The sequence below is a fragment of the Vidua macroura genome, chromosome 1 (assembly GCF_024509145.1).
Source record: "Vidua macroura isolate BioBank_ID:100142 chromosome 1, ASM2450914v1, whole genome shotgun sequence".
Classification (NCBI taxonomy): domain Eukaryota; kingdom Metazoa; phylum Chordata; class Aves; order Passeriformes; family Viduidae; genus Vidua; species Vidua macroura.
The window spans coordinates 120,782,227-120,904,122 of record NC_071571.1 but is presented as its reverse complement, the minus strand read 5'-3'; the positions used below and the strand labels follow the sequence as shown (position 1 = coordinate 120,904,122).

Here is a 121,896-nt window from a genome sequence, read left to right as displayed (position 1 = left end):
CTGTCAGCATCTGTTGTAAACATGTGTTTACAAAACAAACTCTTGAATACTTGATACTTGGAAATAAAAAATAGCATATCATGTGTGTTGACTGGGTCCAGATCCTCTCTGATTTCAAAGTAAGACTTGCATGTTTTCATTTCCAATACATATAACCACACAAAAAAATCATCTTTCAGATCCCCCTGCACATTACCAGTGTCCAAGACCAGAGCGTTAAACCAAGGAAAGTGGATGAAATTAGATTTGTAGCACATCCCGGTGAAGACGGACCAGGTGCAGCCCTCGGCAGCGCTGGCAGCGCAGGGAGGGGCGCAGGCTCAGGGAGAGGCGCTTTGGCGTGGCTCTGCACCGACACCTGCTGCCCGAGCGGCTGTGACACGCTCCAGGCAGTCCCGGGCAGTTCAGGCTGGCACTGAATCCCCTCAGGTGTGACACATCATTTCTGAAATGACTCTCTGGCTTGTAATCTATTTACTGTACATCGGTTCTCACTGAAAAATGATGTCAGAGCACACAAACAGGATTGAGTTTTGCTGAAACTAAAGGAAGAACTTACAACATCACACGTACCCAGGCACCCACAGCTGCTCAGGGCTCAAGTCTAGTCCTGGGCAGATCTTCCTTGGACAAGGCTGTTGCATCTCTTGGGTTCTCAGCCCTGACTGTTTCACACAGATCCTCTCTAACTCTGCTTGTGTGACTTCAGTGTAGACAGCTGCAGGCATCTTTGCTCTTTTGCAGTGCTTTCAGTTGCTAGGCAGTCTCAGAAAGTGTTTCACACTGTCCAAGGATGTGAGGTCAATATGGCTGCCTTACCTTAAATTCCAGATTAAACTTTTTGCATACCATTGCTACCTCCCAAAGATGTGCGAGTTTTAAAGTTCTTCTGTCCATCTCCAGGGGCTCTTCAGAAAGTCATGAACTATGTCCTGCCTTTCAGAATAGACAGACACATCTCTACTGCTCTGCAGATAACAAAAAGCTACAAAGGTCATCCTCTTGGCTCTCCCCCATGTGAGGAGCACTTGCCAAATTTAGGCACTTGCATCATTCCTGAGCCTGCAACTGCCTGTAAAAGCTTCCTGACAGTCACACCATGCACTGCTCATGGACTTGACTGCCTCAGCTATGCGACAAGAAGTACTGTGCAAAAAGAAATACAAAACAAATCGGGACAGCAACACACTGCTTAGGCCGTATACTTAGAGATATGAGAGATGTTTGCCTCTTTAACTTGGTTTAGTTTTGTATTTGGTGCATGTTTCCAAGACAGCAAGGATCAGAGCTCATTGCTGTCTGTACCTCTCGCCTACAAAATCAGTGTCCTTTATAGTTTCTTTCCTCCACACTCCTATAAGAAACCTGTAAAAAAGGCTCCCACCTGGTTTAGAAGGTAGGGCAGTGTTTAACTGATAGTTTAGATGACAGAGTACTGTCTTAGAAGAAGGAAGGTAGACAACTTTCAAATGAATAAGATGCTCTTTCTTCCATTTCCTGAATGAGTACTTTAAGCTCTCAGGTAAGGAGGATGACAAGTGGGGTGAATCGATGGACCACACTGTTGCACAATTCCCTTCTCTATCTCTGCCCCAGCATTAAGAGAGAAAGCACCTTGCTTGATTCTTTCAAAGAACTGTACTTCCAAAGAATGTAGGGCACATTGTTGGTGCTGGATAATTCCCTGTACAAAAGTACAAGAGTGGTATCTTGTGTGGTATCTTGTGTGGGATCTTGCTTCAATTTGCCTTTCTCCTTCAAGTCCTCCCAAACTCACTGGCTCAGCCTGCTCTGCACCCTGTTTTGAGATACATCCTGTGCTTACTACTGTGCTTTCAGGGCAGACTTCTCCCAGGGCTCTACCTGACACTGCAGTGACTCTTTTTGAACATTTGGATTCATCCACTTTCCTGATCCCCACAAACATCACCTGTAACTTCATGTCTGCAGGAGCATCAGAGTCCCAAGACCATGTAAAGGAAAGAAGAGTTCAAGAAGTACAGATTCAGAGGCTCAGTTTAGGTATGAAGTACTCTTATTCACAGGCCATTGAACAAACATAGAGTTCATGTAAGAGAGAGTATACCTTGAAAGCTAAGTTCCTTTTCGTGCTGACTCTTGTACAAGCAGACACAAGTCCTGACTAGGGATCTGTGGTTCACTCTTGGTAAGCACTGCATGTCTGGTTTGCAGTGCTGTGCTGTCACAGGGAGAGCTGTGCAGGGAGGAGAGAAAGCAGCAAAGCAAGACATGGCTCCATGAAACATTTCATTACTTCTGGGAACTGCTGGTTGTGCAGCTCGGTGCATGGAGTTCAAGGAAGAAAGGACCGGATGAATTTGGAATTAAAAAAAAACTAAAATCACAGCATGTCTTAAACAAAAAATATACATTACTCACATTTCCAGGAATAATTTATACCTAAAAGAATGTTGTGTGTTATTTTGTTACATTGCTTTTAATGTAGATGGATTCTTAAAACTGAAACTGTTAACATATTTTTGAAATGAACCTTATTCAGGAGGAAAACTGGATCATGTGGACTTCTCTGAAGCAGGTAAAGTAAAACACTTTTTATTTCAAGAAATATTGCTTCCAGACTTTCCCGAAGCCAGAATTGTACTATAAAAGTATCACAGAAATATTATACAAGATTTAAAAACACAGTTTGTATCCTAGCAACTTGAAACCTATGTACAAATAGCATCATTCATGACCATAAATATTTGCTTCTATCAATCAGCCCATGACACATACATCAGATAAAGAACTAGTAATTTTAACATATTTACAGAGTCCATCAAAAAGACTGCTTCTTAAAATTATTAAAATCCTACTAAAAGAATCTCCTTTGTAAAAAGTTTCAACTTAAAATACAATGTAATGAATGTAAGTTTAACCTGCAGTGCTTGCAATAGCCAAAAAATATTCACTACACTAAATAACATGTAACAGGTAGGAAACATACCCGTGAGTGGGACACTGTAGAATTACGTCTGTTTGAGGTAATTCTCTTCTGTTGCTGTTGTGACAATTATTTAAACATTTATTAAAAAGCAAGGGAAAATATTAACTTTTGACTAATACAGATTTTTGAAGTAATTTTTGTATTATACTTCATATGATTTAATGTTTGGTAAAGTTCAAGAGAAAATTTAGAATACAGCAACAAAAATTATTACTGAAGTACTATTTTTTACTCTCATGTGCCTTTTGTGTCTAAAATAATGGAAACCTAACATGATTTTATCATTTCCTTTAATGCGTTTTCAAAACAGGAAAGGGATTTAAGACTCAAAATGATAATAATGCTTTCAAGATATTGCTCAGAATAATAAAAATCAGATGGGGCAAGAAAAACATTTATGTACTGATGTAAACCTTTCTACCAGTATCAGCAAAAAAAAAAAAAAGTCAGAAAAATTAATGGAATTTTAATACTGACAATATCAACATATAAGGAAACAATCCAATTTAAACAGATCCTTCTACAGTTAACAATTATTAGCCATACCTTTCTGAGATTAAATTTAATAAAGTAACAAAATCATACAATATTTTTCCTAAGATAATATTTGAAGAGTCTGTTTCCACAATCCATGGTGTTTACCTCTTTCAGGTCAGTCTGTTTATTGGTGTTACAATTTCATAAGACAATGAGCAAACTAAGAACCTGTAAGGTATTAGAAGCACAAATGGTATGGCATACAGATTTTAAAAGTGCATTTTACTTGAAAGCATGGCATTAAGAATTGCCAGTGGTTAAAATAATTGATGAAAAAGACATTATGCAGGCATAGTGGGTGAACTGAAACACTCAGTCATGGTGGGACCATTTGGAAATAGAGAAAGTGACTTGGGCATCCTTTTGGAAGAAATAATTTTTAGCTTTCAGAGAATGTGCTACTGCATTTGAAAGTCAACACTGTTTCTTTTAATGGAAAACTGGAAATCTTGCTTCCCAGTGAGGAGAATTACAGTGAAAGTATGTGCATATGAATAAAAAAAAATGCAGAGACAAATACTGAACTGGGCTCAATTTAGCTGCAAAATGTATCTACAATAAACATGGAATGTCAGTTGTCTTGATTACCTTTATTAGTTTGCTAATAAGAAAAAGGAGAACTTATTTAATGGTTTACAACTTGATCTAATCCAAGGAGAGTGGAGCTGAGGCACTGCCTTCTGCATTTAGGATTTGTGAACTTTCTCCTGCAAGACTCTGTTTGGCTTTTTTTAAGAAAGTTCCTTCTTCCTGGGTACTGACAGGTGAATCCCTAATGGATATGTTTACAGTCTGACGAACGAAGGATTCATCAGACCTCATGGGAAGATACATTTGGTCTTCAAATATATCTTCCACAGTGTCACTATCCTGATGAATGTCTTTTTGAGGAATGCTGATGGGCTGTAGCATGAAGTTATGCCGGGACTCCAACTCTATCAAACCGTTTCCACTGAAATCCATATCAAAACGGTCCGATTCTTTATCCTCCATCCATTTTTCAGCTGGATGACTCTTTCTCCAGTGTGCATCGTTCAAACTACTTTTCTCAGGAATATCATTGTTTAATTCAAGTTTCCTCTCCTGACTTAAATTCACTGTGCTCAGAGCAAGGGCTGCAAAGTCTGTTGGCACAATAAGCTGCAACTCTTCTGCAGTCAGGCCGCTGGACTCCTCAGCAGAAGTCATTTCCACCAAGGTGAACGGCGTGGATGATTCGTCCCTGTCCCCGTTGCTTTGGCCAGTGTTGTCCTTGTGTGGTTTATTTTGCTGGTAGTAACTGTTCAGCAGTGCAAACATTCTATCTACATCCTTCAAGTAATTAGTCCAGTCAGCCAGACTAAGTCTAAAGTTGTGTCTGTATTCATATACACTTTCATTCACACTGTACAAGTCTTCCAGTCCTTGCCAGTCAATGTCGCCAGTGAAAATGGGCAGCTTAGCCTTCCCATCCATCCCATAATTGTCCTCTGTTGAGAGAAAGAATAAAGCCTACTGGTGAACACTATTAAAGGTGCAAGCAAAGCTTCCATGTGTGTTTCTACTTCAATTGGCTTGAAAGCACCACTGTTCATAAAGTAGGTAGCTCAAAGTGTAAGACACTCCACCTCTTCTGTCATCAGATGAATGGTTCTGGCCTTGGGTATGTTCACAGCCCCTGCTAAACACACAGCAAGAACTCCCTGTCTCCTGCTAAATCCCTGGGCTGAGTAAAAAATGAACAAAATCTGGTCTAATGGGGCTTTGTGATGATATTCAGAGATAAGTCCTTCCTCTGATATTTCAAGGCAGGAAAAATGTTTCAATACACAAATAATCCATTTGCCTTTCTTGAGCACTCCAGCAAAACATGCAATAACCAAACAGTGGTTAAGCATAAAAGAGGGGACTAACTCTGAAAGCCATTGGTGACCTGAACTTCAATGCCCACATGAATTTTGTTTCTGGATAGCTTAAAATATGGTCTACAAACAACTAGACACATTTTGTTTAGTAAATATTAGTCAAAGGGGGTTTTAATCTATTTCGTAAACATTCATTTTAGTTTACATGGAGCAATTAGGGGAAATGAAAGCTGTAAAAAATTGGTGTGAATTAATTTATAGGACTGCACCACTGTGTAAAATAGTGTTAAAATATACACAGAAAAATCTTCCTAAGGTTTTTTTTTTTAAAAAAAAAAGCTTTCAAAGAAAATATCTAGCAGCCTTCTCAAATAATACGTCTGAATAAATTGTATAGATATGGGTCTATAAGCAACAACAGAGCTGCATTTTTTATTGATCACAGCCAGAAAATGCAAAGACACAGAAGAAAACCATTTCCAAAATATTTTAAAATTTGCTACAGTAACTATAGTGACTCAGATTTATCACCTGTGATGTGAAGCCCATTTTATACTGAAAAGTAACACTGAACAACACCATTTTATTTAATTCACTGGGCAGACTGAATTCACTGGAGAGATTTTATCAACAAGGTGGTCTACAAGGAAAGATGAATCAAGCAATGCAAACGTTTGTCAGGGAAAATGACAATTTTGCCCTTACAAATGATGTTGCAGGCAATCTTTAGTAATTAACTTACAGATTTATTCTCTTCATGAAAATTGTACAGGCAGGTAGGCTAGTAGCAATTACTTTAGAAGTTCGAGTGGCTACATTCCAACCATGTGAACTTAGCTCAAATCCTCATCTATACTGAGCCCTGCATTCCCATGGATGGCTCTTGGCATCTCCATTAATTTGTTTGTATTTTAAGTTGACCATTCTCTTTATTCAAGTAGAACAGAAGTTATAACATTTGTCTATCATAGATTACATTCTTTGCTTCTTACTAGTTTGGGATTTCACAGTAAAAGAATTTCTCCAATATTTAGTCCATCATATGGAAAGTCAGAAAAATACCATAACGGTCAGAAAAAAAACCTTGATATTTTCTTACAACGTGGGGCCTTACTCTGCTCCACCAAAAGGAGACCACTTTCCCTATTTGAAAACACCGGAGCCTTTGCTCTTAATTGGAAATATTTTGCAACATAAAATTTAAGTATTTTATTTTTTAAATATCAAATTCTAGATTTTTTTTTTTTTAACATTTGACAAGTCTTCCTGATCCAGGAAGAAACAAAAGCTTTTTGAATTTGGTAGAACAGCTATGACAGAGCATCTTCTTTCTTTCCTGAAGCAGACAAGAGAAATGCAATGATGGCATGGCCACATGAGAGCCATCTTTGTAAGTCACATTATGGATAATTTGTTTCCTGAAACAAAAGATAATTAAATACCACAGAGATTTCAAGAAAGAAGATTTACTCTTCTGGTGCTTAGAGGCATAAAGGGCCCTAGAAAACATCATGGCAGGGGGCTGCTTTTGCAAGGAATTTAATCACTAAACCCTTGAAGATATTAACCACACTGCAGATGCAACAATATTTAATTTTCTCTGTTATTATTTTTATTGCTAGGGTTTTTTTTTTTTTTCCTTTGCCAAGTCAGAGCCTGTATAGGAAAACAAACTGTTGCAGGGACAGTCACGTGGGTGTTATGGCAGGAACTGGAACAGGAGTGATGCTGTTTGACTGGTAACAGGTTTGGGGACAGAGCAGGGGACTGGGGGGCAAAGCAGGAGCCATAAAGGTGCATTTGGGGCCAGGAGGGACTCTGCTGCCCATCCCCAGCAGGGGAACAGAGGCTTGAGCTGGGTGGCAGGTTGGGCAGTGGGGGCAGTGGGAAAGTCTGGGGAGCAGTGAAGAAGAAGAGGGTTTCTGAGGAGGCTCAGCAGCAGGGCAATGGGGCTGTGCTGCACAGGAGTGAGATCAGCAAGGAGTTTGCAGTGTTCCTACAAAATAGCTGAAAGTCTGAGTCAGAGCTACATGGTCCTTTACTCTGGATCTATTTTTTGCTCTCTAAATGTGGCACTGTTTCTGCAGTCTCAGAGAAGTTTCACAGCTGGGAAGGCACTGGGAATTGTTCCATGATCTTTGTGTCACACAGAGGAAAGTAGCTTGTTTGAAGACAGAGATAACTTATATTCATATATGTTAAACAAACAGGGAAGCAAAGTCTCAAGGTCCTAGAGCTATTTTGGTTGACTGAGCAAATTACTTCACAGTTTAATTCCACAACTTGCAGTAAGCATGAAAAGTCTCCCACTGAAATTAAAGCAAATAGAGGGAAGAGGAGAGGAAAGAAGAGGTTTTTCCCCTGTAAGAAATTTTGTTACAAATAAGTATGAAATGGAAAAGTGCAGATGAGTTGCATTTGAGAAACAGCATGGCAGTAGTTTCCTTGATCAACATTTTGGAATTTCTCAGCTATGACATAGATCCAAAAGAGAAAAAAATTGTTGCTAGCAGTTCAAAGCAAAACTTGCTCTTTTTTTTTTGTTGCTTTGTTTTTTGTTTGTTCATTTGTAGATCAAGCTTTAGTTAAGCTTTACTCTCAATTTATCCTACCCTGGCATCCTCTATAATGCTATCTGTGCCTGTTTTATCTCAAAACTAATAAGATATTTGAATATGTCTCCTTTGAGACTAAAGACAGGTGAGTAAAATCATATCCTTGGTGGCTTTGAAAAACTTCAGACAAGTAGGAGAGGAGAGAGGAATGTGCAGTTCACACATCCTGTTATCACCCTTGTCTGCAGAGCTGCACCACGTGGGTCACAGGGCAGAGGTGGTGCCAGTTCTTCCCTGCAGAAGCTCTCTGTCCCTTTGTGCAAAGCACACAGCATCATTCTGGCTATTTCCACATGGGCCTGTTGGCCCAGTGCCTTACTGCAGCACAGGCAGTGCTTTACTAACTCAGGGCATTTTGAACTGGAAACAGGTCTGAGTCAAGAATCTACATGATCTGAAGGAAGCCTAAGGAGCAGTTCAGATGACTTTCCATTGTTATTCCATTTGTTCTCTCCAGGCAGCAACAAAAGGATCTTCTACTAGATCATTGTAATGACTCCTGATAAATGGGATTTGTTAATTTTTGTTTTGTTTTGTTTGGTTGGTTTTGTTTTGTTTAAGAAAAGAAAAACAGCCTACGAAGATGGGGCTTGAACCAAAATGTTGAATGTGTAAATTGAGAAACTGGGTGTCTGCAATGTCACAACACAGAACAATATTGCTTATCTTATATTATACTGCTGTTTATCACAGTAGCAAAATGTTTATGGTATGTTCTTTGGTATCAGAAGTTAAAATGTTTTTGTTGCTAAACAGTCTAGGAAGATATAATTCAAAAATTAATCCTGTGTGCTCTACTATTTCATATAATCCTACAAGTCAAAAATGCTATTTCTGTTAGATCTGTAGTTAAAATGAGGAATGCTTACTTACAAGGACTGCTTCTAATGAAAGACTTAAAAGCATAATTATAGGGATTGCTTTTTATCATTGTAGCAACCAGTTCCCACCAGGCTGTAATGAGCAATGCAAACAGTGGGATACAAACCAAACAAAAGTTTATCATTTTCCTAGATCCCAAAACTACTCAGGTGAGAAAATACAAAATTGGCAGCAAAAGAAAATTTAGCTGCTTAAATTGCAGATCTGTACATTGAAATACATTAGCTTAATTGTTCTCTGACTGCTAGAAGCTAAGGAAAAGGTTCTTTTCAGAAGACTGTGAAAAAGGTTTTATGTAGACTTGTCTACCACTTGGACTCCCTTGTTTACTTTTCAAGTAAGCTGTGTATATCAGCAGCTACTCCTCCAAAGTGTATAGAGGTGAAAATGTATAAAACTGATAAACTGTGAAAAGGAGTCCAGTCTAAATATGACACTCCACAGATGTTAATCTGTTTTCACCCTGAGAACAAGTACTGCTCAATGAATAGGAAGGGCAGTACTCTTAAGACCTGCAGTTTTTTCAGTCTCTTCAGGTTTTGCTTTATGTTTGTCTGGTTTCTCCACCAGGAGACACAGAGCTCTGAATGATAAACATGTAGGTACAATAAGTACACTTTTAAACAGAAAAATATACTTTCAAAGAGATGTCTGTCATGTATTCCTCATGTTCAAGTGTTAGGTTTAAAAAACCTCACCTGGTGCCTTTCCTCAGTTCAAATAATACAACCTTTTTAGGAAATTTTATTTCATGCTTGTCTGATCTGGTTCCAGCCCAAAGGAGCTTCATCTTTCTGCCACTAAATTGAACACTCTCCTGCTGGCTTCTGAGCACAGGCTGCTCATATTGAGCACTGCTTTTGCTTAAAGTGGTATCTGCCAACATTTCCAAAACCCAGGGAGAAGATTTTGCTTTGCTTCCATAGGTTTGACTAGGTTCTTTGTACTTCAGAAAGCCTTCTAAGCATACTTAGTTTACATTTAAAAAGCAGCTGTGAAGACCTACTAAATAAAACCAGAAAAACACTTCCAACCCATCCAAAATCAACATGATAACACAAGAGCAACCCAAAAGAGGTGATTTTCCTGTATAATTTTCCTTGGGCAAACATCTAAGGAGTACAGGCATGAAATATGAACTGTATGAAGTCTTGCTATGGCAATGAGCTACGTTAAATGCAGAATGGTATATCTAAAAAACAATGGCCAAGTTCAGTGTAGGGTAGTTAGAAAATGCATGCATCAAAAGCTACGCTGTGTGCAACATGGCAGGATACAGACATTAGTTGAAATGGACTGGAGTCATGCAATTATTTGGAAAGAAGCTGCTGAGGAGAATAAAAAAGTGTGGATACCTGTGTGGATCATAGCTTCCTCCATCTTTATTTCCTGATATAGGAAAATACAAGAGTAACTTTTGTTAGTGTTTAGAACTTGTAAAACCATTCAAAATGTAGTTTTCCATGCACAGCATCTAACTCCTAAAAAGAAATGTACTGTGTTAAATAAAGACAGAGCTGCAGTCCAACAAAGATTTCCTGGAAGTTTTACATAAAAGAACTGAAAACCCACAGGTTTTCAAAAATAATAAAATCCCCAAACAATTAGATATTGTAAAAAAGAGAAACATTTGTAGATGTAGAAAGAGATACAAAGAGGCAACACCACAAATTATGCAGAATGGAGCATTCCTGTGAAAAAATAATAAATCATAATGTTCAATCAACCAAAGTTAAGTGCAACGAATTCCAGAGACTTGAAATAAAAATACCAGTTTTGTTTTAATCAGAGACTCTTGTAAAGAAATGTTGCTTTCTTAAAAAATGAAGGAGACTACTGGTGATTAGAAGTTTGCAACGTTAAATTTTGGTTGTGGTAAGGAACCTGAAGTTGTTGACATAGGCAGACAGCATTTGAAATAAACACAGGATTTAATACCTCACCTGATACTGGGAGGCAAAAACTAATGAAATAAACCCTGCAAGAGAGAAAAGAGTTATGGCTGTGAAGATCTGCATGCAGCTGTTATTGATTAGCTTCAATAACGATATCCCTTCTGCAGCATTTCTGTCAAGTGACTGGTTTTGCCATCAATATGTGTCAAGAATAACCTGTGCAGACTTGCAAAGAAGCCTCTTGGTCATGCAGATGTGCAGGATTGGTGTATATGGATAATTCCAAATTGTTCAGAGCAATACTTAGAAGAGTGACACTTCATGGATAAAAGTAGAATTTAAGTAGGTGAAAACAATGTTAATAAAATGGAAATAAACCCTACTATTTATCTTGTACCTGTTTCAAGTCCCTTTGGCCTTGGATTGCACTGTTTGTAACCTTGACAACTTCTCAGCTCCATAAGCTGGATGTGTAATTGATTCAAAATGCCTCTTTCCACTGTGTGAACTGTATTGGTCAGCTGAGAAAGAGAGGAACCAAGGGAAATTATACTTGTTAAGAAAAATTAAGGAAAATCTGAGAAAAAAAAAAATTAAGGAAACTTTTGTAACAGGGAAAGGGGTTTACCTGATAGGGATCAGTGTTCATATCAAAATATTCCAAGAAGCCGGTTGCAAACTCACAAAACAGAAAATTGTGGGTGTCATTAACTGTTCGCAAACACCAGTAAGTGTTGTTGTTGGAGCTTGTGCAAGCACAGAAAGAGCCCACTGTAATTACAGAAAAAAGTTATTAGTTTTCAGTAAAAAATAATATGCTTGTTTCTCCTACTAGTACCTTTAATCACTGTAATGAAATACTAGCATTGCCTTAGGTTTTTATTTAGATTTTTCTAGATTATTTAGATTTGGGTACTGTGACTAGCTGTGAACAGCATCAATGTTTTGAACAGGCTTAATAAAAATAGTATTACAATACATTAATACATCTTCTTTAAATTGTGAACTGTGTCAAAAGGACATTTTTTTACCCCATGACTGTTGCTGGAGCATTGCCAGAATGCACAGCAATATGAGAACTCTTCAGAACTTTTTGCTACTCCGCAGTTAAAAAGAAATTAACGAATGTAATTGTTGTCTTTAAAACAAATATCATGCATAAGACGACTTTAGGAACATCTCAAAATGTAAAGTACATAGCAGAAGTCCTAGTACAATCAGAACAGATTATCACTAGGAGACAATTTCTTTCTCCAAATGAAAAGTTGTTCTTAGCAAATTTTCAGCTTGGGGTCAAATATGTTGTAACTTAATCACCACCTGATCTTGAAACTTCTGCAAATAAAGTTTTCAGTCACTTTTCTTTCTCCATCATCACAAGTGAGAAAAATACTGGTTTTTAATGCTGACTCCTGACAAAAGTTTAAGTATGTTTCAATGTGATTGTAATCTATATACCCTGAAGTTTAAAGAGACTTAAAATATCCTTTACCTCTAATATTTTGTTCACATACAAAAGTGCTATGCAGTTGTGATTTTGAAAATATTTTAGCATATGAAAAGTGGAATAATGGGAAGAATTCATCAGGGATAGTATCTGCATTTTGTTCACGATATGTTGTTTATTATATACTTTGAAATAAAAATGTTAAAATGAAAGTAGACCTTTTGTGTGCTGAAGTTTTTGACAGCATTAAAGGTCAGAATAATGCCCTGATTTCATGAAGTGGAAAGCCAGTAATACAGCAGAGGATAATGTAGATCACATCTGCATTTTGACACAAGACTCACAGTTCCAGAATGGTGCTGTTTGCCAGTGGTTGTTGTCATGGGTAAAACATGTCAGCCCGGGAAGGCTACACTCATCTCCCTTCTTCTGGCGCCTTTTTCCCTTCCGCTCCTTCTTCCTTCTCCGGTTCTCTTTGAACAGCTGCAGTTTGCCATCCACCTCCTGTGCTGCTTCTCTGTTCAGAGAAGTTGGGCATGGCTGACTAAGAACAGTCTCTGTTTGATTAACAACAGCACTAGCAGTTTTTACATCTTTCTGGATTTTATAAAGGTGAAAGGATGAGAACAGGACCTTCTAGCTCAGCTTCCCCAGCTATTGAGATAAGGTGTTCCCTTCAGCAAACATGAGAAAGGATGCACTGCTGCACTTAGATTTTACTGGATCTTTTTAAAAAAAATATTGATCAGTTTCTGACAATGCTATTTTCATCCTTCTTCTATCAGTAGATTGAAGAAATATTATCCATAAACTTTCACAAGTTGGTCCAAAATTACTGAATGTTTCTTGTGATAGCTTACTACATGTGACCTTTTCTTTCCCTCACCTCCCTCCACAAAAAATGCAACAAAACCCAAACCTAAAAAACTCCCCAAATGCCCAAAACTACATTTATCCAGTCACCAAACAGCCAGCTGTGAGAGTGAGAGTTTAATAACAGCCTTACTTGAAGGGATGAAGATGGCTCTTGAGTTTGTCTTGGGTCTTTACCCCCTTCTCTTTGTTGTAATAGCTACAGGGAAAAATTTTAGGAATTATTAAGTCACAAAACTGTTTTCAACACAAAACCAAAACAGAAATATACTATCATTGGCATTTTCTTAAGGAACTATACAGACTTAAAATTTTCACTTAATTTAAGAAAGTTATATCTGTGTGACGCTGTGGTAGGTTATGGCAGAACTACAGCTGGATTCAAACATGTTGGTAGAATACAAACATATGTAATCTTAAATGTTAAAATTTATCTTCTTGTGGTTCACAGTAGCTTCTACTCATATCTAACTAAAATAGAGGCCTACTATAGTTAAAATATCAATAAAGCTTTGGGGTTTTGTTTTCAATCTCAAAATTCTTGGAAAATCAGAGTAGCATTCAGTATTTAGTGCCACCTCACTTACCTCTGTTTACTACAATCACATTCATCTGGTTTTCTTCTTTTTAGGTGTCCTCTAACTTCCCTCAAATTCTTAATTTTGTCTTGGAGAGCTTCGATCTGCAAAGAGAATATTTCTGAGTCAGAATTATTCTTTGAAAAGCTATCAGTGTAAAGACTTCACCAAGATTTTAAAATACCTCTTACCTCCTTATCAATGTAAGCCTTGTGATCCTTCCAGGCTCTGGCAGACTGGTACAGCTCCCTCTCACAGTGAATAGTGTCATTTGGAAGAATAAAACATCTGTAGATGTGAGTTTAAGAAATAGGAAAATGAGGGTCACTCATTTCCCAGTTACCCACCCATTTTTTCTCTTTCTTCCAACATTCCTAATCAATTTTTTTTTAATATTCTGTTCGTAAATAAATAAAAACTCTACAAGGTCTTCCTCTGTTGACTTAATAGCAACAATTGCTTTTATCTGTTTTCTCTGGAAAACTTGTCATCCATAACAGATGGTCTGTGCCTGCTAAGCAAAAAAATGCAATACATTCTTATTCAATCAGAAATGAGATTGAAACTAAAGTAAAAATCTGCTCAGAATTTAAAGCCCCTTGTTAATCAAATGTGCCATTGTTTATTTAACCACCAGCTGCTGAGAAATACGTTCTTCTTGCCACATGAATGTGGCTCATCTTCCCAGCATGCAAAACACTCAAGAAGAGAACATACAGTCAGAGGGCTGAAGATCAATATAATCAATAAAGACCAAGAAGAATCAAAGTTAGACGAAAGAGTTCAAACACATCATTAAACAAAAAGTCTACAGAGCACTTGAGTTAAAAAACAATGCAATGACAAAAATATTCACAACTGTGTTTGAAAAAACAGCTCTACTAAGAAGGAAAAAAAAAAAGCAAAAGAAAAACTGAGGCAGTGGACTGAGGCAGAAAATCCAGCAGAGTGCAGGCTGGGCTTTCAAAGTTGCCATGCTGACAAACTGAAATTAGAGAAATACAATTTTATAGACAGAACTTTTCTTGGGTCCTCCTTCATCAGAGCCCCCCTTTTAGTTTTTGAAAAGAATAACAGAAAAAAGATGTAGATGCTTATCTCTTCCAACGTTATCCTATTGATTTTTTCTTCACTCAAAGAATTCTGAAAGCAATGCTGTTCTGTAAAGGTCAAAACACTTTATGGAGAAATAATATTTTTTCTGGAAAACTATTTAAGGTTCTAATAATTCCATGGCTGGAAATTATCAGTGCAATAAAGTATAATTTCTACTATTCAAAACTAACCTTCATGTCCTCCTAAAAAGAAAAAAAAAAGAAGAAAAGAGATAAACTCTACTTACATTTTGTATATAATAAAAGAGATTAAACAAAGTTTTTTTTCCCCTACATATTCCTGGATTTTGAAATAAATCATATTAACTTGTTAAAATTAAAAATTATTTTGAGATGTTTGCCTTTTCATTCAGATTTAGTGTATCTTGAATAAACAGGTCTAATGTATCTTAGCTAGTGCTGATGGCTGCAAACAACTAAGCATTAAGAAACATGATGTAGCTGATCTAATCTGTCTTCATGTAGAGTGGGACTTCAGTCATCTCAAATTTAGGCCTCTATGCTAAACTGGTAGTCTAGACTTCATAATAAACAGCAGTAGCATCAGCTGAACAGGGTGATTAATCCATCATAAGATGCATATTTTGATTCCAGGGATGAATTTCCCTCTGGAGATACCTACTCCTCCCTAGAAACAGAACCTAAACCAGAGGCCTCCATTTAAAATACACATACTAAATATAAATTATTCCACTTCCTAAAAAATACAACTCGGGTGTATCTAAAATCTATGATGCCAGTTTCAAGATCCTAAATATTGTGCAGAGGGAGAAAGAGTACAGTTAGAAAATGAAGATTTGGTTTTATGAAACAGAAATGCCATATAGAGAAAGCAATCATACTTGTGTGTCACTCTGACAGAGCTGGGCTGACCGATAGCATCAGTGCCATCAGCGACCATTGTGTCACGAGCAGCACGAGCAGTTTCCTCTCCTTCCCCCTCACTTCCAACATTGTGACGCTTGGTGATACTTCTGGTCCTCAACACCTGCAGTTCTTCTTCTTCCAGGTTTATGTCATATATCTCACCTTCAAATTCCACAGACAAGGACCGGGTTTGGCGAGTGTGAACAAATCGAGGTTTGTATTCTGAACCAGAAGAAACATTCACAGTCAAATATATATATATCAGTATCATATGTATCTATATGTATATACATGGTCCATGCCATGAACACATATTCCAAAGAGAAGAATGCTGTTTAATAAAGCCAGTTGACTTTTTCTGTGACTTTACAGAAACTTAGTTAATGTTTTTTTGGTACATTGTGCCCCACACTTCCATGAGTAGCATGAAATTTTGGTTACTTCAAGGTTTGCATTTCATGTTAGTCTGACCTTATGCCACAGTTAGTATCTATATCTTCAAATAAAAAACAGTATCTCAGAAATCAGATATCTAGAAAGAGACACTAAAAATATCAGAGAATACAGGATTAGAAACCACTTTAGAAAATGAAATCATTCAGTACTGTGAAACAAGGTCACCACCTGTAAATTGGCATGTAACATATTAAGGTATACTTTAGAGTAAAAAAGTAATTTTTAAAAGGTTAATAGCTTTTCCTTTTTAAAGGTAAGAATTTAGAGGGTAAGGATCCATCAGATATCAATATCTGTATGTATCTACCTGTATATGTGTACATATACTTCGACATATATGTCATCTGTATTTACATGTGCAAGTCATAGACCATTGCTGCATTGCAGAGCTACAGTGAGATTAATTGTGCCACTTTTACCCCTTGAAAGCTCTGAGCTTAGTAGGGTTACAGCTCTTTTAGTTACTGTGTATATGAGTAAGACTAACCAAGACAATTAACTTTTCTGAGGGGTCTTAAATTTAATGTACAAGAGAACCTCTGTTTGGTCTCAGTCTGAAAGACATTACTTACACTTGTTACTTCTTTTGCTAAATGCACTTGACCCAAACTAAGATGATAAAACTGACAGTCAATACCACACCAAAGCATGCTCTGTCTAGCATTGATGCCTTGCAAAGCCACACACAGAGAGCTGTAGACATACAAAATTGAGCTTGTAAGAAGTCAGTTGTAGGGCATTTCCATTTGTTGCATCTATGCTGAGTGCACCCATGTCACCTAACAATAATTTATCCAGCAGAAAACAGCAGCTGTAAGAAGTACTGCCTTTGGTAGGCAGCATCAGTTCTAGTGAAGTTTTTATATTAGTGTCTTTGAGAGACTCAGGCTGAATTTTTCCTGCAAGAATCTTTTAAAGGAGAAGATTGTGAGCCTCAGTGAACTTTTCATTCAAACAACCCTGTCCTACACATTTTCAGCAATCACCTGCTGTCAGGTGAAAAAAGTCTCAGTCATGGCAATGAGGACATTCATCTTCATCAACAGGAAAACTAGTTTCAACGTATCTTTCTGGTCTGTAACCATATTACTCTTTAATAAAATTATATAGATAGATTCATAGGGTCAGATGGGACAAAGTGGCTGAAAGGGTGGAATATGTCGGCATCTCATGCATGTGTCATCTGAAGACAAACCTGAATTAGTAATTCCCTTTAAAATATTTCATCATTATGAGTCTTTCCCTGCTGTACTCAGAGGAGTATTAAAGCTGATTTGGAGGAGGCAGAGAAGGGAAGAGATGTAAGAACATTGTAAAGAGTTAAAGCATAACAAAGCTATATTTTCCAATGCATCCTTCAGATGTTTTCCATCCCGTCCCTACTTTCTCTCCCCAAGTAACTTGCTCTAGTCACAATCCCCTTTCAACCCTTGCTGGTGACTTGGCAGCACCTCTTTCCAAGGTACACAGAAGGTATCTCCCCACAAAACTATCCTCTTTCCAAGGTACACAGAAGGTATCTCCCCACAAAACTATCACTTGAGGGAACATTCCCCAGTTTAAGAATCACCCTGGCAGTCTGTGGCATGTAGACTTTTCAGCAGAGCTCTGCCTGTACACACTGTGAGGTTCCTTAGGTCATACTAAATAAATGGAAGAAATTAGATCAAGAGAGTATTTAGGCCAAACAGTGAGACAACTTAAGACAGACAACATTGTGGTTGAATGTATAAAGAATACCAGGAATTCTTGTTCACATCCACAGTGCAGGGGGCTTTAAATCAGGAAACATTTTGAATGACACTGACATTATTTTCTTAATTCATAGACATCTGGGCAGCACCTTCTAACTTTTGTGTTTCTCATACAATTTCAGTAACGTCTTACTTGAAGACCCATCTTTACTTCATTCCCCAGTTTTGTACTCTAGTTAGAGAGCAGGAGAACACAGCATGCACCTCAACAAATTCTAAAATCTGTTTCTATTGCTACAGCTACAGAAATTCACTTGCATTGCTGGGCAGAGAGAAGAAAAACTGTGCTCCATTTAAAAGAATAGCCTCTTGAAATAGGCTTCTTTTGTAGAAATCATTAGCAGAAAGAAACCCAAGTGCTACAGTCCTAAAACCCTCTTGTACAACCCCTTCAGCCCACGCTCCACTAGAGGACACTGTGATCTCACTCGTGTCCCTGCGGGGATCCCGCTACGGACGCGCAGCGCGGGGAGAAGGGAAGCGAGAGCTGAGCGCAATTTCAGTCCGAGGGGAGCTGGGCAGGGTCCCGGGGAGCAGATGTGTGCGGGGCGTCACCAAACAGCGAGTGAATTCAGCCTTAGCCATGCAACAAAACGCTTGCCGCGGCCACCTTGGCAAGTAGCGGCCCCGAATCCCCGCGGAGGCCACCGGGCTGTCGTGTGTGAGCTGTGCGAGAGGTGGCACCAGAGCATCGCCGCCACCACCGCCGCACCGCAGCCTAAAGGCTGCTCCTCACCCTCATCCAAAGGATAAATATCCTTGTTGTTGCTGTTAGAATCACAGAACTGTTTGCGTTGGAAAGGACCTAAAAGAATACCCAGTTCCAGCACCTCTGCCACGGGAAGGAACACTTGCCACTAGAACAGGTTGCTCAAAGCTCTGCCTAACCTGGCCTTGAATACATCCAGGGATGGGGCATCCACAACTTCTCTGGACAGCCCTCACAATACTGAATTTCTTCCTAATATTTAACCCAAACCTACTCTTTCCAAGTTAAAAGCGATTTCCCCTTGTCCTATCACTAAATGCCCTTGTAAAAAGTCCCTCTCCAGCTTTAGGCCCGCTTTAGGTACTTGTTACAGAGGCAATTATGCAGAACCTGACTACAATTCTGGACATCTTCGTTAGACATGAAGGTGAAAGAAAGAGTATACTGGAAGGAAAATGCTCTGCTAGCCATTTCCCCCTGCTCTCTGCCTCAGAGTCCAAGAGATCAAGTAACACTTACTTTGCACATTAGGGTTTCTCAGGAACTGTCTTTGATTTTTCCTTTGGGTCCTGCTGTTCCGGTAATCAGTGTCTCCACAGTTGCAGTCTTTGTCTTTGCCGCTGTAGCCCCGGGAGTGGAGGCTACGCGTTCTCTTTCTGATGGCGAGGATGTCGCTCGACACCTTGCACTTGTGAATTCGAAGTTTGCCAGAAGCATCCTCTGTGCACTGCCACTTCTGCAAGAGAGAGACATGAAGATGATTTCCCAGCAGCCTTCCAAACCCCTGTTGCTTTCAGGTAGACAGTAAAAGGAGATGGGTAAATTTATTTTTAAATCTAAGCAGTCCCTTAAATAGCAAACTGGGAAGGGAAATATTTTAGGGCAAAAATTCAGTCACATTCTCCACAACGTCTCTCATGCTAGGAAAACATAAGCTTGAATGAAATCACCTCAAATCTGTATAAAATACACAATCCAGAAAAAAAAAAAAAACAAACCAACAAAACCCAACCACACATATATATAAATCAAGAGTATCTAGACTACACACATTGTCCTAGTTTACTGAGTCGAGGAGTAGTGGCAAGGCAGTTTTCACCCACCCTTTGTCTTCTTTGAAAAAAAAAAGTACTTTGTTCTGTGACTTGGATTTTCTAGCATGATTCAGGGAAAAAAAAGTCCTCAATCCATGGATGAGGAAGAACTGGTTCAGTTGTAGAGTGTTTTGAAAAGAAACTAAATTCTGGAAGTAATCTATAGAAAAAAACATAAACCATTCCCTACAGCCAGCAGGTGCAAGCAAGGGGAAGAACCTTAGGGGCAGTAAACAAAAAATTATCTTGGATAAACTTCTTTGGATTTATAAGTCATGAGATTTGTATGAGACTTGGGAGGAAAAGCTCTGGAAGGAGTACCTGTAAAAAGCATTGTATGTGTGCTGAATATCAGAGCAAGTGTGGGAGAATGAAAGGAAACAGATTTTTTTCCAGTTTGTCTGCACAATATCTGTCTGACTTAATTATCAACATCACTGGACCAGATGGAAGAATTCCAGGTGGGTTTTTCCAGTGGATCCCATCCCCTTCACATTTCAAATTAAAAAGAAACCGGGACTTTAATTTCCTTTCCACATCATATTGTTTTAAAAAACCTAAATGTTATTTAAAAACAAAAAATGGATAGATGCTGAGAGATCAGAGCTCCTTTGCCCACACCCAAAGCTTGCCATACATGGCACTCACAAAATGCTTGGCTGGATATTGCAAAGAACAAAACTCAGTAATGCTGCTGGTAACTGGAACCTTTTAGCTGCAGTTTCAGTAAAGTTTCTCTGTACTGTGTCCTTTTTTTGGTTCCCATGACTGAATAGCCTAAATAGCTTTCTCTTGGCTCGTTAATAATAAGAAGATGGATGCTGGTCCTAATGGAGTTGCCAACTTCATTTTTGAAATGGACACTAATATTAGAGCATGCACATTTCGGTAAGCTCCATTAACTAATGGCTACTCTGGACTGTTTTCGGGATGCTGTCATGCTGACTGAAGAATGGAGAAAGAAAACCAAACCTCAGGTAGATTTTCTGGCCCGATAACCTGAGGAATGAGCTGATGTGAGTCTGAACCACAGCACCATGAGTGCACTCTCTAGCCTAACATGTGGGCTGAATTAAAGATGGATTCCATGCTGAGATCCTCCTGTGGATTGGCATGACTCTGATCTCAGAACAGTAAGCCATGTGTTAAAGGACATTAGTTTGAACAAGTCTAATAACTGGCAGAGAAATTACACTTGTGCCCAGACTTTCAGTGTCAAGGTACATCTATAAGTGACAACGTAACTTTCTACAAGAAAAGGTGTCCAAGAGCTGTAAAGCTTTGCAGACTTTATTCTGCCATAGCATGTGCTCTCTTCCTTCTGCAGCAAGAGATGGTTGTTATAGGATAAGAGCTGACTGCACCACTATATTTCCTGTCTTTACTGGGTACGTGTTACGGTTATAAACACATGGCACTAGCTTTTAAGGAGTCTCAAAAGCAGCATTTTAAAGTAGAATAAGTATTCTCTTTGTCTCTTTGCATTAATCATAGCAAGAGGTTGTAGGAGTGGCTTCAATAACCTTTTAGATCATTTTTAACAGTATTATGACTAACACTGAAACAAGATGCTCTGTGTCTAGTACAAGTCAATAATAGTTCCCTATTTAAAACAGGGATTAAATGTGATTCATTTCCTCTTTTATTTTCCTTTTTAAAATTTTACTTTAAAAAGTGTCATTATAAAGATACTTTAGAGTTCTAAGATGGAATTTTCAGTCTAACTTTCCTGAAATCCTGCCCATGCCAGTGTAATCAGACACTGAGCATGCTTTATGCAGTTAAGTTGTAATGGTCCTTCTGCTCATCTTTAGATCTATAAAATGCATTAATGCACGTAAAAGAAGATTCTGACTGAATGCCCTGCCCCTTTCCCTGTTTTTTACCTTCTTTCCCACTTTGAATACCAAACTATTCTTTGAAGTTCAGGACTATAAGTTTTGGTTTCTGGATCACCATTTCTCCATCAATTAAATAACCCCATTAGCATATACACAGGCTAAATATGTCTTCATTAAATTTAAATTTGTATATGTTTTCTTATTTTCCCCATGTTTATCTTCTTTCTTACAGTGATATTTCACAAGACCTAAGACAATCTAACAATCCACTGTTGCCATAGGAATATAGGATAGTCCTTGTTTCTGGCTGCCTGCTGATTTAGGCACCCTGCACTGATTTATTCTCACCTTGGTAGGAGAAAAGACACCTAACTGAGAATTAAAAACTCAAAACTAATAGTAGAGAAAAAACCAAGCCCCTGACATTTGGCTGTAACAAGCTGTTATATTGTTTCAGTCATGTTGTGAAACTTCATCTATGTCAGCCTTTTTCCTTGTCGTTGACTCATCTTTTCCTTCTTTCATCTCATTTCATCACCTACCCTCCAGCCACTATTTCCCTCTCACCTCAGCTCCCCGCCTTCAGTTCACATTCCTCCTCAATTTAGGTTCAGAGGGAAAGCAAAGGTGAAAAAGGATCTTTAATGCTTCCACACCAGTGGAGCCCTGAAACCCCACACCTGAGAGCTGATGGAACTTAGCCCAGTGGGAGGAGCTTTGGTAGTTTACAGCCACCCTGAACCAAGCAGGGTTTGGTCTGCATATGCACTTGGAGCCTTGGCTGGGTTTGTGTGTGCTGGCTGCCAGCTCTTCCCAGTGCCTTCCCTGTCCCTGTCAGCAAATTGCAAAGGAGCTTAGGAGAGATAAAAGTGTAAAAGGACTGAGCAGCTAAGGACTTTGAGTTTGTCATGTTTGAAAGAAATAGGCTGAGGGGCAATGTCATTGCTCTTCATAGCTCTCTGAGGAGGGAAAGCAGAGAGGGCGATGTAGATCCAGTGATAGGACATGTGGGAATGATTCAAAGTTGTGCCAGGGGAGGTTCAGATTAGGCATTAGGATGCATTTCTTTACTAAGAGAGTAGTCAAACACTGTACAGGCTTCCTGGAGATGGGGTTGTTGCCCCAAGCCTGTCAATGTTCAAAATACATTTGGACATGCCATGGAAGTGGCCAGGCAGTTGGACTCAATGATCGTGGTAGGTCCCTTCCAAAAATAAATAGTTATATCCCATCCTATTGTGCTGATTTAGGCTGAGGTAATTTTCTTCACAGTGGCTGGTATGGGGCTGTTTTGGACTTGTGCTGAACACAGGGTTGATAATATAGAGATGTTTTTGTTATTGCTGAGCAGGGCTTACACAGAGCCAAGGCCTTTCTGCTTTTTCTGCTGCCACACTGGTGAAGGAACTGGATGTGGCTGGGGGGCTGGGAGGAGACATAGCTGGAAAAGGCAAAGGGATATTCCAGACCATATGACATCATACTCAGTGTATAAAGTTAGGGAAGAAGGAGGAAGAAGGGAACATTGTCTTCCCAGATCATTGTTACATGTGATGGAATCCTGCTCTCCCAGAGATGGCTGAAAAACTGCCTGTCCCTGGGAAGGGGTGAATGAATTCCTTCTTGCTTTACTTGTGTGCACTGCTTTTTCTTTCTATCAAACTTTATCTCAACCCATGAGTTTCCTAGCTTTTACTCTTCCAATTCTCTCTTTGATCCCACTGGTGAGGGAGAGAGTGAGTGGCTGTGTGGGCTTAGTTACTGGCTGGGGTTAAACCACTACTCCTATCCTATCCTATCCTATCCTATCCTATCCTATCCTATCCTATCCTATCCTATCCTATCCTATCCTATCCTATCCTATCCTTCAGAAGTCGAGCTGCTTTAATCTCTGCCAAACCTGAAGTTTAAACATGTAAGTACCTGTGCCTGCTCCTCAGTGTTGAGGCAAGCAAGGCAACGGTGCTGCAGCAGGAGCTTTTCTTTGGATAATGGCACTAGCATGATGCACTTTCTTCTGGGGATAGAGGTTTGTCCTCATAAAGACATTTCAAAGACAAAGGGTAGAACATGGGCTGGTTAAAAGGGATGGTTTGTCCTTGGTGGCTTTGCTTTGCCTTGCTACCTTGGCATGGCTCCAGTTGTGACTTGCAGCTACATAAGGAAGACAGCGCCAATTGGCTTCGTAACTACCTGGGATCTCAATTTCCTGGTATTAATCAGTTGTGCCACAGACTTAAAATTAAGTCTATTTCATTACTGATTATAATTAAGGCATAAAACTATACATTCAGAATGAATCATTGTGATGTGCTCCACATCACAAAATAGCTGCTTAGGCAGAACTTCCAATCAGCTTTGTGCAGTTAATAGACTGTGACGGATTTGAGACAGTTGCTGCTCCCTTATATAGAGGGGAAATGAATTAGACAAGTCATGAAAAGTGTCCCAACAGTAGGCAAGCTAAAGGTTTCTATGAAATGTAAACACCTAGTATTTGCAGTAGACACGTCAGTGTTAAATACCTTGTCAGATTTTATCACAAAGTTATGAAACCCCAAACAAAACGCAACCGGAAATATAACATAGCAGTAATATTTTTACAGGTGCTTTTTCATTTTTATAATGTATGACTGACTTTGAGTATTATTGCTCAGCCTAGGGAATGTTAAGATAAGGCCTGAAAAATGAAGACTTCATGAATTTAAACATGTCTTCAAGATCTCATTTCCCTTTTTTCCTGTTTCAAAAGGTATGCTCTAAATTTGAAAGCAGTATAGATGGAAATACCATCACAGGCTGAATATGTGTGCAGCATTTTCCTTCATTAGCAGTAACCAGATATGGGGGAGTGCAAGGGGACTTGATGTGATAATGCTGGAAAAGGAGTCTGGTTCAGGGCTGTGCTGCTGCAATCAGAGCTGTCTTGCTTTGGGTTTCTCTGGGCCATTAGAAGAGGCCATGTCACACAACATATTGAAAAGTGCCCTGTAATTAGTTGTCTATGGTAAACGGTACAGAACAGCAGCAGTTCATCTCTGCTGAACTGGACCTGAATACTGAGAAATGTTTGCTGGTTAAGGTCGTGTCCTCTGCACATTCCCATAGAGCAGAACTGAGCCCTGGTCCTGACCAAGGCTCCCAAATGCCCCTGGAAATACTAATCTGGGTTGTTTCATCTCAGCAGTGCTTCAACATTGCATATAGTGCAGCTGTTTAACAGGGATGGTTTGCCAGGTTCACTCAGGGAATTTGGAATTGCTGCATTTTTGTGGGAAAAAAAGTCTCCTCCTCCATTTTAGAGCTGAGTAGATACTGCCTGTAATGGCAGATCCCAAGTTTTGCACCACTCTCTCATAAGTGAACCACTTTCTGTTGGATCATGCTCCAGAGTCTGACAACGTGAATATATTCAAAGGCAGTTATTTATATACAGCCTTAGCCCCTGAGAAGTGTTACTAAAAAATGCAGTGGTCAGAGGTTCAACAGATAGGGAAGAAGTTTTTCCTACAACAACTGATGGGCAGAAATGTATGACAGAATTTAGAAATACTTTCAGATAAATGCACAGGGGCAGAACTGGAGGAAAAAAAGGAATGAAGGAATTAATCACTAGATAACAGAAATAGCTATATAAAAATTAGCAATTTTGAGCTACATCACAAACTTATGAAAAGAAAGAAAATGAAAATTGCCCAGGAATTTTACAGACTAAAAAATTTTGCATTTGTGCTGTATAGACAAGATTGATTTTAAGTGTCACAGTTATAGCAGTTCTCTAGTTATAAAATATGCATGGACTGCATTGTCAGCTCTAGAAATGTAGGCACCTAGGTCAAGACAGCAAATATTTCTCCTGCATAGCATTCTCTACCAAATCTATTAAGTTGCCTGTAGTTACAGCTCAACATCAAGAGACTTCTGTTGTTATCCAATAAACATCCACTATCAGGTGCAAACAAATAGGAGCTAATGAAAAGGATAAATTTAATCCTTTAGCTATAAATAGTAATGCCAATAATAATCTGTTACTATTGTGTCATATACATTTAACTTGCAGAGGACTTAGCTTATATTCTATTTCACTGGATACTTTAAAATGGAAACTCTGCAAAAAGAGAACCTCCAAGGAGTACTACAGAAAGTGTTAAAAATAATTCTTGCATAAACTGAGTTTTCTGTCTAGACATTTTTGGTACATAGAGTTACTTTAATAAAGGTTTAAAGAATTTGCTTTGTTAAAAATTGTGCCACTCCACCAAAAAGGTCTTTCTGTTAGAGAACACCAGTAAGATGATAGTGAAAATGTTGAACACATTTGTGCATTGAAAGAGATGAAACCAGTGAATCCAGTAATCTTCCTGGAATATCTCTGGATTTTGTCCAGAATAAACTTCGTACATCCAATTAAGAATTGCTTGAATGTAAAGAATTGTCAAATCTGGTAAGACCTGCTCTCTGTTTGATAAAAAACTTAAATATTTAGGCTGAAATGTGAACTATTTAGGCTGAAATATGAAATACCATGCCTTGAAAGATTATTTTTACAGATAAAGGAACTTATCTTCATATTTGGTTTCAACTCATAAACAGAGTGGCATTTTAACTAGAGGTATCATAATTTCTGGCAATTCCTACGAATTCTTGAGCAACTAAATTGCAGGCATGTTTCTGTCAGCTGTGAGGGATGACTCTGCAGGGTCTAAAGTGAGGAATAGCTACAAGAGCTGTTCACAAAAGCACTGAAGTATGCACTTAGTTTTAGGCACATAACTGGTCCCAAACACATGTGCTTCCAGTTAAGCCTTGCATAGATGCCTCCACTGAATTATTACTAAGAAAAGATGGTATCATTGGGGAGATGGCAAAGAAGAGACAGCTTTGAATCAGTGCTCTGGTAAAGCAGGTTGATCACCAACTGCTTTTTGACTCCTGCAAGTATTAGGAGGTTGTTCTGGAATCTGGAGAATCCACGACTGATGTTAATATGCCATAGCATAGATTTAGTTGGGTTTTAGTGGGTGCTCAGGCTCTGGCTGTCAGTGGCTGGCCAGCCATCTGACACTTCTGGCCAGCTCTTACCAGTGTATGTGTTTTTATTCATACTCTGCAGCTGGTCATAAAGCTGACCTATACAAATGTATGGTCTGTGATATTTATTTTATGAGAACATAGATACTCGAGCCAAACCAGAGTACACCTAATAAGCCCCATTCTAATTTCCTTTACAATATTATCTGTGAGCTGATTGATGGCAAGTGTTTTTTCAGTATGGCAAATAGATGTTCTTGCGACTGAATGCTGATATGATAATTTGATAAATATGAATATCAATAATAAAATTAAATTCTTATGCTAGGTTTTTAGAGGGTGAAAAATATGTGAGGAATAGGAGTACAGGCTAGAAAACATGCTTTTTGGATCAGAGCCAGAAGAATCTTGCACATTTACCACAAAGCTGATGCTTGGATTCAGCAACATGTCTCCAGTGACTACCCATAAAGCCTCAGATCACTGTAAAATACACTGAGACCTAATCTAACTAAAATCTCACTGTAGAGTCTTCAGGCATTTTCTCCAAATGAAACATTATTTCCTCAGGGTAGTTTTGGGATACAGTTCTACAGGAGGAAACTCAGTATTTTGCATCCCTAAAGCTGAGGTGCATGAAAAGAGAGCACAGGGAAGGTGCAGCTACAACGTTACACCTGTCTAGCACAGTGTGAGTTCATGTCATAGCAACACGGGCAGCACGATGCAGTTTTCTGCTCTGCCCACTGTCAGTGCTCATTGGAGCTGGCAGAAGGCCACGGATCTTTACAAGTTTCAGACCTTTGCTGTTCACAAACTGGCAGGTAGTGTCGAGCAGATGGTAGGAGATGTATGCCCATAAAATAAACAGACCCATGTCTGGGTTTCACTGCTGAGTCATCCAATCTAAGAGCTGAAATTTTAAACACAGTTCTTCACAGTCCTCATTTGGGGAGGGTAGTTCTTTTTTTTATCCTATTGGGAAAATTTAAAAAAAATATTGTGGTTTGTGTAATTTTTCTAAGAGGACAAAAATGCATATTTGGCTATGGATTTGATACTGATTATAAATAATGGATTGAGCAGTACACTGGAGACATCCAGCCTATCGGTCACCAGACCTCATAAGGTAACTGTGATCTGGGAAAGAGTGTTAAATCCCAGAAGTCAAAATTATGCCTTAGGAAAATTCCTATGACTCAGACTGGAGAGAAAAAGAATAAATACTTATGAATTAACTCAACTCCTTAATTACACGTTTAGGTAAGGCAAGAGAGAAAGAAAAAGTATAAATGAAAACACAGTTAACATGGTTTTATTTGATATTTGCTAAGTATCCAGAAGAATTTCATGAGTGAGAAGATGGAATGAGTTCAAGAAAAATAACCTGCTGGAGGATTTAAGAGCAGCTTGCCTCTAAACCTCCTGAACTAACATATATTCTTGTCTCAGGTTATTCCAGTGGAAAACTGAGAAGAGATTTGTGTCATGATAAGGTTGTATTAATCCAGAGAAACATTTGTTCACATGTTATTTTTTCTGCTCTGTTGGAAAATTAACAAAGCTTTATTACAAGTTGACACCACTCTTTCCCATTATAAAACAAAAGCAGGGTTATGCTGCAGATGAATGCTGCAGAAGAACACTGCAGATGAATCAATATTTCTGTATGGTGTAGCTTATTACTGAGAGGGTAAATATACATCAGTGAAATATAAAAATACTCTGCAAACCATTTAAGTGTTAAAACCTATCAGTATCCACTGCTAAACCAACTGGGCTCAATCAGGTGACCTCAATAAGTTACACCATGTAAACTGGTGACAAATTTGGCATACGAACTATGAAAGAAACCTCCCGTTCCCATCATAATTTCTTGAGCATTCTCTCATGTGGAGATGTGGAGGGAATGCAAATGAAATGTCTGCCCTTCTCTAAGCCCCAAGCTGAGCAGGGAGCCCACCAGCTCCTGCTCTCTTTTCCAGGGGAGTGAATCTGGTTGAGGTGATGGGACTGTCTGTGCTTTGGGTGAGCGCAGATCAACAGCTGGGGCAGGGCAGGGGCTGAAATCTGGTCTATACCCAAATATGACATGGGCAGGTGACCCATAACTCACTTACAAATTCATAAAATTAACAGTACTTCCCAAGTTACGAAGTTGAGGAGGAAGAAGAAAACATGAAATCCTCAAGGCCAGATACTAAGCAAGCAAAAAATTAAGAGCATGTACTGAAGGAACAACTGGAGGTCATTTAGTTCATCCTTCTCCTCAAAGCAGCAACATTATTAGGTTTGGATGTATCTTAGAGTGAACTTTCCACAGCCTCTTTGGGCTCCAGTTCTTAATCATATTTATGGTAACACTTTTTTCCATGCACCTCTTTACAATTTCCCTTGCTGTGAACCTCCAAGACATACCTTGGTCTGTCTTCTCTCTAATTAGCCATCGGTTAATCAAAGGAAACCATTAGCTTCTTCCTTTGCCTTCTCTTCCCCTGGCTAAACAAACCTCTGCCCCTTCTCACTACTTCCACCCCATCTCTGGGGTGCTCCCCTGGACTTGCTCCAGCGCACCAAAGTCCTGCTGCTCATGGAGATCCCAACCCGGATGCAGCATTCCAGGTGCAGCCCACAGGCACCAGGGAGAGGCGAGTGCTCACTTCCCACGACCTGTTAGCGGTGCTCCTGCTAGTGTAGCTCAGCAGGAGCTCCTCTCCTTGGCATGGGCTCATTGCTGACCTGTGTCAATGACTGCTGGAACATAACTCAGGAGTGAACACATCCCATGCACATCTCACTTCTGAGATATTCTCAACGAGGTGGGTGAATGCTTGGAAACTGTCCTCCCATAAAGGGGATTAGGAAAAAAGAGCAAGGGGACAGTGATCTACAATGTGATCTACAATAAAAGTGATGCAACATGTCAATGGTGCTAGAAAATTTAAATACACTAAAAACTAACAGTGAAAGTATTTTCTCTTTATATTTTGCAGATGTTTAGTATTTTCTCTTCAAATCCCCCTGTTTTTAAGGTCTATCTATTTTCAGATACACATTGGGCATTAAAAAAATAAGAATTTTGACAGTTTTAATTTGAAAAAGATTATGCTAGGTTCCTTTATTTTCCTTTCTTTTAAAGAGAAAATAAGCTGAAGCAAGTATTTTCCTGAGTACCACAGCCTTGGAGATTTTGGAACTAGCAGATCTCAGGATCGCACCTAATTTAAATACTGGAAAAATTTTTTTTCTTTTTCAGCTTCCTTGTGTTCTCCTTTTCAAATAAACTACATATCGACTAGAGTAAATTTAAATTAAGAGCAAGCTTTTAATGGGGTATTAATTCCCCACATGCTTATTCTTAGCTTCAGACATTTAGCAGCAGCTTCCCACAGACCAGTAATTTCACTATTTTAGAATCTGTCAGCAATCACTCATTCTGTGAAAGTAATTTTAATTTAACTGATATTAACTGCAACTGATTAGAGTAAATGTAGGAAGTATTATAAACAACCATAATTTAAATGAAGATTTTATTTCTATATATGCACCTATGTAATTGAAATCAACTATACAAATCTCAAAAGATAAAACAAAGTTAATTCATGCACAGCAATATTTTCTCTTTTCTAAGAGGTGCAAAATGATTAGAGCAAATCTGCTGCAGGAACCTCACATTAAACTATGATGGCTCAGAAATTCGCATTGGAACACATTTGGACTAAGGTACATTTATTTGACCTACTAACTTTTTTCCTTTTTAGAACTTCTCTACATGGAAAAAATCCTGCAGACACTTATTTCACATTGCAATGCCTCACTGAAGTTCAGTGTTGGTCTTTAAATTCACATCTTACTTATTCTATGCTGGCTTTCCTGTGAGCACCACAGGTAGTCTGTCCTTGAGGGAGAAACTGGCCTTGTTTCCCAGGGCTGGCACAAGGGTGGATGGAGTGGGAAGAAGGGGTTTGTGTCCCACGGGCTGAACGAGCCCAGAGGATGATCCACCCCTCATTATGCTCTGCCTAACAGAAATTTTCCATAGGCAAGTTAAGCTTCAGCATCCCTGCAGGAAGCCTTCAGGATGTTGGAATTATCAGGGACAGCCTTGATCTATTTTTTTAAGAAAATAATGTGTACACACAAACGGCTGTGTCTGAAAATTGGTCTCAAAGAGGTCAGCTCAGCCCTGTCCTTCATCCAGCTGTGAGGGATGGCTGCTGGGCTCTGTGCAGCCAACATATCAAAAAGATCTCGATGAGAGTTTGTAGGTGAGAGACCCACTGTCAAACACTATTGCTCTTGTAGCCTCCCTGCTGCCCTTCTTCCTTCACCCTTTGATCAAACTGGATTCACCAGTATGGGATGGTCTACTGCCCTGGACTGAGAACAGGCCTGTGAGCAGGGTTTCTTCCCGCTTCAGGTGTCGTATCTGGTCAGGACACTTAACCTTTTCTATTCATATGTGAAAAAGTAGTTATTCCAAACCTGGATTTTGGCATAAGAGGTAATAAATATAAGGAATAATTGCAAAGAAAATATTTTGTTACTTTAAAATGAAACATCTTAGCATCTAACAGTGTAAATTACTTCATTGATCTGCTTTAGTTTTTATAAAGCATTCAGATTTTCAAACTTAATGTCTGTTTACAATGGCAGTGCTTGAACTCCTGAAAACTTTGCCCTTGGGTGAGACTGCGATATTGTGTATATCCCTTCAAAAGTGGCTGCATTTAAGGAGCATGTGTGAGGTAAGAGCCGTGACAGAGGACCCGACCAAGGATGTGACAGCCAAAACATGAATCCAGTCCAATCTGTGATTAACCGAGAATTACTGTAACCCTACACTCCACAGGAGGAGAAGGGAAAGGCAGGGACGAAGCATTTCTCTAGACGAGCTCTCAGGCTGGCCGCTCAGAGCGCGACCTGCCCGGGGCTCGGCACCATGGGTGGCAGCGGAGCGGAGCGCAGCACAGAGAGGGCTTTGTGCCCTCGCTCCAAAGAGCCGGCCGAGATCTCAGCGCCAGGCCCACGGCTGCCTGCAGTGGTCTGAGCAAACATCTGAGGGGAAAGCGCAAGCGCCTGCCTGGGAGAAATCACCTCACACTTCTCCGGGGAGGTGTGTGGGGATGGGGATGGACTACAGGACAGCAAGGCAGGCACAAGCCACTGCCTGGGGCCCCCAGAGTGTGCCCCAGGGTGGTTGGAGGTGGTGTCAGTGAGAAGGATTCAGCTCGCTTACACATCTCCCCAGTAAATCCATCTTCGTATGTTACCATAGGTATTGCATTAATTCAGGATGGATTGATGAGAATTTGGAGTCACTTTTCTTAGTTTAGCTCTCTTCCTGTGTGCAGAGATGCAGGTGTAAGCATACTAGTCAAGGGTGCAGTAATTTCTGGTTTTATGAGCAGGCAATTAGACCTTTGTATCAAAGTCAGGCATTACACTGAAATCATTAAGGCTGCAAGAAGAAAAAGTAATGCTTGGGTATGGGTATCACTGCCTGAATCCTTACAGTGACCTGAAATAGGGAGTGTTTCTGGGCAAGGGGACCCTTCTATTTAAAGTATTTTAATAAATATTAAAGGATGATGATTACTAAGTGTGCCGTTCACTTGTTCATCCCAGCAAATGAATTTATGTGTAACCTTAGGACTAACCAGCTTGCTTTGGTAATTCTGAACTAGCCCAGTGAGTACAAGCTTTCACAGTTCAGAAAGATTCTCTCCCTTATTAACAATTATCACTGAACTATCTTGCATATTTATCAATGCACATGATCAAAGAAAAAGTAATAATTTCATGTTATGTTTGAGCATGGGAGTTTTATGATAAGCTCTGTACTAACACAGCAAACGAAGGACCAGGTCCTTACCACCTTGAATTTGACCACAGCTTAGAGAAATTTGTCTGGTTTTCTTTTGCTCTGAAGGTATTAACAACAGTGATCTTTTAGTTACTTTTCAAAAGCCATATTCTTCAAATTCTTTTGACCGGTAGTGTAAAATGCATATTTCCCTGTGACACTTAGAAAACTGCGGCTACTTGTGGCTTACCTGTCCTGGTTGTTCACAGGCTGTCTGGTATCTTGCTTGTTGGCATAATTCTTTTACTCTCTCGTACTTTGGTAGCTGATTAGACTGCTGAGTGTTTTTGTTGGGTTCCTCCTTCTTGCGTAGAAATTTGCTTATAAAAAATAAAATGGAATATTTTAGATACATTGTTCTAAGCCCTAAGGATGAATTTAACTTGAACAGTGAAGCTACTTGAAGGTTTAATGTCTTAGGGAAAAAAACTCCCACATTTCTGTTACTGACTTTTGATGTAGGTCACATACTGAAAAAAAGCCTCAGGTGACTGGCTGAAAATTGCCAGAAGATAAATAAGTGCTGCTAAAATATGTCTAACTGGTACAGTTCAGCACCATTCATACATAAATGTAGGTTTTTACAGAAAGCAAAACTCTTTGAAGCAATACTTTCTTGGCTGGAAAACACAGCTGAAGACACAACAGGACTTTCATACTCAGCACAAGCTCGGCTGTATCTTACATATTACGATGTGTCTTTTATGCACTGCTTTGTAATACATCAGACAAGGTTTTCATAATCTGTAAAATCATAAAGTACCAAAAGGAAATTGCTGTAAAGTTTTTACCTAGAGAAAATTTTCATGGCAACAGCTGGCAAGGTAAGAGGGTTTAAGGAGTTATCAGTAAAGAGAGGAGCAGTTATAGTAATGAATCTCAATTACACATAAGTCTTAGCTAGAACAAAAATGAAGAATGCTTCTAATACATGATGGAAAATAAAAAATCAGATGATAAGAGGATTCTACACAGCTGGATTTGAAACTGAGATTTGGGAAGAAAGTGATTTGGATAATGACAAAAGCGGGCACAAGCACAATGTTAGGGAAAGGGGCTAGGAGAATCACCAGAAAAACATGCTTTCAAATTTCTTCAGAGAAAGGGATTTGGGAGCACAGTAGATTGCAAAGGCAGTGGTGGGAAACTAGGAAAAAAGTCATGCCTGTCAGTTTGCTTGCAAAATTTACTGCTTCTCTGACCATAAAAAGGAAGAGGAGGAAGCAGAAAGGAAAGCATGTGCAAGGGAGTGTTCCCAGCAGGCAGGCTCTCCCAAAACTCTCTCACCCCTAATAATTACCCTCTTTCCACTAGAAATGTGTCACGCCAAATTTTGGTCTTCTTGTTTGTTCGAAACCTGAAAGTAAAATAATGACATTTACTGCTGGCACTGAAGTACACCACTGTAAGTGTTAATAAATTGTTTTTGAAAAAAAACAACTCTCCACTTATACATACACGCAATTTTATAGTTCTACTACTTAAGAGACTCTTGAAATGGGAAAGCTGTGGTCGTTGCCATGACACAACTCATTTTCACAGAATCTGTTTTTCCACTCAGCTGTTGATTTACTAAGGTGTTTGCTTCTGAAGTGGCTAAAAAAGGATCATGGGACCCACCTGTTTCCTGGTCTCTCCAAGTCCAGAAGCTTTAGGACAGATTTGCCATCCATATCTGGTGGTGTGTCAAGGCCTGCTATATCCAGAATCGTTGGAGCAAGATCAATATTCAGAACTATCTGAGGCACACTGCAAATCAACAGGAAAGGTCATAGTTGCCATGTGTTCAACGTGTAAGTCTTCACATTCTCTTGGAAATAGAATGATAATTAATGCTTATCAGGCCTTTGAAGATGTAAAGCTCTACAGAAGTGCTAAGTTTAGAAAACCCCCTTTGAAGTCTACAGCTCAGAACGATAGGCCTGCGGACTGACATCACAAAGAAAAAGTTAAGAACAATTAAAAAAGGAGGTGCAGCAGCAACACTGCTCTTATCTCATTGACAATGAGGGCTTGATGCTAAATGACAGAGTGAGCAGTAAAGATGAGCACATCGTTTTTAAAAGCAAAACCCAAGTCTAACCCTATAGGACTATGCATTACACAGTTTTCTCATCTGCATTATAACTTATTCATAATATGCAAAGTGAAAAAACTGCCTGTTTATGAGACTCATTGCTCTGCAATAATAGAGCATCCTTTATGAAATGAAACTAGACAGAGTGATAATTACATGCTCTCAGAAATGTTTTACATTAGGCTCAACAGCTGTGCTAGAGACATAAGGGAACGTACACTGATCCCGGCTCCACACTTGGACCACGAATAAAGAAAGGAACTCGAATATCAAAGTCATACGGCATTGACTTCCCCTTCACCAGTCCGAACTGCCCAATATGGTATCCATGGTCAGCAGTGTAAATAATGTAGGTATTCTCCAGTTCTCCCATCTCTGCAAGCATTTGGTGTAACTGCAACCCAGCACAGAAAGAACTCCGAGTTAAGTGTAGCAAAACATGTTTTGTGCAGAGTCATGTATAGCCATCATTTATAACCCTTAAATACACAGGACCAAAGAGGGCATCAATGACATTGTTAACACAGATTCTGGGGACTGGTATTTGTACATCTTGCCTTTATTGTGCTGTGAAAAAATCAACATACCAGTTCAATTTCACATTTGACAGAGGGGACAACTAAACAACTCCAGAAAATAAGAATAGAAAAAATATGGTAATGACGGGGTAGTTGCCCTAGTATGTCCAAAATTCATTGTGTACTCAAACACAGCTTGTGAAAAATGTCTGCTACAGCTTTAGGGGAAAAGGTACTAAGATTTGATTTACTGTGCTAGTCTACAACTTTCTCATTCCTTACAGTTGTGAGCTTGGGAAAAAGCTGTAAATTTTTATTAAAGTTTAAAGAAATCTCTCTAGGGGAAGATCTTTGGTCATGGTGCTTGATTTTGGAACAAAAAGTCATACAAAGTAAACCTAATAGTTCATGTATCATGTTACCTATAATTAGCAGTACACTGCATTGCCTAACTTCAGCAAACACTTGTAGACTGACACCTGAGTTGCTGTGATTTGCCAGTTCCCAGATTTCAACGGAAGGACAAACTGTGAATGGAGTGTGTGAAATGAATAGAAGTTGTCATGTGTGCACCTGTGTCTATCCATGTGTACTCACAGGTGATGCATCTTCTGTTAATACCAGGCTTTATACTAGGCCCAGTGACTTTTCCCTTTAAAAAAGCCCACTATTTTTTTGACCCAGCAATTGAAAGAGGAAAGCCAGGACCCTGGTCTCACGTTGCAGAGAACCAGAATTCAATTCTACTGGGAAAAAGTGGAGTAATTCCTCATAGTAGAATGACTTGCCCCAGAATGTGGTTGGTGAAGGTAAAGAAAGAATTAATTAATTTAATTTTGTTACCGACTAGTAAGATTGTATTCACAAGAGTTTCTTGCACTCACTCTTTCCATAGAGTCGTCAACTGACATGAGGGTCTGAAGTCTTTTGCGCTGCAAGACGTTGGTGAACTCCATGTGGATTGGCAGCATGGGCCCCGTGTATTGCATAATCCAGTGCTTATCCATGTTTGGTGCATAGTTATAGCTGGGAGTGCTGCAGGAAAAGAATGGATCTGAAAAGTTGTGCAGCATGACAGGCATCAGAGGCAGGTGGGAACTCCTCCAACACAGAAATAGCCAACAAACAGTTAAATCACAAATTCCATGTGGTATCTGACAAATATCAACAAACATCACTTCAGTGGCTTCCAAGATTCATTGGGTCATGTATCACCTCCTCAAAATATTTTAACCACTTGCTTTCCAAGTTTTCTTTCAGACTCAAAGATCACTACAAGTTCCACATTAATATTTGGGATTTGCCAAAATCTATTTCTCAAACAAACCCGCAATCATTAAAAAGGCTTATCTGAATGGTGCATCCCATAGAGATAAGAAAGATTAAGGAAGTTAGAAAAAGGACTGCTTCTTAATATTAAGGTAAATTATCCTGATACTTCCAGTAGAGAAATTACCTTTCAATAAAAGTCAATGAAAGGTATTTTCCAGTGGGATAAAGAAATTTAGTAGTCAGTATAAAGAATACCACCAGTGTTACAGTTAGTCCTACACTAAATACTGTTGAGATGTTATTTTCAAGGTGAGTGCAAAGCACAGTGCATTACAAGCATAAAATGAACCATGACAACTGAGTTAACACCACTATTGATACTAGTACTAAGAAGAAGTATGGCACAGAGTCCTATCTAAAGCAAAGAATGATGCTTTAGGTGTTTGCTCAAACATCAAAAGAAATATTTAAGAGTGGTGTTCTATCCACAGCCAGTGTATTTTTGAAAGATATCCTGTAAGAAACGAGAATATTTTCCCAGAGATATCACCTTGGTAGAAAATGTGCGGCAAAAAATGTGTCAAGTAAATTTTCTCTACAGAGAAACATGTTACAAAAGCTATCATTCTTATTTTTATGCCTAGCATACATGACAACTACAAGGTGAAGAAAAACCAAGCAATATCCATTTCCCATAATGGTTTCACCTACATATAAGCAGTTCCCTTCTCTAGAAAGAAGGAATCTAGGCTTTGTCATTTTCATTAAGTTCTTTGGGTTTTATTTTTCCCCTGTACATTACAGTACATGATACATGAACAGCAGCATTACATTTGAAAATTAAACATAAAGAGAAAGATTAATTTGATTATTTTTATTCTCTTTTCAGTTTACAAGAAAAATGCAATTCAATATTAATTTACTGTTTAGGTACTGAAAATTTTAACATGTGTGTTAACAAAAGGTACATTTTTCCTGCTGAAACATGCATGTGTCTTTTCTTAAAATGAACAATATCAGAATACTATATAACTTAGAGCCGTACCTTTGACCAGTCCTTCACTTAGGTTTCATTTTTCTTTATATGGTTGTATGTGATCCCAGAATGGTGGAAGCAGTTGATTTTTATATCAGATATCATATGTATAACCTTTAACTACATACTCTGAGGACAAAAAATCAGCTGAAAGGATAACATAGTAAACTGATAATCAACTTCAATAAATTTGTGGAGTCCACATTCTAACTGGAGAGCATTATTTGAGAAGTTAGGTAGAATTTGAGAAGTATGTGTTTAACACACACAGCAAGTTTTGACTAACCTACTTAATCATTAGTCTCAAGGGAAAAGAGAAGTGATGCAACAGTATCACAGGACTTTGATAGAGATTATGAAGTATGAAAAGGTTAGCTCCCTACTGAGCAAAGACAAGCATAAACTAGAATTCCTTTTCTGTTGAAAAATCTTTTATATCATGTTGAAAAGTCAAAGTTTTTGTAATTTCCCATGGTTGAAATCTGATTTTTAAAATTAAAACTGTCATAATATTAATAAGATTTATGTCAGGAGCATAGCCCTCTGTGTTGCTGGCTAGCCAGCAGTCCTAGCAGAGGGAGACCCTAGAAGAAGCAAGTCTTAGGAATTCTGTCATCTACCATTTATCAGTTATCAGACAGAAAAGAAGGATACTTTCAGCGCAATTTTTTCTCTGTTTCCTTGGAAGTTTGTCAGATGAGATGTTTTCCCATGAAAGAGTTCATTTTTGATTAATCAGCATTTCCTAGTAAAACCCTGGAGTTTTTTTCAGTGGGGTCCTGAGTGCCCCAGGCACAGAGGGATGAGGTGGCTGTGAGCTGCGCTCCGCCGGCAGCGTGGTGACAGCCTGCTGCTGTGCCAGGAAGGAGAGCCAGCTGCTGAAGCAGGCTCAGGTCTTATGTTCCCAGGCTATTGTGAGCAGCCTCCTCCACATAATGGATAGTTTTTAAAAGCAGCACTCAAGGGTTTAGCAGGGCAGTTAAAAACCATTCGCAGACACTTTCCAAATGCATTTTGAATTTTCTGGGTGAGAAATGCAGCAGGCAGAGAGAGAGCAGAATTTTCCTCCCAGGCAATTCAAGGAACAGAAACCTTCTGTGAAATATCCAGTGTCACTGGCTGATGGATAAATATGAAACAGGGGTCCATATTGTTGGAGAAAGAGTTCTAAGGAAGAGGCAGAAAGGAATTCCAAAACCCCACAGCTTGTACATGTTCCCTGTGTACCCCTGTTTGTTGGGCCTTTCAGAAATCCACCAGAATGGCACTGGCTGCCAGGCCCAAGATCTGACATTGCCCTCAAATCTATCTACCTTTTTTTTTTTTTTTTTTTTTTTTTTTGTATAAATGTAACCAACCAACCAAAAACTGCAGACATAAATCTTAGGGAGAATATTGCTACCTTCTGAAAACTTATCCATGTAGACAGACCTCTTCCTGGTCAGTGATAATTTTTGATCTTAAGCAGCTGGAGATACCAGTTAGATGTTCAGCTGTTTTAAGTCCTTGAAAGTCATTATGGCATGGTGTGTCACTGTTTCTATTCTTCCAATTTTGGGAACAACTTTGCTCTGTATTGACAAGTGCTGCTATAAAGTATCACTGACATCTACATTTCCTTGATTTCTCTTTGCATTGGAAGTTTGAAGTTGAAGATGCGTGCCATATCTTCCATGGCCTCTCAGTTGTGGAGTCCATTTTGTGCTGAGTACATTAGCTGATCCATGATCAGCAGAGAGTGCCAGGTAGCCCATTATTTTCAGGTTATCCATGGCCTCTAAGTCTGGCAAGTTGCTACTGTAGTACTTGTAATTCTTGTAGAATGTACTAACTTGGGCAAATCTAGATTGCTCCATTGCTCACTTTTATTTGTCCAACACATACTGTGAAGAATTTAATACACAGAGACCACTTGGTACTCCCTAACAGATCTATTCTGGCACAGGAAGCATTAGATTAATAAAATTTTAAATTGACACCCTCAGTTAAACTAACAAAAAATTCTAACTGTTACGTAGCAATAACAAATGCTGAGCACAGACACTTTCCTATAAAGGCATAATGAGAACATTTCACACTGAGATTTTGTGGTCAGTCACCTATGTGAATAAGTTTAGAGAGAAATTTACAATGATAATCAAGTGATCTACAGACTATGGAAGGAATAAATATTCATAAGCATTAGTGCATTTTTAAAAAAAGATTCTCCTCAAAATGCGTAGTTTATTTGTCTGTAAACATCAGTTCAAGTAGATACTTATGTTGAGAGAAAAGGAGCAGTATTAGCAGTCACTGCTGCAATCAAAAGGCCTCAGTAACTCTTTCTGACAACATATTTACTATGTTCATATATTTAAATTTGAACTTCTAAATTAAGAATGCATCTTATTTGGCTTTTAAGGCACCACAATAACTTTAAGTTAGGCAAAAAACAATAAAAATACCCAACAAACCAAAAAATGGATGCTTGTACTTGATGATCTATTAAAATGGTGTTCCCAAACAAATAATTCAGAAACAAGTTTCACTAGCTTCTACTAGTAACTGAATTGTCATATTCAATGGAATAAATGGAATACAGATGTTTTGCAAATCATTATTACAAAAATATATTTTACAGTTAAGAAAGGATTGGGAGAGTACAGAATGTTTTAAGAGCTTCAAGAATTTAGTACAACTTTAAATTAACATTTGCTTTCTTAAAAATTAATCTAAATATATATGTCTCTAACAGATGGGATAATGTGGAGAGAAGCAAGTATGTTTCCAAACATTTGTTCAGTTGCTTATAGTAAAAATCTGTGTTTGCCCCTATTTACAACCTTTCCTCTTGTAATTTCTTCCTGTTTCTACTCAACAAAAGAAATTATGTTCACAAAAATACTGCCTAAAAATGTTGGGTTTGAATAATTCCATAAAGTTCCCAGGGGGTTTTGTCCCAAAAGTGTTTGGCTAACCTTCTTTTTGGATTGTGAGTCCTCCAGTTAGTGAAAATAATACAGTACTTAGATACCCCAAGAATATTTTCATTTCATAAAAATGAAAGTCAACAACATTTTAAAATAATGCCTTTGGTAAAACTGATTGAGAAAAATGAATAGTTTCTGTATAGAATTAGCACCTCTATTATTCTTTGAAATATGATTAGCAAACACAGCATAAGTGGTCGTGTTTCTTCAAGTGAAAATAAACAAAGGAAGCAAATTCTTTGTTTCCAGGGAAAGTAGACTTCCAGGTTTAGACACTGTTCTTGGAAAGCAGGAAGCCTAGGTTCTGGGCAAAATTAAAAGTGAAAAAAAAAAACCAAAACCAAAAAAAACCCCAAAAAACCAAAACCACAACCAGTGGCCATGGTCATTATTAATGTGAAGTTGAATTTCACCACTCTGGGTCTGCTTCTTCTGCCTTTTAAAAGGGGACTCTTTTAAACCCAGTGATATTTATCGATCTGGGTATGTGGGGTATGAAAGTTTCACTCCTGAAGTGAACACAACTGCTATATTTTAGAATAAAGTGAGACAGTTGTTGCCTGTTAAGTATAACACCTTTTCATTTAGGAAACATTATTAGTTGCTCCTGCAGAAGTTAATTGTGCAACTAGAATATTACTTACATTTCTATTTCACACCATTTCTTCTTGTCTTGTCTTTAAAATCACACTCACAATGACGGGTGTGATGATTGTGATCGCTTATCTCTAAGTCAGGAGTCCAAGCAGGCCTCGGGCCAGTAGTGACATTGCACACTGCCATGTCGAGATTTATTACTGATGCAAATGCATGATCCCACTCTAATGGCCCCGTGTCCACATTACAAGAAGTGCCATTGGTACTGACACATGTTTGAGACTTGGCCTCGGTGATTCCAGATGCAGCCACCTCACACCCCAAACTCACACTGAAGACTGCTCTGGGGATCCAGAGCTACAAGATTTCTTTTGATGCTACACTACTGCAGACCTACACATCTGGTATATCAGCACCTTTCATATGATCTTTAAATGGAAATATAAACTTCTGCCTTTCATATCACCTACCTTTTCTTAGCTTGTGAAGTTTTCTGATCTATTCCAAGATAGATCAAATTCCATTTCTATCTGCTCCTCCTAATGTTTCTAGCTTGGCAATAGGATTGCTTCCAGGTAATCATAAAATCTGGCTGTGAGTCCTCCTGCCAGCCCAAGTATTTAAACTCAGCACAGCCAGCAGTTGTTCAGATTTCCATTTTTTACATTCTTCAGTAAACCTGCCTCCTGTAGATTTTTGCTTCTAATATTTGTTTACTTCACAGCTTATAAACAGCCTAGGTCTGATTCACAGTTCCTCTAAGACTGGTTCACACTGGAAGGTAAAGGGAAGTTAAAATGCCAGGGGCCCTGAGCATAACAGATAATTCAGGCTTTCATCAGAGCATCCTTTTAGTCAAAGCTTACCTGCTCGTCTGTCTGATGAAACAAGATTGTCCTGTAACATAACTTCATATTTAACAACAACGTTTCCAAAGGTCTAACAACCCTGCTCCCTAACAGATGATGTTCATTACCACAGCAAAAATCTATGTATTGCTTTCATCTAGTACATCTTCTCTAGTCCCATTTTATTTATCAGAAATAATGTCTGGGGGTAGTTAGAGTACATGCATTAGTATGATTTATTTTCAGAAAATATTTCACTCATTATGTGATAGCAGCCAGGATAAACCTTCAGAAATATTTCTAGATGTCAGAAATAGGACATACATTATGGAGAGGAGAAGGGGGAGAGTGGGAGGGGAGAATGGATGTTTAAAAACAATAAAGAGTCTGCTGCTTCCCATATGATATAGTTTGTGTTTCATTTTAAACTGGAGTTAATAAGAATTAACAGGAATCACTTAATAAGTAAACAGTGTGTACATCATTACTGTTCTTGTCTTTGTAAGACTTTCCATTCCACTCCAGAGCCTGTTTGTGTTGAGGACGACAGGACTGTAACATAATAATGGCATGTAATTCTTAATTTTCTTTTTGTCTTTGATGTATTTTTCATGAATCTTAAGGACTTTGCTGCTGCATTCATTTGATTTTATTCTTGCCATGTTGATAAGCAAAGAAATTAGACCAGTAGACGCCCACACTTGAGGGCAGAGCTCTCCCTGAACTGGAGTATTTCCTGCCATAGCCACTCCCTTCTTTATATGTGCCAGTGGAAAACTTCTTCTAAACAAACTTTTGGGCTGTTTTTTTATGTTGTTTTTGTTTTGTTTTGTTTTAATTTATAGAGGCAGCATTTAAATCTTCAGCAGGCACTTTACCAGCAAAGAGACATCATGTAATTTAAGGGTCTGCTTCAGCTACTGTTCTCTTAAGCAAAACTTCTTACATGTGGTTGACAGGCTATCTTAATCCTTGGTTTGTAGGTATAACCTTCCATCTCAGTTTGTTAAGCCAGCAAGCAGCTTTTGACCTGGCTTCCCTTCTTTGTTGGAGGTAGGCGTTACAGTAACATGATACAGCAACTACATTTTTAAAAACAAAATCCAAGGTCAGATGGCTGTCACCCAAGGTCAGAACGAAAGAGATTCAAATGGTGCTTGACCACCTAGGAAGAAAACCTAAGGGTTAAATGTTCAGATTACACAAACCTTGGCAGGAGGGATTTTATTGTTCTTGTTCTGTTTTCATAGGGAACACAGAATATTTCTATGAGAACTGAACTTCTCATATCTTTCAGAGCACGTTGCTTGTATTTTTGATAGAGAAATCAGTTGGAATCTTTGGCCACCCAAACCCAAATTAGCAGTTTATCTTCAATTTGTCTCATTTCTCAGTCTGCAGACTGAACTTTAACACATGCAGTCAGTCAGTGCAATAAGAAACACAAAACAAGCCAGCAAGGATCTCTTAAGGTCATTGGAGAAAAAAACTCTTTGCAAGAAGCTTGCCAAGAAATCAACAACACCAGAAGAAGAAGCACAGCTGAGTGCTCTCACAAGTAGCCTAGCAGAGCAAGGTATTTAGACCCCAGGAGTCCACACAAATAAAAATTAATTGTAGCTAGGATTTTGCTTAATTTTTGCAGGTAACATGTAACCTGTATATAAGGTAGAGACGCAGTTAAAATTTTGGAGACTAACTAAAGCCTTTTGTTCTACCAGCACAAGCTAGAAAACAAGGAGGCTGAAAACACCAAGCAGCAGAAAGTGTCAAGAGCATGATAAACCAAAGCAAGTTCCTACAAGCACTCGTCAGAGGGGAGCAAGGAGCCTAAAATGAGTTTCTTTGGCCTGGGGAGAGGTAGGGTGAGATACAATGATTCAGTGCTTTTCTCCCATCCCCACAGCTAAGCGGAAGCAGTTTGGATCCTGCCCTCCTGTATGATGGATAGTCCCCCAGCAGGCAGGATGGCTTGCCTGAGGCCAGGCAGTCTCTGCCACTAAATGGGAGACAATCTGTTGAATGGAGTGAGAACAAATAGATATAACTCTCTGGCAATGAAAAGCGACAATTGAAAGGAGACGTGGGAGAAATCCTTTCAATTTGATATAGTGACTATTCATTATTCTTCACAGAATGGGAAGTAGGGGACACAGGTGGCATAACCAAGCTGCAGGTTTAGAAGGAAAGAAAAAGTAGCCCTTTGTCCCCAGTGCATAAAGTGACACCGTAGAACTTGTTGCCACAGGATGGTGGGGCTGCCACCTGAGTTCAAAGAGAGATTAAACCAATGCAAAGAGAATGGGGCACCCTGACATGGATGTTCACCTGAACTCGTGATTTTCAGAAGCTAGAAGAACAGGGGAAAAAAAATTGTGGTTCTACTTCCCCCTCACCCCTCACATTGTTCCCTGCTACTTTCTGCTGGAGCACATAATTCAGGACTGAGAACGTTTTTTCATACAACCCAATATAACAGGTTTCATGTATTTGTGTCTACCTTATTTACCAACTAAAATCTCAACTTCATTAGTTCCCTATATGGGTAGAAACTACTCTGAATATATTAGTAACCACAAAATACTGCTGACTGGTTTGCATTACTTGCAAAGTCTGGTCTCAGGAATGTCGAATCATGGAGAATATAAGATTATAAGGTCAGGGAAACTGGAATATCTAGAAAGTAGCAGCCAGTAAGAGGATAAAAGATGAGAAACAACAAAAATGTAACCATGTGCCATGAACAGCAAATCTCTTTCTGGCCCCAACCAGTGATCAGTTTATGCATGCAGTTTATGCAGTAACTACTACTCCTAGAAATTTTAAAGTGTTTGATGTAAGTTGAAAAACCATACTGGTGTGTGAACTACTGCAGAGTGTCCAAAATACAATTTTTAGACCAAGGAGCTTTCCCATTGTCTAATGAAATTGATTTATCCTCATTTTGAGAGGACAGATAAATGTACAATCCAGATAAAATATTTTATTAAGTTTTTTTTGGATTTTTTTTAGTTGTTGTTGTTCTGTTGTTTTCTAAAGATGTGAAAATACATTGTTTCAGAACAAATTGAAAGACTGGTCTACAAACCCATGGGAGTCACAAGTGCAATGGAAATCTTCCATAGCCTCTCACTATAATGAAAAGGACCCAGAATATTCAAGGTAGGAAGCAAGATGAGGAATCCACAAATGTGGACTCTCCACAGATTTTTACCTGAAGTGGCTTTTTACTAGAAACAAAATGAAGAGTTAGGTTTTTTTGTTATAGTTTAATCACCAGAAAAGATTAAGCATGTTATTTAAAAGTGCAGACTGATAGGCTATTTTGGGAATCTGCCAGTATCTAGTCTATAAACAAATCTGGTGCTCTCAAAAGCTTCAAAAGGGTGTTTTTACTCTCAATGCATTCAGTTAGTTAGAGCCCAGGAAGCACATATCTTAGAGGGAAACGAAGGAAGTAATATCTTTCCAACAGATCCTGACCTGTGTCTACATATTTTCAGGGTATTGTAAGAAGCTGCCCTTACAAAGCCAAATACTGACCTTTTAATCTCCCACAACTTCCCAGGAGGAAAAGAGCTTCTCTCTGCTTTAATAATGGTCAGAGCTGTCACTCTCCCCCGCAAAAGGAACAAGCACAGCAAAAGAAACAAGCAAACATTCTCTGCTTACATGAGTGTCTTATATTTGAATTCCCTGCTCCTGCGACGTCTCCATAAACAAATCCCTCGCAGAAGCAGATACAAGGATCGGGTCTGGCAGTGTGAGTTTCACTTACATGTGCTGTGAAGCGTTGGGGTAGAGCTCTGAGAACTGTGGTGCAGAATCCTCGGGGCCATGGGGTGCAGCGTGGCTGATGACCATCATTATGGGCCTATGGGGATATATCCTCTTAGACATTCTGAAGTAATTAATGCTCTCATTAGTGATTAGGTCTGTGAAGTAGTCCTGGAACATACGATTAACACAAAGCAAAAGTTACAAAGTGCATGATTAATTAGATCACATACTATCATGTTATTATGTTATTTTTCAAGTCCTCATTAAAGCTGAGATCAGGAAGTAAAAGCATACCATCAAAGAGATGTATGATTTGCGGGAGCATAGGGGAGACTGAGCAGTAATTACTTTCTTAAGCAGGCAATGCCACATAAAATGAGACAGTATTTTGCAAATCAGATACAGCAGCAAGTTGTATTAAGTAAATTTGATTACCAGATTTGGTAATGTAATGCTATGTAACATTTAAAATGGCAGACTGTACTGACAAAGATGTGTTTCTTAAATATCATTGATGAAACACCTCACAAGGTAATGGCTCCCAAATAACATTGAATCTTAATCTGGCTTTATGTTTACATAAACCTTTGTTGCACACTCTTTGTTCAGACTATACTTTTGCATATGTACAAAGTGGAAGACAGCTACAACAGGCAACAGATTGCAAAAAGTCTTAATCAAAGAAATTGCAAATGAGAATGCAGGGAGCAGTTGAATTCCTGTGGGCTCTGTTCATTTAATTGTGCAACTTTAAGCAGTGCAGCTGCTGAGATTAAGGTTGTGACTCGCTAATAAACTGGCTTAACCCACAGCTAAGGTGGCAAATGGAAGCCTACAAGGAAAAGGGAGGAAATGGAACTAAGAAAAATAGATGAAAACTTAAATTAAACCACCTGCCACCTTGGAGTATTCACTGTTGGCCTGGAGGTCTAGCTCGAGCTTCATTGAGAAAGTGCTGAGACAACGTTTGTAATTTCAAGCACTTCCAGGCATGACTAATCTTATGTTGTGGATTCAAGGCCCTGAACAGCTGCAAAAGCAGAGCCTGAGGGACAAGGTCTGTGTCGCATGTCAGTGCTAGGACAAGCCAACCAGCTGTGACCTCCTCGGTCACCTACTGCCTGTCCCCTGCCCCTTCCCCTCTCCTGCAGCACACTTGGAACATGCACAGTAGCCCTGGCTGCTACAAACTCTGCAAGCACATGGATGAGACAGTGAGTGATCCTTTAGTTTCCAAAATGGACAATGAGTGTGAGGCACCAGGGCTGTGATAATTTCTGGGTTTGTGGCCTGAGTGACTGCTCTCCCAAAGCATCTACTCCCCTCCTGTTTCCCTGTTTATTCTAGCTATATGCACAGGGTGTGTAAGGAATGTATAACTAACCAGTATTCTGGTTATTTCCTTTTTTTTTACTCTGTATAAATATATAATCAGTATAATGTAATTTCTATGGATGGGAAAATCAGAAACAGGCGTCACTAGCTTCCAATAAAAACTCATTACATGGGTCAGAAACCACAGCTGCAACATCTGTATCATCTTCCTTGAGCTACAATATGAGGAAATTCCAGATTGCTTTCTGCAGGCTGAACTGTCTGAGATCTGCCCTCCTAAGCCTTTCCAAGAAACTTCATGGCAGTGGGCAGGTCACCTTGGCATACTTTCCACAGTTTGTCAGGAGCACAAACAAGCTCTGAACTTTTCCAGCGGCCGTGTTCTTGCCCTTATCTACTCTCATACTCATATCCGGAGTCTGACACCACAGGCATACAGCCTTTCTTTGGTGTGCACTCTATAATGGAAAACAACATTAACCAAGGCTCTTCTGTGGGTAATACCTGACAACACTCAGCAAACTTTAAAGTTCAGTAGCATAAGGGGCACAATTCTTTTTGGGAAAGGCTTTTAGTTGCTGTTTTGCTTCCACCACCAAAACATCACATTCTGTCAGGGAGAGGGAGGGAGGAGAGGAAGGAGGGAGGTATCACCAGGCTCCACTGAAGAGCCTTGGGAACATTCTTCTGTTGAGTGATTAATATTCTCACGTGGAAATTGATCTGAAAGGCCCTGGAGAGAAAATGACATCTCAATTTCATGGTTGTAGTTGTTTAATTAATTAATTATTTGGTTAATTAATTATCTGAAAGTTATTTTTATATGGATTAATCATGTGGCATTTATGTGTCTGGAAAATACCTTTGCATAATCAAATCCGTGCTTCTCTTTGTTACCATTGCGAGAAATGGTGTAATTATAGAAGCGAGAGTTCTTCACTAATCCAACCCACTCTCTCCACCCAGGAGGGATGTAGCTGCCATTGTATTCATTGAGGTATTTCCCAAAAAAAGCTGTGAAGTAAAAAAAAAAATAAAGAACACACACACATACACATGAGGCTTTGCAATCCAAGTCTTTTAGTCTGAGTCAAAAGAACGTATGAATGAAGAGAAAATGTGTTAGAATGAGTCAGAGTTGCTTTACCAAAAATCTTCCTTTTATAGCTTAGAGGGTTTTGAAATGAAAATAAGTTATTTCCAGACTTTTATGAGAGTTGAAAGCCTTCGTGACTCTATGTTTTATTCTTAATCTTTTGGAATCTAGTTTCATGTGAAATATTTTCAGGGTTTCTTTTAGAAAGAATATGCTCCTCTTGGTTTCCACTTGAATATGAAATAAAAGCTCAGTGCCCAGAGGAAACATCTGAGAAACACCTTGTGGTTTTAAGCAAGTCCTGTGATGTTTCAGAGCTTGGCTTCTGACTTTTTGAAAGTTCAGGCTTGCTATCCTGGCTACATTTGCTGGTTTGATAAAAGGTCTGGGAAGTACAGATCTCTATCCCATTAGGACATGTTCAGGTAGAGCAAGAAGGGATCCCCACCCTGCTTTGCTGCCACATCATCTCTAAGGCAAAACTTACAAAGAGGCAAAGGCTTGGAGGTCAAAATCCTCTACCTGGCCTGCCAAACTCCATGTATGTTCTTCCATTAGCTCAAGGTTACAAGTCTGAGCCCACTCAGACTGAAAATTTCAGCCTTTGCTGTAGGTTTATAGGTGCTCCTGCCAATTCATCTGCAAGGAAGTGGGAAAAAAAGCAATCTCACAATACAGTGGGCTCCCCAGCTATCTGGGAGTTGTGGATTGCCTGTGGCAAAGATACACAGACACCAAAAGCCAGCCAGCTGCCCTTGGAAGGGAGCATTAATGCTGGCATAGGACCCTGGAAAATGCAGAAACTTTGCTTCTAGGGAGAGAGGGGTATGGGAGGCCTTTATCTGCTTGTGTATGGTCTGTGACCTGGATCGAATAGTCAGTTTGGATGGGTCCATTCTGCTTTTCCACTGCCTGGGCACTGCAGTGACAAAACACCTAATCAGGTCTGCCATGTGGGTTTTTTTTTGGGATTTATTATCTCCAATTCAGTCCCAGCGACCTATTGGGGTGTCTCAGTATCTTCACTGTTCCCCCTTTTAATTTTCTTGAGGTTTACAAGCCCCTGGAGGGTCACCTGTGCCAGCAGTTCTGTTGCTTGTGTCCCCAGCAGTCTGCACACAGGTACTCCTGGTGCTCACAAAATCAGACACCATGGAGGAGGAGGGAATAACAGAGACCTCGCCCTTTCCAGGGACAGAGCTCTTCACAGCTGTCCCTGCACCCCTCACAGTGCCCAGCCCTGTCCTTGCTGCCAGCCCCAACTCAGCAGTCAGGCTTGTCTGCAAAGAACTGTTGCCCAGAGATGCTGTCCCTCAGCTGGGCAGTGGGACATACCTTGAATCCCTGTACTTGTTTCCTACTAGGAAATGAAGTCACATTGGAAAGCCTCACATCCAACCTAGACACATTCAATCTAACCAAAAAAAGCACATTTGTGGAAGGGCTCAAATAACTCAGATCTGATTGATGTGGGCATGGTGAACTTCTTGGGAAAACCGGTGGAAAAATCAAAGTGTTCATAATTAAGACTTGTCTGAGACAACATAAATATGATGCAATTCAATCAGGGAACTGCCAGATGCCAAATGTAACCAGAGACTACAGTCGTATACAATAGTACTTTCCTATACCACGTAGAATGTGACATAAAAACAAGTCCTACAGACACTAGACCAGGCTTCCAGCTCTTCTTCCCACAGCCACCAAGAAAGCAATCCAACCTGTCTCCTTTTTTATCCTGAGGCCTACCAGAAATCAAGAACTGTGAGGTGAAGAGAGTGACAGTGGGCAGGGAATACGTGCCCAGCACTGTTGTCTCCTGGAATGGAAACCATACCTCTCATCTAAGGCAGCCAAACTGGTTTAAACTCTCAGCCAGATATTATGGGAAAGCATATGGGTAAAGGTTGAAATTCTGTGAGAAGGGAAACCAAGGAAAAAGGAGAAGGGGAAGAGAAGTCAGAGAGAGACAACAGTGAAGAAAAGTATGGGAGAGTGATGTAACAGAGAGAGAGGAAGCATTGTTGAGTTGAGCAAAACCAAGGGCAATCTGTGGTTACATGGGAAATCTGAGGTCAGCCCTTCTGAGTGCCATTCCAGGTCTGCCAGCAACTGCTGTACGATTTTGGGGAACCTCTGTGTGCTGTGCTCATCAGTAAAGGGCTCTACTGCCAGCCTGTCTCTCAAAATATCAGAGGCTTTCAAATTGTGAAATGGAAGCTGTGACAATTTATCATATAGGATGGTTTGACTTCCCCATGTATTACAAGATTGACTCACTTGGAGACCTGGACTCTGCTATTTACAGTCTTGCCAAACTTTAATCATTAGTGGTGATAGTTTCCATGCTATCTGACTCAGGCTGTATTTTGCTCTATGGAACCTTTTAGCCAAACAGTTCAGTAATTTCCAAGAAAAAGACTGGGGAAAAAGAAATGGGTTCACCCATTTAAAAATAATTGTCAAACTTTTCTATAAGAAGTTCTAGTGTCTGTAGGTTTTGATGTAGGGCCTTTATAAATAACAGAGGTGGGTATGAAAATCTGTCTCAAAATGACCAAGCTCAGAAAAACTGTAGCACACAGATGATTACTCCACCTTCTCACTTTAGCGTCGCAATGGAGTGTTCCTTTATGGATTTGAGAATGTTCCCAGAATTTAATTTTTGGCATTAAAACAAAAAGCCATCAGCTTCCCTTACTCCTGACTCTCTCTTTTGGTATTCATTACCTGAGAGAAAGCCACCAGCATAAAATGAAGGATGAAATGACTTGGGACATAAGGACGAGAATAGATAAACTGAATTTGGAAAAGAAAGGATGGCTTGGAGCTGGGGAGGGCCAATTCATCTTGGAGTTTCCTTGCTTTAGATTACTTAATTTTCTAACTTTAATAATGTTTTGTTAGATACCTTTTGGCCCGTTGAACCCCATATTTCAGTTCATGTCATGAGACCTCGGATTGACAGCCTGAACCATTCACCTTTGTGTTGGCAATGATTTAGTATTTTATCATAAAAATAATCTCAGTGCTGTCAAATTTTAAGCAGCTCCCTGAGTGACAGTTTGCAGAAATAGATGTTTCCCCCTGTTCCCATGTCAAATGTGCAGCAAAGACCTGAATACTAGAAGAAACAGTGGCTGTGACAATGGATTATATTTGCCAAAATGCTTTAACCAAAAATGGTTTATTGGTCATAAACTCAAGAGGATATGAGTAATTAGACAGATGAAGGGAAAGCCAGGCTTTTACTGAAATACAAGCGTTCAGTCCTTGCACCATGTGGTCTTTTGAGTACTACTGAGAATAGGACAGGGCCAGTGAGTCAGAACTGGGGCCCAGTACCAGCAGTTACGTGTCTGGCCCTTCAGGCTCTGAATGAAGACAAGCGCCCAGAGTAAAAGGAAAGCACAGGAGTGTCCATGGGACAAATAACAATCAGTAAGTAATCACCATGGTTGTCCTAGTTGTTTTTTGTTGAACCAGAGGATTGTTAACAAGTAAAGCACTATGGAATATGTCAAAGAACTGCCCAGGAACTGACATTGTGATGTGCAGATGTCTTTGCTGGGTCTTCATATGCTTGGCTTGTATAGTCAACCCCCATCTTGAACTTAGCTGTAGCCCAACACTTGCTGAATTGCCCAAGTCTGAGAACCGACTGGGAAGCCTCATCTTCAGAAGCTGCTTGTACTCAGCAGTTTGGGTTTAGGAAGGGTTTAGGAAGCCATTTCTGCTTGTAATTAGTAAAATGGAGATTATGACTCAGTGGGTAAAAGCCTCATTAAAAAGTAATGCCATTTCAAGGGACATCTTTTCATTATTATGTGTAATGGCCCCCATAGGGATAGCAGCAAAGATAAATGCTTACTTTTGCATTTTAATAAGACAATTTTTATCTGCATTCTGGCAGTTTTGCTAACTGTTCCCAGGACACATTGTTATTTTCTAATCACATGTAGTGTAGCTTTGTATATCAGAATAATTGTATTCTGTATTAGTATGTTCAATTATGTTTATGCAAACAACAACACATGGCATGGTGAACAGTTTTACAGACATCTATGTGTCTCTGGAGGGGCTGCAGAATATACATGTCTGGTACCTGACATGAACAGATGCCTTAAGACAGGGTTTTGTTTTCCCCTTTACAATTAGCTAATGATTTCTGTACTGGAATGAGAGATCCAGAGGGTTGCAAAGGGTGCAAGACAAATATAATTTGATCCAGGGGCTCTCTAATACTTACAGCTGAGTGTGATTCAAATTCTCATAATTCCCAGGACTTCTTTTCCCAGCACTTTTTTCTAGCAATTATGACTAATGTTTACAGTATTACACAATAGAGTTAGTCCTCTAACTCCTGTCAGCATTAGTGGATTAGTGCACAGGTGAACTGGGCTACATCTACTAGTGAGACATCTCTGCACTTCTGTGGATCAAAGGACATATATTATTTTCTACACCCTTGTTATTTGTTGAGGCTTATGGGAATGTTTCCAAGTTAAAACAAATGCAAACCTTTAAAAAGCCACACTGCAGAAAGGTTTAGTCACCGTGACCCAGACAAGAGCTTTAAGTAGACAGCCACTTCCTTTAACAGTCAGGAAACCATTTACAGGAGTTGCAAGGCACTGTTTATATGACATTTCAGGACTCAAACACAGTGATTCTATGCTTCTGTGGACAGAACCCAGCATAATTTCAGCTTCCAAATCATTCCAGTAAATTCTTCCTTGCTTTCTTCCCATTATGCAAGCCATAGATTCAAGCCCTAGAAGTTTGATTTTTCCCTTTGTTGAAAAATTGCAAAGGATTAGTGTATCACATCACTGGAGCATAGAAAGCCAACTCAGTATGCCAGCACTGCCTAGGAAATGAAATAAGCATTGTCCCAAAAAATATGGTGAGGAAACTGAGGCACCAAGAGGTTAACCTTCAGCTAGACCCAAGTCATGCAGGAAGCCTGTAGCATTGCCAAGAATATAATTCAGATTACATGGTTCCCAGTCTTGTAACTCAAATGCGGTAGAAAACCTCAGGTTTTTTACTTTTTCTCCATCTTTGTGGGTCTTTCCCAGTTGCTGCCAGGTTTACCATTGCAACCAAAAAGATCATTAAGGATTTTATAACTTTTTGCAGTTGCAAAAGGCATTAGCCTATAACTTGATATAGCAATTGTTAGCCTGGGTGATGTCTTTAACAAAGCCTGTATTATGGGCCAAGCTGGTAGCACTTTCCAATATTGATGTTGTCTGACACTTCTCATTATAAGACCCTGTTTTCAGCTGCTTCTAACTCTCTTATACTTGGACTTAAATTTTCCGCACTGGATGTCTGCCTCAGGCTGAATTTTTTGAAACTTTTTAGCCCAAACAGTAGCCATCTTTGAGAACCACAGTAATGGAAAAGGAATTTGGCTTAACATCTGAAAAAAATTATGTGAGATTTAATTTGATAGCACTTACATGCTCTGCGCCGAGAGCAGGAACTCTGTGAAAGGCATGATGGTCTCTCTGTCAAGGAGGCATCTATTAGAATCCTTTGAATAAAACCCTGTAATTTGCATGTTCTGGAGATCTGGACACCTCAGGACATTTATTCCCTGTCCACCTGTGAGTGGTGTCAGTAGGAGGGAGAAAGTTGATTGAAATGCAGAGGGCAGGAGGTGACCCGATAAGGACAAGCAGTCTGGGGAATGGCAGGAAATCCAGCAAAGGAACTGAGGTGGGGGAAGAAGCAGTGGGGGCTTGGGGCCCCAGGACTGGGAATGTCAACCAAGAACTGGGACAATGAGTGCAGAAAGGAGAAAGAAGCTGATTGACAAGGTGGGTGGGAGAAGCAGATTTGCTGATCAGGCTGGAAAAGGAGATCGGTAATGGTAAGCAGTGGGAACAGGACATGTCTGTCAAGAACTGACTGGACTTGAGAGAGGAGGGAGGGAGAGAGGAAGAGAGGGAGGGAGGGAATCACTTGAGGACAGACAAGCACAGGGGCAAAGCTCAGAGCAGAGGCCAAGGTGATGTCTTGCAGGGCCAAAAAACTGAGGAATGGACACTGCACTGCCTAATGGGGTAGGATGGAGGGAGTCAGAAGTGCTTTTGGCCAGAGTGGAGGACCCAGCAATGTCTGAAAGGACTCTTGAGTCTTACTGGTTCCTGCCTTTCATAAGACATCTGGAAACCTACAGCAGTGTGCTTAGCCCTATGTATGCGGATAAAACCCCACTTTGCTTAGTTTCTCAGCATGTGAGCAGTGGCATGGGGCAGATGGGATATGAAACCCCTGATCCTTGCTGATGTGGATGCCAGCACTGTGTCCTTTGATAGAACTAGTCTATCTTTTCAAATGGGGGAAATTTCATCCTCCATAAAGTGGTATGTTGTTATGTAGTCAAGGACTATAATTTGGCCATCTGAACAAGAGATGAAATGGTTGCATAGAAAATGTTCTACCCAGATTTTCCTGAATTAAGCACTTGAATACATAAACTTGTTAAAAGTCTTTTAGTGTATGGTTTTCTGTGTGATATTTGATAGCATAGAATTCTGCTTTAAGCATAAGTAGGCAGATATACTGTGGTTTTTGATGAGGTCCTGGACAGAAACCAGAAAAGTTTCACTTCATATGATACCATAGAACTAGAAAATCCTGCATGTTATTCTTTTGGCCTTTTTCCTCTTCTACATTTCATTTTCTGTGGACTATGTGCATACATTCAGCATATTTCACTTTCATTTAGACATTTTTTCATAGACAGAAATTGCAAATTATTCTGAAAAATGAGATATATTTTTAATTATTTAAAATATTTGCAGATTAAATTATGTTTGATGTTTCCCAGAATATTTCATACCAATTAAGAAAGAACCCGAAAACTCAGAGTTCCTCTCTCCTTCTTTTCACTTTAGAAATAATCTAAAAACCAGGACTTATTCTCTGCTCACTCATTCCCACCTTTGCATCACATTGTGCCACCCTCTCTGCCTTGAAAGGGTGCATGAGGTAGGATACAAATTAGGTCACTGAAATGATGCAGATTAAAAATAGCAAGTGCTGGCAGTGATTTGTACTGCAAGGCTGTGAACAGGAAACACAATGGCTTTGCCTCCAGAGGAAACTTACTGTCTGCCCACACCTTCAGGAGGCATAGCTTTTGCTCTCTTTATGAAAGATTAACATGTCCCTGTGTGTCAGAAGGGAATGGTGCACAGTTTAAATGCTCCTTAACTTTCAGCTTCCTGTCATCTCAGTGCTTTATTAGTTCTTTGTTCATTACACTAAGAAATGTATCCATAAGTGACAGATGTCAATGGGCGCACTGACATGTGCTGTTGAAGACATTAGCCAGTTGTCAACTAAGTGACCATTTCTGTTCATCACTGCAGAGAAGTCTGTGGCTAGTGTCAAAACATGCCAGACAGGGGCATCTTGGTGTCACTTCTTGAGTTTGAAGTTTTACTAATGAAGGAATTTAGGAATTAACATTTGAGCTGCTTAACTTTGCATGTTAGCATTTTTGTCCCACAAATGACATCAGAACACTCCCATGCATGAATCTTGAATGATATTCTAATCAGTTGATACATCCAAGCAAGAAATAAAATACTGGGAAATACATCTTCCCAAAGACAACTCCAAAAAGTGCAAGCAAATAATTGCCTAATTTGGTGGTCCCTGTTCTTTCAGGTGGGATTCCATGAAGGGAGAGCCTGTTCCTGTGTTTGGCATGGTGCTGTGAGACTGTCAGCAGCTGCTGAGCCAAGGCAGAGTCCTGCTCCCTCCTGCAGTTACACTGGCTGTGAAGGGCTAAGAGGAGAGAGGATTAGAGAGTAGTAATTTTACAAGGTAACATTAAGCAGAGAGGGTTTAGAGTGCGTTGGTGTGTTAAGTCAGTATAAGAATTTAAAACTTATACTTCTTTTCATATTTGCAAAGGGATGAAACTTCAGCTGGTAAAAATGTAAAATCCTGCAGTATGCAAAGTATGACCCACTACTTAAAAATAAAATGTTTATTTTATTTATATCTTCTGAATGTTGGCTGTTTTCATGTGATGGTTTGTCTTCTAAAATACCAAGATTATGCTTGGCTGCGGCTCAATTATTAAGATGCAGCACAATCGTCCTTTCCTACTAATGAAGCCAAAGCTGCACTTCTGGGATTTCCCTTTGTGTTTGTGTAGGTGAATGACAAAGGGAACCAGCAACAGCAAAGGGCACATCTGAGAGGCAAGACTACGTGCCATAGGACTGGGACAGAGCAGTAGAAGATAAAGAAATTATGAGACTGAAAGAACAGCAAATGACCAGCCAATACTTTGGAAAGCACAAAGCAAAATCTCTAATTCCTGCAGTTAATAAATTTATGAATTAAACTTCTAAATCTAAATATCTGAAGGACTATATATTAACATGAAAAACTATGAGATGAAAGAAAACTTCTCAAGCATTTCTCACAATTTCAAAAAAAATTGAAAGTGAGGGACCCTTTATCCTCTCTAGTGTGACTGCCTGGATCCTATGTAATTAAAACAAATGTCATCACTGAAACTCTCCAGAGCTGCTTTGTTTTCTCTTTCTACCTCTTTACTGTGTGCCTTCCCTGCTATGTCCTACAAATTCAAATTTAATATTACCAGTTTTGTGGACAATCAAGAAGCTGTGCAGTTGGTTCATTGCTGCATTGACATACAGCTTGTGAATAAGGGAAAATGTAAACATTGAAACATCCTTAATAGTTTTGGAAAATTATAATTAGAAGCAAAAGTGATTTTGGTTTGGCAGTGTTATTTCTGAATATTGTCTGCCCTGCTACTGCCCAGTATTGCTTCTGAATGCTGCCTGCCTTGCTAGTGTCCAGCACAGTGTCTGCCTATGATTTAGCACTGACATACAAACTTCAAAAAGGGATGTTTCCACGAAATGCAACGTTGCCCTTAGGTCACATCAGAGTAGAAGAATAAAATAGAAAAAGGAAAGAAAAAAACATTCTGTCCTTTGCTAGGTTTCCCCAGTGAGCTTTAATTATAACCACAGTTTATTAGAGCACGTTCCAGACCTCACTTTAAAGGGCCTGCTGTGCTTGTGTGGAGTCCTCGTGGCTTCAGCAGAACTCCCCTCATAACAGTCTGCCCACATGTGTCAATTGCAATAGAGGGGCCTTAGTAAAGGCTGCTGCAGGTTTAGACAATGGATGCTTTATAGATATTGAAAACTGTTTGGAGCAAACAGAAGTGAGCACATTATAGAAATGCTCTCCCACCCCTATATTGCCATTGACATGTATTAAAATTTGATCCCATGCAAAAAATGCATAAATTCTACCATGTTGGAGGTATTGTACATTGGCTCATCCAGACTGGAGATCTCTGGTCAGGTGCCTTATTAGGACTGTCACCAACCTGTGACTGGCCTGAGTCATTCACTTCTCTTTGTGTGTCTCAGTTTCCCATTGAGGAGGTTACTGATTTACAGTCAAAGCACGTAGAAGTGCACAGGGTAAGTATCTATAACATCTGCAACCTCTCTCCGCAGTTTTCTCATTTTCACTCCCAATTATTCTTGACTCCCAGGTATTTTTGAGTGATTATAATTTTACTAAACTTTCTAGCTGTGAAGTGTAGATTATTACTTGGCTAGCAGACTTTTGGTGACTTTTTAATAAGGCAACACTATCCTTGAGAAATGTATTACAAGATCTGCTGTTAATTAAGCTACCACCTCAAAAAATAATTGTGACTTAATTAGAAGACAGGCTCGTCTTACAAGGAGTAAAAAGATAAATCTTTGCAGCCATAGTATTGTAGGATTGAACAATGTACCTCAGTCAGAACTGGAGATTCATGCAGGTATTTCCATTTGTTTCCATTTTCTATTCTTTTCTGCCCTTTGTTAAAACTCACCTATCCTGACAGTTTTAGGACTGATGTTCTGTTTGCCTGCCTTTGAAAAAGTACTTTTTTCCTGTTCCTTTCCTTTTGACCCCTTTTTCCTTTCTATGTAATAGGGTCAAGTCTGCATTTAGTAAGCATCTCCACATGTCTTCATAACACAAGGCAGTGAAGAAGATATGCTCTAACCTGTGTTTATCCTCAGAGGGGCAGAAAGGGCTAGTGACAGAGCTGTTCTGTTTATGTGTGAAGCATTTAGTTGTGCAAAACATAGATGACAAACCAATAGGATACTGATTTTTTAAGAGCACTAAAACAGGTCCCACATGAAGCAGCCATACATCAAGCAGAAAAGATTTCTGAGATGTAAGTAATGAGATAAAGCTTATTTTAAAAGTCAAATTCAGCACCTTTTCTAACAGTGATGGTCAATTTGCTCTTCCTTTCTTTTCTTCTCCAAAGCCTTGACGCTGACCCCTACTCAGGCTTAGCAATGCTGTACTCAGATGGCAACTTCATTGAGACCAGCTTAATAGTGACTGAAGTATTATTCAGCTCATATGTCAGAGCCAACACCAAGCCCAAAAAAGTTAAAGATATGTCTGGTTTTGTTTTCAATACAGGAAGCAGAAGTTCTCCAGAACCAGAGATGCAAAGACACAGAGGAAAAAAGAGTGAACCGTCTGTGGTGAACAAAAGATAGCACAGAGGCAGATAAACTTGAGGCATTGGATGCAGCAGCTTTAAGAGATTTAGGACTAGCAGACAACATGGAGACATTTGCCAGCTCTGTGTTTTGAAAGCAATCCCTTCTTGTGCCTGAGCTGCCGATAGAAACAAATTTCTTTGCTGCCAGTTACATTGTAAGGAAGGCAGTTGGCAGGAGATCTGTGCCTCATTGCTCAGTAAAGGGGAGTCTGTGTAGCTGAATGACACTTCTGGACAAATTGCACTCCGACGACCTCGCACAACTCTGGTACCTTGACGAGGGGAAGTCAGGCTGGAGCCTAACGTGTCTACAGATTCAATTTTTGGGGATAGGTGATGGAGAAATGAATTGAGTTTTATATCAAGCTGAAGCACAGACGAGAGGAATAAGAAGAGTTCTTTGTAGACAGAAAAGGGATCTCCTGACTACAGAAAACCACCAGGAATTTACAAGAAAACTCTCAAATCTTATTGGTGCACAGTAGAACAATCCTTCTTAAAGGCATGTTTCTATTCCTTTTCAGAAAATGCAAATGAAATATCGCCCCACAGCAAAGTTTAAATTATCCAATTCACCTTGTTTTGCTCCCATGACAGTCCCTCCACTCCTGTGAGGTCTTTGGCACCAGCTCCCAGCCTGGCCCTGACATCTTCTTCCATAACTGCTAGCAGCTGTCCACAAGCAGGACGTAATACTGACCATAATCACGCCTGGAATTGCCAGTTCAGACCCACAATGCCACTAAAATGCACCTCTTTCACTGTAGGTGTAACTGCCCAGCAGCTTATTTCCCATCTGGGACATGCAAATGTGAAAATATGCTGCTTCACTACCAGTGAATCTGGCTGTTGCTGCAGGTGTGGACCACCAGGCAGTATTACCCTCCCTCTCCATAATATTCAGCCTCTGCCCTGCACAGCCAGTTTGGGACAACAGTTGCTCCTGCTGTGGTTTAACCCCAGTTAGCAACTAAGTACCACTCAGTTGCTCTCTCACTCCCCACCCCCTGCCACAGTGGTATGGGGAGGAGAATAGGAAAGAAGGTAAAATCCATAGCTTGAGAAAAGAACAGTTTAACAATTTAAATTTGACGTAATAATAATAATAATAATAAAAAATTATGGGATACAACCAAAAGAGAGAGAGAAATAAACCCCACAAAAAACTCCCAAAGCCCCAAGTAATACGAAATAGAACTGTTCATCACTTATTTACCAATATCCAACCAGTTTCTAAGCAGCATCCTCTGGCCAGCTTTTCTCCAGTTTGTGTACTGAGCACCATGCCCTATGTTATGGAATATCCCACTGGCTGGTTTAGATCAACTGTTCCAGCTGTGTCCCCTCCCAGATTCTTGTGCCCTTCCAGCTTTCTTTCTTCTCAGGGCATGAGACACTAAAAGGTTTTGACTTAGTATATGCGCTACTTAGCAGCAACTAAAAACTTTGTTGTGTTATCAAGATTATTCTCATGCTAAATCCAAAATACAGCGCTACAGCATCTACTAGGAAGGAAGTGAACTCCATCACTGCCAAGAAGAGTTTCATTTCAGGCAGTGACTTAAGAGCAATTGCTGAATACGTCATCTTCACTTTAAAGCAAGAACTGTGCTTCATCTCTTACCTGTTCTGTACCCAGTGTTATTGAGATACACAGCGAAGGTACGAGGCTCATGAGTAGCCTGCCATGAAGGAGAAGAGCAGTTTTCATTGTTTGTGTAAATGTTGTGGTTGTGCACATACTTCCCAGTCAGCATCGAGGAACGAGATGGGCAGCACATGGGCGTAGTTACAAAGGCGTTGATGAAAGACGCCCCTCCATTCTCCATAATCCTCCTGGTTTTATTCATCACTTGCAAGGATCCTGCAATAAGAGGTAATGATCACCACTGTGCTGTAAAAGATAGTTTGAATATATTGGCTGTTATTATGCTGTTAAAAGTAAAGTGTCAGTGATTAGCTTGCCTCTGAACATCAGCATGCTTGACTCTGCAGCTTTGGTAATTTCAGGAGAAAAGATCACACTTTTACTATACCAACAAAAATACTTTTAATGATTCCAGGAAGACTGATTTTTTTTTTTCCTCAGACTTCAAAACAAAGTTAAAATATGGACTAATCTAGAAACAGGGTCAAAGCTTTTTCAAATTTATAGGTCAATAGTTCTTCAAATGCAGATGTAGAAAAGCAGTATGCTACACAGACTGAATTTTTGGTCAATATGCCAGTAAAATATGTAAAATACTGAGATTACCAATGAAAATGTTAATACTCTTTCCATTTTATCAGATGACAGAAGAGAGAACTATAGAGAGGTAGGGAGTAAAGGAGGGAGTAAGAGACAGAAGAAGGAAGGAGAGAATTCAATAGCAATTTTTCTAAAGTAAAGTTTCTGTGGACACAAGATCATCATGTCTACTTCTGATACTAGAGCACTGTGCTCAAAATCAGTTTTTGGGGCTAAAAATGTATGCAAAAAATTGGCAAAATGCAGCACCTCTCTCAAGAAATTGAATTGATACTGTTGAAAGAACAAAGACATTTTTTGCATCCTTCAAAGAATCTTCATGAACTGCAAGGTGAGACAGGCAGGCTTGCAGATTTCTGATTGCAGAAAGGCTGAGCAGCCCTGGATAGAGTCTGTCAGTATTTGCTGACAGCTGTCAAAGTTTGTTCTTTATGTTATCCAACAGAGCAGAGATTGAAGGGTGGGGGTGAACTGTAGATATGTCAGTATGTGCCTAGGAAACAAGTTTGTGAATTATAGTACTTGCACAATGTTGGTGGTAAAAAAAAAGGTTTCTGGAATTTTCTTTTTTTTTCCTTTGTTTTTTTTTTCACAGTTGACTGTCCTTTACTTTTAAATCTGTTGATTCCTCTATTACAACAAGAATTTTTCTTGATGGTTTTGTTTATGTTGCTTGAAAATCAAATTAAAAATATTCTAAAGCAATTGCAAACCTGCCTGTAAAACCATAAAACTCCCAAGGAGACTCAACTTTAGATGTTAGCAGTAAAATCTTAAAAATTATCTTACTAGTTAAAGTTAAGCATGCTCTGTTTTGGTTTTAGGCTAACGAGTCAGTGCTGAATATGAAGACTTTTGTGTAAAAAAATTGTTAAAAAAAGGGAAGAGGCAGTAGGTCTTGAGCATTTCATTTAAAATGCCAGGGTCTCTGTCCTAAAGGATACATTTAATACTGTGTATGAAAGTCACCATCACTTTGGACTCTGTCTTTCATAGCCCTTATTTTCCAAATGCAGAACACCTGCGTTTGTGTTTTCCTGAACCCCATGTGCTAGGGATACAGAAAAGAAGAAGAGTAACTGAGAGGTCCCTGAACACAAAAGGTCTCCATTTACATGAGTAGGAGCATTTCACTGAATTGTTAAGTAAAAGACAAATGAGAGATCATCCTCATCTACATGCTTTTATCTTGGACCTCAGGCTGACTTTTTAGTTTTTGTTTTGTTCTGTTCTGTTTTGTTTTCACCAGAGCTCTTCCATTTTTGAAAAGTCACAGTTTCTTCCTGACAACTCAGCTGTAAAGTGCTTCGAGGTGCTCCGATAGAAAGTGGGCTATTCAGGTACCCTAATGCACAGTAACTGCAGCAGAGCTGATCTGCACTTTCCTGCCTCCATGTATTATAAATGAGTAGCTGTTAGAGTGCTTCCTCATTCCTCCAGCTGGTCAGCCCTCTGCTCTTGCAAACCTGCTGTTTATGACTAAGTTTTCCCTCCAGGTATGCACTTACTGACACTGATAATAGATTAAGCCCCTCTGGAAATTCTGGAACAGGCACTTCAAAGCAGGTGAGACTTCCTCATTTGGAAAACAAAACACAAGCAGGAGATAAAACTTGCTGATATAAGTTATAATCCTTTGCTGTCTGTGGCTCTCCTCTCAGCTTGTGTTTTTTACCATCTGGCCCACAGTCTTCAGGGCACATGTACTCAGGCGCTGTCTGTCAGCAGGACACTCGTGCTCTACATGACTGGTTGGGGAGCACCTGAGGGCAACCACATAACTGGGAATGGCCACTCTGGACACAAAAGTTAGTGAGTTTTGTCAGACAAGAAGTTCAGTGTCACTTCTCAGTCTATTCTCATACCTCAAGAAATATGTTTGGCAACCAAGGTATCAAGTCTTTAAAATTGCTATGGATTTTCATCACGGGAGGGCACCTCCACAAAGGGATGTCTAGGAGGCACACCCTGTCTTTACAGGGGTTGTATGCAAGGCCCCAGGAAGGTAATGGGCTTTTTCAGATCAGCACATATCCCCATTTTTTTGGCTTATGTTTTTTAGCGCTCTAGTTCTAGGGAAGATGGAAAGCACACCAGGCAAATTATGCCTGATGTGATGTATTTAGATGATGCTGTGATCTCTTTACCCAGTGCTCTATTCAGTAGCTGGTTCATATAGATTTCACTGGGTGGTGCATTAGGCTGTAAAAAAGGGTCAAAAACACTGTAACTACCAACATACTCATTAGTTTTTACTCCTATCTGACATTATGCAAGGTATTTTTTACAGCAAGGACTATAAGAGTGATTGGGGTGTCATATATTGAGGTACTAATGTGTGCAAATAATAGAGACTTGGGAGGACAGGGGAAGAGACCAAAAAGCAAGCAAAATGTTGGACAGAAGAGGATATGGGCCTGACCCCAGTGGGAACTGGGGCCACTTGGCCTGAAGAGCCACAGCATGCTGTCTGCAGGAGGGAAGAAGTTCTGGGTTCTGGGAGCTTTGCCTTGCGCAAGATGCCACTTCATTGGGCAGTGAGTCCTCTACCCTCAGGATCTTGGTAGGGGAAAGATAGTGCACAGTGGCACAATTTAAGAAGTAAAATACTTTAGGAGCCCAAGTATTTGCTGAGTTCCTTCAAGAGCTGTGGGCCAGGCTGCTTCACACAGCTTAAGCTGAAATCCACTATCTGATCTAGCTGATCCCCACAAATTGTGGGACAATTTGTTGGTTTTATCTAATAAAGCGAATGAGACAGCAACTCTGCTGAATTTCTTTGCACTCAGAATGCAAAACTCAGGAGGATGGTGCAGATCAATAGGAAGATGTGCATACCCCTATGGCTTGAGCACTAACTAAATGCAAACTCTCTGCCTCTTGCAAATTTTACTTTGGATGACTCCTTTATATATCAGCTGCACTCAGTCAGATGAATATTTTTGTTCAATGATTATACGAGCTCTGGAGACAAATCCTTCCGTATTGAAATCTATAATGCACCTTTATATGCTTTTATGTTAAAGCATTCATTTAGAATAGCTTTTAGAAATGTCCATGCTGGGAATACAATAGCAAATAATCCATATTCAGCGACTTTCAGTCTTGTGATTTTTGGATACCAATGCCTAAGTTTTATTCTGTTTGTGGCAGAAAGTGTTACTTCCCACTGACCTTTGAGAAATTTAAGACTTTTCTCAGGAATCAATGAAGAGCAAGAGGAAAATTCACACATGGAAAACAGTTTGGCTTTATTTTTCAAATAAGCAGAATGATTTATTAGCACAAGTGCGAATAATGCAGTACAGTAAATCTTCGGGCTGAATGCTGTTTCCTGCGAAATGATCTATGAAAAGGGGAAACCTGTGTGTTCATTCAAGGCAGTGGGAATGCACACACACCCAGGCTATTGCTCAGCTGCTTGCTAATAGGAGCCAGAGTGCCCTGTGAACATTCAGAGCAGCTTTCAAAGAGAAGAGCTCCACAGTATGAACAAAGTGACTCGCCACATCCTTCCTCCTTTTTCACCACTCGCAAACCTTCTCGCAAGACTGAGGACAGCAACTTGGTAACACTGTGTTCAGAGATGTGTGTGTCTGCTGACCTACCTTCCCCAGTGCCCTGAGTGCCCTGGAGAGGGTAGGCTCTTTCAGACCACAAAAAGGAAGACTTGACTTGACCCTTTTAACAAAACTTTTCAGAGCGACTCCACCGAGAAAAAATGCACTCCCATTGTAAGAGCTGTATTTTAGACCAAAAATAGAACTGGGAACAGCTATTCATTATGCAGCATGGCTAAACAGAGCAGAGGTTTGAAAGAGTGAAAAATAAAAAAAGATAAGAATCACTCAGATCTGAAGGCCTGTGTTTGGAGCTCTGCTGCATAAAAGCACCATTCCCTCAGTCATGAAATTTAGTTTATTAATTATCTTTTCAGAACCCTGAAGGACTGTGAAATTATTATTGCATCATGGCAAATACAAAAATGCTAGCAACCAAAGAACCGCTTTTTGATACAGACCACATTTTGTCTACAATCTTCTGTCTGCAAGTATGTGATTTTAGAACAAATGAAGTTTTCTGGAATGAAGCATTTATTTTTCAATGTCATATGGCATTTTGTCTAGAAATTCACTATACTTCTACTAAAAATATGTCTCTCATAAAAAAAAAAAAAGCTAAGAATGCAAGATTTCATTTCAACTTAATTTGCCATTTTTTCACCTTTTTGATCTCACAACCCAAAATATTTGCTTGGGGGTAACCTAAAATGATCCTCTTTCTCTCCTTGATTTTTCATTTTGGGCAGTGAACCAAAAAATCAGTTATATGCATAACTACCATTAATATCTTTCTAACTTAATGGAAAACATTCAAAAGCCTCCTGGAACATCATCTAAGTGTTTTAACTTTTTCCACCCTAAGAAAAATATGTGAAAATCACTTCTGACTGGTATGTGCTCAGATATTTAGTATACTTGTGAAAGCAAAACTACCATGTTTTTATACATACAGCATAGTTCTTAAAGCAGAAAAGTGCTTAAACACTTCTTAAACACTTCAGTAATTCATGCAAATATTAAGATTACTAAATCCTGTAACTAGACCAGCTTGTCTGTGTGGATAAGTATGTCAGACGACTTACATCCCTGTGACAAATATGTGGATATACAGACATCTATACAGTACTGAGGGAAATGCTGGCCTCACAAGCCTCCTATTTCTAAATGCTACAAAAAGTAATTTCTAAATGCTACAAAAAGAGTGAGAAAAGGTTTTTGATGCAAGGTTTTTACATGTATGTCCTTGCATACATTATTAAATCATTTTGTTGTGCTGATTAAAACTTCCCATGGTGGATTTTGATAATCATATATTTCCTAAAGTCTATAATTAAATGTGGTGAATGCCATTAAATAATACTGTTAACTCATTTTCCAAACTTGTCCCACATTCTGATACTATTCCAGGACCAGCAACTTCCCCGAATTTAAAGTTCTTTCTGCTTGGCATAAGCTACGGAAAGACACATGCAAAAATGTAGTAGCAAACAACAATTATTTCTCACCTAGCTCCACATCTTGATCATCTGTGAGTACAAGGATGATATTTGGTCTGATATTTTTTCGCTCCTGCTGCACACGTCCTCTGAACCTTGTAGACTTGATGGTTGAACAGTCACTTGTTAGCATTTCAGTACTGAGCACTGCCAACATGAGTGCAAACCAAGAAGGCTTCATAGTAGTTCCAGTATTTCAATGAAAAGACTGATCCAGAAGTTCCTGAACTCTAGTTTTCAAGACTGTAAAACGAGGAAAAGAGATTCTGTTCAAGCAATAAATAAACTTCTAGTCATACATTGAAAGGATGGCACTTAGGGAAGTCAAGCCTGACACATACCATTTAACATGATTATAAGCCATATTGTTGAATGAGAGCTTTATTCTGTCATTTTCTAAGAATAAACTCGGTCATTCTGCAACTATGCTCTCTCAGATAATTTTTGCTTGAAGTCATGCCTGCATTTTGTATAGACATGACTTCTGGTAAATTCCTTACAGTGCTCCTTCTCCTACACCCCACGCTTCTTTTTATGCAGCTTGGTTCCTTACATTCAGTACCTGGGCTCAGTAAAAAATTGCCGGGATGCAGACGTGTTCAGAACATCTGTAGGAGGAGCCCTGTGAGAAGGAGAAAGCAGAAGTCTTGTCAGTCAGAGACCTCAATACTGTGGCTGTGCTTCAAAGTCTCCAAAACTGTTTGTTACAGCTTCTTTCTCTGTCCTGAAAGAAAAGAGTGAAAAAAAATTGCATTCTCCATAGCTCCCCTACTTAATTTAATACCATACCTACGCAGGGGTTGGATGGCACCTTGGCTGCTAGAGATAAAGGGCATGTATCTCACATCATCAGACACAGGTGCTTTTCCAATATTCACAGTCAGATTTATAGTGAGATTCTCAGAACAAGCATTAATTCCAGCATATGACACCTGGCAAGCACTAACGCTGTTTTAGGTTAACCCATCTGCATGAGAGACTAAACCCTTAAAAAGCAGAGGGGAGAACAGGGCTGTCATTTGCAATCTGCATGGGATCACTGTGTGAAAAGTCATCTTCCCACTGACAAGAAAGCTCATATTAAATGACGGTCCATATGATCTTACCCAGCATTGTGAAAGAGCACAACCATCCCTCAATCAATCAACGACAGAGCTGAGCACCTCATCCATAATGCATAGTACCTCTGCCACAGCCTCATCCTTGATACTCCTCTTCCAGACTTGTCTCAGTGCCTTATCAGAACCCCCTCTCCGTGCCTGTCAGTCAAACAGCCTTGCTTTTGTAAGACCTGCTGCAAGCACAGAGGCTTGGCTTTGCTGCAGCACATTTAAACCAGTGACTGAAAATGACTGATTGGTCTGGAGAGGAAGGGGTAGCCACTTACACTTTGACATTTTTGGCATTACTGACTGAAGCTCTGCAAAATCCGTCTGTAACACAAGGGAAGGGAGGGAATATCTGGGGGCAAAAAGGAAGGGGGTGGGAAAGAAACCACATAGTCATGCCTGTTCCCTCCAGGGTATTGACCTGCCACATACATTTCTTCTGGTTTTATTCTGGGACTGTGGATAAAAGCATGGTGATATTGGTCAATTAAAAAAAACCTCACAAAACCACCCAAGCCCAAGAACAATCAAGAAGTTTGCCCAAGGGGAAGACTGCATGGGAACTGGGGTGTGCCTTATATAATTAGACTGGAGCATAAATCACGAGATTTGTGCACCCACACCTGAGACTTCAGACATGCAACATGAGCCACAAACAGATTAATAAACAGAAATAATGAGAGCAACACAGAAGACAAAAGGGGCCTCCAATCACTCACCTAAAAATGCGTTAATAGGGAGATGCTCTAAATTTCAGGGGAAGAAGCCACTGCAGAGGGAGGGGATGGGACTTGGTGCTGGACTGCTAGAAAAAGGATCGTGTTCTTGTTTCCACATACACCTTTTATTTTAAGCTTCGCAAGCTAAACAGTTTCATGCTCCTCACTCTGGCAGGCTGTAATTACACCAGAAGAGTGTGAACGTCTTTAAAAGGAAAATCCAAGCGTCCGTGGCAGAGAAATCTTGTCTTTCATTGTCTCTGCACCCACCAACACTCCAGCCTTCCGCTAACATTACAGCACTGCAAAGTCAACACAGGGGATCGCCATCGAACAGAAAATGCTATTTCAGTGATTACACAACATTCAGATAAGTAACTGGAAGTCTGTAATTAGTCTAGATGGACTTTTAAAAATAGTTCCATTTCCATGTATATGTTCTTAAGACACATAAAATCCGACAAGAGCCCCAAAGACCAGGGTTACAGGAGAAGTCAGCTTTCTTCTGACAGACACCAGATACATGCTCTTGGTGCAAAAGCGAAATACAATTTCTCTAGATGTCTGATCTTTAAATAGCGAAACTTTGACTCACATCACAAAGCACGAAAGGCTATATGAAGTGAGACTCAATGTTTAGTTTCTTACCTCCGTTGTACAGCAAACTTTTTCAGACAATGTTGACCCAGAAAGTGCAGTCATCCTGACTGCGCTGAGCAAACATTGGCACCAACGTGTTTGAATAATCCCCCACCATACGAAACTGCAAGTTCCTGACAATTACACCTCAGTGCTAATAAAATTTACACTAATCCAAATGGACATTAACAAGTATTCTTCATTTCAACCTGTCTGCTCTGTATTAGTATTTTTAAAAATCCCTTTCCTCTAGCATGTTTGAGACACCTTAGGCAAGTCCTTGCTACAAATAAGAGTATGAAAGTTTCTCTTCCTGCTCTAACATTTTTATTCTTGATGGATAAAGGAAAATACCAGGACAGACTTATATATATAAAATGAATTATTCAAGTTTCACTGAATGGTTCTTATACAAGAGCACAGTAATGCCACATTTTTTTGCTCATCTTTCAGTTTTGCATATCGCAAATCTTTATTAAAAGGTGATCTTTGACAACTTGTCCTTTTACAGCCTGTTTCCCAGTCCTAGAAGGAAATGAAGTAAAGAAAACTGTCATAATAGAGGGTTAATAGGGAAGACAAGGCTGCAATGTTTGTGTTGGATACTGGCTGGTAGCATATAAGTGCCCCTGCAGATACTGCAATTTGTCTTAAGAAACAGACAAAAATAGGAGAAATTCTAAAAAAGAACTTTTCAAAGTTACATGGGGAAGCAAACTGTATTTCTTTTGTGTTAAAAATCAAGATGGTACTGCAAAATGCTTTTTTCCCCAGCCAAATAAACAAGTGCTGATCTAACTTCTATATGGGAATTTTAGAGTATATTTTTCCTATAGAAGATACCTATGATAACCAAATTGTAGTTAGTAAATAAATGAAACCAGAAGAATCCAAAGAAACTATTTCTTTTTCCCCACAGGAGCAGAAATACATAGTTTGTAATCACCTTTCAAGGAATAAAATCTGAAAACTTGTATCTTTAGTTGTTTCTATGCAGCTAGTATTATAACATGCAGTTCAGGGAATTATTGGCGTGGAGAATTAATTACCCATGAAACTTGAATTACACTGGCAGGGCACTGCAAAGAAAGGCTACAGTGCCACTTTGTGTGGTGTGGCATAAAAAACTATGAGGACTTTATTTCAAGGTCTCGTAAAAGAGTATCTTTCAGTGATTTAGAAGAAAAGCAAAAGGCAGAACAGTATCTTTTGAAAGTGTGTAGACTTGTTACTCATTTTAATCCAGAACTGTTCAAGATTTTTCATGGCATTGACTGAAAGTGCTTAGTTTGGAACACAACAAAAGGCAGCCAGTATTCAAAAAAGAGCATTTGCCACTTTGTTCTTATGTCCACATTTTCACTCGGTTCACTTGAATTGCCATTTTGTGTTTGGCCAATAAAATCTGTCCAGAGTCATGCACTTTGTTTATGAAACAGGGCACTGAGTATGCACATGAATATGCCATTATAAGTTTTAAAGATATATGAACTTATTCATATTTAATAATCTACAAATGTGTCTTACACATATCATTGCACAGGGAATTTGTCTTATATGAACACATTTCCTGTCTGTAAATCTGACATCAAATGTGAGGATAGTGAGCAATGATACGGGACATATGTCCATCTCCAGTACCATGCGCTATGCAATGCCCCGCATCAGTAATTCACAACCAAGGGGTAACAAAGGGCAAAAAACTTTGTCTTCTCTGCATTGTTTTCTTTTGAGCATGAACATTAAGGCATTATATTATCCAAAGTCATAGATTAAGGCCCACTGTCCTAGCGGCCTTTCCTTTGAAACAAAAATGGATCAGACAATAAAGGAAACAGTGGTAATAAAACAATAATACCAGTAATAATGTGGACTGCAACTGCAGAACTGAAGAATCGCAGAATTATTAGGGTTGGAAGGGAACTCCGGAGATCATCAAGTCCAAACCTCCTGCCATGGCAGCACAGCTCTCAGGTGCATCAGTCACTACCCCCAGTTTTGTACCAGCAGCAAACATGAGGATGAGAATTCTGGCTTCTGTTCCCCAGATATTAGTAGTAAATATGTCCAGTGAATTGAGAATGTAAGGTATCACAGGGTTCTTAAATCAATAAACATCTAATGCAGCACCTATTTGTGTTGTGTTCCTCTTTACTATCCAGTATCCTACAGATTTGATCTCTGTAATTAGATTTCTCTGCCTCCATAAATTGACATAGTTGTATGTAATTAAGATATAGTCCACAAACAAATGTTTTGCAACTTAGGACATTTTAAAAATTCTCTGACAAGTGCAAGGAAATTGCACAAAAATACATCAAATGCATGGAAAAGAAGCAGAAGGCCTTGTCATTGCAAGTGTTCAGTTGCATAGTTTTCTTTATGCAAATGATAATCTTGGATAATTTTTTTCTTATAGGTTTCTCTGATAAATAAATGGATAAAACCTCTCAAACAAACAAATCCTTGGATATCAATCACCACAAGAAAATGAGCTTTCTTTCTTCACCTCAAGCAGAAGAGCATCTTCCTATGTATCTTACCTCTGACCTGCTGACTTGACAGTTCTGGCTTTAATGAGCTTTTTTTACAGGAATATGATCCCAGTTTTTCCTTAAAATCTGACTTTCAATAAGAAAAAGAGAAAGGAAAAGGACAAATAGAAAAACTCTCTTAATTCAGAGTTGGGATTCTGCTACTGTCAGTGTTTTTTAATTTCCAATGTGACTTTCCAATTGGTCACTTTGCTGGGCATCTGCTCAGCATAATTTCAAAAACCTGCCAGTCTGCCTGTAGTGCCAGAAACCACTGTCAGTGGCATCATGTAAACTGGAGGTAGCTTCATCCATCCATGACCCTACAAATGTCAGATTCAGGGTTTACAAATACCATTATAAGTTGTATGCTTTAAATTGAGATGAGTCCACTTGACATTGCTGCTGTATCTGAGAACATTTTGCATACATGGAAACTCCAGGGTGAAAGAAGGTGAAAGGGGCTTCCTGAGCCACACACTTACAGCTTCTGTGAATCTTTGATGTTTGTGTCACAGGGTGGATGGACCTCTCCAAGTCTCACGTGGTCTACACTGTGAATCATAACAAGTGTATGGTTTGAGACACAACAAAATTAGCAACTCTGTAAGATTAGTAATTGCATGAAGATTGTGCAGGCAGATTGAAACTACATAATAAAAGGTCAGGGAGGCGAGATGTTCACCTGCACCCAGCAACCTAGTAGTTCATAGGTCTTAAATCTCTCCCTTAAAGCATATTGCTGTGACGACTGGAGGGTTGTAACACCCTACAACAACAGCAACTCCCACTTTCACTAATACAGTGAAGCACTTCAGTGGAAAAAGCTGTTGACAGATGACTATTTTAAGTTTAGCAATGTTAAAGCTCTTCTCACATCTTACTCTTCTATCTCGTATTTAAAGGCAAACACTGCAATCTCAGACTACCAGGCACGCTGCGTAAATCTGCAGGTCAGTTTCCTGTGGGAATATTGAGCCTGCAGCCATGGGAAACACATTTACAGTACAGCAGAAGTCAGGAAAAAGCAAGATTTACCATTTTGTCTTAAAGGTTAATCCCCTAATCAAGGTTGTAAAGTACAGGATTTACAGTGAGCACAAAGAATGTAGTTCCTATCTTGGTCTAATCTAATCATTATCTATTGGATTTCCAACACACTTAGCTAATCAATCAGATATCTTCTCCCCTTTCAAATGTAATCTGTGTATTCTAATGATAGATCCTCAGTGCCTCAGGCTAGATTAATTTAAAGTAACTATAATTTAAAGTAATTGCAGGTAGGGAGAATCATAACCTTATATTACGTTTTTACATTGTAATTTTGCAAACAGTTACCGACAGGAAAGGAAAAAGCTTGCAGTGACTTGAAAGTGTAATGCAGGCTTGCTAAGCCACTTTTATAACTTTGTACAGGTTAAGGGATATTCTCAGTAGGTAGCAGTTTCCAACACTTCATCTGTTAGGGTGAAACAACAAACTACAATAGCATTTTAAAAATATACAAGAGTAGGAGAAATTGTCTACCTTTGAGAAAAGAAAAACGTGCATTTCATTTTAATGCTGCTAATATAGCTGAACAAACATTAAAGAAAATTAAAATTAATGTTTTTATATTGACTTCAAATCTGTGGAAGTTTCAAAACAAAATTCCCACATATTTTTTTAAGAAGAATGCCCACTGTTAAGTTACAAACTTCTAATCATGTGCAGTTACCTAAATTTATTTCTTACCATCTGATTTACTTTGCTTTAGAATTTCATATTTCAACACAGACAAGGAGTGCACTTGTCATACAAAAGAGCCTGGTATAATTGAGCCAGATGATGTGCCCCACAAGTAAAATCGGCCATTCATGAAAGCTGGTCACCAGAGGCCATTTCAAACAATGCACATTTCAAAGTAATCTAAAGTAATCCCTTTTTTCTACTGATTTGGTTTCCAGGCAGTCTTAAGCACATGTGTGCAGCAAACAGGAGGCTTATTAAAACCTCATGTTATATTGGAGGCTATAATGCCATTGCCTTGTGATTGAATTCCATGTCTGTTAGTCTTCAAAGAGAGGGAAAAAAATAAATTAAATTTATATGCTTATTACAAGAGTGTCATGATACGTGCAGTTTATTAGCACTTGCTAAATAATTAAGACTGAGAGAGATAATTAGATGTGTTCTAGGCTCCAAGTAGGCTTCTGATATCAGATTTTTTTTATCTTTAAAGGAAGTGGCTTTTCAGCTAGAAGGTAATATAATTACTAAAAGACTCCAATTATTTTTCAAATATAAAAACTAAATTCTGTATATGAGGGAATCTCAGGTAATTTTAAAATACCATTTTAAACCCACATATTTTTGCTATAAATAGCATAATGCCCCACTTGCTCACTTCAGCAGTGTGAGGCATTATGAAAATACACTGCACAATAACACACTGACAATTCAGTAAGTAGCCTTGCAACGGGAGATAATATCACAGAAGTGAACAACAGCAACACATTTGCATATTTCTTTAAATTCCTCTTTAAGGTCACTGGCTTTAGAAACCATGCAAGACCATAGCTTTCCACATCTCCTCTGGAGACAAAACTCTTCATTTAAAAAGTTTCCTTTCTAGACGTGTTTGCTTGCCCCCAAATGTCTGTTGTCACAGGGAGGGGTTAGGGTAGGTGGTACTGCCATGGGGGTGGGTGGTCTTGAGAGGAAGCTGAGCCTAACCCCTGGCTGCCCTGGCCACTCTCCTTGCTGACTGCCCAGGGGAAGCAGCAGCAGCTCCTGGGCACCAGAGGAGTTTATGTAAGGAATGAAGGGGGAGGAGTTGCCTGTATGAATCTACGCAAGGGCATGTATGTAAACAGGGAATGTCACTTGTATTTCTAGGAGAGGAACTCAAATATATTTTTAGTTGTATTGTCAGAGGATGGACAACTCAGAAACACTATAGGACTTTAGATAGGTGCCCTGGATAGCCAGGGGAGTCAGGCAGTTCTAAGTGCTTTTGGAAAACTTTCTCTATTATATTACAGTGCAGAAAGTAAATTTATTTTTAGTGCCAGAACTTTGTATGCTTAAATACAGTGAACATGTTCTTGTGCACCTAGGTCCACTACAGATAGCATGTAGTGTCTGTTGACTATTTCTTTCACTTTCAGGTCTGGACTCTTAGCCTAATAAAATTTTTAAATATAATCCCATTATATTCTAATGGTTTTACTTTCAATAAGTTCAAACTGAATTTAATAGGACTGCTAAGATATGCACCAATGCCTCAGCTTCTGAGTTCTGTTTTTAAAGCAAGATCTCTCCTACTATGCTACTTCTTGTCAAGCAGTTTTTCCAGCCCTGGCACAGTATAAATTCTGCCTTCACTGATATTCATGTAAAAACTCCTTGACAGGCCAAGAAATGTGTTTTCAAATAAACTCCTCCCTGACAAACCTGTACTATAGAGAAACCAACCTACTATTAATAGCAAACAGACAGACCAAACAAAACAATCTGTTACAAAAAACCAAACCAAACCATGCTTCATAAACTGTTCCATAAAGACTAGTCAGCAAGGAAGATGCATTGACTTGAGGCACTGCTTGGAACAACATCACCCTTACTTCTAATCTCAACCTTACTTTTAATCTCCTTTGAAATCTCCCTGGAGTTCCCCAAGCTCCATTTTCTGGTGGTACACAAGGTAGAACCCCAGCTACCAGGAGCATGGGGGACTAATGTCTGCTATCACAGAAATCCTCCCAGTCCCCTTGCCTCCCCTCACCTCACTGTCCCACTGCCCCCCCCCTCAAGAACACACCTGAGTCTGCTCAGGGAGATTTGCAGAGTGACCTGTGACTGACTCACCATGGGAAAACTCAGTTTAGTACAGGAATGGCAGCAAATATGAGCAAGGAGTACAACTGATGGATTTTACTGCCAAACCAGGTGTCTAAGACTTATTTAACCTCTGATATATGTCCTGCTGTGCAAATGAAATAAGTCTTGTATTCAACAGGACTGCTCAGCTCCTTAAAACAACTTCCTGCAGGCTCTTCATTCCTGGTGCAACAATATTTTAAGATCTATGGTATCTTTATTTCAGAAAACATCTAAGCATCAATGGTACATGAAGAAAGGCCAAAATGTACAAAGCATCAGAATACTGGCTTTCATCTGAAAACTCGTGTCAAAAAAGCCTGAAATTAGAGTCACATTTGCTTGTTCAAGGACAGAATATACCATATACAGCTTTTTTTTTGTCTGAGGAACACCAATTATTCCAACCTGAATTCTGAAAATCCATTCTCAAAGGGCTGTTTGAAAATACTCTTCAGTCTGAGATCTAAAAAACTCAAGAATGACTTGCTGAAAATTATTCTGTGAACATCTTTATCTCAGAAAACATTTTGAAGGGATAGCACATATAAATGCACCTTCATTTTCCTAGTGAAAATGCCTGGGGAAACACTTTCTTCGTCTTTCATGTACACATACATGTATTTCAATTTCACAGTACTGGCTTCTGTAGATGGGAGAACAGTTTTAAAGCATGGAAGATGAAGCTGAATATATTGAGGCAAACATTTTTTTGTTTCCAATGCACTTCTTATTAAGCAAAGTTTCGATTTAGCAATGAAGAGATGTGATTTTATACCATCTTTACTTTTTATAATTATAGATAACTGTATATCTTTATATATCATTAATTGTAAGCCTGCTCATGAGCCCAGATTCTACTCAGGTGCTCAGCACATACTGAATTATTTTTTTCTAGGAGTGGTGGAACAGGCAGTCCATTTTATGTCGCAACACTGGACTGTGCATTATGCACAGAGAAGGGAAGACTGGAATGGAAATTGGTAATCATTAGGCAGAAGCTTCAGCATGGATCAGGAATATCAAGGACTAGGATGCATAGGAAGTTGGTCCCAGAAAATTGAGAGGAGTTAGAAAGGCAAAGAACAGGACCATAGTGTTTTTCTTCATTTTGTGTAGGAAGGAATTTGAGAGGCATCTCATTTTACAGTGATTATCAAGCATCAGTGTTTGCTTTACTGGATGGTTGGGTTTTTTTTCCCTAAATGCAGATAAACTGTTCTTATATGAAAGGTGTCTCATAAACTGTGTCAATGACCCAATTCAGGAATGTTTAGACCAACAGAGAATCCACTCCTCTGTCCTTAGCAGGCTCAGCTGTGAGGTCAGACCAGGCTGCTCAGGGCTTTACCAAGTCATGTTTGAAAACCCCAAGGGTGGACACTGCCCAGATGCTCTGAGGCCCTATTCCACTGCTCAACTGTTCTGAGAGTGAAATTTGTTTTTCTTTAGACCCAGTCTGAATGTCTTATATTTCAAGTTATGTCCGTTGCCTTCTTGCCTTGTCCTCCTGCCATAGATGACTGTTAGAATGAGGCTCTGTCTTATCGGTGACCTCTTTCTAGTTGGACCCCCCAAAGCTGCTCTTTCTCCAGGCTGAACAACCCTTCTCCTCTAACTCCTTCATTTGGGACAAGAACTGCAGCCCCCAAGCATCTTGATGGCTATCTGCCAAACACTCTCCAGTTTACACACTCCCATACTGGCAACCTAGAGCTGGACAGAATATTTAAGACAATCCTAGAATTTAGTATATAGTAGCATCAAGGAACAACATCTGTGTCTGTCATTGCCCACAAGTCTGAGACCCTTTCTATTGGCTTTCTGTTCCACCTATTTCATCACTGTACACAGTTGATAAGAAATTACTGAGATTTGTCCCCCTGTTTAGAATTCTTAAATGCTGAAGGCTAAATTTGGTTTCTCAGTCAAAAGAACTAGCCAGAATTTCAGGTTTTATCCTTGTCCTTGAAACGAGGAAAAGTCTTCCAGTTATTTCAGTGGTCATTTCTTCAACAGAAATGAAACCTGATTTAAAAATATTTTTTGGGTTTTTTTTTTCTCTTCTTAATAAAAAAGTTAAAGCAGTTGGGACTTGGAAAGAAAGTACAACTTTATGTATGAGAAAAGAGAGATTTGAAATACCCAGGCCCCATGTAAACGCAAAGAGCACAGTTGGAATGAAACAAATGATCTCACTGGTTTCTGATGAGCTGGGTGGTGTAAATGTTTCACACTAACCACATTGCACGCTCATAATACAGGAGCTAATTCATCTGCCATGAATACATTCCTGTATATGTTGTCCTTTAAAATAAACAAGTAAAAATGAGTAATTTATTGAGTTAAACTAATAGCTTTCCAGAGGGACCCCTTGTGTCCCATATGACTGATTTTAAAGTCTAAATGAAGGCAGCTTAAATGCTCCATCCTCTGTCTCACTATGTGAAACAGATACTGCTTTAAAATATGGAATTTCAATTTTTAACACTGTCAACAAGTTCCAATTGTTCCTTAAAATATCATTTGGACTGCTTATTCATTTCTTGGAAGACTGCAAAACTCTAAATACAGGGCTGCAGATGGTGAATCATGACAATTTTCCAAAGTCTCTATTGCATTGCATTTGCAAAATATGTTTATTTCTAAATTTAATTTAAGAAATTTCAATGTAAATTTTTGTAACTACAATAAAGCAGTTTTATAGGAAAAGTCTCCTAAAAAAGAAGTCAAATTATAACCAGCTCTGCATGCATTAAATTTTACAAATCCATTTTATATTTTATTGTCTTAAAATTTATCAAAAAATGTACTATTTGTGAGATGCCATTATGATCTGTTTAACCACACAATGTTTAACGTGTTTCCCAGAGTTTTTCTACCCTAAAAATGAAGTTATTAATTTGCATTTGTTCTCATAGAACCTTCCCAAAAGTACAAGTTACTCATGGAGGCAAGCTTTGATCATAAGGTCTTACTAGTAGATAGTCTGAGACTCAGAATCACAGGTTTCTTATATTAATACAGACTCCAAATAAATTCCGTCCACAATTAAAGGTGCTTTCCATGGCTTGCAGTGAAGAGCAAACAATGCCTCTTGAACAGAAGTTTCAGTAAAAGTCTACAAGGAGGCCATGGCATAATCCCCACTGTTTTCTGCACCAACATTTTCCTTTGTGGCAGAAGAATTCAGAACTGAATATTAACACAGAAAAATTTCAGGACTGAAAATACTCTGTAATTCATGCTTAGTGTTCTGATGCATATCTGGAGATGGAAATTTGCACATAAATAAAATCATCAACATTGTTTGGGAAACCACTTACTGTGGTGGTGGTGGTATGCAGACATGCACCGCAAAAGAATTCCACATTGCAGGAAAGATGATGCCCTAATAATACAGCATCTTCATATGTTTGTTCTTTTATTCAAGTTTATAATGTTTTTTTTATAAAATTCGTGGCTGTCCTTAGCACCTCCTTTAAAATTGAGGTGGTTTTGCACACACGACACACCCTAAATCCCCTCCCAGCTTTGAGGATGTGGGTGACAGCACCCACAGAGCACAAACCATAACCCACACTCTGTCCCCTGCTTGTGTTACTCCACCTTCTTGTTTTTCCATTTGATTGAAAACTCCTAGAAACGTATCTTTCTCCCCAGCCTGGTATAATATGGTCACATTATAGATATGTTTAAATTTGGTCAAAAATATACCAAACATTTCAGGGTATGAAGAAGGAGAAAGAATCTGAAATGAAAAATGTATTGTGCTAAAGTATCATATGGCACCCGCTTATGTTTCCATTATCTCCTACATTTAAAAAGCTCTGTTGACCTCTGTCAGAGGCATTTATGTTAACATTGCAATGATTTGTTAAATTCTTGCACATTTCCTCGCTTGATTTTCCTTACCAAAATAGGCCTTTATTACAATATTGAGTTACATATTCCACTTTTCATGGGGTAGAGCTGGGAAAGAGATATGACAAAATGTCTGAGTGTTGGCATCTGTTTCCTACACCTGCTAATGTAATTTTTATGTATCTGCAAATGAAATTCTCCTGTGTTTCCAGCAACAGCTTTGAGCACATTTTCCGGACACTGCGTGGGCCCTGCGGGCCATGGCCAGGAGCAGCCGGGCAGCACCTTGGCAGCCTGTCCCATCCTAGCCCCGAGCCAGCAGCAGGGCGTGAGGATGGCACAGCGGCAGCCCCAGCTCCCTGGGCATGAGGACAGGCACAGGCCATGCTGGGAAATGCCTGGGAGGAGCCTAGGAGCCTATGGGACTCCATTTCAGGGCTGGAATGCAGTCCTGTACTGTGGGCAGATGCGGGGAGCCCCGGAGCGCTGAAACGGGGTCCTGGCCCATAGGCAGGGAGGTGAAGGCACTGAAGGGTGGGCAGGGGCAGGCAGAGCCAGCAGTGCCTCACGGCTGTGACACACACAGGCAGCAACAGGATCAGTTGTAAGTGGCTGAGCAAAGATCTATCTGGCAGAATGAGAATCAAAACCGTTGTCTATAACTTCAGGAACGTTTCCCTAAAAGTTGTATTTCACCAGGAAATTGTGACAGGTAAAACCATAGAATTAGCTAGTGTGTGTGCAGTGGTGTAAACAACAACAACCTGTGATACAGTAGAATGTCACAAATCACCTTTACCAGCATGATAAAGAGGAGCCTATTTATTATAAATTACCCTATCTTCTATGGTTTATTTGGTTCAGCAACTATGCAAAATATATATCCATTGTTATCAGTCAAATGATAGAGGTTTTAGCTTACAGGTGAGGACACAGTGGGAAGGCAATTTTAGGAAGCAAATACCTGTAACCAAATAGCAAAGAGCTATTGCTAATACATTTTCTTTTTAGCGTGAAATTGCTTAAAACCAAGGCAGCTGATTGACTAGTGTGAATCAGATGGATCTCCTAGACTGCGTGATGAATGTCACAAGTTAGCATCTAATACCTGCCTAAGGCTTGAAAATCTACTCTTCATGCCATCTGTTATGGAAATATCCTGTTGAATAGGACTTTTGGACAAATTTTTAATCTGTCATTCTCTCTCTGTAAATGATACATGGAATATAACACTTCCAGTATTTTTTTCATGTTTTCTTATGTAATGTTCATAAAAGTTATGTAAGAAACTTCATAAAAGTTCTGTGATTTACCATGCAAAGAATTAGTTAATTGATTATCAATTGCACTGAAACTAAAATGAAGAAGGATCAGCTTGAGTACTCTGACTTTGGACTAAGCTTTTTGCTTACTCCGAAGTGTGAGACTCAGATGGCAAACCTTTACTTTTCAATCTGAAAATAAATTTCAATACAATTTCATGCTATGGAAAGAAAAAAACCAAAAAACACTGGAAATCTTTTGTTTCCATTGCACTGTGAAATGAAAAAAATCTGAATCCTTGAAAGCTAAACTGTCATCCTCTGGCCATCTTTACCCTTAATGAAAGATATAATGTAGATAATACATCCCTATAGTATTAAATTACAGGACTCATAAGTACAGGGCCTGCCTTAAAACCCAATGATATTTTGACTGAGGAAGTTATACCAGACAGACTTTCCAAAACCAACACCATTCATTAATTTATTTCGGATGATGACATGTCAAGCTAGACTGGACCATGAACTTGGATCCTTCATGATCATTCAGGTAAGACTTCTTGATGATATATCCCTGAACTCCCATTCATCAACCTTGCATTTGAGCTAATACTGTTTTACACTTAATTCAACTCTTGTAAAATGATCACACACTATTCAGAAATTATTAAGAGAAATTATAAGCTCACAATGCCATATTTGAGTCAATGTTCAAAGTAAAACCATAATTTCACTTACTGCTCTGTACAGTAGTAATGTGAGACAGACTGTGTGTCCTGGTTTCTTCTGGGATAGAGTTAGTTGTCTTCCTAGTAGCTGGTATAGTGTCATGTCTTGGGATTATTACCAGAACAATGTTGAGAGTGCATTGCATGTTTTCAGTTGTTGCTAAGTAATGTTTATACTAAGTCAAGGGCTTTTCAGCTTCTCATGCTGAAGACAGTGAGAAGGCTGGAGGGGTACTAGAAGTTGGGAGGGGACACAGCCTGGACAGCCAACCCCAGTTGATGCAAGGGATATTCTATAACATACAGCATCATGCTCAGTATATAAACTGGGGGGAATGCTGGCTGGAAGCTGCTGCTTGGTAACTGGCTGGATACTGGTCACCAAGTGGTGAGCAATTCATAGTCCATCACTTGTTTTGTGTATTCTAATTCTATTAGTATGAGTGTTAGTAGTATTGTTATCCTTCTTTACAGAGTCATTAACTCTCTTTATCTCAAACCACAGGTTTTCTCCATTTTACTGTTCCTGTTCTCTCCCCCATTCTGATGGGTGGAAGTGAGCAAGTGGCTCCATGGGGCTTAGGAATTGGCAGGGCCCAAATCATGGCCTTCAGTAATGTAAGGTGTGCATTACCTTAGGAGCTAAATAAGGGAACTTGGAAAGATTTACTGATATTTACCTATCTAATAATAAGAAAATTTCAGACAAGTTTATTTTATATTCTTCAGCTGTGGTATGGTTCTCTGCCATACACAAATATGCAGCCATCAGACTTTCTACATTTAAATCCTCAACACTCTCTTTGAAGACAAAGTGGTTTTAAATTGCATGATCTATAGGGCATTCAGACTTCAGTAATGACAGTAACAGTGAGGACTAAAATATGCTTGCTGCAGTGTTGTGGGCTATCTTGGTAGCTACATCATGTTAAATGGGCATGTCACCTGTTGCAGCAAATGCAGCACATCTTGGACAACTGTAAGTTAGCACAGTTAGGCCAGATGAATTTGCTGATCCCATAGCCAGGTTATTGGTATCACTTAGCTGCTTTGTTCACAGGTTCCTAGACTACAAGCTGCCACAGAGAAAAGTCCTCACAACAGGCTTGTACCTTAAGGAGGAACGCTTGCTGGCATTTGAACAGTAGTTACCATCTGTTGGGTTTTTTGGTTCATTACTGGCACAGGCACAGGTAAGACATCCTCTTCTATCCCACCATTGTATTTGAGTCTATCTAACAATATCAACTCACATCTGAACCTAGTTTTTCTCAATCATCTTTCCCCTGCCCTGGAGCAGGAAAGGAGTTTAAAATGACCGTCAGCAGAGAGGCAGGGCTCCTTACCACAGAGAAAGCAGTATCCCCCATGGAAAGAACCAGGAATGGCTATTCTAGTGAAAATGTTTGTCAAGTATCATTTTCCAAGTGTTATCTGTACATGTAACACACCAAAAGTTCAGTAAAAGGAAACTTTTGTGATCAAGTAATCAAAGTTTTCTCTACTTCCACAGCCAACTATTACTGATGTTGTCATCTGTGCTGACAGTGTAGTGTCTCCCTCACAATTTGGGAATTATTCTGTCTTGAACTAACCAGTGGCTATGATTCTTATTACTTTTCTTATTCTTTTTATTAACCAGCCTTCTAGGAAATGACATTGACAGCTGAAGATGGGATACACGTATTAGTTAACATGCAGCCTTCTGTATTTACAAAGGGTTCCTCAGTTCTGCAGTTTTCCTTGGATGCTAGGTGGTTATGTATTCAGTGAATAGTTCCTGCCTTTTCCTCCAAGAAAACCACATAATGTATGCACATCAAAGCCGTTGTCAATAAGGAATTAGCAAGGGTTCACCCTGTGGAGGGTCTCTCAGTCTATGAATACTACTAATAAGGTAATAAGTATGAGAGTTTCCTCAATATGTAATTGCTTACTCTTCATCTCAGCAGGTTTTTCTTTACCTAATCATCAGCAAAATAACCCATGTAAATCACAGAATAGTCTAGTTGTTTGATCAGTCCTTTTCATTGTGTTAGCCCTTTGATATTTAACCTCCCATTTCAGCCAGCCTCACAAGGATGTTTTCCAGTGAAACAGTATGTCTCATTTGATGCTATATTAATCATTTGGAGAGAAGGTGCATGTTGCTAGGCTGGCAGTAAGTGTATGCATGTGAAAGCAGGGCCAGTTGTGAGCCACAATGAGTTTCTTCTGCAACAGACCAAGAGCCCTTCATCTTTATTGACCTAGGGAGCAGGTCAGATATGATGGCTGCTGTAACAAAGACATTTCTTCAATGCAAAAATGCCTTTGCAGTCACACCACCTAATCAGTCTGAAAATCTCAATTTTATTTGTCTTTAAAATACTTTAAGATAACAGTACAATATGACTGACATGCTAGAGGACAGGCTAATACTCAATCTTTTCCAAGCCATGACAGACATGCAAATTAAATCTAAATGGAGATTGTAAGCCTTTTGGCAAACTCTTAAGTAACTTTTCACCTACTAACTAAAGCAACAGCTAGCTCCAGAAGGAGGTAACTTCACCAAATAAATAAAATTCTCTGTCTCTATTACAAGAAAAACAAACAAACAAACAAAAAAAAACCAAAAAAAAACCAAATGAAAAACAAACAAACAAACAAACAAACAAAAACAAAAAACCAAACCCAAACAAAAACTCAAGAAAACAAGAAAACCCCCAAACAACTAGAAAAAGTTTTTGTCGTAAGCAATGGACTTATAGTGTCTCTTTTCACTCTGCAAACATTTTTTTTTTTCACCCAGCTTGTGAGAGAGCAAGCAAACTGCATACTAACATATAGCACATATCCCTGTGCACATATTTTCTGTGATCAAGCTCATGACAGTGAATTGTGTGCAAGTGGATGCTGAAAAGTAGTAACTTAGGATCAACTTGGATTCAGGTAAAGGATAAAAACTTCCATGTGAACCACAACAAAAGAAGGATAACACTTTCACCATTTTCCAATCCTAGGGCACTTTCTCCAGCCTCACCTGAAGAATAAAACTTCTAAGGTCACCGTAATGGAAAATTAATACCCTGACACTTATGTATGTGCTACATTGGAGGCAAAAACTTAATACTTAAAAAAATTAAACTTTAATTTATATGAAAACTTCAAAAGAAAAAAAAAATCTAAGATAATTAATGAACTTTTCAACAACAGAATAACCTTGTACCCACAGAGATACATGACACTGTAAAACTACTCAGAGATTAGGGTTTGTAAGTTGTGTGGCAAATATTATAGGGATCTCAGTTTATATCCTGTTTCATGGGATGAAAAGGAACGTTTAACTGCTTGGCTCCTGCTGTTTTTGAATGAAAATCCAATGCTTCATTAATATTTATCCCTTTTTATTCTAACCCTACTATACATGTTCTCTTTTGGGAGTTTCAGGAAAACCAGCAATTATCACATCAAAGGTCATCAGTCCACTAGGGAAACTTCAATCCTTAACTGGTGGAGAATTGCTGCAGCTTTTGCAAACATCTCAGATCAGGCGAGCAAGTGTTTTCCCTCCTCCCTTCCCTCCTGTGACTCTTGTTGGTTTTATTTAATCAGCTTAGAAGACCTCCTTAGTTTTCCTGTGATGCCATACACTATCCTGGACATCAAAAAGATTTTTATACTGCCGTTATATTTATACAGAGGGAATAAAAGATTAACACTAATGATTTAACCGTGCTGCACAAGAGGTCCAGTCTGGCACAGTCTGAAAGACTCTGCTTAGATTTCCCAGAATATATTTTTGTTAAGATCTGTTCTGAAATTATTTGCGACACTTTTGCTTACTTCAATAGCAACAGCAGCCTAAAGAAAGAAGATGGTCCATCTGGATGAAAATGACAGAGATGTTCACTTTACTGCACAGCAGAAATCAGAAGAACCACTAAGAAATAAAGATTCTACTCCTGCCAACAGCAAGTGTTAAATAAAAAAGATGTCAGTCAAATGCCCAAGATAAATCAAGAAACTGTTTTCAAAATAATACTCTTTAAAAAATTAATAAATTCTGTGTTCATGTTGCTTATCTTTTGGCTTCCTAGCCCCTAAGATTGTGCATTTTGAAACTATTTTTGGCAATCCTAGGTACTACAATATGTTTATTTCTTTCTTTCAAATTAGAGATAAGTTTTCCTAGAATCATATGATGCCAAAAATTGAGATGTCTGATAAAGGAGAATAAGCTCGCAGTGCTAAAAATGTGCTTTCTTCAGGAATGAGGAAGACAGATCTGATGACACACAGTGGGAAGGGTACCACATTCATCTGTGTTTTCAACCTCACTGGAGAATGGATAACCAAACATCGTTAATTCTGAGTATTACTTTTTAGGACTCTTGTATGTTTGCACAATGAATTGATTTAGGTCAGCAGGAGTCTTGATGTTAATCAAAACATGACTTCACTGTCATGTAGCCTGCTAGCTTGGGCAAGTTACCTCCACTAAAACAAAGTATCATTCAGTGCTTAAAAAATGATAAAAATAAATTTTAAAAAAATCAATCAACAAAAATGTCAGGAAATATTGCTCCACTTTGTGTGAAGTATAATTTCTTTCTGACTACTGTTTCTGCCTCTGATTCTTTGTACAGATCCTGTGGTCAAGTCACTTTAAGTAAGTCTTTTCTACTTTATATGTGAAGCTGTGCAGGGAATATGTTTTCAAGATATTGTCAAGCAAATCTGAATAATTTTATCCAACTCACTTTTTAAATGTAATTAATTAATTGGTTTAAATTAAAAATTCAATCCATGCTCCTCAGTGCCTCCTTTAATGACAGATAATCAGAGGGAACACTCCCATGTACCAAGCCAAACCAGCTGTATGTTTCTGAAGCATGGTTTTCACTTTGGTAGAATTAAAAGGTTTTAATTCTATGTGTCTTTACCTTACAATAAATATAATCTCACATCTAAGAGAGTGGGAAGCCACATAAGAAGCCACAGAACCATATGAGTCTGAAATTTCAGCCCTTCTCTGCTTTGCAGCCATCTTATCTAGATATGAGCTGGTACGTACCTCCTGCATGAGAGAGTTCCCTTTTCATGAAACTCTTTTGGTGAGGATCCTGTCCTTTTACTCATTTTGATAGGGCAGAAATGGGAAACAGTCAGAATAATTGTTTCTTCTCCCAGACAGAAGAAAGCTGCTGTCTTACTGTGTGCTGGCAAGGCTGGGAATAATAGTATTACACTACAGCTTTACATCACATAATTGCCTTAAATTCCTTGGCCACCTTGCTAATGCAGGACCTCCTCTACAATTAATGTACTTAAGGTGAATATAGTAATTTGTTTTTACTGTACTTTTGTATTACTGCACCTGGTCCTCGGGTATTTAAGAATTCAGTGAGGTTGGCACTGCGGTTGGCACAAAGTAAACTCAAGACTTAGCTAGGAGCATTTTTTTGTATATAAAATGGACTTTGTTAAAAAGTGACGTGAAATGTTAAACATTTGGTTTGTTCAAATATCTAAGTGACTAAACATTTGAACTTCAAAACACGAATATTTTCACAGCAAAATATAGTGTGCTGAGGAATTTTGCCTGTGGCTATGGTATGAATGAACTAAATCATCCCATAAAAAAGACACATTTCTTCCATCTTCGACTCAGCATGTAAAATAAAGGAATTCATATAGTATAGCAAGCAAGCTTTTATTCAAGCAGTGAAATTTTATTGTTTTGTTTTATGATTAGTACATTTGGCCACACTGGTATTAGCTTCTTAATTCCCAGTTACTGCTCTCTTTTTAGCTCTGCTCACTTTGGTACAGTTTAGTCAGATTTGACAAACAGAGTAAAAAGAAGCTGCAGAAGCAGCTGAAAGAGTTTCACTCCAGTGGACTGAAAGTTCACTCTGGTGAGCTGAAAGGAACTTTCCAGGTAGGAAACCACTGGATATAGATAAGGGACACACCAAGGGTCTGTCAAACAAATGCTAAATATGCTAAACTGCCCTTAAGTTAGATCCTTAAAGTTGAAAATGACAGCTGAAAGCACAAAGGCCTTTTAAAAAAGTTTCTGCTGTTAAAGCAGAGACATGATTCCTCTTGGATAAAAATCCACTACGGATATAAAAACCCTTTCCCATCAAAGTTCAGCTGCAGCACTGTGTCATGTGTAGCTATGAGTTGTTAGAAACACACTGAGGCTCTGAAGCTGCTGCAGAACATTCAACCCCAGGAGACTTACAGACAGAAAGGATGTGCTAACAAAAGCTGCTCTAGATGCTGTGATAAGCACTGAATTTCATCTATAAAGAAATGGTTCTGAGCATTGTACAGAAAACATTCTGTTTTCTGAATTATCTGAATTACAGTTCTGCAACAGGGGCAACTTGAAGACAGATTAGTTTGCTAGTTACATACATACACTTAAAACTTATGAAGCTTTAGGGAAAGATGTGTTTTCATGAAAGAGGCTTTCTTTTTCCAACAGGCTGAGGAAATTAAATTGAAGAATACAGTATCTGGATGACATCACTGTAAAGGGCAAACAGTAAGGACACTGTAAGGGCAAAGTACATTGGGTTTTGCATTTTTATCAAGTTATAGTGTGTTTGTACACTACCACAATCACAGTGAAATAAACGCTTCATGTGAAATACAGTATTTTTACTTGTTGGCCTCGGGTACTGCATATTGCAAGACTGCTGCCTGTCTAGACACAAGACTGTGACTAACTGATGATTAATTAGTTTAACTTATACTCTCATCAAATTCATTACTTTCCTAAGTAATTTCTTAAATGACTTAGCTCATGTAGGCAAACTTGGGCAATTATTGACATAATTCAAATTATTAAACCTTGTAGCAGAAAGGCTCAAAGAAATACAATCAAACTGAAGTCTTACCAAATGTGAAGTTTTCTCTGGGGTCACAGGCAACAGCTTTTGCTGGCTCCACAGAGCTTTCAGAATCTGTTCCAAATGGTGTATCTTTGGTCCTTGTTTTGATAAGGGAAGATTGAGGGACTTACCCAGGCAATTAGCAAGGCATGGTTGGAACTACCTGCATTTATGGCAGGTCCCAATGCATTTAACAGACAATACTGATAGTAATTCCCTTCTCAGGTTAAGCAGTGTCTTAATTCTGCCACTGCTTACAATAAATGCTAGGAAGTTTGGATCAAAAACTTGACTACAGTTATGATCTAGAAATACTTTCTGTATGTGATTGTTACCATCTGGGTTAACAGCTTTGTATTTTGTCAAATATCAGTCACAAGTGGATCAGACTGTACTCCAGTGAAAAACAGGACCATCCCAATATAACTCTTATTCACCTTTCAAATTGTAAGACTCAATTAATTAATATTTTTAGAAAGTTCTTGATGATTGCTATAGAAATCAAAAATATTTGCAGGCCATAGAAATGTTTTCTTGAGCACAATTAAGATATTTTTCTTGTTACATTTTCTCTAGTTATGTCTCTGTCTTGTCCATGTATTTTCTTTTCCATTGTCTAACAGAATGTTTGAGGTTTCTGGTTTTATTTATACACAAGCTGACATTACAGTTTTAGAACCTCTGCTACTTGAAATAGGACCTTTGAAGGGAAAAGTAAAAATATAGAGATTAACATAAAGTCATAAAGAATCTTACTGAATTATCCAAAAGTTTATTGTTCAGAATTCTCTGCTCTTGACAAAATAAAGCCAAGGGCCTCTAGGAATAACTTTGTTGGAAGTGCCTCCATCAGATGTGGAAGCATCATGCTTTAAACTGACCAACTTTCACAGCCATCATAAACTGCTAAGCCTTTACTAAGTCTGAGGCTAGGCTTTCAAGTTTATTCTAGAATATATGTGTCTCATTGCTATGTGAAGAAACTACATATGAATGAGTGTTAAAAGTTTGGAGAAATTGAAAAATTAGTGCTGTAGTGCTATTCCATAGGCTTTCAAGAGCAGTCCAGGTCACAGTGTCAGACTAGGATTGATGCAATGAAGTCTCTTGATGTGAAGCCCATTTTAAAGATGAATAGGCATCTTTAAAATGGATTACTTGTTGGCAGCCTAAAAACATCTATCCTGTGAAAACCAAATAAGAACTAAAGTCCCCTCAATCTATAGCTATCTAGACTTTTCTGATTGAACACAAGTCCATGCAACTCCTCCAGTCACTTCAAAAACACGTTAGCTGAAATTAATATATTAAAATAAAATAAAAGAATTTAAGAAAATTTAAAAAATATTTTTAAAACAGGACCAAACTGTCTGAAATCTTAGTACAGTGCTCAGTGCTAAGCACAGTGCCTCCTCTAATAAATCGCAAACTCCTCCTCTAGAAAAATGGACCATGGCTCAGAAGCAGCTGATTCACTCCCTCCACCCCTTGTCACCTGTCAGATGGATTGCCACCGAGGCCAGCTCCACTATCGGTTGGCAGAGCAACACTGAGCCAAAATTAATAAACCTCAGCTGGATACCACCACTGGTGGTTGATACCACCAGTCTCTGTGTTTCCCAGGGAGCTGGCTTACTGTGGAGTCAGATAAGATTTATATGGGCTTATGATCTCCAGTTCTGTGTAACTCAAAAGCAGCTGTACTGATTATAGAGTAGAGATGCTCCTGGAAGGACTTTAGAAACATTCATGCAGCTCTCTGCTTCAGTTGATACCTGTGGCATAAATAATCTGCAACACATGGATAATTAAGTGTTGACTGTATTCTGCATCTGAATGGGTGCACAACCAACATACCTAGTGAGGCAGTGCTGAGACAGAAAAATTTAAGAGCTCTGAGCTGAAAAGAAATTAAAACCCTTCTTTATTTCTAGGCTGTCAGCAACTTGTTTTGCACAGAAAAACAAGACTGAATCTTATTATTTAAAGGAAGGTTGGAGAGCCAGATTCACCTCCATGCATGCGATCATGAAAATCTATGAATCACTTCAGGTCTGTTTTGACCACTTGTCAGTGCTCCATGGATTTTGAGATCAGCCTCTCTTGTGGTATGAACACAGCCTGAGGCCTCCATCATACCTAGTGCTAAACAAGTATGGTACTAATCATTATTTGGAATTGTTCAAACTCTACAGGACTAGCTCTCTGACTTCTGGTTTTAATATTTTCATTGGAAATGAGTAAGTGTAATTGACTTATGTAATGCTTAATGGGAGTTAGCATTACTAAATGTTTACTGACCACCCTAAATATCTTAAATATGAAAAAACTAATCTAGAGTTACTTGCCTCATGAATACAGCATATATATCCCTCCTGTGATAGGTAAATAAAAGTAAGTTAACCATACACTGGATTTTAATTACACCTGATGGCTACATAACAGAGTAGGAATTTATTCATGTTACAATCACAACAGTTTAAATTCAATCACTGTCTACTTCATACATACATCTGCATCTACTTAAATGATTTCACAGGATAGGATTCACTTCTGCAGCGCAGACATCAAGATTTAATTCTCAAAATGTTAGTAGGAGTTTAAGCTCTTATGACAGTCAGAGGACAATCTAGCATGTACAGTTAGGGGAACCTGGAAATTACTTCACTGTCCAGGTGCAGCTCTCCAAGCTCCACTGGCTGTATTGACTCAAATGCTATTGCCTATAATGGGAGTCCAGATACTCACATCCTAGCATCTAAGTCTAGGTGTCTTGATCCAACCCAGTGGATGAGGCAATTAGTGTCATTTTGTGAGCTATTGCCTTACCCTTTTTACAGAAAAGATATTGAAAAATGCAAATTTGAAAGTTTTAGGATATAATCGACCTACCATACATACATAAATTAAAATCTCCCTGGTGATGCTCCTTCAAGTTGTATGCAAAGGTACAATTATTGTACAAGTACAAAAGTGACAGAAGAAGAGGAAGAAGATTAAATAGTCACACTGGGGACAGTTTCATACATTTTCACAATTTCCCAGCTTGTGTCTGGGGAAGCAGTGATCGTCACAAGGCTAGAAGTTACACCTATGTCTTCATTGACATCTACTTACAGGTGCACATGCATGTTCTTTTCTTATGCATGCATTTAAAAGTTAGTACACTTATTTTCTCATAAAGGGAGAGAAAACATATTAATGTTTTACAATCTGCAGTACAGATGAAAAACACAGGCTTGTATTCAGAAGCAAAAATCGTAACCCTCAATACAAGCAAATAAAATGCTGTTGCCTTTGGAAGAGTGACACTGACTTAACATACAGTTGCAGTACTAAAAATATTTATTTACTGCTTTTCCTTTTGCTTTAGGGAAGTTGTGCCTGAGTACCCAATGCTACTGTGAGGGAAAGCATGGCCAGTTTTATCCTCTAATGGTTTTTTACTTTCTCCTGAAGCCTAATACATCAACATACTCGATGGTGGTCTGTTCCCCTTTCTCTGCTCAGCTGTGCTAAGCAGGCTCAGGGAGATGTCCAGATCCCAAATTTTGCTATGAAAAGCTTGAGGGCAAACTATAGTGCATTTTCAGGTTGTATTTAGTCTCATCTTTTTGCTACTTATATTTCTTTTTGCCAGTTTGACACCTTCTGCAACTTTCTACAGAGATAAAAATGCAACTAAGAAGAGAATAAAAAGGAAAAGACTCAGAGAAAAGTTTATGGACGTCAAAGTTATGTAAACTTCATTAAGAAAAAATGTGACTAAAGGAAAAAGAGAAAGGAGGCAGTGAAACAAATGGCACAGATGTGAAAAAGGCATGTCCATGTAGAAATCTGTGCTGATTAAGCTAATCAGGTTCAGTTAAATCCTTGCATAGGCACTTCTAGGAACTGTGACACATATACAAACAAATTAACAATCTCTGTCAGTACTCGGGTCACTATAGCATGAACCACTGTGCTTTTCAGCAAGTACGCAACAAATCACGTCAGTGCCCTTTCAGAGAAATTTAGGGGCTTAACTTCACAAGAGCAATTAAAATAATCCATACCTATCGTGCTGCACAGCTTAAGATACCTCAGGTTCTTTGGAGACCTAATGCTGGGCTTCTGGGTCTGCTCAGTTGTCACCCTGTCTGTGTTGCACTAATTGCTTGAGATCCTGCCTTTCAGCTAAAGCTGTTTGGGAGATGCAAAACAGGCATAATTCTCCAAAGGACTCCAATTTGTGAGGCACACACTGTTCATGGAAAATTCATGGGATGCTGGGGATCCATCAGAAACTGGAAGTCTCAATTTCAAGGGTTCCTCATCATGATGACATCTGGAGCTCTAGCTCCAGTCCCAGGAGTGTTCCTCAGTCACCAGGCAATGGTGACAAGAGGTTAAATACACCTCTCCTAGGAAAGCTGGTTCAGGTAAAATCCATATGCTTGGGAATGGGGGGTAGGGTGGGGGGGCCTTAGTTCTGCAGGTTAGATCTCTTGATGTGGTGATGGGCTGCTGGCATTCTTGAGACATTTCTGCTTCTTATCAAACAAAAATTTTGGAATAACGTAGAAAGAGCCTAAGAGCAAGCACTGAGACTGAGGACATGACTTCAGGCTCCAAGCATCTGTTTCTCAGAGAAGAGTGACTGTATCTGTGTTTGTGCAAGAGACAGCTGTCTGGGGTATCCATCCCCTTGTCATCCACTATAAGCTGTTATCATTTCCCCTTACTCAGATCTCATGCTTGGAGAAAAAAACCTACCCAACAGATTGTAGGTGTCAGATAATACTTAGCAAATTCTGTTCCCAGAGCATTCTGACCTAAACTCCCTTTATTGCCTTTTGCCTTAGAGAACAAAACTTTTCTCAAAGCACTCTTCACCACTCCAATGCACAGGAGAAGTCATGTGTACTCTGTGACTGTTTGGGAAGTTTCAGGCTCCCATCTGAGTGGCTTAATGTATTTTCTGATTACCTGTTAGAGATGACTCACAACGTTGTGTAAATCTTGGTATTGTTACATGACTTATTTTGTCACTCAACAACCCAGGAAGGAGCCAGGAAAGCAGCACTTCAGCTCTGCTCCTGAGTTTCAGCTATTTGATCAGGCTTCCTTCCTTAAGACCAGTGCTTGCAAAGTTTCACAAAAGCTGTTGTTTCTCATAGCTGTAATTGTAAGTCTTGTTTGACCTACCATACCTAAACATATTTTAAAAAATATATTCTTAGGGCTAAATATATAAATGATTCTTTCTCTTTTTCTGATCAAGAAGAAATTTTCCACCCATGTAAAAATTGTTTGCTATTTAGCTAAGGGCATAAACATTCCTTTGGGAGGTCTGAGCTAAATGAAGCTATAGATTTCAGAGCTGGAGGTTTGACAATTCCCTCAGCTGTATGCTCAAAGACGCAGGGCCCTCTTGGGCAGAGGCTACGCTTTGCCAAATTCATTGAATGAAAGCTAAAAAGACCCTGATCCACTCAAACACAGAAACAACGTGTCATTACTTGCACTGTAAGTACCTGAAACATGTGACCTTTGCTGCTGGCAAAGTAACATCTTATAGCCCAGAGGTACATCAAATGAGCTTATCACAGAGTCAGTTTGACACTAACATTAATCTAGGGCTTGTGGACTTAGAAGAATCACAAATTTTCTTTTATAGCTTGAAGCAGGTCAAACATCTCCATTTATCGAAACAGTTTTTCAGTTTTCTCTGCAGTTTTAACAGCATATATTATTCTACTGCTCATTAATCCCTTGTTTAGTTTGCTAGCATCCATAAAATTACACATCACTGAAATGGCTGCATTTCAGTGATGGGTGAAACGATCCCTTGTTTTCTTCATATAGTGAAGTAACAGTGCAACATGAAAATGTTTTGCTTTATTTATACTTACAGAAAGAACCTGTCTACAAAAAGAAAAAAAAAAAAAAACAAAAAAAACCAACAACAGCAACAAAAAACCCAAAACCCAGACAGTGAAACATCAGAGCCAGCAATCTCTTCTGCTGTTTTCAGACAGAAAGTGCACCCATTTCAAGTTTGCATTTTAAAACTGATCTATAGAACTACTTTGCCGCTATTCAATATACAGATCAAGAATGCACATTAAGTATTATCCTACACTGAAAATTCAACTTGCAAAGTGATGCTTTCTTATTCAGCGATGTTTGCTTGGTGAATAACAAATATAGGACTAATGCAAGAGCAGAACCAGAAGAGAAGTCTTCCAAAGATAGATATCTCATTTAGCTGTTATAATGGTGATAGTCTAATAAAGAACTTGATATAGGACATCTAAAATTTGGAGGCAGAAATCTTTTTCTAGAGAAATGTATCTAATGTAGCCCATCTACCTTTAGTAATATTTCTAAGATAGAAGTTATGTTTGTAAACTTGCTTGCAGAGGCTGAATAGCTTTAATAGGATCACTGTAACCATCATGAACCACGGAAGACATGGAAGCTTTATGATACTGGTCAAATGACAGAGTTGCACATTAATGAATATCACACAAAGTTTTCAGAAGTCAGTAGAACAGTAGAGCTGTTCTACTATTCATATATTCCTGGAATGAAACAGATCGACTCTTACCGCACTTTCTCCACCTATAAGTATTGTTGTTTTGTCTATTCTAGCTAATAGCCTTTGAGTTAATAGTTAGATCTTTGTTAATCTTGTATTTCAGCATCATGCTTCACCTTAACCTTTCTTTATTTTAATCCCAGCCTATGTTGTGTGTGTGATACAATATTCAGATTGGAAGAAAAGTCTCAACAGAGACTTTTCTCAATAGACCCAGCAGAAAATTGCCATGCATCTGAGAATCAGATAATGCATTCTGAAGTTGGTACAATAGCAGTTGGTACAAGATAGAAGGAAAAATAGAAATCACCACTTCCACCCCAAAATATCCTTAAAATGCATATCTTCTTTTATATGGTTAAAAATTCAGCATGATCCCGATGAGTACCTTGAGGCATAAAATACATCCACTATGTTCTGAACATGAGAAAATATAATCCTTCTGGAATTTTAAGTGTAACCTTAGCATTAGACTGTGCAAACACAGTTCACCCCTTCCATGGCATCATGGTCGTGGGGATATTTATGAATTTATCTAAATCACAAATGAAATACAAACTCTAAGTTTTCACAGAAAAACTCTTTTCATTTGTTGTCTTATGACATTCTGGATTATTTCAATAGTTACTCAGAGTTTTAAATATTCAGGAACACACAGTGTAAATGATGGTTTAATCTGGTACCATTTAAACTATGAAGTGAGGAAGACCTGCTACCTAAAAGAAAAAGTTAATGTGTGTATAGGAATCTAAAAACACTGGTAAAGAATGTTTTCATTTCAGTTACAATTACTGTGTCATCATATCTTTATTTGCTTTCAATTTGTTGCATGGTTGAACATTGTCACTCAGTCATGTCTCTGGCTATTTATAAATATAAATTTAATGGCTATAAAGACCTGCTTTGTTAATCAGTGTTTATATTTTGTTGCCTTAGTCATCTTAACTTACATCTCAGAGGATTTCAAAATCCCATAGAATCTCTGATCACTGAGGGGTCTGAGAATGCCTTCAGTGGGAACTGTAGTGGCCTGCTGCTTCCAGGATCAGTTCCTGGAGATAAATATGCTCTCTGTGTGATACATGGCTGTTGAGCCACGAAGCCTGGGATTTCTCTGTGGCATTTATGAACATTCCACTGCATTACCCAAGCACTTCACAATCTTAAATGTATCTGTCCTGTGAGGTGGTGAGGCAATGTTTTCCCTGTGGCAATGGCTGTAGCACTGTCACACAGGAAGTCTTGCCCAGAGCAAGAAGGTGGGACTAGATTCCTCTAAATACCGGCTCATCCAACTGACTAGGGCACCAGTTTTCTCACTGCAATGTAGCACCAAAGAAGCTGAGAGGGGGATGATATCTTACATAGAGAATCTCGTACATACACCTCTCTCCTCTGTACACACTCCTATATATTAGGAACCACAAAACTGGCTGGAAACCCATGAATTTTTCTTCCACATGAGGAATAAAGTGTGAAACATGGTTGAATTCTTCCCCAGAAGTAAGGAGGCAGTAGGGAAAATGATTACAAATTGAAGCAACAATAAGAAATGATGTCTTATGTAAAACAGCAAGGCAACTACAAATGCTGGAAAGTTTTACCATTAGTGTTTCTTGGCATTGAGTCAGTAAGCTGCTTCATTGCTATGTCAATAGCACATATATAAACACATGTCCAAATACTTTTCTCACTGCAAGTAGATTTAAGCAGTTGCAGATACATAGTTTTTTTCTGGATGTCCAAAAAAGTCCTCTGTGAAAAAATGTTACCCATATACCTCACTCAAAAAGCATTTACAGTTTTACTATTACTTTATCTCACCACTTATGTGGCATTAGGCAGTTCTGCCTGTTTGCATGGTTTTGCTTTAACAGTTTTCTTTTGTCTTAATATGTAAAGTCACAAAAGAGTGTCCTTTCTAGTATTCCTTTCTTCCTTTCCCAGACTATATCATGTGATTTAGTTCCCATGTGCACCTCATAAAGATCAATAAGGCCAAGTGCAAGGTCCTGCGTGTGGATCAAGCACAAACATGGACTGGGCAGAAAAAGGTTTGAGAGCAGCCCTGAGGTAAGGACTTGGTGTGTTGGTTGACAAGAAGTTCAGCATAACCCAGCAATGTGCACTTTCAGCCCAGAAAGCCAACTGTACCCTGGGCTACATCAAAAAGAGAGTGGCCAGCATGTCGAGGGAAGTGATTTCACCCCTCTACTCCACTTTCATGAGACCCCACTTGGAGTGCTGCATCCAGCTCTTGGGGCTCTCAACAGAAGAAGGACATGGAACTGTTGAAGCACATCCACAGGAGAGCCATTAAGATGATGAGAAGGCTGGAGCACCTCTCCTCTGAAGACAGGCTAAAACAGTTGGGATTGTTCAACCTGGGAAAAAAATGTTCCAGGGAGACCTTAGGGCAGCCTTTTAGTACTGAAGAGCAGGAGGGGGACATTTTACAAGGCCATGTGGGGCTAGGACAAGGGGGAATAGCTATAAATGCAAAGGATCAATTTAGGTTAGATATTAGGAAGAAATTCTTCTCTATGAGGATGGCAAGGCACTGGAACAGGTCACACAGAGAAGCTGTGGATGCCCTATCTGTGGAAGAGTTCAAGGCCAGCTTGGATGGGGCATTGAGCAACCTGGTCTAGTGGAAGGTGATCCGGCCCAGGGTGGGGATTTGGATCTAGATGATCTTTAAGGTGTCTTCCAACCCAAATCTTTCTATGACTATGATTCTATAATAATTAAAATCCAAATTATTTTATAGGGCAACTTTGCATTTTTTGCAAGAAAAATGTTGAGATACTTTTGGATCAGGTTACTGGCAGTAGAAGTGTATGAAGGCTGAAAAAAATCACAATTCTTAAATGTTCATCTGATGGGAAATATTTGGGAGGAGGTAGGGGAAATAATGACACATACAATTCTTCTACAAAATCCACCTTAAAAACATTTCTTACATGAAATATTAGAAGTATTTTTATCAGACTATGCATGTCTTATTTTGGTGCCCTTGCATGGTTATATTTCTTCAGTAAGTAATGACTGATACTGGAAAGGAAGGAAGTGACTTGGCTCTTACAGGAAAAAAAACAAAACAAAAACCACCACCTAAATGTAGGGAAAGGTTCATAAATACTTCCAGAGACTAGCAATTTGACAGCTTGATCTTGAAATCCTAAGAGTAAACTTAGAAAAAAAGTTCCTGCCTTCATTTTGGTGCAGGTTGGAAAGGAAGCTGTTTGGATCTCTTTTACTCTTGCCCTTGTCTCTTTTCCTGAGCACACTCTGAGCACACTGCCCACCAAACTGCTGACCGCCTGTTCCTCATTAAGGCATGCGGTGCAGAGAAACACGCCAGTAAGAAAACCAATGAAGCAACATAATCAGCATCTGAGAAGCTCTTCCCACTAAGTAGCAGGAGGAAACGAAGGAGAAAAACCTCATCCTTTCTCTTTGCAGCTCTACTGGTGTGAACTAATTTAATAGGGATGAGCAGCCACAAAGGCAAACAAGTTAAGTGACATGTGGTAGGTTACAGATATACTAAAAACGAAGCCAAGAATCTTCATTTTCACAGCTTCTAAAGGGAAAACTCTGAGATCACAGACTTTCTACTGTATTGACAGTCTGTAAAAAAACTCCCTCTAGATCTTAATCAACAGTGTATATAGAAAAACATGGGAAAGGCTTATGTGTGAGAGTGTGATGGGAAAGAAAACCAAATGGAAAAGGCTCTCATTTACCAGGTCAGATCAGAAATGTGATGTAGGCAAGAAAGTCACAAAATGGAGAGGAAAAGAAGGGGCAAATTTGTGTATTTTTCTAATATGTCATTTTTTTTTCAGCTATAACTATTGCAGTTAGAAATAATTTACACCCCCCCACCCCTTATCTTTCAGCTAATAATCCCTTTCTACATAATACTTTTCCTAACTGAGAAACTTGACAACAAGAGAGGAAAAAGAATAAGTTTTGTTAGCAAAAGTGGAATATGCTACTCAAAGAACTAAAGTCACTGGTGGTAGAGATCTCACAGGGGGTATGCAGAAGTGACTAGCTTCTTGTCAGGTTTGTTGGCAGATAATCTTCCTGTGAGTGCATGTCTGAACTTGTGTAGGCACGCAATACAGAGATGCACTTCTCTGTATGTGTTAGAGGACTTTTCCTAAAGAATCTCCCTATTTTTGATGGGTATTTCCCTGTGACCTTTTAGTAGGAGAGAAAGAAAAAGCCTCTAGCAAGGAGAACACTTGACAAGATTCTGGCTAGAGAAAAGCTTATTACTGATTCAGCACAACTTGGCTGCATCCTGTGTAGACAAATAATAACAATGAAATATCACAGCACAGAAAAAGGAACCCTACAAAAAGGCAGTAGCTCTGCTGTACACCTGCAAGCAGGACTCTCAGCAATACCTTGTTGATGGGCCCTCAGTGTGCACACAGCAAAATGAAGGGTGATGCACTGAACCGCATGAAAATGTTACCTGCTCTAATGGTCTATGTGTCTGTTCCTCAGCTTCCTAACCTCTCCTAGCAAACTGCTGACTGTTGAGATTTTTCTGAATTATTCTGTGAGACCCATCTGACCATCTGCTCAGGTTTCTCTTGGAGACACTGCTGGTCAGCCCTGTACTCTTTACCTCATACAGACTCACTCTCTTAAGTCCTGTAACATGCAGGCTTCTCCAGCTCTCATTTCAGGATGAAGCTCATTTCAGATGGACTGAAATGGGTATTTCAAGCTCTTTCACTTCCCAAAAATAAACTGGGAACCTTATGTGTACATTTGGAGCTGGAACTGGGATACATGTGTGGGCAGTAATGAAACTACATTTCTAAAAAATCTGACCCCCAGGGTTCAGTAGAATTCAACTTAACTGAAGTTGGATCCTGGAATGTCAGTGGATAATGTGCCAGAAAAGTCTTTGCACTGAGTGTGTCATTAATAGATTATATACATAAGAGACATGATTTTTAAGCTTCAGGTCAAAAAGTTGCCTTTACATTTATCTTGGAACTTTCCAACTATTTTATCCATGGTGCAAGTGATAACACTTTATTTCATAATAAATATTCTAAAGGCATTCCTAATATTGACAAATATTAATTACATTTATGTACAGTCACAGTTATAGGTTCATTGTATGAGATACTATGACCCTAAATCTGTAGAGAAAAGGTATGTTTATAAACTTGTAAAATCTCTCTAGAACAGCAGATTATGTAGTCAATGAAGAGGGAACCACTGAAATTTCATGTTACATAAAAAAATGTTCAAGCTTTAAAAAAATAAAAGTTAACCTTTGGATCAGCAAAAATTGCTTGGAATTCTTCCAATATAACATCCTTCTTAAGATTATTTGGACTTCCTGCCTTTGATAGACTGGGAACATGACCAAAATAATCACTTGTCATTTCACTGAGTAGGACTGAAAGGTATGGCAAATAATCTGATCCATTCTCTCCATCAAAATCAAGAGCACTCATCTATATAATATTTTTCATAACTTCCACTTCTGTGGAAATCTGTGGTATTTTCTTGGCCTTAGTCTGGTTAACCTCTTAAAGAACAACATAGGAAAATTATAGATAAACCATAGTAAGATATAGATAACCATAGTAAAATTTAAATAGAGCTGGGAGAGAAAATTAAGTTGGAAATTAAGTTAATTACTAGATCACTGGTATAGGAAAGCCTGGATATTCTGATATGCTGCATGCAAGAAAATAATATCTGCTTTATATGGGACCATTATGCAGCCACACATCTGGAGGGAAAATAAAGCAGATTGAATAATCTTATGTTAATTCTAGTAATTATGAAACATTATCTGAAGATCTGGAAATTTAGATATTTTGTAATTAAAATAAACTATGAGCTAACATGTCAGAAAGTTACTGGTTCCAAGAAAATTCCATACAAAGACTTGCATGTGAAATAAACTTGATGTATACCAGCTGTCTTTCACTGCTAAAAATGTCCTAATTTTAAGTCCAAATTTACCTCTGCCACACATATACCTGCTATTAAATCACATGCAATTGCAAATTGTTTAACCAGAAATACTTTATGTAAATGAGGTGACAGAAAATAATATAGCTGAGGGGAAAAAATGAATCTCAGAGCATTTCAAACTTCCTGCTCTGTGTTCTGTCATGTGGCTTTATATTTTTATTTGTTAAGCTGAGATGTATGATTTGATACTGAGTCTATTGCTATAATTCCCACATCACGAGGTCACCACACAACTTGCTAAGAGTTCCACCTAAAAGTCAGCCAGACCTTGAAAGCACAGAACTACCACAGATATTTTGGAATTGCTTTGGCAGAGTTGCATAAGACAGCTTGCAGAATGCTTTTTCTTTACCATGACCAGCTGCATACAGTGAGATTAGGTTCAAGTTTTCATAATCGTCATGTTCACATAAACAAGGGAAAATTCCAAACCATTATTTTTGCTTAATGTATATCTTACCCTGCAGGAAAACTGCACTTTTATCTTGACATAACTGAAGCCTATTAAATATTCCTTTTCATAAATGCAAGACAGGCATACAGTTTTTCACAGGATATTATTCAATAACCACAGAACATAGAATTCCTGGATGTCTTAAGAAATAGAGTTAATGGTAGCAAACGTCGGATTGAAAAGCTATCTGTGTAATCATTCACTGGGTTACTAAAATGTGAAGGGTCCTTGGGTTAGTCTTGAGCCTTTAAAGTTTGGCAGAATAGAACCTCCAGATTTACTACAGCTTAATTATTGACCTGACATAATACTTAAACTATGTAGCACAAGCTGATAGCTTATTTGGTTTAATTAATTACTGAATACACATATTATTTTTTTACCTTTGAAAATTTCCTGAAGTTAATGTGCCTTGGTTAATTTTCATAGCATTGGATAGAAGTCCGTATGTCTTGCTCAGTGAATTTATTGTGGGCAAAACCTGCAAAAAGGGGAGAACACATTAATACTTATAACTACTAGGAACCACACAGTTGTAACACAAGCTCTGTTCATACTGGGTTTAGAATTTGTTTGCAAAATTTAACTTATGAATTCCTATTTACTTTGCTGAATCACTCTGTAGAATCAAGTTTATCCACATACAATTATCTTGATTGCAAGTTAGCATGTTGTTATAGTTAAAATAATTGAAACTTAGAGCCTTAATAAACCCAGATTCTAATGAACAGTTCAAATATCTACATGTCCATCACTAAGTTCTATAACTTGTCAGGATATTTTCTGAGAATATTTGTAATATTTTAATTGAAACTTCTGTTTTGGAGATACTTGTCTAACCTTTCATAATTTTTTATTTGTCCTTTACTAAAATGAGATAATACTCAAATCATATATAAATTAGCACAAATTATTCCATTTTGTCTTTAGGCATCTGAGAGGTAGTATCTGCTTTATTAATCTGAATTCCTTGCTCTTTTTCTTCCTTTGATAAAAACCAACTGGTAAATATCACCTTTCTTGCTTCTGAACCAAGCCACTATTAAGATTTCATAGGCGACTTCAGTCAGAAGGTTTCCCTGACAGAACAAAAGAGCTTTGCTTCATTTATTTTCATGAACACAGGAAATATTTTGTTGACGTGAGCCATAGTTTCAGCCTCAACTAGGCACAAGCTTCTGACAGAAGATACACCACCTTCCCCCACCCTCCTGGCAACGAGTCTTCCCTGCATGTGTCAGCACAAGCGCTCCTGGGCTGAGGGGAGCCAGGTGAGAGAGCTAATCTGTCCAAGTACTAACCATGCCAGCCAAAGTCATTGAAGCAAACTAGCAAACATGATTATTTTTCAGATGTGTCAGCCCTTTCACTTGGCTCCCTGTGTTGTCACACCAGTTCCAGCGCTCTCACAAAAAAGGAGGAGAACCAGGGTTCACCACACCAGAAGTCAGCACGTGAAGCTTGAAGCCCTTGCCTTGAAGACATAGGCACTGACACCACCAGACAGTGCTTTCCTGCCTAAAAATCAGCCTGTCAGTTAAAAGGGCATCTCTCTAGACTTTCTCATTCTCTGTTGTGAAGTCTCTTTGTCTGTCAGTCTGTCTGCCTCCCTTCTCCAGGACCTCTCTCCATCTGGTGCACCACCCTCCTGGGAAGAACAGCCAGCCCCTGGCTGCCCAGTGCTTGTGCACTCCTGAACAGCCCAGAGGGCTGACTTTGGTTTTGAACAGTCATTCTTTACTGTTTCTTACAGCTGTTTGTAAGGGCAGTGGCAGAGAAGTCTATCTCTTTTGAGGCTGGTGAGTGCAGTTAGATTCTTCATTTGAGAACTTCTGAAAGGTCAAACTGAACCTTATTAGGAAAACTCTGGTGACTTGCACAGACACCATCAATGCAAACAATGAACACAGATGGGGAGCATTATTTCAGTCACAGCTGGGTACCTGGGACCAAAAAAAAAAAATCCCAGGATAACTGGGGCATTTATAGCTCCCAGGGAATGGAGTGGGAGGAAAAAAAGAAAGAATGACCTCTCCCTTCAATAAACCCAAACTGGAGATAGTATAAATCAAAATTGAGGAGACTGAAATACATACAAGCCTAATATGCTGCTACAAAATGAAATGTAACTTTTTCTTTTCAAATGCAGAACAGGTTAATACAGTGGCATAAACAGCAGACTCATTGTCTCAGTTAATTGGAAAGGATTGCAAATTTTAAATCATCAGTTTTTAGGCAGCCAAGATTGTGAAGGTCTGAATAAGTTTAAATTAAAAGCTGGCAGTATTTGGGAAGTTAACAAATTACCTCATAGTTATTAGTATGCCATAAATAAGTACCTGCAGTATTATGGTCCTCTAAATCTTACCTTTTTCTTATGCAAGAAAGAAATATTATCATTATTTTTCCACTCTCAGTTCAGTCTTTTTTTTTTTCTCTAATAAATAAACCAATAGAAATTATAGCAATTTCTAAGCAATAAACTTAATAATATTTTGGAAGGAAAAAAACCCAAACAAATCATTATACCTATCACTTTACTTCTAGGAGTAAATCCCAGCACAGTAAGAAAAACATTGCATACATGAATGTTTTTTTGAGCTATCCCATAAACTTCACTGGGACCATGGTCTCAAATTTCAGCAGGGAGGAGTTATAGCAAAATACATTGGTACTGCAATTTTCTGCATTTATAAACAATTATTTTTCTTAAATAATTATTTTCTTGAGAAGATTATACAGACAGCATACAGTATCTACAGATGGCAATAGCTCTCTAAAGCTGCTTCTGCAAGTGCAAAGCAGAAATTCAGCAAGACTTATTTAGATTCCAGCCAGTAAGTTCAGTTAAGCCTGCTTCCTAATAAATCAAAATACAAACCAATGTGCTGTTCGGTTTTCAGTGTGGTAGTGGCTTTGAAAACCAGTAGGTCTTCTGCAATTTCACCTTGAAAATTTAAGCTCATAATCTGTGCTGAACACTCTTAGTGTTTAAAAAATACACAGGCATGAAATAACTACAGAAGTGAAAATTAATGTTATTATTGTATTACATAATATGTGGCTTTGGATCTCTTTGAAAGATTAGGTTGTCCAGCTTTTAATAATGTATTATTTTTTTTGTTTGGTTTCCAATTTTTTAGCAGGGTAGTAATTGCTAGGATAATCAGACTGAAGGGTTTCTTTGACATTGTCACTAGCTACTATTGAACCTTTTTGCTCACCATTGATGTCATATAAAGTTATGGACAAATAATGAAGACTTGTCTTTCTCTCCAGATACCCTCAGCACCCTTGGGCATGTATGTATATTGCTTGGGCCAAGAGGTTAGGAATTAAGAAAAGGCACTCTCACAGTCAATGACCCTCAACACAACCTGTCTGTCCCAATGGCCACACAAGCTCTCCTTTGACCACATCAGAGGAGCCAGCAATGCTCTGCCAACCTTCTGAGTGCCATAACTCTTTGCTGACCAGCACTAGGGATGGGTGAGTGCACCAGGGCCCTTCCCACAGGAGCTGGTTGAATGAACAGGAGTTCAACCAGAATGAACAACATTTTTTTTTTTCCCACAGAAAAATCTGTGATATAATGAAAGGCTAAGAAGTCAAAAAAGACATGGTTTTTTTCCACTTTGTTAGCTAGACCAAGCCTCATGGTTTGAGGAAATACCAGCCATCGGCTAAAGTACAAGAGGATGTGAAGGAAGGATAGGTATGCAAATACTTTGAGATGAGTAAGCATATGATTCCTTCAGTTTTAAAATGTTAATGAGGTCTTACTCTGTTTTGTTACTGTTGCTTGTTGTAGCTACATGGGAGAGGTGGGCTGTGATGGATAAGGCCAGATGTTTAGCCTTAGTAATGTGAGTGCAAATCCCACAGAAAGGGTGACTGCGTAGAAGTACCAAAGGATGAATTTTGGCCCTTAAATTGCTATTAAAAGGAGTATTTTTTCCCTATTATTGTTGTTGTTATGGGAAACAAATTGGGCAAAGAATTTTTTGGAAGGAAAGGGCTTTCTAATGGCCAAGAATGTAATAGCAAAGAAAATAAAACAAGTTATTAAGATTACTAAGCTAATGAAGAAAACAATGGTTAGAACATCAAGTTAAACAGAAAGAAGATACTTAAAAAACCATCTTTACATCATTCATGTTCACAGTCAGTAAGCTGACTGCATGTGGACAAGAAAATATCTTTTTTTCATTTGTAAAAATATCTCTATCACTGAGAGAGATAGATGATTTTTTAAATATACATATTTTTTGGTCACTATGCACTGAAGATGTTAATTTCAAGGACATGATAAGACAAAATCAAGAATCACCTAATTGCACCATCTGGGGTGAAACACTGACTTTAGGAATCTCTTTATCTATACATACAACAGAGTAATAACAGATGATGAAACAGAGTAATGAGGAAATAAGCCCTTGAATGACATATAGAAGAAAAGTCAAACAGCACTGGAATCAACAGGAATCTTCCCATTTACCTAAGGAGACACCGATCAAGTCCATACAGAGCAGAAAAGTACATACGGAGATGGTAACTACCATTGTCAAAGTTTCCAGATCCCTGTTTTCCACATTCATGAGCATATGAAATTACAATGCTTTCCTGTAGCTGTACAAAAGAGTTCATTATGACTTAACTTTTGAGAGGAGGTTATATCATAACTTGATTCTATGGAAAAAGGATTCATTTTTTGCTTTAAATACTCCTGTGTTTAAAGAAATTGCATTAGAATTTAAATTTTTCTTTTCTTATTCTTATTCCTCGGGTTTCTGTGCATCATTTACTACCAAAATTCTTAGTATAAATTCTTAATGCAGCCAGGAACTTTGTCACAACACATTTCCAAACTGCGGTACAGATGGAAACTTAACAGCATCCCATGATGAGAAAGGCTTACAGCACATTGTAATACATAAAATTATTATTTATTGTTTCTGCCTTTGAGCAGCAGGAGTTTAGATACTGCCAGATGGCATCTTGTTTGGGAATTTGGGGGAATGTAAATACATATGTGACACTGAAAGAAATCCTCCCTGTATAACATAGATAACCCATAAAACATAGGAGAGTTTACTGTGTGCAGGACTTTTCCCGTACCTGGGACATATTGGTGATAAAAAGTTTTCCAAATCATTCCAGAAGTGGTAATACATGGCTGTAACCATCTCCTGGGGCTGCAATCATCTTGCTTAATTTCACAAAAGAAACACTGTCACAAAGCCTCCAAGAAAGACCCGAGGGACTGCAGGGACTGTTGTGTGTGATTCACTTCATCTCAGACAGACCTAAATTTACACACTCAGTTTCATGCCAGAAGGGAGGTCTTTCAGAAAACAGGAAAATACCAGAGCTACATCTTCCTACAGACTCAGCCCGAGACATGTTCATTTCTTCCTCAGACCTATGATGTATAATGACCTCATGCAACGGTTTCCCATTTCACTCAGAAACAACTTTATTTCAGTGGACAACTCGGTGATTTCTGTGTGCATTTCCATATGTATAAATATTCCATATATAAGTTAGAAGAGCAACATGATTGCAGATGTAACTCACTGAAAACAGAATGACCTGGAAAATATTTTGGTGGTGGACTTCACAATTGCCAATAAATGGACAGCAGAATCCAAATCCAGGTACCCAATATTATTTTTTGCTGGACTATCAACAAGAATGATTGCAATGCAGCCTGAGGAGCCACAATTTATGCAAGCATTGAATTTTCTTCTGGCTTTGTCTTTCTCGTTGACTTCAGTAGGCAGTGGGAGGTATTTCTAGATAAGGATATAACTTAATATTTCTGAGAACTGCACTCCATTATTGACATATAAGGGATCTTCAGTGTACAGAGAGTTTTCACACTGCCTGGCATTGTTATCAGGCCATCTAGCATTGCTCATAATAGATTGAGAAGATAGAGTAGTTAAAAGGCACCAAATGTCAGCAACTTATGAACCTTACTGACTTCAGCACTCATTCAGCAGTATTGTCATCACAATGGAAATATCTATTGTTTAAAAAAAAGGATCAGACTATGAAGATCAATACAACATCTATTTCTGTATTCAAAACAGCACAGTTATAACTGATCTCATATGCTTTTAGATATTCATAACTCAGTAGGATTATCTCATAGACTAATTTGTAAGCATTTTTGATCACTTACAGCTGAAGATGACTTGCTACCCACATACTGGATATACAAGGAGCAATTCAGCATCAGTTATTAAATGAACCCTGACACCCATTTCTGGGTAAGAAGGTACAGAAAAAAACTAATTGCTGTCACCTTTTTGAAGAGTAAATACTGCTTTTAGCAGTCATGAGCAACCCACTCAAATTAAATAAAATTAAGCTACATAAATATTTTTTCTCCTGAAACAATTGACTTCAATAATTTAATTTTTCATTATTTTAGTGGATACAACTAAAAGTTACAGTAGCAGTTGAATGTTTGAAAAAGATGGTAGCCTGATGCAGGAATCTATTTTGCTACACTGTGAAAAAATGCTGGCTACAGGATTCAAGTCTGCTTCCCAGTGCGTTGCTAGCTAGCTGGTGACAAAACTAGACACAATTTTTAACTTCAAAAGAACAAAGGGGAAAATTCTGCTTTATAACATAAATGTAGAAAACAAAACCAAAAGTTTGAACATTAAGAGTATTAAAGTAAAAATACAATAAAGCCAACAGAGTAGGCAACAGGAATATAGTAAACACTCTACAATAATAGAAAAACATTAAGTTCAATATATCTTTATTACTTTATATAGAACTTGTGATTTTTCTTCCTTGATATAACCAGAGGGGTTACGGCATTGGAAGAGCAATCAGTGTAATCTACCTGAAATTGTGTAAAACATTTGACAATGTCTCCTTGTCTATAAACTGGAAATGTGTGGATTTGATAGATTGAAAACTTGTTGGATAAAGAATTGGCTGGGTGGTCACACTCAAAGGGTTGGGGTCAGTGGCTCAATGTCCAAGAGAAGAGCAGTGAAAAGTGTTGCCCCTCAGGGTTCTATATTGAGTCTGGCACAACAGAGTTCAACATCTTTGGTGGTGACAAGGACTTGCACCGTCAGCAAGTTTGCCTAACACACCAAGCTGTGTGGTGCAGCTGACACCCTGGAGGTGGGGATGCCACCCAGTGGTACCGTGACAGGCTTGAGATGTGGGTCCATGCAAAACTCATGAAGTCCAACAAGGCCAAGTAGGGAGGGCTGCATCTCGATGGAGTTAGTCCTGGGCACAATCACAAGCTGGGCAGAGAATGAACTGAGTGCAGCCCTGGGTAGAAGGAATTGGGGGTGTTGGCTGACAAGAAGCTCAACATGATCCAGCAATGGGTGCCTGAAGCCCAGAAAGCCTGTGTCCTGGGCTGCATCAAAAGAAATGTGTCCAGCAGGTCAGGGGTGGTGATTCTTCCCCTCTACTTCCCCTCTACTCTCTCATGAGACCCCACCTGGAGTGTTCCATCGAGCTCTTGGATCCCCAACACAAGAAGGATGTTGAACTGTTGGAATACACCCAGAGAAGGGCCACCAAAGTTAGAGGTCTGGAGCACCTCTCCTCAGAAGACAGGCTTGGACAGCTGGGGTTGTTCAGCCTGCAGAAGAGAAGGTTCTGAGAGGACCTTAGAGAAGCCATTCAGTACCAAAAAGAGGCCTACAAAAAATTGTCAAGGAACATTTTACAAGGCCATGTAGGGGCAGGACAAAGAGTAATGTCTTCAAACTGAAAGAGAGTAGGTTTAGATAAGATATTAGAAAGAAATTCTATAGTGTGAGGGTGGTGAAGCCCTGGCAGAGGTTGCCCAGTGAAGCTGTGGATGCCCCATCCGTGGAAGTGTTTAATGCCAGGTTGGATGGGCCTTGGACAACCTGGTCTTGTGGAAGGTGCCTCTGCACATGGCAGAGAGTTTGGAACTAGACAATTTATAAGGTCCCTTCTAACCCAAACCATTTCATGATTCTATGCATCTATGATTGGTTTTATTTGGCAAGTGTACTAATACTGAATAGAACTAAAGACTTTGGGGATATTCCTGTTATCATCATTCCAAGAGCATCAATCACTAAGGAAAGGGGCAAAAAATATGTGCCATCTTAGAAACACCAGAAAGGCAACAGAATCTCCTTGACATAGACTTCTATACAACCATTATAATTTTTCAGGGTGTAAAGCATTCCCATGTTTCTAGTATGCAATTGTGAGGGGAGAAAAGTATTAATTAGCATTTGAAGGGATGTCCATCTTAGTTTGGTATTTGGAAGACCTGGCAGCCACAAAATAGACTTAAAATATTAATTGATCCTCAAAATACATGAAGGGGGAGGTGAAACAGGAAATTTCTTAGATGTGACTTGTTAAGGGTTAATGACCCCTCAATTATATGTGTACTTTCTTGGTTGATAAAATATGAACATATTCCTCTGCCTTACTGTTCTGGCAGATTTTTCAGCAGCAAAATACAGCTTTTTGTTCAGCAAGAAACACAACCTACTGACAAGGTTGTTTCAGACAGAAAAATAACTCAGGAGTCTTATAATAAAACATATTTTCCTATATTTCAGTACTTAAAATAACAAAGTCAGTGTGACTTGAAATTTGACCATTCCTTATCGCCTTCTGAACATAAAGAAAAATGTCACTACAATCCATTGATCAAAAAGCAAGATGACCTTAATTAAAAAGTTTAAGGAGCAATTGAGCAAAGTGAAACATGAAGGTGAGGAAGGAGGGAAAGAAGCTTACTTGCTGGAAATTTGCCTCTCTTATTTGGAGAATGCAGACGTTTACTAGAAAAAGATAGAAAAGAAAATAAATGTAAGTAATAAATCTTTTGTGTTAGCTCGTTGATGTCTGTGCTTTTTAAAATTTTTATTAGCTTTTTTTTTTTTTTAAGAAATGTGGAATCGTTCCATGGACACAACTGAGCCCTGCCTTCTGTTAAGGGTTGCAGCACTATTGAAGTTTGAAATAATTTAAGTGGTTCTGTTGGGCTTTCAATTCCCCGCACCTTCTTTTTTTCTTTCAGTGGATTGAAATGTGACCAAATAGCAGCATGACTGTGAATGGAAAAGATAATTCTTACACAACATTCTTCTCAGTGCTTTGGGGAAAATGCACACATACAAACACATTTGCTGATGTCTTTTTTCAAGATGTGAAAAAAGAAAAAAAAGAAAAATCTATGAGGGTTTTTTTTCTGAAATTGGAAACACACTTTAAAACTCTCCTATGGTTTGTTTTGTTTAGGCTAATTATGACTTTTTCTTTATGTTGCCACAATAGACACTAAACATTTGCAATATATTTGCTGAGATTAAAAGAATTATGGGATGAATTTGTATCTATTATGCCATTAGCCTTAAGCAACACTGCTTTAGTAATCAATGGGAATATATTTTTATAAGTCAAAAAGGTGATTTATCAGTGTAACCAGATATTTTGCATTCTCAATAAATTACATAATAAAGAGTGATAGCAAATTTTGCTCTGCAGGAAAAAAATGCTCTTGTTGAAATCTTATGTTGCTATATTAACAGAGGTGGATTAAAGATTAAAAAAAAAACCTCATGGACTGGCCAGGAAGTATAGCTTGCTCTGCCTCTCTCATGTCTGTGCAATTTGTTTATTTTTATGTCCTTATACTGAATTTAAAAATGGGAAATTCCTGAAGCAAAGTATGTCCAAAAGAGTGAAAGCTACATTAAATATTCTAACGCTAGAGATACAGGGATTTACTTCTGTTGTTGTGCCTCCCACGCACGTGCACACAGAAAACACGTTCACTTTCCTTATTAAAACATGATGGCGGAACTAGTTCTTACTAAGACCATTTTTTCCACGTCCTACTCACAAAATCTAAATTAGATTAGAGTCAAGCTTCAGCCACATTGTCTCTTCTTCTGAGGAGTAGGGTTTTTTTTTTAGCATCTATGTATCTTTTGAATTTCTCCAGCGATACAAAAGACTGTGAAAACTCTTAGCTATAAAAGTTATTTTAGATCTTAAAAAATCATGTCTACTTTCTTTCATCCAGCTTTTCTATTGTATATTGTTATCTTTTCCTGAAGTCTACAGCCAGAAAATTGATATCAGCATTTCTCCCCTTAATATCATGGTATACAGGACAACACAATATCAATTCACCAGTGAAACTCAAGGCCCTGATGTATAATTTTATATGCTATTAAATGAATAAATTATTCCAATTCTTCCATTTTCTATATTCCTATCTCTGGACAAGTTTACTAACCCCCTAACAGAGTCAGCAGAATAAGAGGTCTATCCTGATGGGAGAGCTCCCCAGTGCTTCTTGCTCATAGCTTGGCACATAAACTACCATTTTAAAATACTTCAATGTGCATCAAGATGCAGAGTAGCTGAGGAGATTCCATGGAGAGATTAATCTTTGTTTGCAACAGGACTTCTAATTTCCAGGAGATTACAGGAGCAAGAGCTGGGAGGACAGATTCTGAAATCTCCCTGAGGCATCAGAGATCAAGGATCAGTGCAGAATAAAGATCTGTGTTGAGGCTCCAAGCTACAAGTGAGAAGTCTAAGACAGTATTTCAGACCCATCATTTTGCTGAGCAAAGAGTAGACCTAACAAGCTGGTGAGAAGGAGGACACTTTTGCCTTGTCAGAACTTGTATATCTTGTATGAACTTAAATTATCCTGCTCAGGAATAGACAACTTATTCTCCTCAGGAAGTTACAGGAGGAGCTCAACCCTTCCATGGTCAAGATCTTGTGGTGCAAATAACACTGGTAAAGAAATTAGAAACATCCTTCAGATGAGAGTGGTCACACGTGTCTCTTCTATAGAAGTAACTTTACCACATGCCTGTGGGGCTCTGCTGTCACATTTATTTGAGGAATGCTGAGCCAGTTTCAATACATCTGTACAAGCGAATTTGCACTGCTGCAAAAAGTCAATAAATGCCACCCTAGACAAGCTGTGAGTTTCAGAGACATTTACAGATTTGTGGTGATGACTGCTATTACATTATGGTTACCTATGACCAGTTACAAAGGATGGATAGTGGAAAAGCATGGAGAAAAACTGAGTAAGACCATACTTGCTAGCAACTCAATTCAGCAAAAAGGTCAAAAAGAGCAAGACAGTAGCCAGGTTTTAAGATGTAATTGTTGCTCAAGTTTAGGTTATTTTGAGTCTTTTTAATGCTAAACTTTATAAACAAATAAAGTGTTTATACTTATTTATAAGTATTCTCCCTTACCACAACCCTATACAGAACCATGGAATTTCCTTTCAGTTTCCTCACGCTGTGAAACTCTGACAAAAATTGATTAGATGTGGACTGAGCTTCAGAAAACATGTATTCATGTGCAGATATTCAAGAACTGGATGACTGGTGCAGGTGGTAACATCACTTGAGTAATGGGTGAGTCAACAATTGAACTTCTCTTACATGCCAAACGAAGTTCTTATTAAAAAAGTGGTTCAGATATTTTTTCTTATACCTATAACAGGAAAAATTGAAATTGTGTTTCCTAGAATATTACCAGAGGTTAGTAGTGTTCCTAATTAAATGCCTGGCATTGAATGAATTGAATGTTCAGTGCTATTCACAAAGTAGTTAAGCTCAGAGAGCAGGAAGCTTTTTAAGGGGGCAGGTATGAGCAAACTCAGGTAGAAATCAGGCTAAAATTAACACAAAATATTCTCTAAACTAGGGTGGCTTTGGACTTGTTTTAAGGCATGTTTCAAGTTGATAAATTTCAGTTCTATTGGTTAATTCTTTATCAAACTACAAACAGAATTTTAAAATAACTTCATAAGGACAATACATGCATCAATAGGATATATGCATATTGGACTACAATTAGATTGTTATAATTGTCAGTTCTAAAGTTATAGAGACATATAAGAAGCACCACTATGGAGAATCAACAATAAATAATGGGAAGAAGTTCCAGCCACATGAAGATGAGGAAAGGCAGCATTGCTGTACAGCAGCAAGATATTCAGGGGAAATAATACCACTAATATCAATGATAATAAGGGTTTCAGACTGTGGGATGCTGTTGTTTGAAATTTAACTATTTTATCTATTTTAGGACTCAAAAAATTGATTCAAAGTCTTCCTAAACTTCTGTAGAAGGCAATAAAAAATCCATACTGAAAATAAAACCTAAACTCAAAGTAAAACTCTTGCATAGTTTTAGTTTATATGTTTTAAGTAGTAATCCTCGACACTGTTCAGTCGGACTACACAGCAAACCACTGAATTTGAGATACTATTTGAAGAAGACCTTATGTGACAGACCTGGCCAAAAACAGGAAGAGCATCTTCTCATGTGAATGTATTTTGAGAAATATTTCTCCTGCAATTCACTGTGACTGGAAGATCTATTTAAAGGTAAGCTAAGAATAACTGCACATATCATAAGGAAACTATAAGCTGGAATGCATTGCTTTAGTATACTGCTTTTTATAAATATCCAGTTTACTCAAAGGAACTGAGAAGTCAGGATGAAAATCGAGTATAAAATTTAATTTAAAGTAAGATAATGAAAACAACAAGTTGAAGGCAAGTGTTTCAAGCAAGATAAGCAACACTTATTAAGTTAGAGAATGACACTGAATTGGAGCTAGCAATGGATCTCCTCAAGACAGGACTGACAGAAGGACCTAGGTGGGCTGGAACAATAGGCCATCAGGATCCTAACGGAATTCAGCAAGGACAGACACGAAGTCCCTCTGCTCAGAGCTCATTAAGTGGCACTTATGCTCAATTTTTGGACCTACAGTACAAAACCAGCTGTGATGAGCTGGAGCAAGAGCAGTGGAGGGCTATCAAGATGTTTTAGGGATGGAGTATTTGCCCTGCAGTGAGAACCCGGGGTTGTTCCTCCTGAAGATTAGCTGGACATGGTGAGGGGCTTCAGAGCAGCTGCCCAGTGCCTGTAATTAGGTTATAAAGAGAGAGAGCCAGGCTCTGTCAGGAGTCAGCAGTGCGTGGCAGGAATACAAGAGATAAGGGGCATAAGCTGAAACAAAAGAAAGTCAGACTAGATATAAATCAAAGCAAGCTTTTTCCCTGAAACAAAGTCAAATAGCAGAACAAGTTGCCCAAGACATTGTGCACTTAATATCTTCTGGGTATTTTCAAGATGCACCTGGATAAAATCCTGAGCAACAGGATCTAAACTCATAGTCTAGTTTTAGCACCGCCTGAGATCTCCCAAGTCCTTTCCAACCTGAATCTTCCAGTTCATTCTGTGAGTATATGAAATGTCTAATATATTTGTGAAGGGCCTGGTTGAGAGTGTCTTCACAGGAAAGGCTGACTTTCCTTATTCTTGACAGAGGCATAAAGAATTGACTTGACCATCTCCATTCAGAATATTTATGGATGAACACAGTGCTACTCATACAATTGAGCTTTGTGAGGGCAAAATTTACTTTGAGAACTAAACCAAAATGAAATTTCATTTAGTTCTCAATGTAAGTTCAATGAAATTTCAGTGTGAAGATTGGCTGGTTCTTTCCCTGCACTACACAGTACCTATCACTATCACTGCACATTATTCTGTGTCTTGTAACAAAGCTCCATGGAACACAATTTGATGTGGTATAACAAATGGAGACATCTCAAACTTCAAAATTCAACAATGGTTTCTACTGAGACTGAGGGCAGGAGAGAGCTTCAGACCAAGCTCTTCTCTCAAGAGTGTGGTACCTGAAGAACATGACTGCCTTTCCATTATAAGCAGCAGTGTCCTGAGGACATGGTTTCTGCTGTCTCTGAAACTTTCTTACAGGATGATTGAAAAAGTCTTTTGGAGTGAGCGCACCAAGGACTGAGTCCCCCTATCTAGCCAAAAGCATTCTGTCTCACTCTGTGTGTGGCAGTAGGGACAAAAGATGCCCAGACAGAAATGGAAAACATAGCAATATTTCTAGATTTTTGCAGAAGCAATGCCCTCAATAAATTGAAAATGTAGCAATTCTGTTCATTTGTTCTTAATGACAATAAAGAAGATGCTTGGAAGGGAACCATTAACCAAACAGATTTTTTCCCAAGATTTATTAATCTCTAGCAAGAGAACTGACAAAATCATCACTAGCAAAATAGAGCTGGAGACATGAAAGAAGAAGGCTTGACACTTCATCGTCAATGCCACAAGCTATTAATTTCCCTCTGAAAATCCAGTGTAACAATTTTCATTCAGGAAAGATGAATGGCCATAGCAGGGAAAGTAAACATGAACTGTGGAAAGTCTTTCTGGTTAAGCTGGAAAGGCTTCAGCCAAGATATTTCCCACTTAACCTTCATCAAGGAAAAGGTCAAAAAAGGCCAATGTATTTAAGCAGGGCACAGGATGGAACAGAACAGAACTTCCTATGAAAAAGATGAAGTTCACATTCTTTTGGTCTTCATTAAAACTATTCCACATCACTCCACACTTTCATTTTAAGCAGTTTTCTGACAGCATTGAAGACAAGATCTTAAAGCATCTTTTGTCAAAAGATAAAAGTGTAAATAGAAAACAATTTGTGTACTGTACACAAAACAAGGAAAAGTATGAAGGATGTATAAGAAAGAGAAAAGAGAAATAATACATTTAGCCGTAGCAAATTATATAAGTGGTGGTATACAAGGTAATCATCCACCCTGTGTACTTCCACGTACACGTACTCTAAGATGAACAGTTACCAAGGCATATGTGGCTTTACCAGAGTGGATTTTTTTTTATATGAAGCTTCTAAGGAAGAAAGTATTTTCTTCACTACAAAAGAGATGAAAATTAATGTCTACAGGTATGTAATTTCCAAACTGCTTAGAAAACAGCTCTGCTTTGACACTCTCACCTCCTCATGTCCTTAACAGCAACTACGGTTACTGGGCAATAGAATATAATATATGGTAAATGCCACACTCAGGATTTCTCCTGGAAGAACAGATAAGTATAACTTTGAGCAGACTGATACATGAATGGATCAACAGATATGTGCAACAAGCACACAGGAATGCTACTGAGAGAGAAAAAGAATATATTTTTGTTCCATTCTCCATTCATCAAATCTGGTCTGCTTTCCTTTGGGATATCTATCAGTCATGATTCAGACTCCTACTCCATCTATTTTAGAAGTTTCCTAGTCTCTCAGTCTAACATGTGATGTCTCTTGCTCTATAGTGTCAGCATGGCACTTTCTTGCCCACCTCAATTTTCATCCTTCATTGTTCACTATCATTTTTCCTGTTAACTGTATATGTTGGCAATTCATGATGAAGTGGGGCAAAAAGCTTCTTCAAACTATGAGAGTGGCCCACACAGACCTTTGAAGATAAGGACTGAGCCTCGTTTCATACCAGATGTGACTCAGCAAGGTATCTGGAAGAGACGGATGAGGCATTCTAGGAAACCTGCTCTACCTCCCTGTGCTAGGCTCTCATCCAAAATAACTGCAACACTTTTTTTAGCGTTGAGTTGTTTGACAGTTGGGTATGACTGCAAAAACCCAGACTCATAAATACATGCATTACTGAGATCAATTCTGAACTGAAAAGCCCAGCATATTTTTCTACTGTAGGCAGGGAAACAGCAACTCTGGCAGTCACTAGTGGCAGGAGACTAAAACAAACCAGTGAATAGTCCAAATAGCTACCAGATTCAACACTCTGGTACTCCACATGTCTGTGTCCCTCTTCCACTGTCATGGTAGCACTAGTGTCACAGTTCAGGCTTCAGTACTGAGCCGTGATACTGCAGCAAATTGGTTGAATTACTGTTGTTATCTGAATGGTCTGTGACTGAAGGGCAAACATTCTTGTGGGAAATGAAAATTTGCTCTGCACTGTATGTTGCTCTGGGGCTTCCAAGGTGTGTGCATGAGTAATCTCTGTCAGGGGAGTGAAGCAGACAGGTCACTGCAGCAGCATCACTCATCTGAACTTGAGCTGCTGATGCTCATATTGATGACCTCCTTAAACTGTACACACTAAGTAGGAAACAGCTTTATTCAAAGCAGCCTTGAACTAGCACCCAACAGCAGTGTGACAGGCATATAAATATCATTGCAGAAGTCCCTCAACACAGATTCAAGCTCCTCAGCAAGTGATTCTCTTTAATAACCCCCTGGATTTCTTAACAACAACTAATGATTCTTACACAGCATATAAAAGGAGAAATACACAAAGTACACATGATATTCTCACACTGCAAATGCTCTGCAGCTACCAGAAAGAGCAGTAAATTCTCCATCCTTACATACAAGATAGACAGGGTCATCAAAACACACAATATCAAGATACAGTTGCACAATGTCACTTGTCCAAGACAGCACATACATCAGCTATACTTAGCCATGTCCTTGTTTTATCTGGCTTTTGCAGATCACTTTGCATGTTGGCAACTATTATCCTCTCTAAAGGTTTCACAGGATTTGATAGATGTCCTCTTTGTGCTATAGATATCCATGGTACCCAAGACCAAAACAAATAGCTGTAACACAGACCTATTTCTTGAGATGTGGTTATATTGCATCTCAAACCCTTCACAAGTTTATGATGTGCAAAACTGTGCGAAATTTGTGGAGAGGAGATGTTTGCAGAGCAATTTTGAAAGACAAAATGGGACATGAGCTGCAAAGGATGGAGAAAATCTGAAAAAATGGTGTACTTCTTTCAATACCTCTCTGTAGCTGCACATCTTCCTATGTTGAACTGCTATTCTTTTGAGGACTCTGGCAATTCCTGACTATGCATACCTCAAAGTCTCTTCATTTTGCCCTTCCTCACTTCAGAGGATCTCTGCTTTAGAGGAATGCTCCATACCAAGCAGAAGGAAAACAAAACCCAAATTCAGTGGCCTTTTTCACTTAGCAGTCGAGTTGCAGAGCAGTAGAGCTCAGGAAGCCTTCCTCTGTAAGCCTATGCATTGGCAATGGACAGAGGTTTACAGTGGTATAAAAAAATACCAACATCCTACTGCTATAGAGATAAAAGAAACTACTGGAATTCCTGACAGTTTCTTGTGTTCACTTCAGAACATTTTTATTGGTCTAACTGTGGTAATTGTCTCCCTAAATCCTACCACCTTCTGGTGGCCAAGCAGATTGTGTTACAGTCTCAGTTCATAAATTGGCCCTAGATGTATAATAGATAACAACAAGTTAAATTCACATGTGTTTTACTAAACACACATTCAAGATTTCAGATGTTACAGCTAAAATAAAGTAGCGGAGAATGACATCAAAGGAACCTTTGCTCAATATTTCTACAAAGGTTGGATTAATGCAGAATTCTTTATTGTCACAAAGTTACCAAAACCCAAATATTATTCTAAAATCTACGATTCTTAGCATTTTTCCAGTCCTTGGGGGAAAAAAAAGTGGTAATTAAAAGGCATCCTGTGCTGGTTATTTACAGGATGTTCAGTTTATTATTGCACTACTGTTCTCTAATTTGTGACTGGCATGGTCCTAGACAGTCAAGTCACTGGGAAATAATCCTCAAGAGATTTAGCATAGGTAGATCCAGAGACATGGGTCCTGAATATTTTATTTTTCTCACTTTCTTCCATTCTTTGTCCAACATCATATTCCTCTAAGATCATCCAGTATTCCTCGTTGTGATTTTACTGCTTGTGGCACCACCACCACCACCATCTCTGATTCCCCTAAGCTTTATCTACCCCACAGGCCTTTGAAACATTCCTTAGGTAACAACACTGGGTGATTTTGAAAACATTTTTCTGTAACCTATATAATTTACATCCATATTTTTTTTGTCAGCATAACCCAGCAATAAAACAGGTGACACTTCAGAGGAGTACAGTGCCCCATTTCTACAGTCAGTACCAAAAATACATTTAAACTAAGTATCCTAGTCTCTTCAAGTGGATCATATCTCCAGGGCTCAAATGAAATCCTGCTTCATGCATTCTTCTGTGGAAAGTATAGGAGACACCCTTAAAGAGCTGTGTAGGAATTACATCACAGCTGTTCAAATACAATGTTTATCCATGGCATTGCTCATCTATGGGCTGATCAAGAAACTCAAGATGATACCAAGTTCTTCCAGGTTAACCTCCTTAGCAATCTTTGCAAAGCAAGCGAGCTTCATCCCTACATATGGAAAGAGGAAGGTGCCTTTGAAGATTTACTAAAGGAAATCCTGCTTTCCTAACTGCAGTGCCTGGAGGTCTTCAGGGGTACTTTCTTCATTGACCAGAGAGAGAACACACCTTTAGGTAGCTGCTGTATAAGTATTTAAGACCCAAGGGGCACCTTGGCTACGCAGGCTGGATCCCATCCTCAGAATCTCATTCACCTTTTTAAAGCAGCAGATGAGAAGGCACTTCTGCTGCTTTCCTCTTTTCTCTCTACACCACTTATTAGCTTCTCTCCAAAGCCTAGTTGTTGGGTTAGAGAGTCAGAAGTGGTAAGGGAGGACTTTCTATATTCTGAGTGACACTGCAGTGATTCTCTAAATAAAAAGGGATAGGCTTTCATTAAAAGTGCACATTTAGCCTCATGCTCGTGGTGACACTGGCACAGTCACACACATCTGTTATCACACTTCTACTGTAGACACACACAGTGCCCCAGTGTGTGGGTTGAGAAGGTGTCACCAGGTAGTTGAATATCTTACAGCTCACTGTTGGCCATGTTTCCCCTCCTCACCCCAAGCCACCAGCTCCAACCACTTTCATTGTTCCATGTGGACCCTCTGTCCTCTTGCTGAGATGAAACAACTCAGTAGGCAGGCAGCCAACAGAGCTTCCCACTGCCCTGATGAGTTCATTCAGCACTCCAGGAGGTGAGCCAAGAGCCAAACCTGGCACAAGGAAGGAGATGGGAACACACTGCTGCAGGCAGAGGATGGAAAGATCAAGGATGGGTTTCTCCAGGGCAGCAAGCTATTCTGCTGTCTGAGAGGAGACAAGAAACCTCACCCTCTGTTGCAATAAAATCTCTTTAACAAAATGGGAGTTTATCAGACGACCGATCAGAAATTTCAGGGGGAGCTGATTACAGTAAACCTCAGGAAAAAAAGTTGTGTTGTTTTAATTGCCAGGCATGACATGCACAAACTCACCTTGTTCACACAGCCTGTGTTCATTTACATAGGCAGATTTGGGATTTCTGTTAGTTCCCTTCATGTTTCTGGAGCTGCATGCAAGCCAGCTGTCTCAGCAACCAGGAGGATTAGGTTTAAAAAACCAGAAACCAGAGATCTGAACTTCTCACGTTATATCTTGACTCTTACACTTGAAGCTTTACAAAAAAGGCTAAATATCTTCAGACTACTGATAAAAGTCATGAGAGTTGGCAGTTTTGCAGGCATTTACAGGCTTGGCAACACATTTTTCTGTTTTTAAGTGAAAACAGACAAAACAGTGCACATGGTAGAATAACGAACATCTTGGCACATTGCAATTACAATACTGGAACAGACCGCTATTCAGTTTTAATAAATGCTTTTGAGAAAAACAATCCCCTGTGTTCAGCTCCCTGTTACATTTATTCTCCAGAACTCTAGTGCCAAAAAGCTTCCCCATCTTCTCTGTGGGCTTTCCAAACAGAATTCACCTCCTGTGAAGCACCACAAAAATACAGCTGCTGTCAAGCAGCTCCTCTCCTTGCTAAGATGGGTTAGAATCACATCACAGAGAAATGGCAGCATGCAGTGCCACAATTACATTCAAACCAGGATAGGATTTTTTTTTTTGCAATACAACATCACTGACTTTCTAGTCTTTTGCTTCTGTATGGAAACTGCATGAAGTATTCTATGGATAGTCTATCACTGATCTACAGCCTGGAATTCTATAACACAGTACCACATCTAGAAATCTTCCAGTATATATTCTAGCAATACTATCAAATTTGCAGATATAAATACTATAATGCAAGCTTATATTTAATTGTAAGTTACTTTTTGCTACAAAAGAAATAATTATATTAAAAAAAAGGAAATAATGATAAAATTTTGAGCATAAAGTTCAACCATTACAAAAAAATGTTTCAGTGCAACCAAACCACCAGTGGTGGTTATTACTGGGAAGGTTCAGAGCTCCAGGATTAATAGAGCACACACAGTAACAAAGGCTTACCAATCTTTTCAGCAGATTCTGAAAGTGGGAACTAAAGTTCTGGAAAAATCACTGACACTAAATCTGCATAAACCATAAGATGAAACAAGTATTAGTTTCCTCAGAAAACAAAATTCTTAAGACGCATGAAATTAAAATGGAATTACTCTCATGAGTTAACAGCTTTTGAGTATGAACAAGCAATGCTAAACAAAGGTCTTGCAGGGGCCCTCAAAAGCAGTCTACTGACATAACTGAAATGTACTAAAATAATTCAGCTAAAAAGAGTCTGGTTTGGCTATTAATTTAATAATTACTGTGCTGCATTCTGAGGTGACACTGCTTAGAGCCTTGAGCCTTTCCACTTTACAGCGTCCTCTCCAAGCACATGACAGCATTGAACTTGCCACTCTTGGTAAGAATAACAATGGAGTTATTGCACTCTGATCATATGGAAATGATGAATTAGCGTTGGAGCAAGAAAAGTGAAAGGCAAAAAAAAATCTGAGGGGGACAGGAGAGAATATTATGCTGCTGATCCAGCTGGAAAGGCAGAGCGATGACTTAAGGCTTGTTAAAGGGAGAAGCAGGAAGACTTGCTGCCACTGCTAGGGCACAGCACAGGGGACTGTACCCCCTGCCACTCCCTTCAACTGCTGCTTTCTACACATGTAACTGCTCAGGGACAAGGTCTACAGGTAACTGCAGTGCAGGGACAGCCACAACTCAATGGATTATTCACTATGTACATACACCCCCCTACTTCACCTGTAGCCCACTTGATGCAGCTCTATATGCGATGGAGGCATTAGGAAATTGTAGTATGAAGAAGATGACTGGGTCTTATGGGTGTCACAAAGCTCTCTTGAGAGCTGTGTTATTCAGTGCCTTCTGATTTAATATCCTCAAAATCTCCAAAGATGGCAGTTAAAATTTAAACAGGCGTTCTGAAAAGACACTCTTATCAGTGTCGTGGATGGGATTACAATGGGGGTGGTAATGGTGGAAATGTTTTAGGAGAGATCTAGTATCAACAGCAGGAGTGGCCACTAATTGGATTCTTTCTATGTCACCGCAGAGTTGTCACGGGACCCTCGTTCTCTGTTGAACACTGCAGCTCTCAAGGCGCTCAGAAAGGAGCTTTCTCAATTGTTATCACATCAGTCTGCCTTCCCACTCGAACACAAATCCCCCAAAGCTCTTTCTAAAGCTAAGGAAATCATAGAGCCCATGACTCCCATGACATCTGCAACAAGTGTCCTGCCTCATCAGTGTGAGAATGGGCCCTGACATTACACAAGGCTCAAACTCCTGATCCTGCA

At 38.9% G+C, this 121,896-nt stretch overlaps 1 protein-coding gene across 7 annotated transcripts; it reads right to left on the bottom strand.

Moving 5' to 3' along the window:
• Positions 1–2,558: 2,558 nt before the first annotated feature.
• On the bottom strand, positions 2,559–65,988 carry SULF1 (sulfatase 1). Of its 7 annotated transcripts, XM_053995610.1 has the most exons (19): positions 65,817–65,988; positions 60,125–60,364; positions 47,667–47,818; positions 45,468–45,637; positions 35,852–36,002; positions 34,668–34,843; positions 33,993–34,121; positions 33,673–33,729; positions 32,563–32,692; positions 19,060–19,276; positions 15,597–15,843; positions 13,831–13,927; positions 13,649–13,743; positions 13,195–13,260; positions 12,533–12,705; positions 11,370–11,512; positions 11,139–11,262; positions 10,202–10,235; positions 4,851–4,974 (listed from the first exon to the last, which is right to left on the bottom strand). In XM_053995610.1, exons 1-19 carry the CDS (start codon positions 65,986–65,988, stop codon positions 4,944–4,946), a joined length of 2,604 nt encoding a protein of 867 aa, XP_053851585.1. In that variant the 3' UTR covers positions 4,851–4,943. The 7 variants fall into 7 exon arrangements, with proteins under 7 accessions (XP_053851556.1, XP_053851567.1, XP_053851585.1 ...); XM_053995581.1 differs by lacking the exon at positions 10,202–10,235 and having other exon boundaries at positions 2,559–4,974; XM_053995619.1 differs by lacking the exon at positions 33,673–33,729.
• Positions 65,989–121,896: the final 55,908 nt, after the last annotated feature.

What these genes read in the sequence shown, in the direction of transcription:
- SULF1 (XM_053995581.1), bottom strand. Translation starts at nt 65,988, where the DNA reads ATGAAGCCTTCTTGGTTTGCACTCATGTTGGCAGTGCTCAGTACTGAA. An exon ending in CCCAACGCTTCACAGCACAT is followed by an intron (nt 36,003 to 45,467) that starts GTAAGTGAAACT and finishes CTTTTCCTGCAG; the next exon opens with CACTCCCAGCTATAACTATG. An exon ending in AGGCTTACATTGATAAGGAG is followed by an intron (nt 13,744 to 13,830) that starts GTAAGAGGTATT and finishes TTCTCTTTGCAG; the next exon opens with ATCGAAGCTCTCCAAGACAA.